At 29.9% G+C, this 101816-nt stretch overlaps 7 protein-coding genes across 9 annotated transcripts; 5 read left to right on the top strand and 2 right to left on the bottom strand.

Moving 5' to 3' along the window:
- Positions 1–3318: 3318 nt before the first annotated feature.
- On the top strand, positions 3319–48472 carry LOC126844299 (myosin-I heavy chain). Of its 2 annotated transcripts, none has more exons than XM_050582395.1 (34): positions 3319–3618; positions 26767–26864; positions 34393–34455; positions 36437–36689; positions 36855–37045; positions 37162–37380; positions 37511–37675; positions 37747–37989; positions 38097–38222; positions 38282–38521; positions 38591–38736; positions 39180–39392; positions 39456–39625; positions 39806–39942; positions 40018–40166; positions 40235–40400; positions 40866–41219; positions 41451–41655; positions 41734–41888; positions 41967–42191; positions 42249–42383; positions 42463–42692; positions 42766–42958; positions 43029–43190; positions 43278–43425; positions 43507–43784; positions 43854–43990; positions 44833–45038; positions 45099–45397; positions 45473–45680; positions 45981–46264; positions 46333–46572; positions 46658–46861; positions 47813–48472. In XM_050582395.1, the coding sequence occupies exons 1-34, from the start codon at positions 3576–3578 to the stop codon at positions 47978–47980; spliced, it is 6453 nt and encodes a 2150-aa protein (XP_050438352.1). In that variant the 5' UTR covers positions 3319–3575; the 3' UTR covers positions 47981–48472. The 2 variants fall into 2 exon arrangements, with proteins under 2 accessions (XP_050438352.1, XP_050438351.1); XM_050582394.1 differs by having other exon boundaries at positions 40235–40418; positions 47813–48469.
- Positions 48473–50324: 1852 nt separating this feature from the next.
- Positions 50325–57267, top strand: LOC126844245 (Fanconi anemia group I protein-like). The gene is made up of 24 exons (XM_050582279.1): positions 50325–50702; positions 51084–51194; positions 51396–51571; positions 51661–51828; positions 51925–52157; positions 52239–52441; positions 52504–52640; positions 52710–52792; positions 52854–53000; positions 53144–53336; positions 53398–53527; positions 53606–53923; positions 53981–54139; positions 54211–54408; positions 54480–54628; positions 54705–54875; positions 54946–55094; positions 55168–55403; positions 55478–55648; positions 55710–56104; positions 56180–56252; positions 56319–56462; positions 56547–56645; positions 57001–57267. Exons 1-24 carry the CDS (start codon positions 50589–50591, stop codon positions 57136–57138), a joined length of 4095 nt encoding a protein of 1364 aa, XP_050438236.1. The 5' UTR covers positions 50325–50588; the 3' UTR covers positions 57139–57267.
- Positions 57268–57619: 352 nt separating this feature from the next.
- LOC126844166 (myosin-VIIa) lies at positions 57620–72253 on the bottom strand. Of its 2 annotated transcripts, XM_050582074.1 has the most exons (37): positions 72088–72253; positions 71831–72014; positions 70820–70892; positions 70646–70759; positions 70175–70321; positions 69919–70103; positions 69621–69742; positions 69292–69548; positions 69046–69211; positions 68833–68963; positions 68211–68395; positions 67937–68147; positions 67736–67871; positions 67421–67665; positions 67188–67343; positions 66920–67110; positions 66567–66858; positions 66341–66451; positions 66044–66253; positions 65732–65932; positions 64858–65034; positions 64506–64723; positions 64001–64421; positions 63688–63915; positions 63445–63618; positions 62389–62506; positions 61378–61504; positions 61146–61315; positions 60886–61076; positions 60068–60186; positions 59734–59989; positions 59527–59664; positions 59075–59459; positions 58869–58997; positions 58715–58811; positions 58373–58640; positions 57620–58292 (listed from the first exon to the last, which is right to left on the bottom strand). In XM_050582074.1, exons 3-37 carry the CDS (start codon positions 70835–70837, stop codon positions 58092–58094), a joined length of 6495 nt encoding a protein of 2164 aa, XP_050438031.1. In that variant the 5' UTR covers positions 70838–70892; positions 71831–72014; positions 72088–72253; the 3' UTR covers positions 57620–58091. The 2 variants fall into 2 exon arrangements, with proteins under 2 accessions (XP_050438031.1, XP_050438032.1); XM_050582075.1 differs by lacking the exon at positions 72088–72253 and having other exon boundaries at positions 71831–72031.
- Positions 72254–72787: 534 nt separating this feature from the next.
- On the top strand, positions 72788–79920 carry LOC126844916 (protein CDV3 homolog). The gene is made up of 4 exons (XM_050583401.1): positions 72788–73455; positions 76334–76553; positions 76670–76750; positions 77805–79920. Exons 1-4 carry the CDS (start codon positions 73261–73263, stop codon positions 77951–77953), a joined length of 645 nt encoding a protein of 214 aa, XP_050439358.1. The 5' UTR covers positions 72788–73260; the 3' UTR covers positions 77954–79920.
- Positions 79921–81039: 1119 nt separating this feature from the next.
- Positions 81040–85408, bottom strand: LOC126844914 (T-complex protein 1 subunit zeta). Its single transcript, XM_050583399.1, has 11 exons — positions 85105–85408; positions 84518–84581; positions 84306–84440; positions 83933–84218; positions 83620–83719; positions 83394–83556; positions 83149–83328; positions 82366–82513; positions 81656–81796; positions 81312–81480; positions 81040–81248 (listed from the first exon to the last, which is right to left on the bottom strand). The coding sequence occupies exons 1-11, from the start codon at positions 85239–85241 to the stop codon at positions 81176–81178; spliced, it is 1596 nt and encodes a 531-aa protein (XP_050439356.1). The 5' UTR covers positions 85242–85408; the 3' UTR covers positions 81040–81175.
- Positions 85409–86756: 1348 nt separating this feature from the next.
- Positions 86757–92424, top strand: LOC126844915 (inosine-5'-monophosphate dehydrogenase). Its single transcript, XM_050583400.1, has 10 exons — positions 86757–87037; positions 87864–87912; positions 89338–89439; positions 89872–90000; positions 90059–90214; positions 90296–90583; positions 90651–90741; positions 90802–91041; positions 91750–91906; positions 91971–92424. Exons 1-10 carry the CDS (start codon positions 86955–86957, stop codon positions 92218–92220), a joined length of 1545 nt encoding a protein of 514 aa, XP_050439357.1. The 5' UTR covers positions 86757–86954; the 3' UTR covers positions 92221–92424.
- Positions 92425–93619: 1195 nt separating this feature from the next.
- On the top strand, positions 93620–101612 carry LOC126844913 (serine-rich adhesin for platelets-like). The gene is made up of 8 exons (XM_050583398.1): positions 93620–93896; positions 95345–95456; positions 95550–95707; positions 95951–96087; positions 97944–98249; positions 98311–100401; positions 100759–100797; positions 100867–101612. The coding sequence occupies exons 1-8, from the start codon at positions 93718–93720 to the stop codon at positions 100959–100961; spliced, it is 3117 nt and encodes a 1038-aa protein (XP_050439355.1). The 5' UTR covers positions 93620–93717; the 3' UTR covers positions 100962–101612.
- Positions 101613–101816: the final 204 nt, after the last annotated feature.

Below are 101816 nucleotides of genomic sequence, written 5' to 3'. Positions count from 1 at the left end.
TCGTAAAATTACGAACCAAATAAAAACAGTGAACGCACCTATATTATTAACCTTTTTCCAAGTGACTTACATCTTAAGCGTTTTAACCCTCCGGTAGGCGCGCTTTTTTGTTATCATAAGAAAACAATTAGATAACAGCACTTAGTGCTGCCACGCACCCGCCGAAGGGTTAAGTAAAAAATAAATTCGATTTTTTACTATTATTTTGAGTACATAGTCAATTTAAAATACAAATCTAAATCATATGCGTTGCTTCTTTTTCTAACAGCTTATATATGTGTGTGTTTGAACGTCTTCACTTGAATCACTTGACAGACTTTGGATTCGATTTTTTCAAGTTTAAGCACCAACGTCTGAGCATAATATAGGATATTTAAAAGTTTACATACTCTACCCTAACCCTTAAAAAAATAAACTATGCAACAGGCGCAAATGTTCTCTATATATGGAATGTTTACAAATCACTTTTCGGCTTTTTCTGAAATTTGCATGTTTTGAAAACGAAAATTTAGTTTGTCCCAAACAAGTTAGGTTGCTTATGACTTAATATCGATCTGAATAGTGAGCGAAGTAGAGTTTAAACTTCTTTAGCGAAATTCTGAAAATGTTGAATGTTTTAGATGTAAACCTATTTATTTCGCCATCTTAGTTTGTTTACAGTTGTTGTAAATCTTTAAAAATATTTTATTTATTTTTATTAGAAAAAAAAATATCGTACACCGTATATTGTGCTTTTTGTTGATATCTCTAATAGTTAAATTTTTATTAATTGTATAAAATTCACATTTTTTTTTATCTACTTAATATAATCTAGAAATAACTTAAACAATGTGTATGGGTACTTATAATTAAAATCCAAACTGCCAGTAAACTTGGTAATAAATATTAAAATGTTTAATTAATATAATAACACAGTAATTTATAGTAGGTATACATCTCTCTTTTGTTTTTGCAATGACGGTTGACTGGATGATGCTTGTAATAACCCAAAGTATGTGTATTGGGTAATTATACATTTATTTTATTGGATATAAACGACTTTCGTCTTAAAACAGTACAAATATTAGCGCATATCACGTGTTGCTTACGTAACCATAGATAATAATAATATTATCATGTTATTGTGCGAATATGTTTATTTATCTGTTATTGTACTAACCGTATTTCATATTATCGCATATTATTCACAGAACAAAAAATAATGTTTCAATACTAAATTAATTAAAATTTAGATAAAAATAGGAATAAAGTAAAAAATTATTTTTATTGAATATTTATAATTCGGTCAATCTTCATTTGGCTTACAAACATTTTCTCAAGTTAGTCAAGTTAAATTAAATTTGATTACAAACAAATTTCAAAATGCATGTAAAACTTAATATTAAAAAAAAAATAGACTGAACAATATACGCACTATAGTATTAGGCCGAACTGAGTTGACTTTTTCTAAGATAGTGAGTAGTATCAACTTTATAGACATCTAAAGAAAAACATGCGTTTTTTAGCAAAAATAATATACAATAGTTATAAAAAATAATATTATAATCTATAATTATACATCTATGAAAAATAATATTAATAAATCATCCCACGCGAAACTAATTTAATGCAGGCCGGGTCTATTTGCATCAGTGCATCGACCCTCATTATTCGGCAGCTGACACGTGTCCATATTATTTAGATCAAATGGATTTTATATTATCTCTTTTAGGTACCGTTACGATTTACAGTCTACAGAAACAGAAGACTATCAAATATTAATTTTATTCTGTACTATGTTCCATAGTTTTATCGCTATTCTACACTATACAAGCTAATATTATGTACATGTTTGGAACAGCTACAGATAATCTACAGCCGTAAGATAATATTAAGATATGCATACTCAAATGTTCATGTCTATAGTGATCGAGTGATAAATAGCTTTTGATCTGACCTATTTTTTTTCTCTGCCAGGTGTTTCCCAAAGAAATTATTTTTTGTCATTACTTTTGTTTGCCATATTTATTATGGACTTAAGTAATTTTATTGAGTTTTGTGGTTATCAAATTTTTGCTCTAAGAAAAATAACAACTTCTAAAGATTGCTATTAAAGTTGAAAATGATTTAGACAGACTAAAGCCGGGATGCATAAACGTTCATTAAACGTTTAATCACGTTAAGGGTTTCTTAAACATAATTTAGTGGCCCGTGATTGGTCTATTAAATTTAAATGAACTATTAAGTTGATTAATTCTTTGTGAAACCCAGCATAAAACATTTGTGTTCTAGCAATGAATTAACTATTAATGATCTCCTTTTATCGGTCTAAGAGACAAACGTATTCACGTCAATAAAATTAACTGTGATTGTTACAATATTTACGGCGAATACCTTGTGGAAGTGTCTACTTGGCAACTTACTTTAATCCAACTTATTGTTTTCCTTTTATTTCGAACAAATAAAGTCGAAGGAAAAAAATTTTGGTTTTCTCATTGGGTATAAAAAATTTAATAATGAGGCATGTCTGACATGTCAAATACCTACTGTTCGGTATTATGGATACCGTCGCAAATTAGCCTAATTTAATTACTTGATTCAATGGCGCTTTATCCATTATATTGGTTTTAAAAGAAATGGAACAATAATAATCTGAATACTCTTTCAAATATATTTGTAAGTGGTGTTCAGGTGAGTTTTAATTTAGAATCTGTTGCTTCTAGTAGTCAGTTTGCTGAAATTTATTTATTTTATACTCAAGCTTGTAAAGTATTGTCTTATTTCATGTCCGGAATGGCTGTAACAAATTTTTTTCACGTTCTTCCCTAACATTTTCCGTATAACACCGATCGTCCCAATCACACTTCCTCTGGTTAAATTAGTCCTGTTTAAAGTATTTAATGGAAATTCAATCGTTTTGATTTTTATTATTGTATTGTAAAATGTACCGAAGAAATACCATTAGGTTCTGTTCTAGATAATGGAGATAAATTTAGGCTGCTATTCACTTTTTACGAACAAGCCCCTCTGTTCTGGTTCCTATTCGAACTCTCATGTGAGTGCGTGTAAATGCGGCGGCGGGTACGTTATCGCGTTTATTATTACTGTACATACCGGGCGGTTTGCGCGGATCGTTCGAACGGCGGCGGCTGATGTAAAGTGCGTTACCAGGGGATAGGGGCGCAAAGGAATATGGGGAAAAAAGAGATCCGCCGCCGACCAGCGGCCGCACGCGGTTGCCGTGACAACGGTTGCGGACGGCGGGGTGGTGTGGCGGCCGGCGCACGCACCACCACCGCCGCCTTCGCCGCCGCCCGCCTGTCAGGAAGCACACATGCTCGACAGTCGACAGTCGACACACGGCCGACCGGCGTTGTCGAGTGCACTGCGTTTTCAAATCGGCGTTACAGCGAAACCGGACGGTGTCCGCGTGTTTCAACCGGTGCAGGTTTTCCCGTACGAATATCCCGGGTGTGCGTCAACCGACCGCGTTATTTTCGGTGCGATATGAACGGCCGTCAGCTGTGGTAAACGCCGGCATAACAACAATCTTATAGTATCTAAACGGACTAGCCAACAACAACACCACCGCCACGATGTCCCGCGGCGGGACGACGGATAACAGGTGCTCCAGAATAGGTGAGTACGCCGGATGTACGTTCAACGTGGTTGTGCTTTTAAACTTTTATAACTTAGCGTAGCGCACGATACATTTTCGTCGACGGAAAAGCCCGCTAGGGCGTGATTCAGACGCCGCTACAATAGCCGCCGTTACGCGCCCTAGCGACCGCTGAGCTGACACCACCCTGCGCACACCTATTGACTTAGTGGCCGATTATTTGAGAAGTTATTATGGAGTTTTCATGGGAAAAGTCATTTTTTCAAAACCCATCATGTACTTGAATTTTCGCTATTGACATGGTTACCTAAGTACCCGTCAAGCTTTCTCATAGGTCTTGTTGTTTTGTTTGGCACAAAACAAATTAGTGATAACTCTTAAAGCTAAACGCAAATAGATAATAGGCCTTTGGAGGTCTGAGCGCCCATATATTATCCTAAAATTAAATCCTAAAAATTAATAAATAATCTTGCGACAACGTTTTGGAAATCAATCATAAAAAATGGTTATCAGAAGAAATACATACAAGGATAGGCGTGGATACCGATAGGGCAGACTGTGCTTTTGCAATTTCAACTGGTTGAAATAAGTACTTGGGTCCTTCGATCCCCGACCCGGGTGACTGTGGGGCTTTTTTTTATATGACTGCTATTACCGGCTCAGAAAACCTGCTCGCGCCTATGCAAACAACAGTTTAGGATTAATATAGTGGCATTAAAAATTGAATTCCGTAAACGATGATCGTAGCACTAGTTCCACATCTGTACTCAAGCGGACTTATTTTTCTTTTTCTTAAATTAATTGGTGACGGTTCTATAAATTAACTGCGCTTGTTGAAAACAATAAACACAACTGATAAGACCAGTTTTGATTAGAATAAAATATAGGTACAAAAATGGGTAAGGGGCCAGACCGTTTTAAAGTTAATTTTGTCCACAACAATATTAATATTGGTATAATTGCTTTTCACGCAAACAACGTAGAGAACGTATGTTTGATTTTAAATAAATAAACTGAACCGTAAAAGCACAATCGTTATTACTTATTTGTATACAAAGTATTCTGATTTAAAATAAACAATTTTTTTGAATTTTGTTATAAAAAAAACTCAAGTCTAAGTATTCAGAATTTGGTACGAACACAAAAATGTTTTTATATGATCATTTCCACTTTCTGTATATTTCTATTCGTAGTGTAAAAAACGTTTTGCGCCCAAATCCCTTAGGCTTATATTTGTTTTATCGACCGTCGCAAGAGAGAATACCATAACCCCGCCCTCGCGTTTGTTTTCATGAAGGAAATTGCATTTCCCAAGAAAAACAGAATTACACAGCCGGAATGTCGGCTTTACCGTTTTCCGTTTTTAATGAAATCCAATTGCCTGTTTGACATTATACTAATAAAAATCGTCTCCCTTGTTACAAAGTTAGTATGTTTATTTATTTTTGTCCTATTCGAAGATTAAACGAACGCATAATCGCCATGATCGTCATAATAACAGGAAGTTAATAAATATTTAATAAGGATTCAATATTCATATTAATTATTAAAATAATAATATAGTTTTGTAAAATGTAATATAATTATTATAGTAATAAATAAATAATTATACCAACTTATAAACCAGGCAATAACTAATAAGTCCCAATTAGTTTCCATATTATGATATTAGTTTTTAAGTATTCTGAAACGGAATTATTTCAACCATCTATAATTTGTTTTGTGTATTATATTAAGTCTTATAAATTATAATTATATAACAAATAATATTGAGCTGATGATAATATTGTTGTTAGTTTAGGATATTTATTCTAAATATTATTATTATTTATTTATAATCAATGGCTTAGGATTATAATGTATGTAATACTACCATCAACTTGTAATTTTCATGTGGTAACTTATAACAATATCATTTAATTCATTCATTAAATCAATAATTTGTTCTAATAATAATGATTGGTTAATAGCATTGGACAATAGTCACTTTAAATATATTTTTGCTGGTATTTTAAAGCTATTTTCTACAAAAAATTGTATTTTATTCCCGGAAATCAACAATTGTTTGTGGTTGAAACTGACCTTACTTAACCTAATCTTCGGAATTATGTAGTTCGGTGTTGCTTTTATATGGCACAATGATGAATCATTAGTGTGAATCATCTATTAAATAATCATATGAAATATTATTATTATCAATTCAGATAAGGGCACTTTTTGTGTTTATTTTCTCTATGAGTTGTTCGACTACCGAAATCGGTATTTATGTTTGGAAATCTACTAGAGGTCAAAATTCCAAATTACAAAAATTATTCTTTATCATCATTATTATGCTACACGGTATTTTTTGTAGCGTCATTGATGAACACTATAAGTTTTTGGTCCGATTTTCAACGGTTAACGGTTTCGTTTTTTACACGTTATTATTTTGTATTAAAAAGTAATGATATTATATTACTACATTATTACCGTTCCCTAAAATATTATGACAAAACGACACGGCAGCCGGCACGTCGGCCGGCTGACGGCGGGATAGATGATGTATTCAAGCCGACTCAGCACCTGGCTTAACCAAAAAAAAATTTAAAAAAAACAAATAAATTGCCGAACGTAAAATAATTTTCGTAATCGTAGTGAAAACATTAATCTAACTAACGTGGTCAAATTGTACAATGTGCTTAAATAGTAGTATGTATACTATATTGACCGTGGTAGGTAAGCAGCGAGTCGTTCAAACCGATATGTTGACTCTTCGGTTCTGGCAGTGTAAGCACAAAATCCCGTGTGCAGTCTGTGCACGCATCTAAACTCTGCTCTACTATTTCCTTGTATATTACAAAAAAAAAAAAATCTCCATTTAACCATGTTTTCTAGCGATTGATGTATCATCGATGGAGACTCAGTCATGATGATGATAATTAGTGCGGCAGCAGCAATAGTTTTTCTGCTCACAGTTTTATTTTCTGGGAGAGTGAATCCGAACAATATAATAGGTATTGCGTTGACCAACCGACACTCGCGCAGAACAAAAAAAACAACAGCTGCGGTGTATCTAATTTTCGAAAAAATAAAACTTACCTCTTAAGGGGGAAATCGCGTATAATTAATATACGGAAGTCGACCGTGTCCAACTCGCCCCTACTGACTTGTTACATGCCCAAATATAATAAATGTTATAATATGTTTTAAGACACCCGACTACAGATATCATATGTACCTACTGGTTTAAGAATTTACACCCTCGGTATGTACGACTGCATTGTTATTTGTTTGGCGTTCGTCTAGTGACTCATTGAAGAAAAAAACGGCTTTTACAAAATCATGTATTACCAATGACCTTGGTTGTTGACCATTAACCATACTGTGTGTCGTAATAATTATTGACGTTGCTAGATCACGAGCTGTACCAAGATTACTTCGTCTGAACCGCAAGCCCAGTTTCGTTTTGTCTTTACATTATAATGTAAACTTTCACGAAACCATAAAAAATCGATTACCTTATTGTGTCATAATGTCGAACATCATATTCGTTGCATTACTGATGGGTATAATAGTATTTAAAAATAAAACCAAAGCTTTTCCAAGCTAAATGAAGCTGCACTATTGTGTCATATCGACAAAAACCTATTATCTCTATGTTTGATCGTGTTTGTTTTGTATTTTATTTCACGGTCGTTGTTCAATAAGATGTTTAAACATAAAGTTATCCATGTAAATGTTTCTCAGGTGCAATCAACTCGGTAGTAAATATTATTATTTTTTTACTTTGCTCCTTACTAAAATATTGTCATATGATATCTCCAATTTTAGAGTAAATATGACGTTGGATTAAAATTGGACGATCGATTATGTACAGTCATTATAAGATAAATCAATTATGTTGTTTTTGTATGCATCGGGCTGATGATTATTGTTTGCGTATTTCGACTATTTCCTGTTGATACCATTATTTATTTGACCGCCTATTATCTGAACCGCACTTTTTTTGTAGATTTTTTGTATAATATTTACTATGAAACAAATAATATGTGCTATAAGGCGTTTATAAGTTATTTAGAGCATATATATTTTATTTTAGGTACACTCATATGTAATATATATACATACATAAATATATATATATATATATGTATTAATTATTATTGTCATGTATCTATGCGTACTAGATGTGTTTAAGTACACAAACACATATTATATAGTTGGGCTGTTGGACAGCTGCGGTGTTGTATTAAAAAGCGTTTTTAAGGGGTTGTGATCGAAAGGGTGGGACGAGAGGTTGGCACAATTAGGCCTTTTTTGCAGTTTCCGGTTGAAAGGATCATGACACATATAGAACGACACTAGTGCACAACAGTCAACATTGCAACTTTATACACCTTGTGTATGGATTATACGGATAATTGTAGGTCACTAAAGCTTTCCATCGCATACAATCACGACTGCTGGTTCCAGATGTATCGGTTAATCGACTTAGGTTCATAGTTTATAAGTTAACTATTTTGCAATACATTCCTGGCCGAAATAAATTACGGCGATCTAGGACAGTTCGGCAACATTGTTTTTAATATTTTTAATATAAAACATAAACCATTTATAAAAAAAGTAAACAAAAATTTATATGCAAGGACAACACACATTTTTCGTAAATACTTTGTACAAAATAAAATATACTTAATAAGTATTTTCTATAGAAAAATGTAACTATAACATTTTGTGGACAATTGACATTTTGATTTAAATACAAATATAAAGTAGAATAAAAAAAAACGAATACATTTCATGTGCAAACCCGAGTTTCTGAATATCATTTTAAATTGCATTCGTTGTCACAACGTTTGATGATAACATAACATTGTAATAAGATACCAATTACAGTTTACTGCGAACAAAAATTGTAGATACCTACGCATTTTTATAATTCATGTCTAAACGATAAATATTGCATTCCTAATTATTTCAATTATCTGTAAATTCAATATTATCAAATTACAATATGTAACCCAATTGTAGGGTTTTATTTTAAATTAAAATTAAATACAATTTGCATAATATTTTTGTTTTATTTTCCAATCGCTGTAAACAAATATTTTGATCAAAAACATAAAATACTATCCGCATTATATGTGTCCATAATGTATTGAATACAGCATTACATCATACATTACAGCATTATATCATTATACTTCATACGTCATATACTTTTTTTGGTAATTCTATTTTAGGCGCATACCTATATAAAACCTATGTTAAATATATATTCGTCGCATCCATTTGGTGATCATAACGCTTGCCGTATTTCATATTTCCGTGGACTCTTTAAGACTATGTATTACAAAGTGATTAATAAGCTATTAAAAATTGACGATTATCTCAAAATAAAAATGCTTACTAAAATATTCTATAATTATTTCATAAAAATAATTATACAGCAATGAACTACTGTTCTTCCCGTGTTCATTTTCGAACTACGATAACCCTTATTTTTTATTATTCTAAAATTGTGGTCGACCAATTACATACAAGAAATTTAGCGCCGAAGCCATAACGCTAATCAGTCAATTTTGTTTACTCGAATTTGACGATTTCCCTTAAATCATTAAACTCAAGTGTAGAATAATTTATAATACAAACATAGTTTCGAGTTGTGTGTCAGAATTATCAATATCGATTGTGTCATTATGCTGTACTTCGAATTTCGCATTGAACTAGTTTTGTTTCCATGAACTATGCCATATATAAAAATAATTGATAAAATATAACAACAAAATCAGACAATCGAGTCCTTTGTGCACTAGTTTGTTTACAACTTATCGAGTGTAAATGATTACGCAGAATATAATTTTAACATAATAATTAGAAGTGGCAATAATGATATTATTGCTTAAGGGTGATTAATACGGATGTTGATTATTCTCCATTTAATAATTACCCATACCAGGTTTCGTGTAATCATTTTCTGTTGAAACGTTTTGATCGTGACGTTAAATTATTTTTTATCATAATACTAATGTTACTATTATGGAGCTGGGCTACGATGCTTGTTTCCGGATGTGCCGTACTGGTTTAGACAAAGGCAGGCATACCAACATTTTTACTTTATTTTAATCGTACCACTGGATATGCAAAAGCGTTTAACGTTCTTCCAGTGTAACGTAGACCAGATGATTATTGAAGGGTTTTACTTTTTTACAAAATAAATAAATAATTTTAATTTTTTTTTTTGTATGGTTTGAGGAATAATAGAATCCGGAAACTGGGTTCAAATATTAACTAGTAAATTTTAAATAGTTGCGAGGTACAAATCGTAAAGCGCGTTATTGGTCATTAGGGTATCTTGTTTCACCTGGGACACATGTCGCGTGTATATACACCAACCCGTGTGCACGTGTTACGAGGCCATTAGACCAGATGAAAACAGTAAGTAAGACTAAGAACAGGGAATAAGGGAAAAAATGATATTTAAAAGCGTACAGCAGCTCGTGCTGTGTTGGACAGGTGGTTACCGAAACGGAAGACGACCCTTCTTCAGCCCGTACTTGTGTACCTGGTGTGTTGTGTGCACGTGGCCTTTTTCTGTTTTGGACCTAAACAATATTGTGTGCGGCGCCTTGGTTCGTTGACGTACAGGAACAATATGTACAAACGATAACCGAAAAGGGTGCGTGAATTTTTTTTTGTCGTTTCTTATAGTGTTGTTTTTGCCATATAGACGTTAATACACCGAGCTGAGGGGTTGTTGGGGGCCTTACAAAATGGATAAAGTAAAAAAAAAGTAAAAATTCAGGTTTACTGTTGTACGTTTGTCCGAACCGAGTAAATATGGTCCTAGTTTGCCAATTGTCGTGACTGGTGATGAAAAAAAAATATGGTTTCGAAAAAAATAAGTATAACCAGCACGATGCCGTTGGTTACTAATTGAATGAAAAAATAATCTTGCCAGCGATTGTGTTGAGGAAAATCACTATTTTTTATAGCCGGGTGTTTGTCGCCGAATCCGTTTCGGTCTTCGTTCAAATTTTTGTCGTACGTTATGATATTATATCAATTATTTTTTCATTCATTCACAGCGGCCACCGTGCGGTAAACAAAATAACTGTATTATTACTATGACGTAATTCCTCATGTCGTTTATTGGACACAAAACGAAATCTGTTTTTCGGTCAGATTAGCTCGAGACAAATATCAGTCGGCTCACTAACCCGTGAAGAGCGAACCAGCTGTATAATAATATTGTAAGCCACAATTATGTGTCAACTGTTTGACGTTATATGAATCATCCTGTGTTCTTATATATAGTTCCGGTTTGCATTAGCGGTTGCCGGTTGTCAATACAGTCATCAAAACCTTTGGGGTGTTTATATTATTGTAATAGAACTTTTAGGTTGCCCATACCGCGTCTAAGATGATGTGTTATTACATAAATTATTTCTGCGTCAAGACTTCGTAAGACTAAGACAGAACACTTTATATACCAGCTGAGGCCCGAGGGGAAAGAATTATTATTATTTAGGTTCACCGACGCGAGTTTATATTTCTAACGTTCTTAGTAGAATACACGGTTTGCAAAATGTTAATGAAGCCGTCTACAAAAAAAGTGGAAATATAACACAGTCATGACACGTATACACGATAGACAGAGAGAGAGAGAGAGAAAGAAAGAATTGAGAACAACTAATGTGGCCTCGGTGTAAGCATGCAGGTGGAATCCAGGGGAAACCCGTTGAGTTGTTTCAATTACCATAACCTTAGATAACACAAGACCTACCCATCACTCCAAATCGTCCAGGAAATATAGTAGTGATGCGCTTCGACAAATTTAACCCTTATGAGCAAAACACGTGCCTTTTTTAGGTTAATTTTTGTTATTCCATAGCAAAACAAAATATTTCCTCATCGTGTATGTTTTTTGAAAACATACACGTACGGACATATTTTATGGATAGAGTTTAGACTTGTTCGATATTGGAAAAATATAATATTACCTAAATTTGTATTTTCTATAATGGTAAAAAGAAACTTCTACGCACTAAGGGTTAACGCACTAGTCGTTGTATAATAAGCCATATTTTCTACGTTTTAATGTTATTAATATTAATCATCTTTAAAAGCAGTACACTCTAGGCACGCACAAACTACTTGGAGAATTCGGAAGCCATTCGTTTTATGACCACATCCAATCTTTATTTTTAGGCTCAGAGAATAATTTTTTCCATCGTGTATTTCCTGTAGTGTGCCAAGCCGTACGATTCCCTGGAGTATATTAAATTTGTAAGTAATAAAACATAAATCTTTCAAATTAGTATTACTGCTCAGAAACTCATTTTACAGTATATTTGAATACAAATAGAAATATTTATACTTAAGGGAGTACTTACAAAAATAATTTAGGCTTGCCATTCGTAATAAACATCACGTTTTATTTGAAGATTTTTTCAAGTCTGAGTAATAGCTTAGGCAACGTGTTATATACTATAACTTAGAAGCAATGAGTAGGATGCATATTTTTGAGTGAAAATTAATCGATCATGAATGGTAGAGAATTACAATAAGACTCGTAATTCAATACATAATATATCAAATGGGTTTCAATAAAAATGTTTAAACCTCTTTACGTTATTCATTTTTGTATCAGTTAAATAAAAATAATAAAGCGTTTTACTGAATATCACAAATGAGCACAGAAAATAAAAGTAACCATTGCAAAGGCAACCAGTGTTCTGAATCTAAAATGCATATTATCAGACATTTAAATAATGAATTTCGTAGGTGACCAATTTGATCATTCCAACGTTTATAAATCGGTGAACAACGCACGGTTAGGTATAACATCTGAATTGTTTGATTTACCCCTTAAATTGATACTACTTTTGTAGAAAAGGCCTATTACAATACACGTAGTACCTCAAGGCTACTATAATACAGCGTCTACGCTAATGGTACCTGTAGCAATATAATATGATATTTACACTAAAAGTGCATGACAAGGTGACCTACCGGTAGCTGACAATGCCAATTAGGTAAAACTGCATCTTGCAATTTTCAGTTGGGTTATTCTTTAATAGTATGATTCACCGAATGGCGAATACTCCTAACTTACCTATATTATTTTAAACTATAGTAACATTTTTTACTATTATTGTCTAATTGTAAAATTTTTAAAAATATTAATACAAGTAAAAGCCTGAATAATATTTTTTTATAACTATACAACGATAATAATATTGAAAGTAAAAATAGAAAAATACACATTTCGGTAGATTTTTTCCGCCAAAAAACTTAAAATTCAACGATGAATTGCCTCATAAAATGTTATATGAGTAGATCGCAGATTTGATTGAATCTTATAGAAATCAGTTTTCAGACAAAATAAACTAGTGTACAAAGTTTTTGTCCAATAGTTAAAGTATATTATACTTGTATGGAAGTATACATTAAAAAGAAATTTGCTTAAAACATGAGGATTAATGATGATAGTTTATAAGAAATAAATGCACACGACTTTTTAAAAACAATACAAATTAATGCAATGTGCTATATTAATATTTATGAAAACCATTCATGTACTAATTCCCAGAGAGCTTCAAATGTCGCTTTTTTGGCGGAAACCCGAAAAGGTCAAGGTATGTGTTTGACGCAAGGGATCTAACCGGTATAGTAAACGATAACACACTGCCAACCTACCGAAGTACAAGATTTTTATTATAATTACCTATTACTTTTGAATCGGTTAACTAAAAACAATTTATTGTTTTTCAAACATCATTATTTGCTCTTTAATACAGACTATAAAAAAATTTAACAAAAAAAACACACAATGTAAAACACTTTGTTGGTTATAAATGTTGGGTCACAACGAGTACTATTACTCATTTGTTTACTTTCTGTGCAATTTGAAATTAAATTTTATCATGCCAAAAAAACCATCAACATAAATTTATTTTAAAGAAGTCTGCTAAACATAGTGTTTAAATTTACACTTTATCGACAATACTATAAACACACGTAAAGCAAACAATTCGAGTTGGTATAATATGTACTGAATTACTATTATTTGAAATAAATCAACACGTTTCATCGTGAAAGATTAATAAAAAATATTTTTTTTAGGACAATATTACGTAAGATTATAATAGTAACTACGTTGGCATTAGTCTAGTATTTTCATTATAATTTGCATTTCGTGTTTCTCGTACCGAAATTATAATCTGATCAAGAGTAAAACATAGTTATCATAGTATTATTGTAGAACTGGTTTTACAATGAGTTCGTCTGATCGACTGACCTGTCCGATTCGATTGTATTGTAATTCCTTACATTTTCGTTATCTAAGAAACTTACAATTACACATACCACATTTGGTACTTTAAGTATACTGTGTAATAATAAATATTGTAGTAACATACTATTATTACGAGTTATTTTTATTTAAAACCGTTGTATTTCTGAATTCAATTCGCTTGTTTATTTGTAAATAACCAAAGTGCAAAATGCTGGCTTGGACTCAATATTATACCTAACTCTATACGGTGGTTTTATTGTTACATATCTACCAATAGCCTTTTTTATTATTGTTAAGTATTCTGTATTTTACTTAACGGTTGAGGGGATGTGCAGGTAAAATGTCATTAGGCCACGCTCGGTAGCTACGTTCGGCCTGTTTCAACCACACGTTTATATAATAACTTTTCAGACAAATTAGGCTTATTTTACATAATATAGCAAAATAAAAGCATACAATATGACTGGATAGCTATTATTAGAAAAAAAATTACCTAACCTTTTTGCTTGTGCGATGACTGTTTTGATGAAGTATATTCGGGATAACTGGAAACGGCACAAAAATGATTTAATATTATAAAGGCTTGTTTCTCCATTGACCATGTCCTTTCGATCACAATTATTATTAAAAAAAAAAAATAGTTTTTTACGTTTAACACTGGAAAGGGTACACTGCACACGTTCACGGTTCAGACGATTTTAAAATAGGAACTCCCCCTGTTTAATAGTCTTTTAACTCTGGCTCCAGCAGTCTCCATTACAGTACTTAGTATATTAATCGTAAAGTACCGTAAGATTTATTTACACCACATTGTCTTCGTCTAAAATTAAACGAGGCAGTTGCGACATACGCCAACCATAATAACGTTCTCAAGTATAATGCATGTATGCACCCGCTCCGCCCTATTCGTTCGACAACGGTCGCATATAAAGTTTTATGGCGTTTTTTAAAACGGACAATCACAAATTATCCTTATGAGCTTCCGTTTATATTATTTTACTTGTTCCATATTATATTACTATGCGTTCCTCTTTTCGGCGATGGGCGACGATGAAGATTTCAACAAATATTAAACTACGGTATATTAAGATTTTAATTATTAGATACGAGCGCACTTAAAGCTATAATAAACTAAAGTGAACTTTTATTCATTGTGAGTCGCAATAACATGAATCACATACACAGACTACTGATTGTTATCAGACGACTTTGCTAATGCTAATATGCTTTTTACGGTCGTACAAATTACTGTGACATCAGTATGCACTTTCAGGTTTTGCTAAATGTACATTGAAATTAATTTTGTTGCTACCGGACTATAGAACCGTGGAAATCGCTATCTTATAATTATTCCGTGTTAATATGTATAGTTTTTTTTAAAAATAAATCTTACATAATTTGAAATATACTTTCGTAGCTCTTATTGTTTGTTGCAATTAAAGTTTACCGACGTCGACGAAAAATGGATGAAGCTCGTTGAGTTATCCAAATGTTTTTTTTATACTTAAAAACGCAACAGTATAATAACTTTATTTTCGTTGAATTTATCACAATAAGTATTATAGTGATAAGCGTATTCATAGACTTCTGTGATTAAAACTAGTAACTTTGTGGGAGATTTTTTTAAAAATATTATGTACTTGTAAGCAAATGTCTGAAATGTACAAACTTAAACATGTATCTTATAAACTTATAACTTGAATTTTAATATTTTCTTATCTTAAGTATTATTTTATTTTAGATTTAATTATATCGAAGAAACATTTCACCACAGTACATTAAATTACATAATATTTCACGTTGTGTATTACTAATTACAACAATTTGTCTGTCTTTAGAACTTTTGGGGTTTAGACATTTCGTATTCGTGACGAGAAGACTTTTTTTTATTAATATATAATTTTGCATGGCATATATTTAAATTGAGTTAACACGAGTTATTTAAAGAATAAATAAGGTAGTGTTAGCTATTAAAATCATTATTGTTTGTGGTACTGATTCAAGTGTAGTGATTAGTTTATATTAAGTAGCATTAATATTATTTATTTAGTAATTTTTACCAACATTACGAATTACTCGAACAACTTTACTTTAATTGCATAAATGTGTTTCTAACAATCTGATAAGGCAAACTTCCGAAAAAATTGGGCTGATTGAAGTCGTTAGCAGTTTTAAAATAAATTCTAAAACTGTTTGAGTTCTAAAATCCAATAAAGGGCACCATGCTGACATGAAAAACAGCTTAAAAATAAAAATAAATAACGTTATCTTTCCTAATTATTTTATTATTTATAATATGTAATACGTAATGAATTTGAACGTTTGTTTTATAACACAATGTATAATCGGCTATCAGTAACTTGTCTTAAAATGCATCTATATGTATGTATACTGCAACACCGGTTTTGTATGCAGTTAACTCTAAAACGTATGAGTCACGGCTTGTTGACAGGTTTAAAAGGGGATTCACGGTTTATTCTGGTTTCACTTTCAAATATTATGTGAATGAGACTTCTTTAGTATTATAGATACTACCAAATGGTACCGAACCCTGTAATGAACTGCATTATGGCATCCCGACGCCTCCGACGTATACATACTTTAATTATTAATGAGTATACAGTGTCTCTATACCGAAGTCTGAAGTGTTAACATTTAATTAGTTAACTATTTGAACAATCAGCTTATTATCATTAGAATTTAATATGTAGTTAATTTTATTAAAACACAGATTTTTCTTAGTATACTAAAAGAACTACATTTTTTAAATAAAAAATTGTGTGATCTAAGCGGAAAATGTAGCTACTGTAAATCCGAATTAACACATAGTATTGTTTTTTTTTTTGGTTTCTTAGAATGATTTAACAGTATTACTTATTTACTAAGTAAACAATTACAGAGTTAAACTAATTTAATATTTAAAGGAAAATTTTGCCGTCACGGATAGGAATGCCGGCCTTAGGAGTATGTATTGTTTAGCGTGGCCAAATTTAATTACACATAATGTGCATCATATATGCTATACCACAATTATTACCCTTAACCCTAGCTGTACAAAAACAACACTGTGTGTGTGTTTATCCATTTTACACAACCATTTAGAAAGACCCAAAGGGAATTCGCATTAGGTTGTGTTATTGATTTTATTCCAATTTTACATCTGTATGAGCCTAATCGTTTTACAAATATGTGCTTTTCGAATGTCGAAAAATTCTATTGATTGTTAAGATAACTTAGTGCCGGTTAGGTTAGGTTCAAACTATTTATTTATACGTATGTTGGATATCATTACTTACCTAATATAGTATAGTATAGATTTAATAGGATGAATGATGTAGGAACTGCACTAAATATTTAATGATTCATTAATCTCTTAACGAACGTTAATTGAACCCAGCAAAAACAGTTAACAACACATGTCATATATTCTGGAGGATGAGTGGATTGTAGCATAATTTTTTTTGTGCGTGCGTTGTTACTAAACTGCACTAAATTTTAAATCTAATAACTTAAAAAGTAGTTATTTCAAATTAGCTATCGACCAGTCTAAAGTTTTAGATAATTTTTCTTAATTTTAAAAGTAAGATTATATAAACGTTACCATTTAAAAATCTTAAAATTATGAAGTTTTAACATATAAGATATGGGATTATATTGTTGATAATTATATCAAATTTGGGCTAACTGATAACTACAAAAGTATGAAAAAACATTCATTTAAAAAAGTCTTATATCTTTTAAGTTATTGACTGGTTCATGTTCAACCAATCATCCTTTAAATAGACATATATATTATACAACCCTAATGGAAAACCCGTCTTAACTAATTAAGACTAATTCAGTTGGTGGAATATTTCGCATATATTATTATAATTTATTATTTAGTTCCTAAATATTTGATTACTTTAAATATACTTAGTATTGTTTAAATAAATTATGAGGTACCTACTGTGCAGCTATACAGTCAATATCTATTCAATTAATCTCTAAACCTTTTTCTTATTCCTAATACTGAAAAAAATGTCTACTGGTTTTGAAAATATAGCTTAGATACTACTGTCTATCATAAATAACGTTTTACTGTTCGTCATATATTTTAACATTGGACAGACAAATGATTTATTATTTCGACAATATTAACAATAACACATTATTCGAAGATAAAAAGATATTATGACTATGTATTGTTGGCCAACTAACAATACGTGACTTGGAAGTGTAGTTTCATTTGCATTTTTAAGTACCTATTGCTCCTGTATAATTAGTAATTGTCCGTCGTGAATTTATCTTCCTATTGTGTTCCTTTAGTGTATTTATTTTAAATCAAATTGAATTTTAAATGTACGCTTAAGTGCAATATTATTTTGTATCTGTTATTTTTTTTAAAACAAATGTTTTTATGCGCTAACGTAGATGTTGGTAACTCTAAACTCAAAAATAATACGGTTCAACAAAAGTTGATTGATATTTATGTCAAGAATAAAATTCCCATTATTCGATAGGATTTGCCATGCTGAAGAATTGTTTAAGCACATCTAGTTCTTGAGAAAAAAAATGTGCGGGAAATTCTCGACAACCTGATATTTTATTTAAAGACATAGGAATTAGTTTGATTTTGCGCGGCATGATCAACTCTGCATACATAATTAATTACTTAAATTATGTACCTTATAAACGAAATATTATTTATTTTTTTACCAAACTCTTAGAAGGCACACAGTGAACTATATTCTGCTAATTATATTACAGTTTTGTAATTAAATTGCTTATATATTTAATCGTTTCTCATTCTTTCATGTACCTTTAAACAATTTATATTATATGTGATTCAAAAAGAACTCACAGTAAGTTTTTGTTAACTAATAAGTTAATTTTTACATATTTTACTTATTAGGTTGAAGTTAATCGTTTATAAAACCGTGTTATGCTTATCGATTTGGCATAACACTTGAAATGTCTTTGTTTCACCAGCATTTCTTAAGTAAATTTAAGTTTACTTGACATCCTGAATTCAAACTTGATTCGTGTTAAAATGTTAAGGTATAACACTAGTTCTGCCTAGGTTTAACTATCCAGAAATGGGCACATGAACTATTTATTTTTAACCAAGCGCTGTATTTATATTATATATAGCTTGTATACAATTTACTCTGTGTGCTCGTTGAGTTTCCTACAAACTAATTTGGACATACTCTGGATAATGGATGTATAGGAATTAGGATGCAGAGTGTTCAAGTAACTGGCGACAGCTATTGTACGCCCGTGTAACATATAGCGTCATAGTAATATAACCTTTGTTTTTATTTTCACATGACATCGTTCAAATTAATTATCGTAGCCCGGCGACATGAAAACGATAATTTTAGCGTCTCTCTCTCTTTTTTTTTTTTGGGGGGGGGGAACAACTTTTAAGTCGGTGACCAGAAGATACACACCCAGCGATATCAAGGAGTAGGGGAAGTAGACTTCATCGCGTTTCCTGAGTCCCCGACCGGTAGACAATATTATATTTGAATAAAAGGGAAAAAAACGCACCAACAGGAAGTAGTTTTTTCACTGTGTATCTTTTTCTATATTTTTCTACATATATGTGTCTAAATATATGTATACATATATATGGATCGTGTGAACGTTAGTATTCAACTGCCGTACGCACACGCGGTAGTGAGGAAGATCGCGGCCCACACACGGGTATAACAATAATAATGTAAATTGTATATACAATCAACCTGACTGTATACAATTATAAAACATGTAAGCGTTAGGTTGTATTTATATGATTTACATAGGTACCTGCCACTCGGCGTGACTCTTTTGTTCTGCAGAATATAGTAGTAATTGACCTGGCATTAAGTATTGTTCGTTGCTCGTCGCACACGCTTAGGTTTTTTACGTTAATCGGTTTTTATTAATCAGTTCATGTGTGTGAATTATTAAAATCTTACACGTGCTGTTAACACTACTTTCGCGGACGACTGTGTAATATTATGAGGGTTCATTCTTGTACTATTGTTTGTCATATCAAATAATCAACCATAGGTTATGTTAGAGTAACAGCTGTACCTTTACGAGGTTAACGCATCTACTCATCCGGTGTTCTTTATGGTGTAGTATCGGAACTTGGTTATGGTATACTATAGGTCATCCAACAATATGACCAAAGACTGCAAAAGTAAAATACTACACTCCTTTACTAACATTTACGTAGTACGCCCCTAAATCGATTCCGCAAAATAATACAATGGTGTTTTGTTACTCTTCTGTTATATTTTAGTTTCGATGCTGAAAAGGTATTATTATTACAATGGTATGTTTTTATTTTTGTTTTGTGTCTGAACCCAAGTTATCATTTGAACCGCTGAACTGATTTCTTCATGTAGCAAGTCTATAGATCAGAAATTGTACCTGAAAGGTACTTTTGATAAACATTTAAAAAGTTACTCCCTTCCTCTTCATACTCGAGAAATAAACGAACAATTTACATAATTTTTACTTAAAATTAAATATATAACTTTTTTAAAAAAATAGTCGAATTAGTTCCAAATTTGTATACAATTTTCTTTAAGCACACCTAGCAATACCGGTTAACTAAATATATCATAAACCCTTTCTCCTAGAAGGGGTGGGAACTTTTTTTTTTATTTCGCTTTTTTAAGACAAGTTTTGGGTATAAGGTATATGAAAATTAGAATCGGTTAGATCTAAATTAGAGCTATAACAGGCACCTACAATTTTCTCAAAAATTTGTAGTCAAACTTTCTTTATATAAAGCGAAAAATTAGATAGATACACGTTGACCGGTCAATTTCTAAGTTATGTGTGAATGGATATTGTTAATTATAATATATGGTAACAAAGGAAATAAATTATTATAGACATATGATCAACACTAATCGTCCCAACTCTAATACTAAAAATACATTTTTAAGTAATTATTTTCATTAATTACAATGATTTTATCGATATTAGTGTTTTTAACATTACAGATTCGCATCAAAGGGTTTAGTTTTAATGTGATTTTATCTCTTTCACTTGTAATGACTCATATAGACATTAGGGTGGTTCAAAAAAACCTTAATAAATCATTTTTTTTCTTCTCTTGAGAATATATTATTTGGACAAAACTATTAAAATATTTTTTTGAATTTTTATACCCATTTCTAGATGTGGTTCTCATTTGACCTAATTTTATATCAAAAGTTCAATTAAAATTTTTTTTTTGTTCAATAAAAAATGCTTAAAAAAAATTTATATGAAAACTATCAGCATAAAAAAATAAATAAATGTTGATGCCCACTTGATAAAAAAAAGAAATTGCTAATGCTAATAAACTAACTACAAAAATATAAAAACATCGTAAAAAAATAGAAAACAATTCTAATCATGAAACTTTTTTTTTTCCAAACACACAAATACTTATTTTCTTCTTCTTTTAATTGCATAACAAAATAAATTATATTATTATTATTATTATAATTAAAAAATTAATAATAAATAATAAACAAAATGAATTGCATAGTAAAATTACATTTATAGAGTCCTTAACAAATTTAGACAAACAAAATATAGAACAAAATTGGTTTGTCTATATACAAGTTTTTACATATTTTATTCTATTATGGAATTAATTTTGCTTATTGTTTGTTTATTAATATTTATAATTTATTTTGTTATGAAATTAAAAGAAGAAAAGATAGAGAAAACGAAAGAAAATAAGTATTTGTGTTTTTTATTGTTATTTCTCCCTTCAGTATAATATAGTTTAAATATAATTTTAGTGGAAAAGTAAAAATGTTTATGATAAGAATTGTTTTCTAAATTTTTAAGATGTTTTATTTTTTTTGACCATAACAAAAAATTACTATGTTATTATAATGATTTTGTTCCATAAATAATATTTTGCTGCTTTCGTGTCTGTTGTATTATTTTACTGAGACTGAAAAATCCTTATGCAACTTTAATACCTATGCCCTATGCCTATTAATTCTGGTTACTACTCATTATTTTTGTATTTGTTACTGCTCGAATAAACCGTTCCAAAATTAGTGACGTTAAAATTGGTCAACTTCGCACGCTTTTTCTTATTCTTTATTGTTAAAATAATTACCCTTATCCGATTTTTTTTTTGGTATTCTTTTTTATATTGAAACTTCCACCTAAGACTAATAATTATTGTTAACGTAAGATATTTTATTTTGAAATAAATGACGCGTTAGTAGCAGTATTAATAGTGTACTCTTTATAATTATAATTGCTAATAAATATGAATTGTATTTTAATGGTGTGCTCTGAGAATAGCACAAACTCTCACGTGGCAATAGAAACCAAAACGTCTGGCCTAAAAAGGTTAAAATAATGTATTTTTAATGTTGTTGCATTCTAAAACAAGAAAAATTAAAACGATAAAATTTAAAACAATTTTTATCAGTTTCATAAAATGTTTAATGAGTAAAATAATTTGTATTATTTTTTGGTTTCTTTCTAAAGAATAACGCGTTAAGTTGATAATAATGTTTCTAGATAACATTTAAATATTATTATATTTTTAATTTTATCAATTCTTTAATATTTCAATAAAACATATGGTTATTTTTTACAATCCTTTTTTAAATTAGGTAATAAAATATAGTATTTAAAGTATATAAATAAAAACCAAGAAACAAATTATGATTTTATTTCATTTGTAACACGTTTTTTGGTTAGCTTGATGTTTGATAACTAATATTAAATGTTTTATTATAAATACGATAAATACGACTTAGTAATCAAAATTATTGCAAATATTGTATATTTTTTTTAAACATTTATTACATTAAAATTTAATAACTCTAAACTTTTTAAGTTTAAATTTAAATTTATTGTAATAACAGCTCTACGCATTTCTTACTTTCAATATTTTTATAAGTAGCTACGCAATTCGCAAATTAAATTTTGTTTAAAATATCATTATAATTATTATTTATCACATTCGTAGCATAATAAACGGTTATAACTTATATACAAGTATTTAAAGTTATAATGTTATACCTACAATTGCTGATGTACCTGTAATAGTGTAATATGTTATCAAATAATAATAATTAGTATTATTATTTATGAATTTGAGTTAGATAAGTTATTAGAAATCTGCTATAATTTCACATGTTACATAGTTTCAGTTATCGATTAAACTTCAAGTGGCATTGTGAAAGGTTAGCAATTTTTTTAGTTCATTAGTACGGATGACGTCAGCAAATACTGAGAAATTTGCGTACTGATATAAAAATGGTGTTGTTTCTTGGTCTAATTATTTGTTTAACATTTTCTCATTCGCTTTGGAGTACAATTGAAATGGTAGTCAGGATGATCGGTATGAGGATGTGTATAGTCTATAGGAGATGCTTACTGAACACTTCTTATTCAAGTCATGTATATGGTTTTTATTCAGTTGATTGGGGGTCTATAATGTATATTATGAATGTTTTTAATACATAATTTACCTCTCATGACTGCAAAATAACTTAATCATCATACTTCATTAAATATTTAATTAATAATCTATAATAACAATTGACATGATGATGAATACATGTTAACAGATTAAAACAGTATATATATATTGTAAAATGTATCCTGTATTCGATAAAAATGATTCGGTTAAAACTTAACTGTAATTGATGTGGGATTATTCTAAATATTGTAGTATTAAGTTATATAGTATTAAGTTGGAAAGGTCGAATAAGTGATTCAGAATTACTATTTTTCGACTACTGAGTAAAAATAAGTCAATCAAGTAGTTCATTTTAAGTCAAATTTAACGCTACCGATTTTATTGTTATTTATTGAGCACTTGAGTTCACAGCAAAAAGCTTAGTGTCTTATTAAAAAAATATTTTAACATAAATCCACTTCAAAACGTTACAATTACAACCCAATTTAATTAAAAACTATATAATAACATTAAAAGGGGTTTCCACGAATACGGTATACTCCACTATATAATCTTGTTTTGAGAAAAAATGGTTCGACAAATCTTCAAAAATAATTTTCTTTGCCTTATATTTATATGGACCTTACAATATTACTTTACTTAAGTAAGTCGCCGACACTATAAAAGGGTCGAATTTAAGAACAAATAATAAAAAAAGCTGTTGTACGTTGAAGAATTTCTTTACATCAGTATTAGAAGAGTCTGCGTTTTCAGACCGATGATTCCCAGCAAAAGCAGGCGGCAATAAACGCCCTTTATTGGTTTTCTCGATCGTTAACGGATAAAACTAAAGGTTTTTTTTATGATTAAGAAAAAACACAACCGCAGAGCACATCATTTTTAGCTGACAGACAGAATGTATAGTATTTACATATTATTATTATTGCGAGTATCTTTTTTTAAATTACCAAGTTTACTGAAATGGAATTTTAGAACTGTACAAACTACCAAAAGCAAAGTATATGGCTTTTATTTGTTTGATTTTGCAACTAAAAAATATGGAGTAATTTAACGTATAGCTGTGATAAAATATTTAATAATATACCAAATCCGGTCGGCATCTGTGCTGCACATGTGTGTTGTGTGCAAATAAAATGTGTTTGAGCAAATTTTAATTTATCTTCTTAATTTGTGTTATCCATAAAACAGTGTACTACAAACACACTTATGTAGTTCTTATTTAATAGTACCTATAACTGTGTTTTGACGTATTTTGTTTTTCAAGTAATCATCAATATTAATATTGATACAAAAAAAATCGTCGAATTTCTATGACAAGGGTGGTTTAGCTTCTGAATAAAATAATTGTTATTGAACGGTTGTAGTAATTCATTCACTATTATTCAGCTCATACTCCGCAAAAGCGTTGGTCGTTTCTACTTCCTTCCATCTTAAAACTATAATACCACCCAAATTCTTGACATCTGATTTGATAATGTTTTCTTATTAATATTACCATTTGTCTACCATAGAATCTCTATATCGTAATTCAAGGTTAATCCAGACAACTCTAGGCCCAGTCAATTCATTTGCAAGCTTGATATATATAGTGGTTGTATTATATAGAATATAATTATTATTTTACATAAATAGTATAACCTTTCTTTTAAGCTGTAGAGCTGTATTTCATGTGACTTAATTGCCTTACAGTTGACACATTTTTGTATTCGCTTGTAAACTTTGTTGTATTAACAAGCAGTTTACAGTGTGAACTTCAGACATGTCACAAAATACACAACCCGCGATTGATGTAAATTGGATGGTTTCGCGCTATGTATGTTAATGCATGTGTAATGTATATTGAATAATAGTTATCTTATAATAGACTATTAATTTTATGTATTATACATTAAGGCAGCCGTGGACTCAATTATTATGCGTTTAATACGGTTCTATTAAAACGCCCAAATGTCTTTGAACCCTTCACGCACATTGCATAATGGTCGACGATTATTATAACACTGTTGTAATAACATAATATGATAATACGACAACGATATTTTCACCAAACGATCGAATATAACTGCATTGTTTTATTCGCTAGAATATCCTAGGGCCATATAGGGTGTCCTAATTCTATAATCTGAAGTATCATCGACAATAGCTTTCAACTTTAATTCAATAATTTTAGTTATACATATTTATTTATAAATATATATAATAGTTATATATAGTTGTTAAATTTTCCTTTAACATACAACGGTCATAGTGCAATTAACTAAACATTTTTTTATTTTGTCTTAGTACTAGAGTTCTTAGAAAACATTGATGTGAGCTATATTATAGAAATTAACTTTCTGTCGTTCTCAACACTCCCTATCATAAGAAAGCATGTTGCTAAAGGGATAAAAAACAGAAACAACGATGCAATGAAATTTTTTTTTTTAATGATAAAAGCGGAAAATATCATTAGTTTTAATAAAATATAATAATAACATGGATAACTGGGTCGGCTATAGCCTACTGTGCACGCCACTGTCCTACGAGTAATTCATTTAAAAAACTCGACTAAAATCTCTTATCGTGAGTATTACCTACTAGATGAATTTGGGTTGAATGTTTTGTTGTATGGTATACTAATTATAAAATCTAAAGTATTTTTTTTGAGTAGGTTACCTATTTATTATTATAACAATACAAAATATTAAATTAGTCCATTCGTATGTTTTCTTTAAACTACTCTTAATATTACGTTATTATATATTATTATGTTCAAAAATATATAGTAAAAATTATAGTAACTACTTTACCTTTTCATAATATTACTATGTATAATGAGTTTTTACATTGTTACATTTTTGTACATCCTAATCTATAAATATGTTAATTTCAGAATATTTTTATAACATAGTTAAAAGTTAATCCGTAAACCCTCATTTATATTAATAATGACAGTATTTTGTTAACTGTTAGTGTAATGAACGTACATTTTAAACGTGTGGGTTCGTTCACACGTTCAGAATGCATTTGAATATTAAATAACATGTACAATATTTATAAACAACTGGAATAACCTTTGCCACTGGGACATTAAATGACAAGAAGCTAAATATTATAGTGTTAATAATAATGGGATAAAATGCGATGTGTTACCGACTCATTTATACTAAAAGTGTATACCTTATATTCTAACTTCTACCTTTTATGGCTATTCGTCAACGCCCATGGCTTAAATTATATAAGAGATTACCTACACCAGCAATCATTATAATTTTACCAAATCGAGTGAACTACGAGTCCCATGAATTTTGAATGCTTTTTGTTTGAAACTAAATTTGTTTTGAATATCACGCTAAAGTTCTATCGTTATCTACATATTCCTTTGGCTTTTCATAGACACACATTTTTGAATACATTATTGTACTACTTATTTATGAAAATTATTTATAATTATTGAACACTACATTATTTTTGTTACAGGGAGTTGTGGAGTACCTGATATGACATCGATATCGGACATAGACGAAGATGTCATTAACCGGAACCTACAAGCGAGATACTCTAAAAACCACATATACGTATCCTTTTTAAAAAAATTAGTGATAAACTGTATCACCCATAAATCTAAATTCTAATGCATTATTGGGTATTTGGCGAGTACCATTCATCACTCACTTCAAACTTAATAAATAAAATAATAAAAAAACACCACAGTTTTTTTTATAAAAGTGAAATGATAGGTACATAATATATTTGTGTTGTGAATAGTTACGTGTATGAGTTGAATAGTACAAATGATATTGTTAAAGTACATAAATCAAATATTGATAAGTGTTTCATTCTTTTGAATTATGTGATAATTAACCATACATACAAGAGGAAAGGTACACTTTTTAAAGTACTTTTTAATTTTTATCGAATATGGTATTTTGCATTATTGCACAATCTAATAAAAGGGTAATCAATGGTCAATGCATATTATTTATGATCTTGAGTTTTATCGAGCAGGTTACATAGATGTAAGATACTTGATGTATAATGCTGTACATATAACAGATTAAAAATAAACCGTTTGAAGTTATTGGCAGTACATGATACACAAAACAGAGTATAGTGTAATTGTTTTAATATAATCACTTTATTAAGATTTAAGATTAAATCATACGTTTAACACAAACATGCTAATAGTATATAACTGATGAATAATATTGATGTTCGTTTTTAATAGTTGATAACTATACTTGGTTAATATTTTTGTTGTTTTTCTGATTAATTGTTATAATGGAGATGGGATGAAAAAAGGTAGTTAAGTGCCTAGGTAATTTAAATTAAAACTACCAAATTTTAGAAACGGTAAAATTGCGAATAACAATAATTTTTCTTTATACATGAGTTAACAGATTTTTTTAATATTATATTTACGTTTACTTGGTGAAATTTTAGAAAATACAATAATAATTTATTGTTATTTGGTACTTGCATTAGCAAAGCCAAACAAAATAATGTCCTGATTTTGTTTAGCAGGAAGTGAACGTTTATTAACATTGACACAATAACCTAAACTATGATGTCAGTTTAATTTACGTTGATAATAATTGAAACAAAACATTTTTTTTATAATAGTTCCTATGATCTCATGGTCTACTTCAATAAACTATTACCATGTATGAAGGTATGGTATTAAATAATAATACACATTTTCCTTGAATATTAAAGAGCTATGTAATTGAAGTATATAAACAGTTTTATTTTCTAGAATTTAAATATTTTTTACAATTTTTTACTATTTTAACATTGCATAACGATATTATGCGGCTTAACTTAAAGGGTAAAAATCATTTTTAAAAAAGTACATACATTTTGTGTTTATTTCAACTTTGTAGTTTTTTGTAACAAAATAATACAATTTTTTTGTTAAAGTTTATTATATTGGGTACAATAAAGAATAAATACGAAAAATTACAAAATTAACTTGTTACTAGACGCATTCTTATATTTAATTTAAACTAGAGTTCTTCGAAGAAGAAGATTCTTTATCATTCGTGATAAACCAAAATCTCGAGCAATTTATTAGGGTAATTTTAACACTATTTCTTCATATTACTTATTCATGTATTTAATAAAATCAATTTATAGCAAAATAAAAGTGTGTTAAATTTGATCCGTGAAACTTACAGCAGCGTTAGCTTCTGTATACATTTTTTTTTTAAGATAAGATTTAGTGAAAAATATATGATATTTGATTATAATACTGGGTTGTATATAAAAAAAGTACACTCTAACGGAATAGAAATCTATAATTTTGTAATCGTTGATACTATATTCAATATATATAATCATGAAGTGCTGCTTAAAATGGGTTTGCAGCTGTGTTAATGACATATTGTGTTCTGGGGAGTAAGACCTATACAGTGCCTTTTGATTATCGCTATAGAAACACAATCACATCATCATAAAAGTGCACATTTATACGATAATAAATTTATATGCGCTTGTATGTTTGTGCTTGGTTATTACGTTAGAATGATACGTTTCGCCAGTGTGATGCCCATAGATGTATTTTGATACTTCGATTGAATGGAACTAACATAGAATATTAAGCATTTATCATTCGTCATAGGCGAGACAATGATTTCTCTTCTGTTATTGCTAGGACATAACGCACAACAGGAAATAGCGCGACCATGTTTGACACTATATCGGTATGTTGGAAAAATTAGGTTTGGTTTAGGAGAAGGGTCAAACTTGATAGGCCTTACATTATTGCTTATGATAACTAAAGGTATTATTATTATTGTTTTTTTTTTGTATTTAACAGCTTATCCCTTTTGTATGGTTAAATAACCATTAAACCAATAATTATCAAGTATTAACATGCTAGCGTTCAGAGGTATTTGATCGGGTAGAACATATTATTAGTCTCTTGTTTTTGACTACCCATCGAATATGCTGAATAACGCATAGGATGGTTTATTTATTATGCGCAATTAGAATTTACACCCAAATTTAGATTTTAAAGACATACTTATATATCTTGATATATAAAGGTAAGCAAATACATTTTATTAATATTAATATTTTTTCGCAATTAATATACAACTGAAGAGTTGTAACTAATATAACATATTAGTTATATGTTCGTTAGTTTAGGTGTAGACGACAAGGCTTTCTAGCTTCTAGACTTAACCACTAATACATATTACACTTTAAGAAATGCGATTTACGCAGTTTTAATAAGTCACACACTTAACAGACAAAAACAAAATAACATGACTATCAAGATTACAAATTAGTTGTAAGTTTTCAAAAATTAAGTTTCAACTTAAAAAATGATAACTTTATTACAGGCAAAAGTCATTCTAAATACCAAATAAGTTGCACAGCTTACCATTATAATATTCATTTTAATAAGGTTTTTCGCACAAAATTGACTTAAAACATTATATTTTTCTTGCATAATAAATCAACCACCGGGAAGATACGGGGATATTAAAAAGTTCCCCGTTATATTTTTGGAATCCTACAGGAAGTCAAATAGACTATCCCACATAATAATATGACAAATGTTCTTAGTTGTTTATCTAGTTACATCAAGAAGTAGTAATTTAAAATCTTTATTAGGTAGCACCAAAAGTAAGATAGGAAGAGGAAAAATCCGGGATTTATAAAATACAATGTGAAGAATGTGATAAATGCTATGTAGGTCGGAAAACGAAATTTTGGGGTTAGTTTTAAAGAACAAATAAGGAACATAAAAAACTAAGAAGTACGCAAATCTCTTGTTGCGGGACATTTATTAGATATTAATCACGCATAACTTTTGTTAAATTACTTAAAAAATGTAAATAATTCTAAAGAACTTAATACAAGGGAAGTAATAGAAATATTAAAAATAAGAACTTTTTTTTAAACTGGGACTTAATAGAATACTTCAATTTGTACTATAGGTATATTATTATTTATATTCATACCTATAACAGCTATCGTTAACGTTTTTGGGGTAGAATAAATCGCAGTAATAAATATTTTTCCGGCAGGGGTTGACAGCAGTCGTTCGATCAATTTCTTTTTTCGATGCATCCCTCGAGGGGCAAGCTAAGAGGTCATATCGGTCTATTATTGTTATTATTTTCATTTGGTCGCCGCCGTCGCTCCGTGTACAGACATTATATATTATAATACAGGAAAGTTAAAAGGGTGGAACGTTCGGCGGCGCGTCACAGGACATCACGATGACTCACGCAGAGCCTAAATGTGCGACCGACAACCCTCGACAGCACACACACACCAACGCAGTGGTTCCGGCGTTAATCGACGTCTTCTAAAACCGTTGTGGCCATCAATCTACAAAGCAAATGAAAGTAATTTTTAACGGAACATTTGTCTTCCTCCACTCGCTGCCCCTTCTTTTTTCAGATAGAATCAATAATATCCAAAATCATCAGGTTGTTTTGTTGCAACGATAGAACGCGTTTTACCGAAATCGTTCGTCTAGGTAATATTGAAATTTCATCGTTTGCAGTTACAATCCGGCGGTTAGTTGATTTAATAAAAAAAAAAAAATTAGCTTCTTGGTTGGTTGGTTTGATTATTTTGGTTTGTGTAAACCCATACTGTAGAAACATGGAACAGACAACCGTTAAAATTCCCTTGTCATCACAGCTTAATCTTAGGTGCAAAGTGATAACGAGGTAACCTCTGCGCCACATTATGCCCATATATAGACGTTTATTACGACATACAGAATTCAAATTTAAAAAATAAAAAATATATACAATTTCTTCCTCTTTCAAAAAAAAAAAAATTCAAATAGGACTTCTTCAAAAAGCTTGAAATTTTTTCCCGTAAGGCGTTTGGACTAAAAAAAATAAAGAGTCGTAAGTTAAGTAATTAATTTTATTATTATTGTTTATATTTACGTGCTAAAAGAACGTTTGACAAAACCAAAATACAATTCAAACTACGTACAACACAAATACTTCTAAAGATAACGTTTTGATCGCAACTATCTCCTTTACTGGCCTAACCCAGATAATACTAGTAATCCAGAATGAGTTCCAATGATATTCCCTTTTTTAAATCTATCTCACGGGCTTTAAAAATGTGTGATGAACATTGGACAATATGCTGTTGTTACTTCTACAATCCTTAAGCCTAAAATTGTATTATTTATTCCTTTGATTTGAAATAATTCAATTCTTAATTAAAATGGCAACTTTTAAAACAGTTTTCTTCTTTTATCACTTTTTTTTATTATTATTATTAATTTTAAGGTCAAGTGAGAATATTATTAAGTTTTTATTAACAGCTCATATTTGCCTGTAAAAATCGTTTACAGTTAATATGTAAAAGATATAGTACTTGTCTTAAAAAATCTATTCTCATAACCATAATATAAAACAACAGATCAGTTTAATCCCTTTAAAAAGCTTTTTAGGATTGGGTTTGGAATAAAAAATGAGGTTATTTTGTTGTGTTTGTGTAAAATTAAGAATTGTTGATTTTGTTACATACATACCCTTCTGCCCGATTTGAAATCATATCTAAAACGTGATTTTGCTTTCTAGGGCGAAATATGAACTTCGATAAGTATAAATCCCAAAAGATTGCATCCTTATACTTCTTTTATCGAGTTTACGCAAATCATATTCACCTAAAAGGATTCTTTTTGAAATATGTAGAAGTCCTTGGGGATTTAACTTTCTTATTTTTATTACACATGATTAGGGACTCTATAACATCATAACATTTGTGATCATTCATTTTCTTTAAAGTATATTGAAAATATACACGGGGAAAAAGATTTAAGACTTTGTGTATCAAGATTTATTTTTATTAAGCCAAATTTCGAACCAGCTAGTTTTTTATATATCTTTTTAAATTTATTATATACATTTTTACTATTAAGCTTATATCCTTGTCTTATCCAATGAATGTATATTTTTTTTGATTTTTCTTGTTTCTTTTCTACTTTATAAAAACTGATCTCGTCTAAGGAAAAAGGCTAATTGCAAATATGGTCTCAATAGTTCTTTTAACTGTGTCATTTTGATATTTGATGTGCCGAACAATTTTCGTGGATTTCACGAAAACATAATACTAATATTTAAAAAAAAATCAAAAACATCATTACACAATACTACACATACTATATTTTGATAAAATATTATATTTTGTATTAAAAGTAAAATTTTATTTTATTAAGGATAAACATTAATTGAATTAAGAATAAACATTAAATAAGTACAAATAATAATTTTAAATGTAGGTAGGTAAACTAATTGTAAAATTATAAACTTTAAAATTTTTTTTTTTTAAATTAAAATAAATATAATTTTAAGTTGATAATTTTTTAAAATAAATTAAAATTAATTTTTTTTAATATATGAAAAATTTACAAAAAGTAGTTAGAAACAAAGAAAGGAAAAAGATGAAATATTGATTATTTGCAGAAAAAATGAGTGGGTCCTATCATTAATGAAACATCTTGTATACGGCATCACATGTGTTATTATTTCACAAGTGTTACACAATAAGGACAAAGGTATCGAGTGTTGCACTTGTAGTAGATTTTTTTTTCTTCAAGCACTGTGCTGGACTGTACTACTAGCTATACAAAAAATGTATTCTGCACAGTACAGTAATCGACCTAGTTTTTCGCATCCTTACTTCTGTAAACATAAGAGCATCTCGTCAACAAGTCCTGTCGGCTTATAAGTTTAACGACCCTTCTCAAGTGACTCGTTGACTAAAATCAATATTTATGTCAAATTAATTTTTCATCTCGTTCTCCCAACCTTTAACCCATGCTGCACTTTCAGCGCTGTGCCTTTAATACAGTGGACAGCTACACTATATAGAGTCCCTTATGTAAATATAAATATATATAAGTCATCTATTATTATTTGTGTCGATACAATAACATTATTAACGACTTAAACAAGTAGTCTATTGCGGAACTGAAACAAAAAACCTTTGGTCGCGTGTGTGATCATGTTTCTGAAAACGAGACCGCAACATTATAATAAATCATACATATATATGCAAGGGTTTTCTGCTGTTGCAGTGGACCGTAACGTTGACCCCTTAGGAACCGCCCTTCCTTTTATACATGACACATGTCGTACCAGCGAGGGGATGAATACGCTGCGACAACGTTATTGTTTCTAATTAAAATAATTGTAAATTGCGATCATATTATTTTTGTATTACTTGCCTACAGAGATGGGATTGTCTGCGAATAACCCACATCATTATTTATGTATGTATGTATACCCAATCCGGTTTTGGCGTACGGCCGATGATTGAATTAAAAATGCTGGGTCTGACTTAACAGCTGTTGTAAGTGTGTTACAGCACCGGAAGTTAAGCTCACAAATGAGTTAAGCAAAGACTGATAATAGAAAATATAGATTATTTCATATTAGCCTGGAAACGGCACATATATATGGTGTAGGTAAATTAATTAAAGGTATTCAATTGGTACAATCGAATTTCAAGAGAATAATAATTATCATCTGAATATTCTATTTGTATGCCATTCAACTCATATAGTGCGCTTACCTCGCTTACTAACGGTTTTGCTTATCTATTTTATTGTAATTTATATTTAATATAATAAATTATATAATATATACATAAAATGTACCGTTAGTGTGTAGATTGTATACGATTACCTAAATTATTAAATAAACAGCTATACTGTATGGTAGGTATATTTGCTCATATTTTGTGTTCTTATGTTATAATAAAATACCTATTTTATCCTTTAAAATTATACAGTGTAGTCATAGTCTTACAAACTTCACAATCTCGAGTAGGTTAGGTTCTGCGGTAATATTAACCAAAAAATGCGAGGTTAGGCCAGTTTATTTAATACTTGTTATTGGTTCTGCCGATAATCATTAATATCAGATAAAATGGGCACAAGTTGAAAATAGGTTCCAACTTGTAGGGCGCATAATATTACCTAAGTTAATCTACAGATATCTGTTAATCAAATATTTAACACTAGTTAATGATACTGTGGAACTAATGTAAGACTTAGAATGGATCAACATTAATGTTTACTAAAGATGAATTTCCTTAACATATTTTTTTAATCAGACTTACACTGGAACGATATTAGTTGCTGTGAATCCTTATAAAGAGTTGGGCATATATTCAAATGTAAGTATACTAGTAATTATACTTTATATCTCCAACCTATTACAATAATATTAAATAAATAAGTTAAACTAAAATTTTCTTTTTTTTAGTTGCTAAATAGGCACAATAGTTATAAATTTGCATATATTAGTAAATGTGGTTATAAAAAAAAAATTCGGTCTTAAAAGCGTTCAGGAGGGTACATTTTTTTACAATATATGACTATAAAGACAATTTTTTTTTAGTGAATTGGTTGATAGTTAATGATGAACGTTCGGTTTTGTATTCAGAAAATAACACCGTGTCAGTAGTGTTGTGACTTGTGAGATTACCTTTATAGCGGTTTAATCGTTTCTTCGATATAATTTGTCACGTTCGTCGCGTTATATGCTGTAGTAAACTACTATATCCAATGTAAAAAAATATACAGAACAGTTGATTTTGAAATTAGACATATGTTTTGAAAGTACTTTTTTTACGCAATGTCAATGTTATTTTTGAATTGGACATTTTTTGTAATACTTAACATGAAACCAGCATTATTTTTCCTTCGTCTCGCACTTTCTACATTTTGATATATTGTATTTATAAAACCGGTTTCCTTTTACGCTTCGCATAGGTATAATACTTAAAACAAACAGAAACTATCCCTCTAACTAGGGGTGTGACTCAGCCGGCGGAGGAGTTGGCAATTGCAAACGCAACGCACGTTTTTCTCCGTGTACCTACACCCACCAAGTATTGATCTGTTGTGGCCAGTGCCGAGGTAGAATAACAGCCAAATTTTACATTCATTGCCCCTCGGTATATCCCTTGTACGCGTTTTCTGACCCCGAAACGCCTTGGGACACACTACACACTCGAGTTGGTCTAGAATCGTTCTTTCTAGAATACGATTAAAAGATGTTTAAGATGTATTAACTTCGAGAATTGTCAACGAGCCGCGCCCCCATTTATAAAATCTTGTTTGTGAAGAACAAAATATGCATAAGATTCCACCTCTCTCTCTCCTAATAACTAAATATATATATATAAACGATAATAATATTATGTTAATATTGTCGCGTTTTTGTAAGCTACCGTATCATGTTTTTCTTCCATTGTGTATCAGGTTAAGTCGAAACTGCTGAGAAATGCGCCGTTTAAAATATAATAATAAAAGTTGAAATTCATTTTAGTTGTTAAATAAAAGCTATCCGGTGTATTCGCTGTTTTTACTTAAAATTATGCACCGGTTAAAGTTAATAATTAGTAAATGTCAATGACAATGTATAATTAAAACTTACGTCAATAGTCAGACTTGACGCTCTAATTAGATCATGCATGTTTGCCAGAAACTCGAGTTCTTAGAACCAATTTGTTTTTTGTCATAATTGACAAAACTGAATTATCGTTAGTAAATTCATGCTTATTGCGTTATGGTTGTTTGATCAATACATTAACTAAGTCACATTTTAATTGACATTCATAATTAAATTTAAATAAAGTGAAGAAACATATAAAGAAATAGTCAGTTTTTAACAAATGCGACGGAAAAGTCATATTATTACTATATTATATTATATGTATGTATATTTCCTTATTATTAATATTATAATGGCATTTCGTTAAAGGTTAAAAATATTGTAATAAAACCTTTAGGCCTCAGAAAAAGACCTTAGAGTGACAAACATTTCTTAAGTCTCAACGATGACCTTTTGTGTAAAAAAAATACAATTTAATCTAGGCTTAAATAAAAAGGATTTATATTCATCGTTTCGACAATGTTAATTAATTTTAGCTACAACACAGAGCTGAGAACTTATTGGTTTGTAACAATAATGTGTTTGTAATTTTTTTTCTGGGTCTATAACTTTTTATCCACTTTACTGATTTTATCATTATATACAGTAAATTTCAGGTCCTTCGACCAAAAGTTGAAAAAGTTTACTTCTTTTCCTTCAAATTTAGAAAAAAATACCTCAAAACTAATATTTTTATATTGTTTTGATTTATTATATAGGATTATGTATTTCAATACCATGGATTTAAAATTGGTGTTTTGGAGCCACATGTGTTTGCTGTGGCTGAAGCCGCATACAACAGTCTCCAAACTGGCGATATCGATCAATCGTGTGTCATATCGGGGGAAAGTGGAGCAGGCAAGACAGAAACCACCAAATTCATCTTGCAATACTTATGCTCAGTTACTAGTAACATCAGCACGTGGGTTGAACAACAAATACTTGAGGCTAATACGATATTAGAATCATTTGGTGTGTACCGCACTTCTATATTTTTAAATTACTTAAAAAGAAATCATTGCCACTATTTTCCATATCTTGCTTTTAAATAATTGGCATTTATTACAATTCTTTATATTTTTGAAAATAAAAGAAATAAGTTGATTAAGTTATAATTGTAATTTTGAATGTATTTAGGAAATGCTAAGACTGCGCGGAACGATAATTCTAGTAGATTTGGGAAATTCATGCAAGTGTGTTTTGACAACAAATGGATGATAAAGGGTTGTATAATTCAGGACTACTTGCTAGAACAGTCGAGAATAACTTTTCAAAGTGCGGGAGAGCGAAATTATCATGTGTTCTATCAGCTCGCGGAGGGCGCAAGGGTAAGTCAAAGTTAAAAACATATAATCTAGATCGTACATTAATATTTTTGGTTCAGTAAATTATTGATAAATACTTATTGTGTATACGTATATATATATATATATATCGTCAACAGCATAACAAAGACTTGGTGGAACTGTACAAATTGAAACCACCTGAGTTTTACAACTATTTGAACCAGTCTGGATGTATCAAAATTGACGGAGTTTCAGATGTACACAAGTTCGACGCTTTGCGCTTAGCTTTTAATGTGTTACGCATACCATTGAACATGGTGGATGGCATTTTCTGCGTTCTGTCTGCCATACTTTGGCTGGGAAACACAGTATTTCGGGTGAGTTAAACAATATAGAGCATATTACATATTATGCTACACTCAATACAATAATGCTCTGTACACATATGTACAGAGCATTATTTTAAATGATTTTCTATTTTTAAATATTATTGTACTCGGATTTTAGGATATTGACGGCGAAAAATGCCAACTGACAGAAAATGATCATGAGATATTGTCGGTTGTCTCTCATTTGCTCGGATTACAAACCGAAGACGTTGTTCATGTCGCCCTACTCAGACAGATCAACGTCCGAGGTAATATTACGGAAATACCGTTGAAATTACAAGAGGTACGATGATGAAAACACATTTTACTGACTGGTGTAAATATTTTCCATAACTGTATTTCGTGCGATTTTAGGCTATCGAAAATCGACACGCAATGGCTAAAGCGTTGTACTCGAGAACGTTTGCATGGCTGGTAAATCATATAAATACTTGTACAAATCCGGGTCAAGACTCGTCTAGGCTCCTGGGTGTGTTGGACATATTCGGATTCGAAAATTTTGCAGTAAACTCTTTTGAACAGTTATGCATTAACTACACAAACGAAAAACTTCACAAATTTTTTAACCATTATGTTTTCGCTCTAGAACAGGAGATCGTAAGTGTGCTTTTCAATTAATAACTTTATAAAATATACACGTGCATGTGAATTGTGTATATAATTCTGAAATGTACGTTTGACGTCGTTTGATTGTTGTTTGATAGTACCGCCAAGAAGAAATTCAATTTTTCCACATTCAATTCACAGACAACACGACATGCTTGGAACTCATTGAAAAACCACCTCGTTGTATCCTGAAACTGTTAACCGAGCAATGCCATATGCCGAAAGTAATTGCCTTTCACAATATAGTGTAAACCTAGTCTAATTTAAAATTGTTTTATTATAGGGGTCTGACACTACTTACCTAATGAATTTGCACACGGAATTTGAGAGTCATCCAAACTTTGTGAAGGGAGGCGACCGTCGAAAATGGGAGTCTGAATTCGGCATTGTGCATTATGCCGGATCGGTGACGTATGCGGCCAGTGGGTTTGTTGACAAAAATCGCGATGTACAGCAAGACGTGTTCTTTGATTTTATGACCCGCTCGACCAATGTCTTTGTCCGTGAGCTCATCAAGTACCAGGTATAAACGCATACTTTAATGTGCAATTCGTTCACAACTCTACTAACATAGCAAATTACTAATATGAAGGATTTGCTGGGAGCCACTGTATCTCGAATGGGTAATAACAACTCAACGACGACCAGAGGCACGACCAAAGGGCGACCTACTGTAAGTGATACGTTTAGACATCAACTGCAAGCTCTAGTCGATGTTCTTCAGTCCACAAACCCGTGGTAAGTAGGATTTATATAATCTAAGAATTATTTTTTAATTGCTATAAAATATGTACCATAAATTATGTTTTATTTACAAAGGCATCTAATTGGATAAAAATAAGTTTTAATGCTTGTAAGTGTTGTTAGTATGTACTTAAATTATCTAGTTTAGCCACACAATTACGTTTTCTTCTTATAATGCGGGTAAGACTGTTCAATAATTGAATAATAGGTATAAAAAAGTGGTTACATTGCGTTATATAATACAGCTATTAGAAATATTAAAAACTGAAACAATAAAGGGCATGACGATAAAGTCATGAAACTAGATTATCAAATATATTTATCGTATTATCATTGTATTGTAAATTTAACACTTGGTAATTTCAAAATAGAAAAAATTTTCTATTGAAATTATGTTAAATGTCCAAGACGTATAATATGTTAATGAAATACTTTAGGTACGTGAGGTGTATTAAACCAAATATGATCAAAGCTCCAGACCATTACAACGAAAAACTTGTTTTGGATCAGCTGAAATACTTAGGAATGCTGGACATTATCAGGATTCGTAAAGAAGGTTATCCCATACATTTATCATTTAATGAGTTTCTAAGCCGTTATAGATGTTTAGTTAGGAAAAAGTTACCGGATGATGAACGTTCGGCTGTTAAGTATGTATTGCGTTGTGTTTAGATTTTTGTAATTATACCTAACTCCTTTCTTGTATTTTATAGCGCGTTCTTGACTTTACAAAATATTCCCACCGAAGAATGCCAAATAGGTAAATCCAAAGTTTTTTTACGAAATAAAGCTCACGAACCTCTCGAAGACAAACGAAAAGTTATGCTCAACCAAATGGCTATAGTTATTCAACAAACTTGGAAAGGTTATTTTGTCAGGAAAGGTAATTTTTTAGCGAATCACTATTACGTTAACTATAATTTGTATATAGCTTCGGTATTATTAATCAATCCTTAAATTTTAAGTATAGGTAATAACCGACTTAAAATAACTAACTAATAACCTAACTTATGTAAAAATCGAATACAAAATATCTCAATTTTTTGTTTTCTTTGTGTAACAGATTATTTAAAAGTACGATCTGCTATAATAATCATTCAAAATGCGTTCAAAAGCTGGAAACAACGATTAGAATTTTTGAAAAAGCGAAGAGCAGCTATCATAATTCAATCCCATTTAAGAGGAGTGTTCGCGCGTGAGGTATTGCAAATTGTTATATTGAGTCTTAGCGAACAAAAACTTAAACGATTTCCACGTGTGTAATATTTCATTCAGGTCGCGGCTGCATTAAGGGAAATGAGAAGAGTTGAAGAAGAAATGCGTAAGCGTGAACGAATGGAGGAAGAAAAACGTAAAGCCGAAGTTGCCAGAGAACAAGAAGAGCAGTCGAAAGAGGTGCAAGCTCAAAAAGAAGAAGAAGAAAAGTACGTACAGGATAGACGGCAAACAAAAACATAGTTTATGGAATATTGCACAATTTTGAATTTTTTAGAATATCTGAAATTGAGTTTGCCAAGTTAACAGAACAATTGAACACGAGGTTAAACGTTGATCCAGTACACGAATCTGTAGATCTTGACAATTTGTTTGCGTTCCTATCGGACGTACAATCTGGTCAATCAACGACTAACTCCATTGGAGACCGTATGAAGGACATAGTAAGCGATTTAGATGAGGTAAATTGCACATGTAAAACTCTAATTGATTTCACGTGGTTTATGCTTACATTGAAAGTTTATTTTTTTATTTTTTTTTAAATATATATCTAGAAGATGCATAGAAAAAAAATTATATGACATTATAAATAAATAATTAAAAAAAAGATATAACGTGAAAACTTGGAACTATTATTGAAGAAACCTTTAAAATATTTGAACAAGTTTTGATTTGGTGAAAAATGTTGTTTTACCTAATTTTTTTTATAATGTAGCTTAAATATAATTGTTTTTAAAGAAATTTTCTTTGTTTTATTTTAAAAAGCAATTTGAAATATTATAGGCTGTATTTATATACTTAACTTTATTCACTAAACCTAAACTACGGAATCAATAGTATCTATTGCACTCATATTTTATACAATCATTCAACTTGTGTGTAAATGTGGATTAATTTTGTGTGTTTAGTTGGAAAGTGTTATTCAACAGGAAATAGACAGTGTTGAAATGGAACATAATAAAAGAGAGAAGGCAATGTCTCCCTCAAATCAACCTATTTTGCCGGAACCATCACATCCACCACCTCCTCCACCTCCGTTTAATCAAGAACCTGTAAAACCTAAAGACGAACCTATCTACGAGGCCGTCCTTCCGAGGGACGAAGAAACTGAATCTCCGCCACCTTTGCCCACACCTCCTCATAAGTTAACTCGGCCTATGAGTCCTGCTATCGTAGATAGTGTGCACAGACCTTTAAGTCCTGCTACGGTTTTGTCTTCACCACGACAGAGTAGGCCGAGCTCAAGGACGTCCGGAACTGGGGTAAAATATATTTTATCGTCCTTAAGTCAAATCCACTTATTTGTTATACCTATTATGTAATATGATGTGTCTTATATCAATTGCATTTGTAAAAAAAACTGTGCAAGATTGAAAGGTAATAAAAATCCGCTAGGTACTTTTGCTTGAACGGTTTTTACCTAATACAGCCTATGATATATATTATATAGTTAAATATTTTGTCTAAATACTTGAATGATTTGTATACGATAGGGTGCAAATACCAATTGGAAATACAACAACGGGTGTACCGAGGACACTGAGAGAGACCAAAGACGAAAGTTTAGAGTTGAAAAGAAACTAATGGAAATGGAGAATATCCAAGAGAAATCTGTCGCCGATCCTTTACAAGACAATTACCATGACATCCTAGAGTTTGCTGAAAATTATTTCAATGCACATGAGCGGTCACCTGAAGGTTTTTTAAAAAAAAACCTATTACCTCTGTTTTATTATGTTAGTTGATTTATGTAAAATCGAGCGTTTTAAATCCTAGGTACAATAATTGCTACGTTAAAGAGGAAGAGCAAATCCATTGAAAAAATACCAATGTATGAAATGGTTTCATTTCACCGCGGCTCAACTATACCGACTTCGCACATCCACATGTACGATCCAGATAACATAACAATAGCCATATCATTATTTAGGGTTAGTCAATTGTTAAATGCTATATTTGTGAAAAACAGTGGTTGTTAGCTATATTACTACGATATTCTATTTCCACAGGATCTCTCCAAGTATACGCGTGGCGACGTCAAACCGGACAACGAAGTGCAAATAATTCAGACTATTATTGGCGCCGGTATTAACCGAGAAGAATTGAGAGACGAAATTTTTGTGCAATGCATGCGACAGGCGACTAACAATCCCAGTATGGAATCGACAGAGAGAGTGTGGCTCCTTATATGCTTAGCCATCGTTGCGTTTCAACCGAGCAAGATATTGTACAAGGTAAAGCTGTGACCGTTTTCCCGATCGTCGTCTAGGTTTTTAATTGTTGTGTTTTAGTATTTTGTTAGCTTTTTGCGAAAAAATCTTCAGTGTGACGGGAAGCTCAAACAATACGTCCAATGGTGCCTGGAGAACTGTAAAAACATCAAAGTGTCTTGCAGGCAATATCCGCCTTCCACCGTCGAAATAGCTGTAAGTATTTTCTCTAGGAAGTTATTCGATTGAATTTCCCGAAACCGGATATAATTCTTAATTTTATTTGTCTGTTTAGGCTATGAGGAGACTCGGCACGATCGTGTGTAGGTTCTTTTTCTTAGACGGCCGAACCAAAGCTATAGACATTCATCCGACCGACACGGCAAGCGACGCTGTCTGTAAACTCGCCGATAAGTTGTGCTTACGGTCTATCGACGGTTGGTCGATTTACCAAAGTCGTTCGGATGGTGAGGAACATGTTCGAGCTCATTACTATCTCTACGACATTATCGCTGCTTGGCAATCGTGAGTTTTATAATTATACTATTATATTTTGTATACGTCATTCATTTTGGCTATTTTGTTCGTGTGAGCGCAGGAAACAGCAAACCAAACAAGCCACCCCCAGTAACTTCCCTTCGATAAGCCGGAGGGCGAGTAACACGTCGTTGAGTAGTGGTGAAAACCGTTTCATATTCAAACGTAGACTGTTTCGGCACTCACGTGAAATATCTCAGGATCCCATTGAAGTAAATCTTTTGTATGCTCAAGCTGTTTACAGCGTCGTAAAAGTGAGTACAACAAATTCCAGACGCCTGACATGAAACACAAATATGCATTCATTATTTGATTTTTTTACAGTGCGACGATTTCCCGGTCAGTGAAAAAGTAGCCTTGCAGTTGGCAGGACTACAGTGTCAAGTATCACTCGGTGACCCTAAAGAGTCGACGTTGGAGTTTTACGCGGACGTTGAAAACTATTTGCCTTTCCGAATAAGTCAAACGAGGAGTTCTGACAGTTGGGTAAATAATAATTACTCATTTGTGGATAAAACAATAGAACACAAAAGTTCGGTATAAAAGTCTAAAGTAAAACGCTTTTAATTCTAGGTGCCTATATTAGCTCAAGCCCATCAACAGTACGGTGCCGGCAGGTCAGAACTCATGGCTAAGGTCTTGTACTTGTCGTGTGTAATGCAATATCCACTGTACGGTACCACGATGTTCCACGTCACTTACAGGGGATATTGGTCCTACGGTTAGTGTCTAGAATTACAAATTACTATTCAATATTCATCAAATATATTGTTGCTAATGTGTGACATGTTGACCACGACAGGTAATAGTTTGATACTCGGTGTAAACTGCGAAGGCCTAATGTTGATCAAACCCGAAGACAAATTCGTCATGTACGAATTCCGCTATTCCGACGTTGAATCAATATTTTTAGATCCTAGCGACTGTTTTCTCACAATAAACCTAATGAGACACCAAAACGACAGCGCTTCGGCACATAGGTGTTTCGTCTTTGAAACCCAACAGAAATCTGAAATCGGATCGCTCATTGTTAGCTATTGTCCTGGACTAGCCAGTTGGATTAGCGAAAGCGAGGCACCAGTAAGCGGATCATTTTTTATTTGTACGGTGTATTTTATTTGATTCACACTGTTAATAATAAACGTTTAGGTCAAAGCCATCACAAACGACGATCGCATCCGGTTATATCACAACGTGATAAATTGCCGACGGACTTTAATTGACTCCGACATGCTTAACAAACCCCAAGATACGTCGGGAAATTTTTTGAAAAACACCCTGAGACGGTAAGTGTTTACTTGTAGTTTCGATGTGAAGCTCAGAAGGTACTGTTTTTACAGTGATATGTTATTATTATTATATATTTTTTGTATTGTGTCTGAAACTACGATATCTTTTAAACCACTGAACCGATTTTTTTTCATGTATTAAATCTATAGATCAGAAATCATACCTGAAGGGTACTTTGTAGAAACAAACATTTAAAAAGTTCACTCCTTCCAAATCGAGACAAACACCCAAACAGTTTATGTATTGTTCAAATTACGGGTCTATATAACTTTTTTTTAAATAGTCTGATTAATTCCAAATGTGTAAGAACTATTTTTTAGACCTAGTAGTACCAATAAACTTGGATAAAACCAAAACATATCATAAGCACTTCACCCCGGACACTTTTTCTTTATTTTGCTTTTTTAGGGCTCAAAGTCTTAAAATTAGACTTCAGGTACATAGATATAGAATGAGACTATAACGTATACAATTTTCGACAATTTGTTGTTAAACAAAATTTTTTATTATGAGAAAGCACGAAAAATAGGGAAAATTACACTTGACCGTGGTCAATTTCTAGATTGTTATGTGCCAAGGAAAAAACATTAAACAGTGAACAAGTATTTTAAAAACTTTTTATTGTGTTGTTGATTACGAAACATGAGTAACAATAGGAACACATTATTATAGAAAAAACGATCAACCCTAATTGTAACCTTCCTTATACTCAAAATATAATTTTAAGCACATATTAGCTTTTAAAAAGCTTTTATATATTTTCTGTCCCCACTATGGCCCGACTCCACTGTAATGTTTAATATATTTCTTATATATGTTCACGGTGTGTATATTATAGACTAAGCAAACACAAATTGGAGAAATTATGGGCCGAACACATTGGGTCGGAACACGGTGAGACGTATAAAGGGTTTTCAGGTTCATACTGGTCGTTCAGTAGGCAACCCATCCCGCAGAGTCTCAGTCGCTTGTCCGAACAAGACGAACAAACGGCCATTCAGATGTTCCAAATCATGTTGAAATACGCTGGTTTAGGTCAAAACGGTAACGATTATAACAACGCTTTTACCAATTTTATTTTATTGAAATACCATTGTATCTCAGGAGAAGTGGTCCGAAGAGCCGAAGATGAACACATTACCCTAATACAAACGGTCATGGAACGGTCGATGAGAAAAGAGTCACTGTTGTGCGAGCTGTACTTACAACTGATCAAACAGACCACAGAGCATCCCGACCCCAACTCTCGAGTAAACCTAAGGCATTGGGCATTGTTGTCGCTCACTTGTTCTGTGATCTTGCCACCGCAACGCAATATCCGAAAATATTTAATAGCTCATTTACGGAAGTGTGCAGGAGACTGCGTTACCGAGGAAGGAAAATACGCTCGTTTCGCCGAAAAAGTATAAGCGCATGATTGAACTGCATGTCAATAAACTTTCCAACAGGTTATTAACATATTATATTACTCGTTTCAGTGCGTGTCGAAAACCCAGGGTACTAGGAGGAGACAGTGGCCGCCATCTAGAGAAGAAATACTGTGTACCATTAACAGAAGGTTGATATATGCACGGTTCCATTTCATGGACGGCCAGTACCACGCAATTGAGTTTCATCCTTCGTCGACGGCTAAAGATGTAGTGGAAATCGTCAAAATGAAAATTGGTCTTCGAAAAACCGCTATGGGTACTATTCGTTAGAAATTACCAATTTTGCTTTTTTTGAATTTTTTACCTTTTATGACCAACCACTCTACTCTTTTCCTCTACTTCTCTACTCTTTTTACTTTTCTATCTGCTATCATCTCTCAATCCACCCCGAAAAACTCTACGTTTTCCATAATACCAGTAATTTCTTCTTTCCCCTGACTTTGTAATTACACACGTACGTTGAGACAACATTCTATTGCAATACACTTCATACACTGATTATAAGTATTGCTCAAGGTACATTAGTAATAATAATGGTTATTTATTGGTTGTGTAGGTTACGCCATTTACGAGGTTCTAGGAAATTCGGAGCGTAGTCTAGTGGCTGAAGAAAAATTAGCCGACGTCATGTCAAAATGGGAAAGATATAGAAATGCCAACACCGGTGGAGCCAGTACGACCAAACCCATCCGGAAACACAGTCACATATTCTTGTTCAAGAAACATCTGTTTCTCGACCAATACATGGATTTGGATGATCCCGTAGAAAAAGAATTGTTATATTATCAAGTGCTCCACGGTCTCCGGTGCGATCGTTTCCCAGTGACCGACAATGAAGCGGTAAGTAGTTTAGTTGATAGCTTGCAAAACTATGTCGTTCTAATCTCATTGTGATCAAATGTCATCAGGTTATGTTGACTGCGCTACAAGCTCAAGTAGAATTAGGAGACTGCGACGATGTAGTTATGGAATACCGGCAAGTCTCGTGTCATTGTCTTCCAACGAGACTTGTGACCAACGTGCCAAATGAAGACGTAGCTATGCATCACCAAAGCCTTAGAGGCATGACTTCGGCAGAAGCTAAAAAGGCATTCCTAAACCTTATCAAAAGCTGGCCTCTTCATAGGGCTACTATATTCGACGTTATGGTAAACATTTAGAGCGAGATTCATTTAAGGTTACAATTTCGTAATTAGATACCTCATAATTTCATTGATTTGTTATTCGTTATAGCAATCGTTTACATCCAATTGGCCTCGAGTCCTTTGGCTGGCCGTCGATCAAACTGGCTTACACTTACTGGAGCATCGTTCCCGTAACACGTTATGCTCCTACGAATACGACAGCATTCTGAGCTACAGCCCAGCTGTTAATTGTCTCATGATCATAACGGGTAGTGATAAGAAACAAAGCAAGATCATCTTAACTACATCACAGGTATTATACACTAACCGATGCCAAACTACCAAGTTCGAGGTCTCGCTAATAACGTTTATTAAAGAGCAAAGTATAGCAAAAGTTTTAAAAATTATTACAAAGATGAGTGTCCTACAAGAATTATATTACTGTTTTTTTTTAAATATTAATCTTTTTCTTAAAAATGTTCAAATGTTCAGACCTTTAATGTACTCAAGAGTTTCCTCGTGATTTTTGTTGTATTTTATTAGCATAGGGAATTAAAAAATTTTATTTAAACATTTTAACTAGGAAAGTAATTAAAGTGTTTTCAATTAAGAAAGATACTTTAAGCGTAAATATGACACTTCAAAATACTTTTTTTTTGATTTCGTGATACATTTTTTTCAAAAACTTTTTAGTTTTATCAGTTCAATGGGCTGTAACTTGATAAAATCAAAATGAAATATCATGAGAGTGATTTTGAATACTTAAAATTTCAGCTTTAAAAATCTTTTTTTAAATTGTAAAAATGTTAATTGGTTTTTAAGTAAAAATGTTTTAAGTGAAAAACTAAAATTTTCCATGCTAATAAAATGCAAACAAATATATCACGAAAACATACTTAGGAAAACTAGGGATACACAATTTGATGGATTTCTTGTTTTAATAGGCTAATATCGATTGGTTAAAAAACGTATTTTTAGACAGTAGTTTACACATTATATATAGATTACAAAGTTCAACCTTAATACCAAAAACACATTAAGCACATTATTGCCTTTTGAATGATTTTTGTCGATGGATATTTAATATCTACAAATTTACATTGAAGCGTGAAAGTGATTGTTTTACTACGAACCGGGATCCTCGCCCAAACCGGCAATAAAAAACAGTTTCATCAGAACCTTTATATAATATTAGATACTTTTTTATTTTATTACTTATACTGGCTTAATCTGAAAATGCTATAATGAGTTTTTTTAATTTTAGGCGTTTCAAGTAGCCAACTTAATACGAGAATACACGGAAGTATTACAATCGCCACAAGGACTCAAGAAAAGAGATGGAGGAGGTAGAAAAAGCGGCATCAACGGCTCAAGCTCCCGACCTGTTAGTATTCTTCATAAACCAGTGCCCGCGATTGAAATGCAAACATAAATTATCTTCGCCCTTGAAAATAAACAGTTATATTATTATTAATTTTTTTTTATCTACATTGTTCGTAATGCTTTAAAAGCGTTGTCGCCTTTAAATAGTATGTTTTGTATTCTTAACAACCCTATACCAATTTTTTTATTTCTTTATTTAATAATTTGACAATTTGTTAGCTGTAGGTTAGGTATGTTTGTGTTAACTAATATTTTTTTATTTATTTTAATTTTATTGAGCTCAGGTTAATATTTATAATTATTTATTATCTATATTGATATGTGTTAAGTCAACAATAAATATGCTTTATTGTGCTCATTAGTAAACCCATTTTATTATTATGTGTAACTGCTAATTGATTTGTTTAGTCATAACATATTTGTAATTTTTAATTTATTAACCGGTTGTAATATTTTTCAAGGCATTTATCGAAAATACCAGCTAGTATTGAGTTATATTTTATTTTTAGTGTAATTGTCAATATCGTTATTTATTTTTTACATTATTTAGTTAATATAGAAATTTAAAATTAAATAAATATATATTATTATTTACAAGTATTAAATTATATGAATCAACTATAATCAAACATACTATAATTATAGTTATAATAATATTAAATATATACATTTTAAGTATGGATTTATAATTACAAAATATTATATATATGCACATAATATATGAAAAACATGTACAATTATTTAACAAAGTTTTCCATACAATAATATTTAATTTTTACTTTGCTACTTAACTGTTACAATGGTTTCTTTACGAACAAACAAAACATTATTATTGTTATAATATTTTTTTTTTTTGTAAATATTTTATTTTGTATGCATTATTATTATTATTATTACCATATATGTTATGGAAAAATACGCCAAATATTGTTATAAACTAATGATGTTATATAATTTTATAATTTATAGTACCCATGAAGTACTATTATATCAACGAAGAGATATTTTTTGTCTACAACAAAAATAGATGTAGGTAGGCCTACTATTGTATGCTATTATTGATGTGCCACTAAAATTTTCCTGAATATATATAATATATACATTTAAAAGTCACTATAAAGTTTTGGTTTTTTTTTTAACTATGTTATTGTAGAAGTTTAATAGAAAATTGTTTACATTCATGTCACAGCTTGTCTCACCACAACCCTAGTTAAACCCTAATTATTTAGGATCTCTTTTAGAGTCAAATACAATTTAGGTTTGTAAATCGTGTTAATCAGTGTTGTATGTAACTAAGGACTACAACCGAGCTTTTGTCCACCAAGCAACTCCAAGTTAACTTTTTATTTTTTATAGGTTCTATAATATGTTCAGTGTTCACATTATAATCTATATAGCTAGTTAATGCTTATGCCACTTTTTTATTAACAAGAAGTCGATAATTAACTATTTGGTTCTAATGGTTTAACCATTGATGTTACCAGGAAAATGTACAAAAAGGGCCAAAAGTTATTAATAAGAACCTACACAAGACAGACTCATCGATACCTTAAAAATGTTTTGAAGAAACCTAATGAATTTTCAAAATTTAAATAGAATTATTTGTAAGACTATATCTAATATCTACTCAAAGTATAAACATATTTTGTTATACAAAAGTAAAGCTTGTATACGTTATAGAATTAAAAAAAAAAATTATTATCAAAATAGATCCTCTTTCCTGTGTTAATATAAATATCTAAAAATGCAAGCTAAACATAATTGCATATACAATGCGCCTTAATAAAATATAGTTTAGAGGCCCCTTAAGGCGTAAATAATAATAATAATTCAATGACAGTCCAATAACCACAGCTGTCGCGGACTATATTTAATAAAAAAAAAAAAAAAATAATAATTCATAGATTACTGTATCTATTGTTATTTTTTAGATTTTTTTTATCATTTTATTAATTAGAAGTAATATTTAAAATTATTATTTATTAGTAGGTACTACAATTGGTTGGGACCTTGTGTATTTTTCATGGGTTGAGTAGCGAACACTGAACAGCAGTAAATATAGAAAAAACCTAACGAGATAAGATGGATTGACTTGGTCAACATACGTTACCTAAAATTGCTATTAAGTATCTAGGTGCTTACATTTAAATGCTATAAAACCCCTATTTTTTTAATAGTTAATACATTTGAAAACATATAAAAAAAAATGAAAAGCCTTTAAAACAGTGTCACTTTCCGGGGTCTATACAAATCTACCTTGGTATCCACCTTGACACTTATCCTGATAAATGTCAACATACAACTATTGTTGATAACGTTATTCTTATCACTAATTATCATGTTTCCATTCCCGCCAATTCAGTTTCTCTTTGTATCGCCCGTAAGGCTAGAGAGTAGAGTAATACTACAGGTTACTCCACGATAATATTAACCGCATATTAGTTAATTAGTAACTTAAAATTTTAAAGTTTGAATTCTGAGTCTCGACTCTCGTGAAATATGTAAATAGTAAATATTCATGTGGAACTGAGTTAAATTAAAATTGTGAATTGTTTTTTTTTGTGTTCATTATACTTAGTGGTTTATATCGATCAATAATTTTCTGTATTCTATACTTTAAAGCAAATATTATAATATTTTGTTAAATAATATTAAACATGAGTAACTCTAAAATTACAACACTTGTTGATTTGGCCAACAAAAGACTAAACAGCAGTGAAGATTTTGATGAATTTCAGTCATTCGTTAGTCAAGAACTGGATGTTGATACAGTAAGATTAAGTTATTTATAACTAATGTTGCTTATTTCTTGTTAAAATTAATTATCTTTTATGTACTTGATTTGTAAGCTGTCCCGTTATTTCCTTTATGCTACTGTAATTTTAGAAGTATTTTATTGAATAGCTTATATTAATGATGTCTCAAATGACTAATGACATAATCATTAGTCAAATGTCAATACTACTAAATTTTGTAGTCTAAAAATATATTTCAAAATATAAAATAAGCAGTTGGCAAGGCTTAAGAAGGTCCTAACTACCTGTATTATACACTTAGTTGATAGTTATAGCCAATGATAAATTCTACTAGAGTTCTATTTGATATTATAAAAATAGTTTATTACATTAACTTTTGTTTTGAATTGTTTATAGATTTATCCATTAATAGATGAAAAAATTGACCGGGAAGATGGACCAAAAATTTTGGAATATATTTTAGTAGGGTTATCAGTAAAACCGGATGCCCAACAACTTATTGAAAAGGTAAGAAATATAATACATTATCTATTATCTAATACCTAATATAAATGGTACAAATTATTTTTAATATTGTATCATTCATACTTCTGAATAGGAGACTGTAGCTGTGGTTTCAGTTTACTCTCGATCACTATTATTTTTAAATCTACTGTGTAACTTAAAAATTATAATTTAATAATGTATTTAAATTAATATTTTGTTTAGGTTTATGAGTACGTGCTAAATGCCATAAACAAAGCAGAAATATCTGGAAAAATGAAAGTCTGTTTAATTAGTCGTCTATCACTAGAACTAAATAAACTCTCCACTGAACAACTAATTAAATTTGTTAATATGTGTAAAAAAGATATTGAATCATCAAATGAAAATAGCATACAGAGGTATTTTTAAAAGAAACATATTTATTAGAAAAAATTGTTAATAAACTTCCAAATCAGCACTTGTTTAAATTGTTTTATATAATTGCAAGTTGGAAGGAGTTGATACCACAAATATTAAAAATTTTATCTGAAGTGAAGACATTAAGAACCGAAGGTTTAGAACTAACCGGTGCTGAGTATAAAGAAATGATTATCAAGGATATATGCCGTTACAGAGTGGAATTAAATTCTATAGTGCCACTAGCACTCATGTTCAGGTAACTGATTTCTGTTGTAGAATACTGATCAGTATTAATATTTATTTAGATGTGGTACCAGTTAATTTTTTTTGTTTTAAATGTAATTGTTATTAGGAGAACACAACTAAGCGAAAAAGAGCACGAGTTAGTAATAAATATGTTATGCTCGTATTTTGATCAAATGGAACCACAAGAAATACCACCATTATTACAACAAATGCTACACTTTTGTACAAGTGGTGATTTTTTAAATCTGTTTTGTACGCTGCAAAAGTATTTTGATAACAAGTATTTGGGTGTTCAAAATGTTGATGACAACGATCCATTTGAAATAGGCTCCATGCAAAGTAAAATATATAAATACATATGACATATAAACATGTACATTTTGTTATTCTCTTTTAATGTTATGATTTGGATATTCTTAGAAGTCGGAGAAAAGAAAAATATGATGGAAGCAGAAAGTACAGTACTCTTTCTCTTAGAAGATTTTGCTAAAGTACATGCTTCATTTGTAAGCGATATAACAAAATACATTAAAAACTGTATAGGAGCACCAAATGAAGTCCTTGGTCCATTTATGTTAGCATTTCTACTAACTATGTCTTGTTGTGGACCTTATGAAACTCTTGTAAGTGTAATATCTGAATTTAATAACTATCTAGTTTTTAACATTGGTATGTTATTTTTTAGGTAATTTCTTTAGTTAAAAAATTAGTAATACAGTCATTGGAAGAAGAAGAAAATGTTCAACGTTCCTGTTGGTTAAGAATTAACTATACAAATATTTATGATGCCTATGAACAGTTTCAGTTATTCATAAAAAGCGAGTAAGTATTCAAAATATAGATAGACAAACTGCAGATTTAAATATCAATTTTTCGTTTTGATAAATTCAGAATATCAAGTTATGAAAAAGTGTTCAAAGGACTCGTCAACTTGGGTTTATCATTTCTTGGAACAACATCGTCTGTGTTTAAAAGTGTGTGACTTGATTTTTATTTGTATTGTTATTAACATACCATAATATTATCTTATTTTAGAAAATGTGGATACCATAAGTAAAGTCCATCGATTAGGATTGTTTATCATTGTATCGTTGGTCAACAAAAGACCATTTATTACAGGAAGTGTTTTGCGAAGTTTGACTAATTTTATAGCTTCCAATCCTACGTCTAAACAATACTTAGGTAATTTTATTACATGATAATGTAGAATTTTGATTAATATAATACTATAGTATTGTATAAGTGTTTAAGGAGGTAACTAACAAATTTTGCTTAAACCTTATAAGCGCTTTTTTTTTCTTGAACGAGTATTCTTTGCCATTTAGAGTGTTTACATAAACTTTGTAAAAATCAAAGAGCAACCATTGTGGAAAATAATGCAGAATTGTTAAGACTGTTTAAAGAAATGCCTGTCGGCTTGACAGATAAAGTAACCTATGCTGTAATGCCTGTTTTAAAAGTGTCTACTTATTTACGTGACAATGTAATTATGATTTTACGAAAAGAACTTATGTCTAAGTAAGTTACAGTCAGGTTGACCTGGCATAGAAATCAAAAATTAAATTAACTTTATTTTTAGAGATTTTCAACTAAGGCATAGTGCAGTAATGGGATTCATTGAAATATTATGCAGTGTTCGTTTGGATAGTTTCACTTCATTGAGTCAAAATACCAACAGTCAAGACTCATGGCCTGGGCTTTTTACACAGGTTATAGATTTTTAATATACTTGGTGTTTACATAAGTTTAAACTTATAATATGAATTAAAGTTTTATTTTTTGAATAGATGGTCTTGGATCGTAATTCTGTAGATGTATATTCTTCAAAAAATTATAATACTGAAGATTCTTCGGAGAACAACAAAACAATTTGCTTAGAAATTTTGGATATTCTCAAAACCTGTTTTTTCCAAAAAGCCGAAATTAAGTGTACATTGTATAGAGGTTTATTAAAAGTCACTTCACATAATGACGAATTGTGTATGTGTGTCACTAGTCTAATAGTGGATCATATGGGTTCATGGTGTACTAAACGCGGTACAAAAAAATCACTGAAATTCAACAAAGCAATAGTTTTGGGCAAAGATGGAAGATTCATAATTCACGTGAGTTCAAAAGGAGTGTAAAGAGAGAAAACTTTTATTACCATATATTTTTAACAGGAACCGCTAGAAGAGTTAATCATTATAGCTCAACACTTGTTGGTTAAACACTTTTCATGTGAAAGTCAAGATGCTGAGAGTGATAGCGAGTCGCTGAAAAATCTACTTTGCCAGTTGGTAGACTTTTACAGTGAATGCAACACTGATGAAATCAAAGTGGTAATTATTGAAATGAAAATCTATATTTCAAATACATTGTACCTAATTGCATTGTTTTTTTACTTTTTAAGAACGATAATGACAGTCTGTTAGATGTAATATGCAATGTTGTAGAGTATGCTGATATTATAAAACAAATTCTTAGTGCTTATCAAGCTCTGATTATATATGTTATTAACTCATGGTCCAGCCCTGATCAAGACCAGAAGTGCTGTGAAAAGTTGCAAAAATTATTTTCCAAGTATAATCACATTATAGATGCTGTTAAGGTATATTATATTTTCTACATTATTTGTTAAAACATTATAAACCATTTTAACTATTATTTTTATCCTTCTAGGCTGCTGACAAAACCAGTAAGAAAAAAGATAACAAGGGAAATAAAAAAACTAAAGGTGAAACAACTAGTGATTTAAAATCTTCTAAATTTGTTGAGCCCATTATACATTTGGACTTTGATGTGTTGTACAAATTTGTGTCTTTACTTACGTAAGTATTATATTGTTGTTGCAAATAAATGCAATTAATTATTAATTAAAATGTTAAATTGTGTTGTTTTTTACAGTTCAGATAACAATTGTAGTTCGAAACAAATGATTGATGTGTTAAATCAAAATACAAGACTTTGGGAATTCGTTTTGAAATTGATATTAAACCATATAGCCGAATTAAAGTTACAACTTTCGCATGATTTAAAACCACGCAATTTATATGAAAATCTGTGTAAATTAACTAAGTATGAAATAATTTTGTGTGATTCATAATTTTTTGTGAATTTAATATTTTATTAATGTGTATATTTTTAGAGTATTGTATAATCATTTTTTGTTCGACATACGGGAAAAAATTCGATTTGATCAGTACACAACAGAGCTTGGATTGGAATGTTATTTACAAATTATTACTCTAGTCAGTTCTTATTATAAAAAGTTAGATAAGTTTTTAACGGATTCAAGTAAGTCAAAACAATAGTTTTAAATTGTTACACTTCTACGTAATTCTAATTATTACTTTGGTACTATACATAGATAGCAATGATGCAATTGATTCAAGTGATGAACAAGCAGAACTTTTCAATGTACTGCGTAACATTCGTTCACATTTGGACACTGTGTTAGAATCAAATAACCAGATAGATGCTTCTATTAGCCAAGATGTCGACAAAGATTCCAGTGATTTGTTAGATAAAATTGAAAGCCATTTGATTGGATGTATTTCAGTAATCTGTCACGCCATCAACAATAATAATCCTCGAGTTAAAAATGTATTAATCTATAACTATGAACATTAAATCCTTGTTTTCTGTTTTTTTAATGTCTATACATTTTGTATACACAGATTTTAGCATGGTTATCTACTGTGATAGAGAAATATTCATTTTCAAACACACCAAATGCAAAAGAATTTTTAACGCTAACATTGGGTTTATATTCTGCAAATCAAGAAGATCCCATAATGTTGGCAGATACTATTAAAATACTATGCAAATCATTTGGCCGAATTAGCAAAGTAAGTTTGTAGAAAACAATTTCAAAATAGATATAATTTTGCAATTTTATGTTTAAAACAGTCGAATAAACACAACGAATCGCAGATGAAATTGTTAAGAATTATAACCGACTATAATAAATCAACCCTGTGTCCGGTGTTGTGTCAATGTCTATGCAACGAGTTAAACCACGTATTGACTTGTTTGTCCCGGATAAAAGCTGAATTAAACGCATCACAAAAAACCATCAAAGCTGTGTGCCAAGATCGGCTGAAGGCTAGAGAAAAAGCCATCTGTCATCGAACCATACTTGTTATTCTAGCTACCAACACATTTACAAAATCTGTTATACCCTTAGGTCAGTGTACAGAATCAGTGTTTGTATTATTAAATCAAGTATTCAAGACAGTTAACACAGTTACCAAACACTTTCTTATTCGATCGTCATACCATGAACCAGTTTACAAACAAGCTTTGTTGAGTATTTTCTGTTATTAATACATTGCTGCATTAACTATTATTATAATGTCTAATAATTTTCATGGTTTTAGGCTGGGAAAATTAACTCAAATTATCAATGAGCTGCTGTCTCCAAATGTTTCAAAGTTCATTATGTTTGTTGAAGTATGTCATTGTCATCTATTTAGGTTGTCCGTTTATCATTTGTTTAAGTTAACTTTCTTGTTACAGCACGACAGGCCATTAACAGAAAAGGAAAAAAAATCTAATCAGCTAAAACAACAAACTAAGCGGCAAGCAAGTTACATTCCCAAAGTGGTTACTGAATTGGAAACTTTTACGAATCTGATTACCAAATTAGGAAAGAAGTGCAAAGTATGTATAGTATATTATTATGTGTTTTCTTTGTAGGATATGTGAATATTAGTTACATTCACTTAAATGTATTTTGTTGTTTAGGACAAAGATTTGATGAATATAAAGTTGACGTCGAGTAGAGATTTTAGACTCAATTTGCAAAAACTTGAAGAAGTACTCAGTAGACAAGATAATTCAGAGGTATAAATAACAATGTATTATCAATTATAATTAAAATTTGGATCTCTTATAGTGAATGTAGCGACGATATGTTGTAAATATAACTTCCCACTTTTTACTAATTTTCCTTAGAATATTTTAGTAACACATTTTTATTGTACATGCCCTAAAACCATTGGCCATATGTTTTAAGTATGCGCATTTGCGCTCTGTTACCTATAACTTGTCAATGGTGGGAGATTGTATTGGTCACAGTTTATACAGGCATAACACCTCTCTTAAGAATAAGAATAACGCCTAGTTCAAAATATATAATAAGTTAAAATTGTAGATTACAAAACGTCTAATTCTTTAAAATATATTTTTTTTTTTGTAGGATAGCGATGGAGATTTAGAAACCAATAACCAGAATACTGCTCAAAATACATCTTATCAAATAAATGCAAGTGAACAGCCACCACAAAAAAAACGCAAATCTAATATTTCGATAACTACTGGCTCACCTGTATATTAAATTTGTATTTTTATTATGCTTTATCGGCATACACACAAAATTTGTTTTAGAATTTTTTTTTTGTTTTGATTTATTATTTTTTATGTTAAAGTGTCAGTTAAATAAAACTTTCTTTTATTTTAGAAACTATATCATGGTAATGACTTAATAGTGTAAATTTGTGTTTGTATGTGTAACATTCTGGTTTCATTACAAAAAGTAAGACAGTAATACTAAATCCTCTAGTACATTTTTTAATAGGTTGTTTTTTTCAACCTATTAACAATCAATAACTTTTTGTAAATGCAGACAGCCAGTAGGACCAAATGATTATTGTAGAGGTTCGACAAAACAAATTGTCGCACACATACCAGTTCATTATTTTTTTTTTTTAGATATTAAACAAAATAAAATAAAAATTATATAATTACATCAATAATACATATTGTTTAATATTTATTTAAATAATAGTATTGCAATAAATAAAATGTAAAACATATTTAAACATTTAATAATCCCTTTTCTAAGTAACTCCCATTAAAAATCATATATATAAAATTAATTGCACTAATGTGAAAATGAATTTGCACAAGGTAATTAAAACTAGCCTAATACTAAAAAAATATTTGATCATTGCCAAAAGTGGATATGGAAAACAATACAATATGTGTACACAATAATAATAATAATACAAACTATATAAGTTGTTCATATTAGTTTACTGTTTAACTACTTGGACGGAAACGATACAACTGATGGATAGTGCTATAAAAATATCCATTACTTATTTATCACTACATTTAAACAGTGAGGCACATAAATATTAAAATACTCTTATAAACTATATAAATAATTTTTTTTTACATTTTTAACACTAGATTTATGTGATGAATCTGTGACTAAAAATAAATAATAGATATAACAATAATAGCTTTAAAAAAACTTCGGTGTAAAAGAGCTTTGGTTTAACTTGTTTACTTTATTGTTCGCTGTTTATTCATGTTAGATAACATCAATGATATATACGATGTTAGCAAGTCATCCATTTTATAGCCAAGTGATGTTTCACACAACAACTTGGATCCACGTACCAAGTTGCCGATTGTCATATGGAAGTAAGTATTTCCAGATGACCAATTTGATATTCTTGTGAACGGATGAGTCACTAAGATTTCCTAAAAATAAAACGATCCATGTAATATTAAAAAAAAACAACAGTTGTTTTAATAATACACTAATTTGTCATGCGTCATACTTTAGTTTGTGGATGTATAAGACTGATACCATGCTTGTTAATCGCTATTAGCAACAGTTCAGGATAATTGGGTTCAGTAGTTTGTTTAACTTCAAAAAAGGCCGAACCAAAAGTTGGCCAACGATAAATAATCTTAAGAAACGTTATTTTAGCATCTTCAGGATTCATGCCAGCGTCTTGATTGTATGCAGCAACAATCAATCTTTTCCATTCAGTTGGGTTTTGTGTTTTAAACAAGTCACCAGGAATAAGTTCTCGTAACATTTGACTGTAGAAATAGTAATAAATATTAATAGTTATAATTAAAAATGAGTATTTTAATTCATATAAATGTATAATTACGGTATAGCTGCAAGCTCTTGTTTGCTTTCACCGAATCGAACTCTATAAATTAATGCAGCTAACCTAGCAGCCTCTTCTTTTGAACACTTATGGTATCCTGAAATTTAATATTGAAATTTAGTACCAACTTAAAATTATTCATTTTTTATATTACCGCGTAGAAGTTTGGGTAGTTCTTGGTGAAAATGAAATATTAAATCTGCATTTTTGTCTTTTCCTGGCACAGTATTGGTCCACAGTTTTTTCATAAAGAAAACTTGATAGGTGAATTGTGGCGTTGCTCCTGAAACAAAAATACGAATATTAAAGCTTTTTTTATTTTAATTCAACACACACAATATAATATATTTTAAAACTTACCATCCCTAGTGGGTCTAGCTTTTTTTATCCAATCGGTAAGATGACGAACAAAGTCAAAGAAAAAGTCACCTTCAGGAACAGATATTACTTTATCAGCGATTTTCACAAATAGACTGAAACCTTCACTTGATCGTAATGTTAATCTTTGTGAAATGCTAGTACAAAAGTCTTTCGCTCTGGTTGATGAATCAACCTCAAATGCTTCATCGGTATCATCAGGGAAGAACACTTTATGGAATATCTGTGTTGTTTTATGTTGTATGGCTTCAACTTCTACTTGATGTGGTGGATATTTTCTTTGCCCATTGCGTATTGTCTTTTGCAACCGCTGTAGGGAATCTTGTGATATAGGATGACGTCTTGTACGTAAAAACAAGTTAAGCTCCTATAAAATATTTTTTATTAAAAGTAAAGTAATAACATTGATTAATATAAAATCTGATAATAATTACTTTTAACAAGTTTTGACTGCAAGCAAATAAACCTGTTGCTAACCACATTAGTTCCCATGCTCTTTCTTCACTCAACCTATTCCTGTTATCTGTAAGTTGTCTCATCAGTTGACAGTAAATTTCATCTCTTAAGATTTCCTGTACAATATGTAAATTGATTAGGTCAATGGAATAAACTAAACCAATTTACTGAAATATTTTACTAACGTGTTTCAAAGGTCCATCAAATATTTGATCTGTATATTCATTAGGCATTCGCCTCTTAGATGGCAAATCACCAGTGTACTTTAACATAGCTGCAAATGCAAAACACGCTTCTTCCGCTAACTCTTCTTTACCTGCAAGTTTTCTCAATAATGGCTGTTTCATTGGTTCTCTGGTGTGCCGCCATAAATCATCATTATTAGCACGTCTTGCCGAACTTAATGTCAATGTCTTTGACACAGTTCGTTTAGCAGGTGCCCTGAAAAATTATTTACATACAAATTAAGTTTAATTGCTTATTAAATATGCAAATTGAGTCACCGCTGAAATTATTTACCGAAAATGATCTATTGCATACTCCATTAAATTGTAGGGCTTTTCTCTAGGTTCAGTGCCATTCAACTGCTGTGAATATAATTTACGGCTATGATCTGCAGCCTCTAAACTAAATAATGCCTGCAAAATTGGTTAAACATTAATTTTTAAACATAAATATTAGAAACGTTTGTCAATATCTACTTAAATTATACTTCGTTTACTTAATCTTTTTTTTGTTTTTAATAGAAAAAATATACAATCTGTACACTACAATATTTGTAAAATAGGCATGTGGTATGGTTAATATATACAATAGCAATGTATCACTTGTTTGAAGAAACCATCCAGTGATAGAACTCCAATGGCTGGAAGAGTTTAGGTTAGCTGGTTTCTCACCATTTACTTTTTAGTCGACGGGGTGGGTTGTCAGGAAGATTATTGGAGGTCAGGTCGGCAATTAAATGATTAGAAAGTCCCTGGAGTCTATTTAGGAACCTTTTGTAGTGAGTTTTGGCTATTTTAACTACAGTAGCGAGGAAAGTGTCTCTGTGGAGCATTTCGTTAGAAACATAAGGAGGTGCGGCAATGATAGTTCGAAGGACTCTGGATTGGAACACTTGAATTCTGTTTGTATTGGAGATTTTCGCTGAACCCTTAAGTTCTATACCATAAGAGTTTTCATGGATGGAAATAGTTACTTTGTTGTATGCATATTCGGCTATTTTAGTGTAGGGGTGGTTGGTTCATCTGAGGTGAATTAATTGAAAAGGAGTCGGGAGGAGATAGCTCCTTGGGGTTACTTATATCTAATTAAAATATACTATTTTAAAAACTCACCAGAATATCTACAGGAGGTTTAGATAACGTGGGTAGTACGTAAACAGTTTCTGCAGGAAAGTCACCCCGCTCATTAGTTCTTTCGCAGCAACCAACACACCAACCAGATGTCATAACTGTTTCACCAGTACTTTCTTCTTCTAGTATAATTAAATCTCCTTTTTGGAAATTTAAAAATGACGAACCTTCTCCTAATATAGTTAATATAAAACAGTTAGTGGTGCAAGACAACATTTTTAAGTAAATTATTTAGAACATACCAGGAGCCTTGTAATCCTGAACAGCAATAACAAATGTAGAACGTTTTTTTAAACCTTCTAAAAAGTAAACAACTAAATCTCTAATATCTTCTGCATTTGGACTCTGAAAAGTAAATTCTTCCCCACGGACAGTTGACAATGTAAAAGTCTGGGTAAACACTTTGGTTGTTCTAAAACAAATTATTTGTTGTAAAATATAGATAATAGTAACAAACATAGGCAAAACTTTTACTTTTGACTGGACACTGTGGTAATTTCTGGAAAAGACAACTCCAATAAAACTTGCTCTTGATCATCAACAACATATACTCCAGTCCAATTGACTGCTATGATTACATCATTTTTCGGAAGATTTGGACCTAACCATCGTCATATAAAATAATTAATTAATTAATTAAATATTGAAATATCACTTTCTTATGTTTTTGTTTTATTGATATTTTTTTTACAATTTCAGAAAATGAATACAAACTTGTGGTGTGAAGTGGCTTAAAAATATAATTTATGCAGTGTCTATATTTGTTTATTATACTCAGGCCCTTAAGAGAAGGAACTTGCACAGAAACTAAAATGCGTTTTCTTGTATGCGTCTGCGCAACAAGGAGTAATGCGTTTTGGATTCTGAGCGGGCTCCTTCTCTTACAGCAATAATGATTTCATAGAAGAAATTCCATTGTGTAAATTAGAGAGGGGTCAAAATATATGAGCTAGGTAATGTCTAATATTTTTTTTTTAAATAACTGATATTGCTAAGGCTACACAGGTCGAGTACATCCAAGTTCAAAGCTATAATATAATGACACGGTTTATAAATTATTAGTAAATTGTATGTAATGACAAATATATTGGTAATCTATTAGGTATATATTATATTTCTGACAATCCCAACAACTAATGCCACCATACATAAATACAAAAAGCATTAATCTCTTGAATAATATTATACAGTGAAACCTCTTTTATAAGATTAGTTGAAGTTTGTGTAGGGATTATTTGAAATATTTATATGGTTTATACTTTATACGGTTACACCACTACTACACAGTAAATATAGATGTAACCATAAATTATATAAATATCTATTTTAAAGAAGTTAATTGATTGAAATCGATAGTGAGATAATATATCTCATATTTAAAAGTTTTGGTAAATAGAGGTTTTACTATATTTTAATTAAGAACCCAATTATTCATTTAACTTTAAACTTAAAACAACATTTCAACAAATAATGTTTAATATTTACCTGAGTTTCTGTATGCTTCGTAAAATCTGGAGAAAAGCAGGGGCCACTTAAATTTTGCATAGCTCACAACATCCTCTTTTACTCTTAGTTGAGCAACATTTTCTTTCAAATAATAACTCTACAATTTATTAACATGCAATACACACAAAAATTACAACCAAAACAAAATATATATATAAAATACAAAAATAGTATATTAAAATAAAAAAACCTATTTCTAAGTATATTAGTGACAAATCTTTGGATTATGACAGAAATAAATATGTCTGTTTATTCAGTTTTCTGATTATCGTTTTAAAAATTACAAAATAACATTTTTAGTACTGTAATGCAAAAGCTTCCCAAAATTGGAAAAATATATACTAATACTTGTCATAAGGCTAGTGATGCAATGTTTTATGATACAAATAAATTACAAAAATCGTATTTGATTATTATTGATATTATTTTTGTATAGTTTTATTGATACAATATTTCAAGTTATTTATCATACAATTAAAATTTACAAGCTCGAAACTTAATTATGCACATAAAATTGAATAGCAGTGTGAATTTATTGTAAATAACGTAATGTGGATTAGTAGAACAATTTTTGAAAATTTGAAATCAGTTGCCTTTTTAATATTAAAAAAAACTGCATGCAATTTTGGACAAAAATATTGGTTATGTACAATATAAAGAAACACTATCTCAAGTTCTAATGTACTTATAGTGCATTGTTTTAGTGAATAACACCAACCATGCAGTTAATAACTCATGCATTTAACACTATGAAAAAACCTTTTTTGAAGTACACACATACCTACCTTAAATCGCCCCCAAAGCAAAGATGTCCTTCGACCTTAATGTGCATAGTAATAAATCATTTAATTAATTGTTCGTATTCATGACCACCCCACACCAGTAGTAAGTCTATAAAAACCCATATTGAAAACCATAACCATACATTATTTACTTCTACTTATGTAATGTATAGGTAAACCTAATGGCTTACAACATGTATGCATTAATAATATCATGATATTGAAGTATAAAATAGAAATTCAAAATCTGTACCTTTTTATATGCTTGTATAATCAATGTGTTCCATCTTTCTATAGATTTTTCAGCATTAGTTAAACAATAATCGGGTATATAGTTTGGCAAAAGATTAAGTAATCTCTCATTGTTAAGGTCTGTGTTATGTTCTATATAGTATTGCTGAGCGGCAATCATAGCCAAGTCTTCTTCCTACAATAGATATTCATTTTTTAAGGAACTATAAAATATAGACAAATAAAATTTCTATCACACAAGTACCTTATCACATCTATATTCTCCAAATTTAACACCTCTCACGACTTGCTGGTATATAAGGTTTGTCGCAACATGATCTTCAGTAGGCTCATGCCATGGTGCAAAAATTTCTTTTCTAAAAAAAAGTCTCCAAGGAGCATTACGCTCTTGTGCACCTTGTTCTTTGGCGTATTGTTCACACTGAGATATAGCATCCATAACATGATCGCCACCACTTCCTAATGATGATACCTAAATTAAAAATTTAAAAAGATTAAGTAGGTATGTGCTACCAAATGAATTCTAATGCAATTACAATAATAAATTAATTTATAACCTTATCAAATAGCGCAATATAAAGCGAAAATCCAAATTGGTCTTTTAATCCTATTTTATCAGAAAGTTGATTGCAAAGTTCCCGAGCAGTAGTTGCTGAATCGGCCAACAAGGTTTTAGTGTTTCCATCCATAAATGTTATGGGAAGCATTATTGGCTTTTTCGATTTTGTCGCCTGTAATTCCAACCAGCTCGGAGGTTGATTTCGTGTACCATTATTAAATGTACGTTTTAAACGGTCTTCACAGTAAGGTGCATATCCGGGAGGACCCTCTCTAATAAACGCCCTTAGGTAGTTCACAAATCTCTCAGAAGGAGCAAAGCATCCAACACAAAGAGACAGCAAAATCCATCCTCTTGCATGAGAAGACTTTGATGGATTTGCAGATAGTTGCTTGCATATTTGACAGTAAATTTCATCCCTGGAACATAAAAATTAAATATAAATTTGATTTTGTAACAAACTTTCAGCGTAACATATAAATGATGATAATAATGTTTCATACCTAAGTTCAGCTCGTAGAATACCGTGACCAATAATAAAGTGCAATTTCTCTAGATTTGATGTTGGTCGTGTATCTAACCAAGACTGATAGCTGTCAGCTGCATATTCATCGTCTTGTAATCTTTTGCGTACATCTTCTCCTAGTTTGTTTTTTCGTTTTAATGTGAGTGAAACTAGTTTATGACGTATGGAACGAGGTTTAGACTTGAGGAAACTCTCCTGTTCATGAAAAAATTTATTAAATGAATATTATTCACAAAACTTTAAGTTAACCCTTATGTGCAAAATTGAGGGGAAATTTGGTATGCAATGTCACATAGCGTGCACTTTAGGGTAAATTAAATATAACATACAGGGTCCATGCCAATCATTTGAGCTTCATAGAATTCTTTACTACGAATGAAATTTCGACCCAACGTTGCAGTTACTTTAGACATTACAGAAGTGTTGTCTCTTTCCATGGTGTGGTAACGTGGCTCTGACAAATCTCCACAAAATCTTAGAATTGTTACCCAAAGTGCTTGAGCAGCCTATAGAGATAAGAAAAATAAATAAATTAAATTAACAGTAATAACAACAAATTCATTGTTTTTTCTTTTTAAATCAAATTAACTTTAAAAAATATAATATAATTATATATAATATTGTAAAGGGTGAACCCAGAATAAGTCAAAGAATAATTGTAACAAAAATATATGTACAACTACAAAAACAGTAAGTAGCACACCTACCTACTGATAGTAGACATTAACACATAAAAAATAAATGTAAATGTTAGAAAGAGTGAGTAAATATTAATTATCAACCTATAAAAAATAGGTCTTCATTATCAATACACATTAACCTATTTAGTGGATCATTACAAAAATAATTAGTGGTTCCAAGAAGTCAAGAAAGAAGTACTGTAAAGTGTAGAATGGGGAGTTATTACAACTCAATGGAGAATAACAGTTTATCTTACCCAAGATAACATTAATTAGAAACATTGTAAAGATTACTCTGTTGACTTTTAAATGCTAATATTTAATTATTAATATGTACATTAGATATGTGTAAATATATTAGGTCTAAAAATTTTTTTTTAAGTTTTGCTCTTACTCTCCCTAATTGTGTTCTTTGTACATAAGCATATTCTTTGTATATAAATAAGAAGAAGAAAAATGGTGAAATGGTAAAAAATGATAAAATCTATATATTTAAATTATAACTATACAATTATAAATATACCAATTGATCTCCTTGAGTATGAAGGGGTAACAGAGAATGTTTTAGTGGCTTTCTAGAACACTGATGAGTTATGTTTCCTTGGAAATAAGTCGCAGCAAATTTCTGGAATTTAAATTCTGACAAATCTTCTTCATCTTCTACAATTGGTTGCATATCACTAATTATATCTTGCTGGTCATCAGTTTTCGATGTTGGTAAATCCTATGGGGGAAAAAAGTAATTCTTATATACTACTATAATAAAATACAAATTATTTAACTAGGCGAAAATGTATACATTCTTACTATAATTTATGTTTAAAAATAAACTTACCATAAAAACTGATGTCCCTCTTGTAGGCATTGGCGCTTCACTACTTGAATCTGGTAAGAAATCAAACATTGCCTCAACAAGTTTACTGTCGTCAACTGGTTCATCTTGTTTTCTAGCTGCATTGCTAATTAAATTTTTCTTGATTTCCATTTGTCTTTTTTCTTCTTCTTCAATTTCATGTTCTTTTCTTTCTAATTCTTCCATACGTTCCTATAGAAATAAAATTATGAATCAGTCAGTTTTAATATATTATTTAAATTTATTTATTATACTCGACAATGTAATATTATAGTTTACCCTGTAGTTTTGTTCAGCAATTTCTTTAGCTCTTTTGTTTCCAGCTTCTTTTAATTCTCTTTCTTCTTTTTTCTTGAGTTTTAAGGCTTCAATTTGTGTTCTATATTCAAACTAAACACAAACATAGTAAAATTAAAATATTTAAATTTTATTTAATTTTTAAATAGCTGATCAGTTTTATACTTGTTTTACAAAACTATTGAAAGCAATTTCAAATTCAACCAACCTTAATTTTGTTAAATCGTCTTTGAGCAATTATTCGTCTAACATGCGCCTGAATTTTTATTATTGCCCACATTTTTTGGGCAACCATTCTTCTGACTAGATACCCTCGTGATTGTGCTTGCAATCCAACAATATGTCCACGTAAATGTTTGAATCGGTGGGACAAAACTCGTGATCTAATAACTGCTTGCAATCTTAAGTAGCCAACAAGCATATGGTGATATCTTTTCTTTTGAGCGAACCCTCTCCAGTATTTCTGAATTAATATAGCGGCCGATCGCATTTGTAGATATCTATGAGCCAAAAATAATCATTCAATTTAACAGTAATTTACAATCGAAAATGTATTCAAACCTTCTTCTGTAAACCCATCCTTTGATAGATTTTTGTATTATGATGATTTTTCTGGTCAAAACACGATCTCGTTCTTGTTCCAAAAATAAGTCATGAGCGTCTTTAAGAAATATTTTTGAATTACCTAGCTGATAATCAGACTTTCCTAAAACGGCTTGACAAATGTGTTCAGTCATTTTTTTACAATCAGTCTAAATAAGAAAATTAAAAATATGTTTAAATATAAGTCATGGTGAGTTTTACTAAAGTAGTATTTAAAAAAATTAACCTTGTGAGCTGGTGGTATTCCAGAAATCAAAAATCGATATCTTTCAATAAACTCCCTAAAACCATGTCGTATTGGATATCCAGCACGCCTGATTCGAATAGTTTCCATCATACCTGAATATCGGAGTTGTCTGCAGCACAATCCTCTATCGAACATCTAAAATAACCAAATAATTATATTTGGTCCCAAAATTTTCAATATTAACCTATTTTTGTAGCCATTTTAAATCATACCATAGGTTTCTTTAATTCGTTTGGCTTAATACATCGAATAAAGAATGGTTGGCAAGTGCAGAGAGTTTTCATTAATAAATCCAATGACTTTTTAAACTGTGTTGATAATGTTGGAGCTCTTTTTCTAGTCTCAGAACCCATTCCAATGTCTTCAGCAAACAATACTTTTAAAAACTTATTAGTAGATATATGAATAAGTTGTAAAAGATCAGCACTAAACGTATCACGATTTTTCTCAAGAAAACCTAAACAGACAACAGTAAGCAATTTAATTCTAAGCCACTGAGTCTTTACTTTTTTTTGTTTAATTATTACCTCTAGTATCATAGAAAACAACACCTGCAAAGTGATTCAACCCAAACGATGCATTCATGTCAGATTTTGGTTTTAAATAATTTCGATGACTTCCGTGTGTTTTATGCATTTTTGCCAACATTGTTTGATCAGTACCCTGAATATGGATAGCAAATAATACAGTTAGTAAAAATGTGTAATTTATTTGTTTTATATGTTTACTTTAGGAAATTTAGACTCTTCATCAATAAGAGCCATTATATTAAGTTGTTTAGTTGCAATAAGATCCAAAGCATCCTGATTGTCCACAAATTCAATATGTTGCCAACTAATATGCTCATAGTTGTACTCTTGCTGTTCCAATTTAAAAATATGTTGGACGAAAAATTGTTGAAGATTTTCATTAGCAAAGTTAATACAAAATTGTTCAAAACTGTATAAAAAAATTACTGTTAACATTCATATAATAAAAAAAAATGATTGAATTTAAATATACCTGTTGTTTTTGAAGTTTTCAAAACCAAAAATATCTAGAACCCCTATTGCGCTCCTTGTAGTACTTTTTGGTTTATAAATAGCATTATTAATTTTACTAACAATATGTACAAATAAACGTCCATAAATGCCCTTTACAAAGGCATCTCTAACATCTACAGATTGTTCTCTTGATAAAGTTGAAATCTAAATTTTATAAAAGGCTTAGCAAATTATCTATAGAGGGTATCTCAAAAAGAATGGTGGAGTTTCAAATGGCTATAGGCTGTGAAGTATTGGACCTACAGTGCTCTGGTAGGGCTTGAATGAAAGAGAGAGTTGTCAAGTTTCGAAAAACTGTCACTAGATGTTTCAGTCGTAACTGAATTACGCTTCGCGAACTCAATCACTTCTGTTGTGCGGACGCCATCTTAACAAACTGAAAAATGAAGGCTGGCAACACAAACAGGAACGCAGAGAGACATCTAATGGCAGTCATTTGGAACTTGACAACTCTCTCTTTCATTCAAGCCCTACCAGAGCACTGTAGGTCCAATACTTCACAACCTACAGCCGTTTGAACCCCCACCATTCTTTTTAAGACACCCTGTACTTAAACATTTTCATTTTAACTTAATACATACTACTGTTTCACCATGAGCAAAAATTGTCTTTCTAGTCAACGCGTCAATTAATGATTGAACAGGTACCCCAACTAAATTGGCAACTCTAGTAACAGTTGTACGGTCAGGAATTTCAGTAGCATCCAAATTATCTAAGCAGCAAAAGTTGTTACATAATAATAATAATTACAATGCAACTAAAAATATAAAACAAAATGAAACTTATTTTAATACCAATAATCGCAGCTTTATATTTAATGTTTCCAATGTGTAATAAAGCAGCCAAAAGTTTTAGTATTTCCCAAATTTCTTGATCAGAAAATAATAATACTTTCATTGCTGATCTTATATCGGAAAATTCAGCTGCATCATCGCGACCCTCACAAGTTATACTTCCACCCTAAAGATTTATATAAATGTTAAATTAAGTTATTTTAACCAGTTAAGGTGAAACTAAACTGGAACCAAATTTCAAATTACCCCAGTAAGATATTTATATTGTGATGCATCAGTGAGTTCTAATTTGACTTTATCTTCAGCCGATAAACCAGCGAGTAAACAGTAAAATATATGATAGTTTCGTTCATCTTGGGATTGAGAAACTATACGAGACTTCTCGAGTAAATATTGTTCAATTTTTGCTCCTTCAATAACACCCGAATGATTGAAATGAATATCAATATATTTTCCAAACCTTGAAGAATTGTCATTTCTTATAGTTTTAGCATTACCAAAAGCTGAAAATAAGAATATTTAGATTATAAGTGTGAATAAACAAAAAAAACTACCGTAAAAATAGAATAGCAAACCTTCAAGTATAGGATTAGCTTCCAATATTTGTTGTTCAATCCAAGAATGTTTTCCACTGATAGCAGCTAAATATTGTAAGATTAATTTTGTACTTTCTGTTTTACCTGCTCCACTTTCGCCACTACCAAAAATACAGTTTGAATTGTATTATACAATTTAATAATTATTTGAATTAAGTGATTTGGTATAATACCACTTTATACAAACGTATTTATTTCCCATTACAATATATTATATGATGTAATTTCATCATTGACATAGGAAATATATTGAAAAATTAGCATGTGGTAAGCATACCTGATGACTATACATTGATCTTGACCAAATCTTTTCATATGTGTATAGCTGTTATCGCCAATAGCAAAAATGTGAGGAGGTAGCTCGCCGATTTTTCTGTCTTTGTACAACTTAACTTGTTCAGCAGTATAAATTGGTAAAATTTGATATGGGTTGACAGCAACCAAAATTGATCCCGTGTAAGTCTAAATGAAATTACAATCAGTACAAATGATTAATGGGTTCCTATTTAATAATTTAGATGATCAATACTTACATATATAAGATTTTCATTGTAGCGAATAAGTAAATTTCTTAATATCCCTGCCTCATGCAAATCACCCAACGAAATCATGTCTTCCACCCCGTGAATTGATGTAGGGTGCATTGCTTTAATTCTCCTTTCTGGCGTAAGCCACAGCTCCTACATAATAAAAAAATTATAATATTAGATTTTTTTTATAACACAATTTAAATTTATGTGCTTTAATTTCAATACATGACGTAATACCACTTATTGTAACTAAAGTTGAATACAAGTAAAACACATAAAACAGTTTTTATTATAATTTTTATCTATATACTATAAATAAAAAAAATGGTATTACAAATTAACTTTTACAAAAGTAAACCACAAATTTTTATTAAAAAAATTATGTTATTTTGTTTAACGCATAATTATAATGTGATTAACTTTTAAATGTACATATTAAATATTTTTTGATTTATTGAATTTTAAAATACAGACCCGCCCGTCATCATCTTTAACTTGAATTCGTTTGCCTTCTGCAGAAGTAACTTTAGCCCCAATTGCAACATCGAATTCTCTTCCGGAGATTGGTTCAATCCAAATATAATCTCCCTAAATTGATTATAAATTAAGAAAATCCATAATAATATACTTATTACACTATATACTTACTCTAGTTACAATAACCATAGTGGTGTGTTGAGTAGAAATTTGTTATATAGTGTCATACCAAAAAAATATTCATCTGAAATGTAATTTAATTATAAATAAATAAACAACAAAACAAACAAAAAAGGTATATTATAAAATAAAAAATAACATCTATTAAAGGCTATTAAAACTAATTGAATAATTTGGGTTTCTAAAGTTATGTTTACACCAGTATATTTTATAACATTTCATTAACTGTATTTTTTATTTATAAATATTTTCAATTGTTTACAGAGTAGGGACAATGGTAAATCAAATAAACAATTATTTTTTTCTATTACCCATAATAACTTGCAAATAGCAAGTTTAAGTCAAATTACAATTTTAAATAACGATGTGCATACTTGTCTATAACTTTTTATCATAATATATCCAATTTTCAATAATGTAAAATAAAAAATATATAATATATTAACAAATTGTATTATTTATTTTGAATACAATTTTAAACATAAGAGAGGACATAATATTATAGTAGAAAAAGACATAATAGAAAATTCACCCAACCAGAACAATAATTAAAAATGTGTCATTTTAAAACCAATTAAATTTTTTAATGAATCTAGATAAACCAAAAATGGTTATTGTTTATTTAAAAAAAAAATAATTAAAATATGATATCGTATAATGATATACAAAATGTAAATAAAGTTATAAGCAAAATAGAATAAACTTATGTAACTGAATAATCTCGGAATGAGATTAGCTGATACCAATAAACAGTATATGTCACATTCTTAAGAACTAATTAATTTTTTTGGATGAGATTTTTCATTTGAAAAGTTTATATCTGTATAAATAGTTATTCTGGATAAGGTGGAAAACCTATTAAAAATTCAAAAACAAATTGATAGACCTGAGAGGTCATGGGTTACTGAACAATTGTTTGATTGGATTACACACACGTAAAAAAACAAATAAACCACGACTGAAGTGACTAATTAAATATTACAAATATAGTAAAGTACTCACTATTCACTGTGTTTAAGAATTTTCGAGGAATTTTTAGCAAGAAAACGATTCTGTTGTCATCACCGCACGTCTTTTGATCGCGAGAAGCGGTTCACCTACGAAGTATCAAGTACCCCAAAACAGCCACAAGTCATACATATACCTGAGCCGATAAACCTGTAGTTTGTACGGTGTCGGTATATACCTGGTATACAAATAATACATACATATTGTACTTGTATATAATATGTGATATCTCGTTAACGTGCTGTACATACAAAATGTGTTGGGAGGAAGATCACTGGTAAGCACACGCACACATTGGTCGCGTGTTATCTCCAATTCGAATTTATTAGGCAGCCAACAGCACACACTTGCGGACCGGAGGCCAGTGTGTTCACCGTACCGAGAATTTATAATTATTCGTATTACCCCCTATTTACTGTAGTGTGACGTTCAAACAACAACTTCAGTCGGCACTCGGCAGCCGTGAATCGTGGTAGGCTCATGTTCACGGTCTGGTATTATTATTTCTGACATTTTGATAAATGTACCTGTGCAGTTATTGGCGGCATAAGGAATTGTACGGTCGTAGGTAATGCGACCTGGTGGCTGAATATTTAACTACATTTCTATGTTGTTGATATTGAACTATTCGTGTATACCTACCACAAATAATACAATATAGGTGATGCGCTAGATGGCAGTAACTTCCATCCTAAATGCCAGATCTGGCTTGGGCTTTGGAGCACGCTTTTTTTGTGATACTATCACGGTTATACTATACGCCTATATAATAACTAATGGTTAATTAACCTATGGTATATTATCTATGTTCCATGGTATCTTATACCAATGGCATTCAATGTACCGCACTCGCGGTATATGGCCAGTCGTACGATCATAGCTGAAATTGCTGATAACGTGACCGGGTAGGGGGAGCGATAGTCGTTTGTTCGATAAGTGATAAACGAAAATCTTACCACGGGGCACAAGTCTGGAGTCACGGGTGACGGGTTGGCCGCCGTAAGTAGTACATCTATACATGTGATTATGTGAATTCGTTTCTGTAGCGTTTCCACGTTTTCACATTACGTTTTCTCGAAGCATTGACATCTCCGCTTTGGTGGTCGGCAATTCGTTCGTAACATTGTCGTTCTTACCACACAAGATTCCTACAACTATTCGTTATGCGATAGTGTTCTTCAACACATCTGTCGTCAACAATTAAACGCACAATTTTTACGGAGAGGTTAAGAAACCTGTTCTTACACGCTTATCAAATTGTTTTTTTTGTTTTTAGACAATATTATATAGTTTTTTCTAGTTTATTCCTGCCGTCAGCCGTGTTTTGAGTTCTAGTATACATCGAAATTAGGTTGTTTTTAGTAAATCGGTAATACCCATAGAAAGTTGTTCTCCTGTCTTTCGGTTAGATTCATCGAAGGATCATGTCCGATTTAGATAGTTTTTTCGCAAAGAAAGACCGCAAGAAACCTAAAGGCAAAAAATTCACCACTTCCGAAAATCTGGTGGCCAGTCTGTTAGAAGAGCCCCAGAAGAAACAAGATAAATTAAAAAAAGAACGATCCAACTTTGCACAACTGCTCAATTCAGGAGATAAGGACAACACGTCTTCTTCGCAGGTATTCAATTTAATACCAACATTGTTGTATTTACAATATTTTAAATGCGTATTTTATTCTATTTGGTTAATATGATACAAAATGCATGCTAGCTTATAGTGAAATAAATTCTCAAGATATCAGATTAGAATAGGTAAATGTGACAAAACTAGTCAAAACTGGTGTCTAAATACATGAATTTTCACTTTTAGTGCTTTTTAAATGTAAATTGAAGTATGAAACTATTTTATTAGTTTATTACACGAATCACATAACACCATACATACCTTATTAAAGACATAACAGACATACCAATTATGGGGTGTTTAAATATCATTTAAGTGTATGCAACAGACTAAAATCTACAATAACATGTAGATGAATGTTTGGGTTTTTAAGATTAAGTTTTAGTTATTGGGAAATTGTGCCTATGTAGTTTAGTGAGCAAGTGTCATCTGTGCATTATTATAATTCTATTACAAGGCTTAAAAAAGTAGGTATAAAGTTATCTTTTCTGTGTAGTAATTTTTTTTATACTATCTTGTATTTTTACACTAAATACAAATCATAATACATAATGACTTATAAATTTAATAGAAAATATAAGGTTTTATAAACAACAAACTGAAAAATAAAAAAGTAACAAAATTATATAATTTTAATTTTTAGTGCTACTATTAGTTAACAGTAAAACAAGTTCTAAAAATGGTTTTGGGTAAATATGGAAAGAATGAGCTGGTAGAAAGAAAGCCTGCTGTTTGTTTTTTTGTTAATTATGGCTATGTTGCCGACTTGATAAGATATTAGTCTAGTAATGATGGGTTCTTATTTATTTTTTGTGTTTCGACCCAAAATAATTTTTAATTACTGGACTGATTTCTTCATACTGCAAGTCTGAAATCAGAAATTGTAACAGAAAGATTCTTTTTATTGAATTGAAAGTTTATAAAGTAAAAAATACTCTTTTCCTTTTAAAAAAATCAACCTAAAAATGTATACTTACATTTTTTAATTTCAAAATATGAAATTCTTTAAAAAAAAAAAAAAGTAGTACAAAATTAGTTCCACAAATGTGGATATGTTTTAGGTATAAAACATTATTATTACTTGTTGATGTTTATTGTGAAATTTGTTCATGTTTATTTTTAAAATTGTGACATATTCTGTGTATATGAATGCATCATAGTAGCAGTGACTCCAAACTAGATGAAAATATCTTGTAAAGGTCCAGAAAGGCGTACTATTAGATATGATGCATGAGAAAGAGAGGTGGAAGAGTATTATGATGTAAGTGTTGGGCCTTGAAGGTCTGTTAAGCGGTATGATGACAATGGTGATGATACTACGTATAGGAAGACCTACGACTTAATTAGTTTTCTAGAGGAAACAAAAATTAAACAATTAAAATGTTTATAATAATTGCATAGTATTTTAAAACAATAAATAAATCCTTTCATATAATATATACCAGGTGATTCTTTTAACACCTTACACCATATTTATCTTAAAATAATTGATATATATATATATATATATGTATATATATTTTTTTTTTTTTTAAAGAAAAAAAAATGTATTGTAATAAAAAAAGCTTCGAGGTCATTACTGAGGAAGTACTGAGGTCATTGTCCAATAGTTTTTAACATTTTGGTTTTATCGTATTATTTATGATAAAATAGAATTAACTCAAAAAAAGCAAGAAAAAAAGATAACAAATTAATAAGAAATAATTTTAAAATATTTTTGTTTATTTTAATATTACAATATTCAATTTTTTTCCCTTATTTAGTGTTTTTTAGAGATATCAACTTTTGAAATTTAAATGATAATGTGTATATATATATACATATTATACATGTATGTATAGATATATATATATTTTAACTTTCTAAATTAAGAATAATTTGCTGAAATTTTGATTGGAGATAAGTGATAATCATTGAAATTAAGAGTTTTAGTTATTACAGTTTAAAATTTAGGATGGATAGAAGGGTAGAGTGTAGTTTTATTTTTATCTGCGCTCTCCACGTCTCATCCTAAATTTTAAACTTCAATAACTTTAAAATAATTTACCATAACTGGTCAAAATATTCAGCTTTAAAATGTTAATTTTATATATACGTTACCATTTAAGTTTAAAAAGTTGATAGAGGTATGGAAAATATTAAAAAAAGGTAAATACTTGATAATTTTATAATGTTGTAGATTATACTTGCTACTTGCAGCTATTTTGAGTATTTCATCAAAATTTCTGTTACATCATAAAATATTAATGGCCCTGTATGTTACAATTTAAGTTTAAAAAGTTAATAAAGCTCTTGCAAATACTAAAAAAGATAACTACTAGAACATAAATAAAAATGTTTTCAAAGGAAACCCAACAAAATTGCAGTAATATTAAGAGTAAACTATAGTCTATTCAAAATGAGATTGGTACGCGGAACAAAGAGACGCCTATGCGTAGTAGGTGGCTGCCTGTACCAATCTCATTTTGAACAGAGTAGGGTGTAGGGTGTTAAAAGAATAACTCGGTATATACTCCGTTGCAATTGGGTTAGCATTTTTTAGTTGAAAATAAACCTAGTTATTGAATGTGGTGTTTTCATTTATGATATGTTAATAATTATCAGGGTATCAATTAATTAAGATTTTAACAAATTAATATTTAAAATACGTAACCATAAGATAACACACTTTTTGTGTGTACGTATTTCGGCAACAATGTTGCTATCTACAGTGCTAACGACATACGTGTCTAAATTAAATGACATGTAAATTTAAAAATGTGTAATTCTTGTTATAGCAAATATCACCTGCTGTAAAGTTTAAAAAATGAAATATCTTACCTACTTGATCATATTTCATAAATATTATCTATTCATTTTATTTTATTTTATAGACTGAAGAAGAATGGAAAGAGTACCGTGAAGAAATAAAAGACTATACGACATTGAAGATTCAAAATTTGACTGCTGATGTGTCATCAAATTGTTCAGACAACAATGAAAAAGATGATGCTATAGAATTTGAAGAAAACGAGGCTGGAGAAATGGTGCCTAAGCGAAAACAAGCAGGACCTTGGAAAGTTCATGAACCTGAGCCAGTGGCTCCGCCTAAAGGTAAAACAATATTAATTTAACATAATTCTATGCAACAGTTAAAAGCTTATTATTAGTGTATCCTTCTATACAAACAAATAAATGTAGGTGAATAAATAATTTTATTAATATTACAGCTGAACCAGTTGTAGTAGAAAAACCTTTGGAACCTAAAAAATCTGCTTATGTTCCTCCAGCACATCGAAACAATTTCCAAGGTAAGTGATTTGTAATTAATAATTATCCAATAATTTATTTGTTTAAATTATTAAAATTAAAACATATTAAATAACATATGCTATTAAAAACATCCTTTATAACAAATATTAAGTTATTTTTATTTTTTCATACAATCAATTTTTAAGTTTTATTCAAATTTTACCTAATAATTAAATTTTATTGAACATTTTTTTTTACCAGGAGCGCGACTTATCCTTGGCCTGGCCCTAAGTGTGATACTTTAAAAATACTATAAAATTGTATTTTTTACAGCATTGAAAGTGATTTAAAATGTTAAGACATCCTCAAAAATATTAATCATTTAAATAAACAAAATTAAAATACCACATTAAACAAGTTAATAATACCAAAACGACATATTGATAGCTCTGGGTAATAGTCCGGTTATTTTTTCCGTTTACCAATTTTTTGATGTAGTGTTTTTATCTAAATTCATTATGATGCAAATAAAATGCTTTTTGTGAATACATAGTAGAATAACATAAAAAAATGTTCATCTAATAATCTGAAAAAAATGAGTGGAAAAAAAATATGCATTACTTTTTTTAACAGAGGAGGACCCAAGTTTTTTGTTGCTTAAGGCCCCGAACGACTTTACAACCCATATTTTACTACAGATTTAAAAGCCTATAATACAGTAAAATTTTATTTTTCGTAACCTGTATTTGTATAATTGTTTATAAACTGGTAACCCTAGTTTTTTGGGTTTATTAAAGTTAAATAAATTTCACATTATAGAACTGAAAAAATAATATAATTGACTGTAATATTTTATGGCCTATTTTATATATCTTTAAAAACGAAAATTTAAATCCAAATTCTAAAATCTCTATAAAATTATTAAGGTATAAAATATAGTATGATATATATTCACATTGGTGTAAACACAAGGCATATAAATCCAATTACAACTCAAAATAAAATTAAGTTTATACTTATTTAGTCACGGGTTAGACTTCTTAACTAGGTGCTACATTTTTACTTATTATACACTAAGTATAATTTTAAACTTAATTCAACTAAATTTTTCAGGTGGACCAAGAAGTGCGCCTAGAAGTAAAACTAGCTTAGATGTTAAGAATGAAGACATGTTTCCAACTCTACAAGGCAATACTGCAGCAAAAAAAGTAATGGCTCCTGTCAAAAAGGCTGAAACACCAGCTTGGTCCAAGTATCAATAAGAATTTACTTGTAATTTTTGTCATATCGAAACGTTAAAAAATATAATTGTTTAAATCATTAATCATTAAATAGTTAATTTACAAGCATTCTAAATTAAAAAAAAAAATACAACTATTAATGGTATACCTTATTATTTTACTTGGAAATATTTTTTATTAGTCTTATTATTTTTTTTGATTGAAATTAAACTGTGATCAAATTTCTAAAAAAAAATACCTATTTAACAAAGATTTATTATTATTCATAATTTTTATTAAATATTGTTTTAATTTTACAGTTTTCCATTGGCCCTGGAACATATTGTTAGCTAACCCACTTTGTTATAATGGTAGACTATTCCAATTCCTTCACTCAATAGCTTTATTTGTTAAATTTATGTGATAAAATTTAATAGTATTGAGTGAATATTTGTGTTTGGCTATTTAGAAATATATCATATTTAGTGTAGTTGCATCATATTCTTCAAAAATAATCTAGCTCCTATTGTTTTTTAATTTGTTTTTTTTTCACAATATCTACATATATACAATCAGCATGCATACAAAGTTCCTTCTGAATTTTGATATTGTAGTCTATAACATCAAAACTTATGACCTGTATTAACATTATTGCTGTAATTTTGGTTCCATCGAAAACCGTGCAGTTTTATTAACAATACTATTAATTTCATTACATTATTTATAAAATTTGAGGACCTTTTAAAAAAACTGTTTTTAAAAATGCAATAGCACTTGGAACACATATATATATATATGCTAAATATTAAAATACCAAAGCAACATCTGATAAATGTGTATCTACTATAAAATAAATACCAAAATATGAGTTTTCGCTCCATCCTAATATATAATCTTTTAGGAAAGTGATAATAATTTATTTCATTGTTTCAAAGTATAATATTTTTAAATTACAGTTTTAGTTTTACACCCGTAAAAGTAATACTTCACTAATATTATAGTAAAAATGTTATTTTCTCAAAAAAAAAAAAAAATATATATATATACAGAAAAAATGTATCAACAAATAAAACATTAAATATGCATTGTATCTGAAGGTTCATAAGTTGAACTTATGGATTGTAAATGTTTATACAATTTGAATAATTTAATAGAATTAGCTTTGTTGCAGTATTGCTGTTGGAAAAACATTTTTGATGAACATGTATAGTCTAAAACTCATTTGTCATTCTAAAACCAAAATCAGTTTTAAGTTCTGTGCCTGAACTACAAATTGTTTTAAAAATTAATGTAATTTAACAGCAATAATAGGCTAATTTAAAATCATTTTGTTTTGATATGTAAAAATTATTTTTGATAGATTTGCGTTTGTTCTTTATGTTTAATTTTTCCAATGATTGCTGCATAAAATATACATGCTTTTATATATACATAAGCTCTTAAGTCATAGTAAGTAAAGTATGTAGTTATACTTAAAAAAAACATTTGTAAAACAATTAGCAATCTTCTGGTCCCTTGATACACTTAACAAATTAATGTTCTTTTATGTGCCAAATAGTATTCAAAGTACAATATGGGAAGTATTAAGATATTAATATCCACATTATAGTTGAAACCATTGAATGTTATATATTATGTCTGTTAAAATGTACTCTATTAGTCATTAAACTTTTATTTTATGTTAAAAGTAATAATGTATAAATATAAGTTCAACAAGAGCATGGTACAAGTACAAAATATGCTTACGTCAGCTACCAAGTAATGTTAACCATTGATTATAATTACTTAATTTGTGTGTGAACTATTATGTTAGTAACTTAAAACTTTATAAATTTATCAACAATTTTATACGGCTACCATTGCTAACACGGTCTAAGATTTACATCAATAAGATGTTAAATTATTTTTATATAATAATATGCATTTATATTGAATGTAAATATTGTAACTTGGTTATATCAATTATTTTATGTGAAGAAAAATAATGTTAATAGTTTTTTTCACTTCTACATTTGTTTTGTCTTCTTCATGTTACACGACTTGTGTAACATAAAGTTATCAAATGCTAGTCAATGATAATAAGAATTTATTGTAGCAGACATCGTCTGCAGTTTACACTTAAATGATATTGTCGTTACTTGTTTCCTCAAATAATTATTTGAGGAAACTCAAATACATACTTGAGTAATGATGAATCTCAAAGCCAACAGAAATAATTTCCACAGGAAAAAAGTTTCATTAGTTCATTTTAACGCTTTATTGCGTCCATTTTCTTTTCTTTGTAAACCAATTTTTAATTTATTTTGCCTCTTTATACATTTTACAAAAAAAATTATAATTATAGTGGTTTTTTTTTTTACTGTGGGCCCAAAATTACGAGTTGTCCTTAAAAAGTCAAAATTCTTTACATTTGATATATGCATATTATAAATGTAATATTAATTTAAATAATTCCATCAATCAACAATATTAATATAATGTATATCAAGGCGTGCATGGGAGCTTGGTTTTACCACTGAACTCGATAAGGAACGCGTATTGCCTGTAGTCGGCTACTTATGAAAATATCCTCTGGTAAGAAGCTACCATTTTGTGTACCGTTATTGTTTTGACCATGATTTTTATTGTTTTTTCTATGATTTATCATTCATATATGACAGTGTTATCATCACCTAACCTAAATTTTTAAAACAAATAAAAGTGACGTAGAATTCATACTTTCTAAAAAATTGAACACAAAATAGCTGCCTCCCAAGTGGAGACATTTTTCAATCTGAATACGCGTTCCATATTATATTGAGTTCAGTAGGTGTTACACTGATTCGACTGATACGAGATTTGCTTTTAGTCGCTGGTATACTATCTTTTTTAATATATAAATGAGAGTTGATGAAGTGTAAGAAGTTCACTAAATAGGCATATGAATAGTAGCCATTTTTAAGAACCAAACTATTTTGCCAGCCGTTAGCTATATGTATATACTTACTATCAAAATGCTTAACTGTCTTTGCATATAAAGTTTCCTTTAAACTATGTGCATAGTTTTTATTTTGATTAACCACTTGATTTAAAAAAAATTATTTCAATAAATACACAAATAAATTTGTACAAAAAAATAAGCCAAAAACTAATTTTTTAGAAAATGTATTTAATTCTAAAATATTATGTTAGAAATAATCCTTAGGAAAATTTTAAAAAAATTAGTGTTTTTTTTTAGTATGTTTTAGTATATAAAGATTAATATTTTTTTAATGATGCAATAAATTATCCTTTCAATGATGACATTCCAGCTCTCATTATTTCATCCACAAGCAAAAGGTTGCTAGCAATAATAGTACTAGAAAAAAAAAATTGAGCTATAATAAGAAATAATTTAATAAAAGTTATGAATTACACTTACCATGAGTTAAGTATCTGTTTCTTGACACAATAGTTATCAAATATACCAGCATCTACAGGCTGAAGGACTTCACCGCTGTCAACATTTACTCCAACAGGACCAGTGCTATCTCTAGATTCTTCTTGAAGTTTGACTATCATGTCTTGTGCATCAAATCCACTATTAATAGCTATGATAAACAAACATATATTATATATGCTATGTTCATGCTTCAACTATATTAATTTAAAGAATATTATACAAAAAACAATGGCAGAACGTTTTTAAAAAAATCAGACATTAAACCAAATTTTTAACAAAATATTATTTTAGTTATTTATATTTTAAAACTAACAAAAACTTACTAATAGTTTTAGGTATGACTAATAGAGCCTCAGCATAAGCTTGCACTCCTAAACGGCTTTTTCCTTTGATCTCGTCCTTATATTTTTGTAATTCTTGCCATGCATATATTTCAAAAGCACCGGCACCTGGGACTACAGCACCTAAAATAAAATACGTTTTCAGTGGTGTTTCTATGAGTGTTCCACCACTGAACTCAATATATTATGGAATGTGTATTGTCTATAGTCGGCTGCTTACAAAAATGTCTACTAGTAGAAAGCTGCCATTTTGTGAAGTTAATGATTTTTCTACGATTTATCATATTATATATGACAAAAGTTATCATCACCTAATCTAACATTTTTAAAATGTATCATGGAAAAGTAACATAGCATTTTCACTTTTATGAAATTGGAACACAAAATGTGGCTGCCTCACAGGGTTGGACATTTTTCAATCTAAATACGGGTTCCATATATTGAGTTCAGTTGGACGTTTAAGTTTTTGTAGCGTATTAACACTACATAATTTATGTATGCAATTCTGTAATGTATATTACATAGTTTTATTTACAAAATCTGTAAATAGTTGTAAAAAAAAAAAAAGGAATAATAGCGAGCCTGCGAAACAAATAAATTAGTTTTAACTTAAAAAGAGCCGGTTGATATGATGGAAGAAATGTCATATAGGACGTTAACTAAATGATTCAATTTTATATTTAACAACCTACCATCATCAATTGCGTTCTTGATTGCCCGAAGACCATCATGTATAGCATCTTTAATCTGAGTTAATGTGTACTTATTTGGTCCTTTCATCAAAATTGTAACACTAAGTGGATTTTTGCAGTCTTCCACAAATGTATACTTGTTCTCACCCTAAAAAAAAATTATTGGAATACATAAAAAATATAATTTAATTTTTATTGTATTTAATGGAGAAATCTATGTCATAAATTATTTATGTTATTATAAAAATATAGCTTTGATTTTAATTAAATTCTGTTTTGCTTTACAGACACTTGTCAAAATACTCAATTCAGTAAAAGTATATTTACATTGCTTGAAAAAAGAAATGAAATGAATTGATGATTAGATAGATCACAACAATAAATCACATATCATAAGAAGATTTATGGCATTGTTTTTATTTGTTTTCTTCAAAATTGGTTGGAGAGAAGGGATTATGTAAAATTGTAATTTTTTAAAAAGAAAAGAAGTTATTAATTGAAGAGCAAAGGGGAAAAACAGTAGTTGTCACATTATGAAAATTTTAGAGTAGAGCTAAAACACAGTTTGTGAATTTTTTTACCTCTTACATCAAAACAAAAAAAATCACATTAAATGCTACTCTAACAATAAATGTATTTATTTAAACAATCTATTGACATAAATTAAAAAAATTATTGGCATAAATTGAAAACAACTATTTTCATTATGTGACAACTACCAATTTTCCCCCGTGCCCTTCAATTATTAATAATATTAATAATTGTTGTATTTAATCTTCTTACCAAAACATACTCGTACACTGAACCAGCATAACCTAAAACATCTTCAGTTAAATCGTCTACACTATTAACAGCAGATCCTCCGCATGCTAAGGATAAGCGCTCCATGTTACGCCGTTTTGCACGTCTCAAACCAATAATGCCTTCTTTAGCCAACATGTCTAATGAAAATGGATCAATGCCCTTCAAAAAATGTTTACATTAACTTTCTTTAAAAAATTAATATGCAAACTTCATCTTATCTTTACCTTTTGGTTTATAACAACAAATGATTTCCCTGAACCAGGGGGGCAAACTTTTCTTTTCAACTCTATTACTTTTTTAACTCTTTGTTCAATGAAATCACGTTCAGCTACAGCTAATTTTTCCCTTTCTTCTGCAGTTTTGTAAAAGAATCCAGAATTTACTTCACTAAACATTTAACAGTCAAATAACTTATAAAGTAGATGTTAATTAATGCATTTAAATAATTACCTCTTCTCATACTCCATACTAACATTGCAAGTTAATATATAAGCATTATCAACTTTTCTTGGCATATCTGGATGTCTTGAACCATGGTCAAGAACAAGTCCTATAAAGATATATTATATCATTTAGTGAAAATTGTGTGTTGACCTGTGTAGAATAGTCAGGATATTGTATTGAGGTTCAAGACAGTAACAACTTTATGGGAACAATAGGAAATAATATGTACAGGCATATGTATACGTCTATGTGTGCTATAATACACTGACTTATGAATATGTAAATACATTTTTTTTTGTTACTAAAAAATATTATTTACCTTTAACAAGAGTTGTTTCAGTAGCTGTTTTATGTTGCATTTCCATTAATTCAACCATATGTAAATCAATACCGTCTTCCCGTTGGATACTTAACACAGCATCAACACACATATCAGCCATTTGATCAGCAAGTTTTCTATCTACTTTAGTACGTAAAGATGTAGAAGCTACATCATACAGACGTTGGCGATCTGGTTTTTCAGTAATTTTAATTTTTTCTAACAGCTCCAGTGCCTTATCTCTGGCTTTAATCATACCTTCAGTTAATACTCTTGGATGTACACCCTTAAAAAAAAATTACACGTTACAATATAATGTACATACTGTATAATAATATGTAATTGAAACAAAAATTTTATAATTATAATGTACTTCAGAAATTAAATTTTCAGCTTGCTTTAGTAGTTCACCAATTATGAGAACTGTAGATGTAGTGCCATCTCCAGTAGCATCATCCATAGCAGTAGAAGCTCTTGCAATAAGACTTGCAGTTGGATGTTGAATTTGCTTTAATCAATAATCACATTACATAGACAAAAAACTAATATTTATTTAGACAAATTTAAATATTTTTTAGTTCTTACCATTTCATGTAAAAGTACATTACCATCCTTTGTTATTTTGATATCACCTGCTCCAGATACCAACCTAAAAGGACAAGACAATTGTACATATAATTGTTTATATTTATACTTTTGCACAGGACAAGCTACTGTTAATTATTGTCCTCTCCAAGAATATCATGTTGGTCTTGACTTATTATCTACTAGAGTAATGAGATCAAGCCTTAATATAACTGAATAACAGCCATACAGAGAACAATACTTATACAAATCGCATAATTAGAAAGCCATAGAACCATCATTAAATAAGAGCAGTGTGCAACCATTAATGAATCTTATTGAAAATAAAATTAAAATGCATTTTTTTACTTATATTGACTTAATAAAAATAATAAATATGAATTTAGAGCTGTTTTTCAGCTAAAATCGAAAAGAATGATAACACTTTCCGTTTAGTTTTTCGAAATTATAACAATAAATTAACTAACCTATAAACATGCCGTCATTATTCATCGTTACAGGTGGGAAGTGAAACATAAATAATGGTCATAGAAGACTTTTAAATCACGTGATGAACTATCTACATTATAATATACTAGTGAACTTACATTTTCATTGTTCCTTTCGGACCTAGATTTGTCTTCATAACGTCTTGTATACCTTTTGCTGCAGAAATATTCACTGCCAAGGCCTGCGCTGCTCTAGCGAATTCGGCTTTAGGATTTAACAAACTTATCGCTGCCATTACAATATTTGTATATTATATTTACGAAACGAAAAACTGAGTTTAATTAATAATACTATAGTTGCGTATAAAAGGTTTTTGTAAAATAAAATTTAGTACCTAACCTCGATTAGACGATAGAATTCGGCTCAGACAAAATTGCATTACAAATAAAACACGACTGACGGCAGCGTGCTAACGGAGCATGCGCATAACGAAAAACAAGGCAATAAGTAAAATGTTTAAAGGGAAATGGAAACGTGATTTGTGATAACCATAGACCTTGAAAAAGTATAACCACGGTTGTTGATACCATACTCCTATAGACCGAATAACTCATGTTAATAATTAATATAATATTGTCTATACTCTATAGTTGATAACATGGAAGAAACTAGAAATAGAAAATTCAAATCATGACAAAATAGATTTGTTTTGTCATGATTCGAAGTAGAAAACAGAACAATAACAATTTAGTTTTTACTATTGACTTTTAAGTTGTAATGCCGAGCTGAGAAGGTAGTAGGTACTACTTGATTTTATAACCTGTTTGTTGTGTTGGGGTCCAATTTCTTCATACATTATTTTTATAATATAGTATTTAGTCTTTACTGTTTCTATAGATCAGATATTGTTCACCGAAAATATTTCATAAGTGAATACGTCCATAAGTTAAAAAAGTTCATCCTTTCATTATTAAAATTCAAAACCGACAATTATAGCATAATATTATATTAGAACATACGTAGACTACCCATATCCTTTTTTGGCAATCTAATTTTAGATACAAATCTACATATTATAATATTAATCCCGCATAAATTCATAAATTTTAATATCATAATGGTTTCCGTGTTTCTTATGTTCGTGGACTATCTAGTATTTATGTAATTTAATCTGGAGTTAGTTAAAACAATTAAAACATTTTTAAATCCATAACTATTTACTATTTAACAATTTCTCATTATTTATCTTATGTTCAGCTTACTAAAGGTAGCAAGTGTAACCTTGAAATCAAACATTTTTACTTTTAATTTCAGAATTAAGAGCTAGTGCCGTGTCTAGCAACAATATATGACTCACTAGAGACTTAAAAATACAGTGAAATCCTTCATTATTTTTCTACCAAATTACGTACAGACATAGGCGTAGAATAGGGGGCCATAGTCTTAATAATTTCCTTTAGTGCTCCCATAAAAATACATCAATTTTCTATGTTCATAATACACAGGTGTGGGAATTCTCCGCGCAAGTCTGTATATTCACAATTTGTGTTAAGGCTATAGCGGATAGCCCTCCTCAAAAATGCATCATTCTACGCCAGTACAGCGAATGTTGGTCTTGGTCCGTGTACGGCACACCCATAGACCCAACTTTATTCAAAATCAGGTAGGTAGTTTACCAAATCAATTGATATTTAAATCAAAATTTTTTTAGCATTGACCAGTTCAATTTTTTTTTTTGATAAGAAAGTTGTGTACAAGATAAGGTCTATGGGTATAACTGAAAATTTGTTATCAATCATAATAATTAAATTGTTGTCGCTGGCGAGCTGTTGTCGTCGGGCGCCACAATATGAACCCCGCTCGGTGTCAGCGCTTGGAATGATTTCTATTTCCCAATTCCCACTCACTTCTCACTTGCCGCTAAAGTGCGTTTACTGACTAAACACGTGTTCGCCATCGTTTACCGGTGTTTTCCATTTTCGTTCATTTGTTAGCAACCATTCGCGAAATGCCACCCATAAGAGAAAATATTGTACAAGACGGTCTGTCAGCCGAAGAACTATTTCGATCCGGAGAAGGGCTCACCTACAAGTATGTTAGAAAATGTATTTCCGTCTTTTAAAAATACTTTTATGTGTAGTCTTTGTATGTGACTAGTTATTTTCGCACTTTCGTTATAATTTCTCCCGGGTGAAATATACTTTCGACTAGTAATTTATTAAAAACCCTGGGTATTTACATTATTTAAGATTTGTTTTGAAATATAATTAAAAGTTGATTACCTACCATAGGACAATCTATTACTTATTTATTTAGTCACAAGATCAAAACGAGAATATAACAAAACAAATTCCATGTTTCCTACTAGTTAGTAATATCTCTAAATAGGTAGCCAAATTGTATTTAGTATATTATCTATTTATCAGTAATTAATAGTATTTTTTACGTTTATTGAGCTGTAACAATGTAACTTTTCTACAGCATATAATTGTGTATAAACTAATCTATTGTCTCTCCTTGTAGGGCATCTTTTTTAGGTTGATTTATTTTAAAACAACCTTTAACTTAGCGGTTTTTAAAAATGTTTTTAGATAGCAAATACGTTGATTTTCAGCAGTATAGATGATTTTTTGACAATAAATTTAAATACCCATCAAAATTGATATAATAGGTTAGGTACTCTTTTTTTTCTAATGCGATCTTTTGTTTTAATATAATAACTACAATTTCAACTACAACATTCCTTTTTTTAGCATTGGCCCACACCTAATTATGATTAATTTCATTTTTGTTTAATATTTAAATTATTTTATTATATAAGAAACTTTTAATTGTGAATTCTCTTCCAAATAATGTATATACTAATATATATCAATAATAATAATTCATGAACTTTTGTTTTTATTTTATGTTGCAGTGATTTCATTTTATTGCCAGGATTTATTGATTTTGTAGCACAAGATGTTGTAAGTCTTCTTTAAGTTTTAGTAATGTAATTGTATACCTCTTAATGTCTACACAGAAATGTAATATAATATGTTACCAGAAGCAGTTTATAATTAAGGAGAGAAATAATGTTTAAGTTAAATAAAAATAATACTTTACATTTAGGTATTTTTTATTTTACTATAACAATTTTCCCACCATTTAGTGTTAATTGTACATTTTTTTTTACAGCTGAATTCAATACAAATTTTTGCAAAAGAAACAAAGTGTTAACTATTAAAGTGCATTATTGTACATAGTATATTTTTACACATAACAATTATTTCAACTATTTTGATTAGTGTGTTAATTTAATTTTTTTGACTTTTTTTTCTTATATTTGTTTTTCTTAGCATTTTTATGGAGAACCCAGTTTGAAATTTACAAATTATGTGTAAAATTATATCAGCTTTCTGAACAAATATTAGAAAAATTATTACATTTTGAGCAACACAAAAAACCAACTTTTTCGATTATAAATTTAATTTTAATCACTTTCTATTACTAAAAAAAAAAGTTCATAATTTATTTAGAAAGCTGAAATTATTTTACATAGGAAGCTGATTTTTAATCACTTTTTTATGGCCGAAGATACTATAAAAAACGATTAAAAAGAGTAAAGAAAAAACTAAAAATACTTTATACAACCATGGTCAAAATAATCAAAAAAAATTTGAGAATTTTTTTTTCATTGTAACAGACATGTAGGGTAAGTTTCAAAAAGTTCCGGGGGGGGGGAAGGAGGTGCTTCAAATGTTTGTTTGTATTTGGCCCATATATATGTACAGAGTTTATATTACATTTTATATTATGTTAACAATTAGATCCAAAATGATCCTTGGATTTTTATTTGACATGTATTTTGCTATTTATGACTTATTGAAAAACCCCTTAAAATGATAGATTGAAAAGTTAAATGGTAGATAGCATACCATTATTAAATTATACCATCTAAAGCTTGGGCTCACAATATAAATGAACGAATAAAAGGCATTAACAGAAAAAAAAATGAATATACTTATTATGTGATATTTTAAATAATTGAATTAATTATCTCTCACAAAGAACAGTTGTGTTTCTTTCTTATAAATAATACCTTTATTAGCCAGCAAACATATTTTCATTACGTCTACAAATAGAACCAACAAAAATTAATTATTAATATCTTAGAATAGCTAAATATTATTTATTATAAGTTCTTTTTCTAAATTTAAATACTGAAACAATTACACCTTTTTTTATTTTTTCTGAGTTTTACAATAAAATAGAATAGAACCTAATCTACCTAATCTCGTAAACCCAGTATCATTTAAAATACAAATTTTGTGTTCCCAAGTGTAATAAATCTTTAATTTAATAATTATTACAACTTTCTATTGATTTAATTTGATGTTTATTTTTTCAAGGATTTATCTTCTCCATTGACTAAGACTATAACACTACAAGCACCATTAGTTTCATCTCCTATGGATACTGTTACAGAATCTGAAATGGCAATAGCAATGGCTGTAAGGATAATAAATAAAATACTAAGCTACTCTTCTACAATTTTAATTTGTTCTTCAATACCTATATATATACATACATATATATATATATATATATATATATATATATATATATATATATATATATATGTGTGTGTGTGTGTGTATGTATACAAAATTATAATTTTCTACATTTTTAATTAAAATTAATGTCTAGTGCAGTGGTATTCAAATTTTTTCATCCTGCGGTTCCTTTGTATCTTTAAAATATTTTGACGGCTCCTAAATTATTGATCCCCTGGTTATGGATTTACATATACTGTATTCATAACCTCCACAACTCCCATGACCAACTCACGCGACGCCCCTGAGAGCCGCAAAACACAGTTTGAATACCTCTGGTCAGGTGCTCAAGAACATAAGTGATTTTTGTTTGATATTTTTTATTTATAGCTCTGCGGAGGAATTGGTATAATTCACCACAATTGTCTTCCAAGTTATCAAGCTAATGAAGTATCTAAAGTGAAAAAATATAAACACGGTTTTATTCGTAATCCAGTAGTCATTTCGCCAGATCTCCTGGTAAAATTTAGTGCTGACAAATTATCTAGAACTATTTTACAGAAATTATTTTATTTAGGTATCTGATGTTTTTCGACTTAAAGAAGAACATGGATTTTGTGGTTTTCCTGTGACTGAAAATGGAAAATTGGGTGGTAAATTAGTTGGAATAGTAACATCTAGAGACATAGATTTTCTTGAAGGTTCTGAACAATTAAAACAACAAGTTAATATAGTAAGTATTTTATTGCTAAATTTTATTGGACATATCAATACAGTTAATTTAATTATTTTTTTTAATTTTAAATTGTTGTAGATAATGACAAGAATAGATAATATTATTTCAGCACAATCTGGAGTGACTCTTGAACAAGCTAATAGCTTATTAGAGAATTCCAAAAAAGGTAAATTACCAATTGTAAATGAAAATGGTGAACTAGTTGCATTGATTGCCAGAACAGATTTAAAAAAATCTCGCAACTTCCCTAATGCATCTAAGGATGAAAATAAACAACTTTTGGTTGGAGCAGCTATTGGAACACGAGAAGAAGACAAAGAACGATTACACTCGCTACATAAAGCTGGAGCTGATGTGATTGTCTTGGTATGATGAAGCCATTTATGAACATATAATTAATTTGAGTATATAGGAGGTAATACTTTATTTTTAGGATTCATCTCAAGGAAATTCAATTTACCAAATAGAAATGATAAAATACATTAAAACAAATTTCCCCACATTACAAGTTATCGCAGGAAATGGTCAGTGTAAATTGAAAATAATAATTATTGTGGTTATTTATACGATCTAATTTTTTATAGTTGTTACCATGTCACAAGCAAAAACACTAATAGATGCTGGTGCTGATGGATTAAGGGTTGGCATGGGTTGTGGATCAATATGCACTACACAAGAGGTAATGGCTGTAGGCAGAGCTCAAGGTACTGCAGTGTACAGAGTTTCACAATATGCTTCACAGTTTGGTGTGCCAGTTATTGGTGATGGTGGAATACAATCAATTGGTCATGTAATTAAATCTCTGGCTCTAGGAGCATCAACTGGTAATTTAAAGAACCCTAACTTTGATGGTTTATTATTAGTATATAATTTAAAGTATTCTAACTGAATTGCTTCATGCAAAAAAGGCCTTAGTTCTTAACTTTAAACTGTTGGAAAAATGAAAAAAACCTTTGATATGTTAAATAAGATATGTTATTTGATATTTAAGATGCTTGTTTACAATGGGTTCTAGTAATGGGACTAAAGCCGTTTTAACAAGAATCGATGCGTCTAAGTAAAGTGATAACAAATCTGTAATAATCTTGTTTTTGACTTAGGCCCTTTTTGCATGAAGAAATTCAACTACAAAACTCTGTATTTTATTATTATTACTTTTTTTTAAGACAAATTCGTTTTTGAGTACACGGTCAAATTATTTTAGTGAAGGACCAACTCCTTAGTTCAAGTTCAGGCCCTGGGCATTGACAAAAATTAACATGGGGAAGATATTTATCACACAAAAACGTGGCAGCCATTTTCTTAAATCTAAACCACTATAACGTTATATCTATACATTAGTATTATTAGTTGTAGATATAACATATTAACTAAATAGATTTTACAAAATGGTAGTCACTTTTTTGTTTATAGTGAAAGTGGACCTTCAACTTTCATATATTCTTTGGTTCTATCCTATTTCAGAATTGATCTGTAACCACCAATAAATTATATTATATATATAATATATGTATATTTATATTTAATTTTAGTTATGATGGGATCTATGTTGGCTGGAACTTCAGAAGCACCTGGTGAATATTTCTTTTCCGATGGTGTAAGGTTGAAAAAATATAGAGGAATGGGTAGTCTAGAGGCTATGAACCGGAAAGATGCTAAGGGATCGGCATTAAATAGATATTTCCATAGGTACAACTAAAATTATTATTTTTGTTTTAAATATGTATTGTAATGCACAATTTTTATTTATTAGTGAAAAAGATTCGTTGAAAGTGGCCCAAGGTGTTAGTGGTGCGATTGTAGACAAAGGATCTGTCCTCAGATTTTTACCATATATTCAATGTGGTTTACGACATAGTTGTCAAGACCTAGGAACTAAATCAATAAAAAATCTTAAGAATATGATGTCAACAGGAGAACTCAGATTCGAAAAACGTACGCATTCTGCACAACTTGAAGGCAAAGTACATAGTTTATTTTCATATGAAAAACGATTGTTTTAATTAAATCAAAATGTTCTGTTACACATAAATATAATGATGTGTATGTATATATATATATGCGTGTAATACATCACTAACAAACAAAAATGTATTTTAACATTTGTTGAGCTGATATTTCTTGGCTGATATTTAGTTTTACAATGTATGTTAAGAAAAAAATTGTAATTTATCTTTAATAAAGTTTTACATAACTTATTTGAATAATTTTATTTAAACATGACTACACTTCATTTCCAGTCAATCCAGCGAGTTTATTGTTAAATTCCTGAATTTGTGTTTGGAGAGTCATTAGCTTGTTACATTCATCTCTAGTGTAATGGTATTTACTTTTCCATTTCTGTATATCTTTTAATACTCTCTTCATGCCATTGCTTCAAAAAAAAAAAAAAGGTTACAAATACTAAACTAAATAACTTATTTTTTTAAATTTAAGTCTGAAATGCTTACATTTCTTTGTAAGTATTAAAATAAGGTTAGTAATCATCAAACTTAATATCCTGATGAAAGACTATTTCTATAGTTGTCAATATTATCTTTCATTGTGTTCAAAAACAATTTTGCGAAATTTCAACGAAATAAAATAATTGATATTGGTCCAACTATGAATATTAATAGAATTTGATATAAATGTATACAAAGATTAAATAACTCTAAATATCTTAATAGATACACTGGATATAGTTATTAATTATTTTTAATAAACGATAATAAGTACGTTTTTTATTAATATAACAATAATTAATATCGCCAGTTATCATCCGAGGTGAAAAAACTATCGAAAACCCATAGTGCTAACCTAATATGACAATAATGTACCTATTGAAAAATGAGCTAACAAGTCCAAACGAGTCTAGGTTTTCAAGGGTTAGTCGTTCTTATTTTTAATATGATACTTTAAAAAACAAATCAACATGTTTTTATCAGAAAGCTGAGATTATTTTACATGGGAAACTGATTTTTTATAAACATTTTTGATGGCCAAAAATACTTTTAAAAATAATAAAAAAGGTGTCTAGAAAAAAACTGAAAATACTTTTTACTACCATGGCTATAAAAATGTTAGAACTTTTTTTTCATCGTAATATACATGCAGTGTCATTTTCAAAAAAAATTGAGGGGGTCGCTCGTTCGTTCGTGTTTGGCGTTTGATCCATATATTTATTAAGCAAAAAACACCGAACACATAAAAAATCTAATATTATTATAGTTCCTTACAAAAGTCGGCCTCCAAGAGAATAGTAACGCTATCTACGTGACATAATAACCACTGTTTTGGTTTTAGTGGATTATCACAATACATTACAACCGTGGTATAGGGTAACAATAATGAATGGTCGCTGTCAACGGTTTTTCATAATGTTTAGTTAGATAACAAAATTGTGATAAGAGCAACGAATGAGTAAGAAGTACGGACGAAAGTGTAGTGATCTGTAATACTCGGTACACTCCACACTTCGTACGTTTGATAAAGTCTATAATATACAGTCATTTACTACTATGTTTTCGTTTTTAAACCTTTTTAATAACTCAAAACCTGCTGCTGACAAGAAAATAACATTGGATCCTCTAAGTGGAAAAACATTAAATCTCAACAGTTCAGAAGCGAGGGCTCTTAACATTTTTAACCACAAGCCGCCTGTTTCCCGTAGGCTAAATGGAAGCAATACCTCTTTCAAGTAAACTTACACTACTTATTGATGCTATTTTTTATATTGTTGTTATTATATTTATATACCATAATATGTGTGTGTTTTTTGGAACAAAATACATTTTGTAGTGTTTTTCCGGTAATTTTGAATCTGAAATATACTCTTCTAGTTTAAAAGTTACAGCTACTTGAACTTACAGAGTTAAATCAAATTATTGGAATAGTATTGTTCATGGAGCTAAATAAAGAATAAAATCACATTTAAAAACTATATTTTTTTTTTAAATAAATATTGATGAATTTGGTCTTTAATGACAACCATACAAACATGTAGTATGCAACTTAAAAAGCTTACTATTTTCCTTCGAATTACCCGCTTACATATTCAGCAAACCCTTTATCACAACTTGAAAATTCATTTAAAATATAAAAATTTAAAGAAGCACAAAAACCATTTAAAGCATAACTTTTTGACCAAAATCAATATAACGGACACCCTAATATATACACATATATATAGAGGAAGATAGGGTAGATTTGAATGTAAATCATATTATTATTTTTCATAATTGTATTTTATGGCAATTTTCAAGTTTGAGAGTTCCAGCTTAAATGGTTTAAATCAAGTAATTTATAATATATCAATTTTTAATAAATCTTTGTTTTTATTAAAATCTACCCCGGTAATGGAGTGCATTTGAACTTAAAGGGGGCAGATTTGAATATATCTTATTAATATATAAAAAAATATATTATTTACAATTTATTTATTTTATATCAAACTGTTTTTCTGTATTAAAGCAAATTTTGAACTATGAATATTCTATAAGGAGAATATTAAAATCTACCTCGTGATCACAAATTCAAATCCACCTTACTTCATATTTGTTAATATTTAGTATTATATTAGAAAAAATAATTACAACAAATCAACGATAGGTAGATAACATTGATAAAAACAAAACTTTTTGTTAATAAGATTTTAATACATTATTTAGGACTTAAAATTAAGTTGTAAGTAAAAAAATTCATGCAAAAATAAAAAAATCACATGTATAACATTTTTGTTTTTGTTTATGACATAATCAGTCAGAATCTGCTGATAACACAACACAATACTTCAAACAGTGTGGCTATTTATTATATTTATTCTCAATACTTTTAGCACAGTTAAAATAATTCTATTTGCATTATTTAAATGTACCTCACATTTAAATCTACTTTATCTTCCCCTAAATATTATACAATATGTATAATATTATAGGCATAATGAGTATTTATTTTTTATAATTTATTTAAATAAATTTAAAAAAATTGTTAAGGTTAGTACAGTTAATAATACTATATTAAATGTTAACTACAAATCAAACTATGATTATTTTTAGTAGGTAGATTTTAACACTTCTAAATAAAAATCAAATATTGCACATTTTAAAAATGATTTGTTTTTTTTTAAGTTTTGTTTATTTTCCTTAGAAACAGCAATAATAATAGTAGTCATCACTCTTTTAGAGATGTCTATGATAAAAAACGTAAACTGATGGAATCGTTGGACAATTTTGGTATAAGGAAAAGAACTCGCCAAGAGGTATAAATATAAACTATTTAGTATTTTTTTTATTATTTGTTATTTCATTAAAAAAAAAAAATGCTGATTATCTTGTAATTATTCTGATTAAAGTGTGGAGTTGATACATTTGTAAATCAACAGCAAAAAACTATAGCAGAAGCCACTGATTGGGTACCTTCATTTAACCGAATTGATAAAGGGAATAACAGCGTAGTGCCTCAAACAGTAATTAATGCAAAAACTGTTTATGGTAATAAAGAAAAAAAACTGTGAGTACATATTAATATTTTGTTTTTAATATAATACAAATTTGCTTAGGAGCGTAGATGAGAAAGTATGAACACTGATGTAATTTTTTTAATTAAATTTCTTTATTTTTGTGTCTATATTTACTATTTTGAATCAAACAGTTTCTTTGTATAATGCAAAGCTACAGATCACAAATATTGTATTTTATAAAATTGTAATATAAGAAATTTGTTCAAAAATGAATAATGTTTTTAATTTTTAAGAATTAAAAGACACGGGGATACGTTTAATGATGATCATTTACAAAAGCGGCCTAGGACTCGAAACAATGAAATTTTAAGTTCTTACAGCTCTAGCAAGTTTCTACTTACACCCGGACAGAAAAGAACTTATCCTACTGGTAATATTTTTTTTGGAATAACTTGCATTATTTATTGTAAGAATTTAGCTGAAAAGACAATTGTATACATCAGAAATCTCAACTAATACAATTATATTTTATGTATTATATAATGTTGTGGCTGAGAGTCTTGACGCGGCAGTGCTACGCACCTAGCTGTTGTTCGAATCTCAGCCACTGGCTATTTCTCTTGCTGAGCAGGTAACCGTTAGAGAGAGGAATGGCCGCCTGATGGGGGCAGACATAAATGGGAAACCACCATCCACTTCTCAGGATAACAAGTTTTATTTATTAAAGTGTGGTCAAAAAATATTATATGATATCATATAATATTATATTATATCTTATAGATAACTAATTTCCATTAGATCCAGTTAAAATTTCCAAGAACCTATATATATTTTTACAACAATTATGAATACAGTGCTTTCATTTCATTAAATCTATATGATGTTTTAACTTTCAATATAACTTGCCTTAATACCAAACTACAAATTAAAATTATTTTTTGTGATCACAAACATTCTGTATGTTAAAGAAAATGCAGTCAAACACATGTTTCTTAAATTTCGTTTGCGTTTTTTTAAAACTATAATTTACCGTACTATAATTCACATACAATTTTACAATTTTAAGAAGAGTTTTCTAATCACACAAATTAAATATTTAGAAAATATATTTTATGTTGAAATGTTTTAGCTTTAGTTGCTATTATTTCAAATTCTGTAAAACCTAATATCTTAATATTTTAAATATGAATATATTTTAAAACATATCACTACAAATGTTTAACTTTAAAAGCTACAATTGTGGTTATTAAAATATAATTAATATATTTAAGAAGCATCATATATAAAATATTTGACAAAAACTTATAATAAATTTCGATCAAGTAAATTTGACAATTTTTATACAGCTGTAGAGTGTAATTTTTTACAATATGAAGAATTTTATTTTATAGCCATTTTGTTAGTATAAATGGCTAAGGATGCCACCTCGTTGAGAGATATTTGTCAATTGATTGCTAGAAAATGTATTTCAAATAGGTGTGGTACACTTTAAATACTAGATAAATTAATCTCTGGAATTGTGAATTAATACAACTAGCTTAATACAGTCCAATGAGTACTAACTATTCCATTACCATATACGTTTTGATAATAATCAAGCTCGAAAACTATTAACATGTTATAAAAGCCAATTCAGAGGGGTCGAGGCATAGTGGTGACGGAGGATATTGAGGCGAGGGAGGTCATTGGTCGTTATGAATTATTACAACTAAAAGCGATAAAATCACTTTCAAACAAACACTTCAATACAAATCTATTATGGTAGAATTTTAAGTATCGATAAAAGTACATTATGTCATTAAAATAAGTATTTTAATGACATAATGTACTAAAAAATGTATTTTTAGTATGAGGGTGGATACAATAAGTTGACCATCTGTCTATAATAATTTATTGCTGTTGTTACCTATACATTTGGGGTTTATGATATTTTTTTTTGTTTGTCAACGGTTTTCTATAGTACTATGTCTAAAAAAATATTGCATACAAATTCTACTATTTTTAAAAAAGTTATAGAGGACTGTAATGTTAAAAAATATGTAATTTTTTGGGTGTTTTTTTTTTTCAATTTTAAAAAGGGAAGGGCTGAACTTTTTTAACTTTTGGCCCAATAACTACCTTTTACATACGATATCTAATCTATAGAAAAAAAAATTGTATTAGTCACTCTGTGTTAAGTTTTAAGTTGTAAATATCTACATGATCATAGTTATTTTCAATTTTCAATTTTGATAAATATTATCTTAGGTACTTATTGTACTATATAATTGTATTTTTATTTTTTAGACTCTGGAGATGATTATTCTTCCAGTCGAAAACACTGCAAAAGCTGTACTTGTTGTGGATCTACAACATTGTTGCACAATGACAAAAGCCCGTTAAATAAAAGTGATAAAACTACTGAAACTGATATATCAGATGATTTAGTGACAGTTGCAGCTAGCCGAATTTTCAATAGAAGTGGAAAAACACAGGTTGTTAAAAGAATAAGTATGAAAACAATACTCAATGAGGCATTTGATGATGTCGATCCTGAACCATTTACTAGTTTAGAAAAAATACAACAAAAGAAAAGTAAAACCCAAGAAAAAGGTATGTAGTATTTTTTTTTAACATTGATTAATATTCACTGATTATGTTTTATTATTTTCAGCTATATCCACCAATGATTCACAGGATTCTTCTTTAATAAAAAACACTAATTTAAATGTATCTATGGACTCAGTTACTACACCTGTATTGACAACTTCTGTTTCTGATTCAAACCAATCAAAATTAACTATTTCTTCTACAACATCGTCATCTATCGTCACATCAACAACTCAATCTGTTGCTCTATCTGAGAATCTGAAGGAAAACAGCGAAATTGATGGGAAACAAAATGAAAGTCAATCATCAAAAAACATTGTTGAAACGCCAAAAACTGATTTTAATATTATTAAACAACCTGCAAAATCAATTTCCCTAACTCCTAAAGTTAACGAGAGTTCGAAAAAAGAAATTATCAACACTGAAAAAGCTCCATTTCAGTTTTCTGTACAAACTTCAAAGTCTATTGAGCCTATTTCTAGTTCTACAGATGTCAGTGCACCTATAGCTGTCAGTGAACCTATTGAGAACAAAACAAATAAAAATCAGAACCTACCAATAATACAGTTTGGCAGTCAGTCGCCATCAGAAAAATTTAAAGAAAATTCAGTATTGAATTTTGCGAGTTCTCCTAAACAACCAACTTTTACTTTCGGAACAGCAAAAACCGATAATAAACAGTCTACACCGGCATTTCAGTTTGGTGCTGCAATGCAGTTTGGATCATCTAATGTTGAAAAGTCTACAGTTCCAGTTGTACAGTTTGGAATTCCAAAAACTGACGAAAAACAACCAAAATCAGTTGCTCCTAATGCACCAGAAAACACAAGTGCAGTTAAACCTGTATTTTCATTTGATAAAAATGCTACTGAGAATACAACAAAACCTGAACCTAATACATTCCAATTTGGTTGTCCAACTAAACCTGTTGATAGCTTTCCTACTACCTCGGCTGGCAATGAATCTAAAATTGTGTTTGGGTCCAATATTACAACATTGGCTGCAAGTCCATTTAGCTTTGGAAAACCCAATGAACCAAAAACAACAACTACAAGTGTTGCGCCCAAATTTAATCTTGCACAATCTACAACTGAAGGTTCTGCTCCAAAATTACAGTTTGGTGCAATGTCTTCATCGGTATTTGGCAACTCGTCAACGAATCAAACTAAAACTCAATTAAGCAACACTGTAAATAACCCTGGCCTAACTGTTAAGAACCAAGACAATAAATTAGTTTTTGGAAGCCTGAGTACAGAAGTAAAACCAGCAACGTCTACTCCAGAAATGGCTTTTAACATACCCGTGTTTAATAATAGCAGTAATAATGTAACAAGCCCTGTATTTCAATTTAGCAGTACAGGTACTAAACGTGATGAAAAACCACTAGAATCGTCAATTAACACTTTTCAGTTTCCTGCAGCAAAATCTACCCCTTCATTTGGTTTGTTGTCATCCCCACCAAGTTTTGTGGACAAAAAAGCATTCGAATTTAATGCTCAAAAAACAGATGATCAAAAAACTCAGTTTTCAACTCCAGCGTTTGGGTCGCAAAATGCAGCTTCTGCTCCATTTAAATTTGGGGGAAGTGATAAGTCCACAGCGTTCGAAAATACATTTACTTCACCAAATCAATCTCTGCAGTTCCATAACAAAACAGAAACAAAAGCTGAACCGTTTAAATTTGGTGCACCAGCTCCAGCCAACAATGCATTTCAGTTTGGCGGAGCCAATAAAGCTAATAGTGAACCACCAAAATTTGGTCAAAATACAAATGCATTTAATACTTCAGGGTTTGGTGGCTTTGGCCCTTCAGTGTCGTCACAGCCAACACCTGCATTTGGCACAACCATTTCACAACCACAACCGTCTTCGTTTGGTAATGTCGTCGCTCCTGTATCCACATCGTCATTTGGAAATGTAGCTCCACCTTCGTCTGACGCGTTTGGGTCCAGTGGAGGTTTCCAGTTTGGCAGTACAAATAACTCGGTACCTAGTAATCCATCTACAACATTTGGATTTGGTGGGCCACCACAGCCTGCAAAGTCAGAAGGCGCTTTTGGTTTCAATGCAGGCTCGACAGGAGCTTCACCATTTCAGTTTGGACAGGCACCATCAGTGTCTTCCCTTCCTCAATTTACTGGAGGACAACCACAAGGTATTTTTTTTTAATATGTAGCATAATCTAAAAAACATTTTTCTTTTCCAATAATTATTTGTTTTTTAAATAAAAAATGTCCATACTTGGACTTGTGATTAAAAGGAATGAGTTTTATTTAACCTGGCTGTTAAAAGTAAATTATATTTTCTAACTAAATAATGTAAGGGAAAAAATTATACCTCTTTTTATCAATGAAAAATTTTTAAATTATTCATTATCTGTGTTATTAAATTTATGGATTGATTTATTAGTTAATTTCTGATATTTTGTTTCGTATTTTAGCTAGACCCAGACGTCATTATTTAAAATGTATGTTTCTAGTTTGTTGATATTTGAATTTATTTGATTTTTTAGGTGCATTTGGTTTTGGATCCGCTCCCCAACAAGCAGCAGGTAAGCAAATACACGGAACTTGGAATAATATTTTGAATACAGTATAAATTTGAAATTTATTTTGGACAGGTATTCAGGGATCAGGTCAAGCATTATTCAGTATGGGCGCAGCTCCAGCTGGAGACAGGAGGAAAGCTAAAGCTGTTAGGAGGCGAAATAATTAGCTTAAAATATCTAATATTTCATAAAACAAAAAAGTAAAAACATTCACTGTAATTTTAGACTATTGTATATAACCATAGAAATAACACTTAAGACATAAATTTTAAAATCAATTTATCGGACTGTCTATTACAAAAAAAATATGAGTGTGACCTAAAATGTTTAACTATACTATAATTGCAATTATTGTTGATCACATAATTTGTGTTTAATTGAAAAATTGTATTTTAATATATTTTATATGTAAGAATGGTTTGTATTATTTTCTAGCTAATTTAAATAATTATTATCAACGAAATAAGGGTTTTTTATTTTTAACTTCAATTATTCAATTTTTAAATAAATTAGTACACATTTTTTTTCCTAGGTTATTTATAATATTAGTTAATTAATTATTCGTATCAAATCAGTATGACTTATGTAATAACTCAAAGTGAAAGTCTCATAACTTTTGTTTTCGAATCAAAATGGATCGCAATTTTGGTTTATAAACGTTATCACGTATTGTAATATTTAGGCTTCGGTTATTAAAACAGTAGATTTACTCAGGACTAATCATTTTAAATTTAATATGATAATGTTACCAAATTTTTAAGTGTATTTATATTCATATTGAATAAAGAACTACAGTACTCTCGTGTAGTTTTAAAACATTTATTTTTTCTACAATTTTTTTGTAATTATTTTTAGCTTCGATGCGGAATTGAGAAGGTAATAGTTTTATAATATGTTCTTTTTTTGTTTTTTTTTTCTCGACCCACGATATCTTCTAAATGACTGAATAATGTCTTCGTGTAGCAACTCTATAAATCAGAAATCGCTCCTAAAAAGTACTTATTTGGCCAAAAATTAAAAAA

The sequence above is a fragment of the Adelges cooleyi genome, unplaced genomic scaffold (genome assembly GCF_023614345.1).
Source record: "Adelges cooleyi isolate 19-005CV unplaced genomic scaffold, UGA_ACOO_1.1 ACOO_flye_CR_arks_rails_tigmint_CR_PRNA_651, whole genome shotgun sequence".
NCBI classification, from domain to species: domain Eukaryota; kingdom Metazoa; phylum Arthropoda; class Insecta; order Hemiptera; family Adelgidae; genus Adelges; species Adelges cooleyi.
The sequence above is the reverse complement of the archived record's forward strand: the minus strand, read 5'-3'. Positions and strand labels throughout refer to the sequence as shown.

Excerpts from the sequence above, each read along its gene's own strand:
- LOC126844914 (XM_050583399.1), bottom strand. The coding sequence starts at position 85,241 with ATGGCAGCGATAAGTTTGTTAAATCCTAAAGCCGAATTCGCTAGAGCA. Across the intron at positions 84,441-84,517 it reads ATGTACTTTTACATGAAATG|CAAATTCAACATCCAACTGC; the intron begins GTAAGAACTAAA and ends TATTGATTAAAG. Across the intron at positions 83,720-83,932 it reads TGAAACAACTCTTGTTAAAG|GACTTGTTCTTGACCATGGT; the intron begins GTAAATAATATT and ends ATATCTTTATAG.
- LOC126844166 (XM_050582074.1), bottom strand. Across the intron at positions 65,933-66,043 it reads GAGGGACATCAGTTTTTATG|GATTTACCAACATCGAAAAC; the intron begins GTAAGTTTATTT and ends TTTCCCCCATAG. Across the intron at positions 61,505-62,388 it reads CGAAGCATACAGAAACTCAG|GTCCAAATCTTCCGAAAAAT; the intron begins GTAAATATTAAA and ends GACGATGGTTAG.
- LOC126844913 (XM_050583398.1), top strand. The coding sequence starts at position 93,718 with ATGTTTTCGTTTTTAAACCTTTTTAATAACTCAAAACCTGCTGCTGAC. Across the intron at positions 95,457-95,549 it reads GGAAAAGAACTCGCCAAGAG|TGTGGAGTTGATACATTTGT; the intron begins GTATAAATATAA and ends TTCTGATTAAAG. Across the intron at positions 95,708-95,950 it reads GGTAATAAAGAAAAAAAACT|AATTAAAAGACACGGGGATA; the intron begins GTGAGTACATAT and ends TTAATTTTTAAG.
- LOC126844245 (XM_050582279.1), top strand. The coding sequence starts at position 50,589 with ATGAGTAACTCTAAAATTACAACACTTGTTGATTTGGCCAACAAAAGA. Across the intron at positions 53,001-53,143 it reads TACGTCTAAACAATACTTAG|AGTGTTTACATAAACTTTGT; the intron begins GTAATTTTATTA and ends TTTGCCATTTAG. Across the intron at positions 54,629-54,704 it reads AAATTTGTGTCTTTACTTAC|TTCAGATAACAATTGTAGTT; the intron begins GTAAGTATTATA and ends TGTTTTTTACAG.
- LOC126844916 (XM_050583401.1), top strand. The coding sequence starts at position 73,261 with ATGTCCGATTTAGATAGTTTTTTCGCAAAGAAAGACCGCAAGAAACCT. Across the intron at positions 73,456-76,333 it reads ACAACACGTCTTCTTCGCAG|ACTGAAGAAGAATGGAAAGA; the intron begins GTATTCAATTTA and ends TTTATTTTATAG. Across the intron at positions 76,554-76,669 it reads GCCAGTGGCTCCGCCTAAAG|CTGAACCAGTTGTAGTAGAA; the intron begins GTAAAACAATAT and ends TTAATATTACAG.
- LOC126844299 (XM_050582394.1), top strand. The coding sequence starts at position 3,576 with ATGTCCCGCGGCGGGACGACGGATAACAGGTGCTCCAGAATAG. Across the intron at positions 37,046-37,161 it reads AGCTCGCGGAGGGCGCAAGG|CATAACAAAGACTTGGTGGA; the intron begins GTAAGTCAAAGT and ends TATCGTCAACAG. Across the intron at positions 46,265-46,332 it reads CAGTGACCGACAATGAAGCG|GTTATGTTGACTGCGCTACA; the intron begins GTAAGTAGTTTA and ends AAATGTCATCAG.
- LOC126844915 (XM_050583400.1), top strand. The coding sequence starts at position 86,955 with ATGCCACCCATAAGAGAAAATATTGTACAAGACGGTCTGTCAGCCGAA. Across the intron at positions 89,440-89,871 it reads AAATGGCAATAGCAATGGCT|CTCTGCGGAGGAATTGGTAT; the intron begins GTAAGGATAATA and ends TTTTATTTATAG. Across the intron at positions 91,907-91,970 it reads TTAAATAGATATTTCCATAG|TGAAAAAGATTCGTTGAAAG; the intron begins GTACAACTAAAA and ends TTTATTTATTAG.